At 40.8% G+C, this 144,179-nt stretch overlaps 1 protein-coding gene across 1 annotated transcript; it reads right to left on the reverse strand.

Annotated features, from left to right (window-relative positions):
- Positions 1-16,194: 16,194 nt before the first annotated feature.
- On the reverse strand, positions 16,195-18,786 carry LOC147905293 (auxin transporter-like protein 3). Its single transcript, XM_087379360.1, has 8 exons — positions 18,496-18,786; positions 18,126-18,311; positions 17,877-17,989; positions 17,575-17,758; positions 17,388-17,485; positions 17,083-17,290; positions 16,719-16,973; positions 16,195-16,532 (listed from the first exon to the last, which is right to left on the reverse strand). The coding sequence occupies exons 1-8, from the start codon at positions 18,727-18,729 to the stop codon at positions 16,344-16,346; spliced, it is 1,467 nt and encodes a 488-aa protein (XP_087235486.1). The 5' UTR covers positions 18,730-18,786; the 3' UTR covers positions 16,195-16,343.
- Between the last annotated feature and the right edge of the window lie 125,393 nt (positions 18,787-144,179).

Raw genomic sequence — 144,179 nt, forward strand, 5'->3', positions numbered from 1 at the left:
TTTTAACATTTATGAACTCATAAATAAATTTGGATGTGTATCACACTCCAAAGGTATTACAACATGCAAACACATCTTTTCATGAAATATAGAAAATTAAACATATTCAAGAATACATATGAATGTTTGAATTATGGCAATGAGATAGAATGAATTTCCAAGTAATATTAAAAGATCTTTGGAACAAAATTAATACATCATATGGAGAATATAGCAAGATAACATATGGAAAACACGAACACCATATAAAAGGACAATTTCAAGGACCTGTTGCTTCCTCTTCTGTTTCCCAAAACTTTGAAGCGTGTTTTTGTAAATGCTCACGCTGCTCTTCATTGAAGGGTTGAAGCTCTTTTTGTCCTAGTATGGTATCAATTTCTTTATCCCCTCCACCTTCAATTGTATCATCTTCTTTTGATACCCCCTCTATTGCCAATATTGGTTCTTGCAAGCCAGCCCATTGTCGAATTTCATGATTACTGTAAGCATACGTGCAACATATACTTTCAACCTTTGCCAACTCCTCATAAGTCTCAACAACTGAAACAACATGCCTCTTACAAGAAAGAGACTCTATTGCAGCAAGCCCCTCAGAGAACAAGTCCAATACATACTCATCTTCTCGACAGAAACCCATGATCATGTCTTTCATGATACTTGAACGTTTTCTTTTCAAGGATAATTCAATGTCAAATTCATCATCATCCTCCTCGTCATCATCATCCTCATCACCTGATTCTTCTGCACCACTTGATTTTTCATATTTTTCATCTGCAACATATATTGATGGCTTACATTGTGCATTGGTATAGCGCTCAATATCGTTGAAATGCTTTTCCTTGCTTACCAGTACACAGGCAATTAAGCCATCCATAGATCCACTGACAAATATATCTGTAGTTTCAAAATTAAGGCAACCGAAGTGTATTTTATATTGTCCGCATGCCTTATTTAATGCATTCTTCAAACATGATACATGATCCATGGTCAAGAACACCACAAGAAGGAATTGCACTAAAGCGATTGTCATCAAGCTTTTCAACAAACACTCAAAGCGATCCTCATTCCAATTTCTACTTCTGCTTGGTCCATACATTACATCCAAAAAGGCAACCCCTATTGCCATTGGCTCTTGGTACACATTATGTATAAATTCCATTCCCTCCATGTTTGAACTGACTGTGTAGAACCTCCAAGGCCGGGTGGAATTCGGTCCATGACTTGCACCTTCACTTTGTCCCATAATCCACCTCAGATACCCCTTTGCAGCATCAGGCAATGGTGGAGTTTCCTTGCCCTATTGAAGCTTCACTTTTAACCATGAGTCAGAGCAACCACGAATCCGATGATACAATTCCGGAGTAATTTTAAAATGTGATCTGCACTCATCCCAATTTTTTAACATTAAAGAAGGCCGTTCTGCCGATATAAACATATAAAGTTCTTCTTGTAGTGCAGCATCTCTCTTGATCTGCATAGCTCGTCCTTCAATATCAAGAATCATGGCATCAGTCTTTGTTTTAGCTATGACTACTCTACCTTCCTTAATGTCATTTTGAATTTGACCAATTTGATCATCACTCAATCCACGCAAGCATCTAAACATTGAGACTGTGGGTTGCCTACGGCATTTTCCATCTTGTGAATATTTGCCTGCAATGTAATCCTCAAGGATGGAGATCCAACCATCATAAATGGCATCGCTTGTGATTATCATATGTACATCCTTCGTGGCAAAGCTATTGCCCAATGTTACCTTGCCAGTGTCAATGAAAGCCTGCAAAATATATGAATCCATTAGAATGCAATAATTAAGAAAACTGACTTGTAAAAAATGATTCATAATTAAAATCTGTACTTACATCCCAATTCTCACGATCTGGATGTCCTTTTGCAAGCCCTTGTTGTGCTTTCTTGGGTCTGTTAAAGAGAATCCATTGTCCCCTCACTTGCTTAAGTATATCAATGTATGGAGATTGTCTCAAGATATTTTGAGACTCCAGGTTTGCCATCTTTGATATCTCCACACAAAAGCGTGCGGGACAATTCACTACAATCCTCGCCTGGCGGGTGCGGTAGTAGTTCTTTCTTTGGGCCGTGCTGTTATCATCATTAGATGTGAATATTTTAGCAGCATATATTGAATGTTGTCCAGATAGTATCCAGTAGTGGCACTTGGTTAAATCCTTTTTATCTACCCTTTCTAGGGGCTGCTTTGTTTCAGGATTGAAAGGCATTAAATCCGCTACAGTAACTTGGGACCTTGTGGATCGTCCACCAAAACGCAAGGTAATCGGCACCAAGTGGGTGTACAAGACCAAGTACAAGTCCAACCGCATGTTGGATAAGTACAAGGGTCAGCTCGTGGCAAAAGGATTTGCATAGGTACATGGTTTTGATTATTAGGATACTTTTGCTCCCATAGATTGACTAACCACAATTCGCAGTGTTTTGGCTTTAGCTACCCAAGGAAGTTGGACCGCGTTTTAGAGGGATGTAAAATCCACCTTTCTGAATGGGGATCTCAAGGAGGAGGTATACTGGAACAACCACCAGGTCTTGTGATCCCCGGTTCAGAAGGTAAAGTCTGCAAACTAAAGAAGGCACCTGACTGGCAACGAACTACAACATCAGTGTACAACAACAATGACTACATGGCCGTGAAGGATATTGCTTATCTATAACTAAAGTAGCCTAGCAATGAGCCTCTACACACAACAAGCTGCAATCCCATGTATAGAAGACTTGTCCTATGTTGCAAGTGACTCGAATAGGCTCACTGGTATAGAAGATTTGTCCTGTGTTGTAAGTGACTCAAACATGCTTACTAATATAGAAGACTTGTCTTGTGTTGAGAATAATAAGATGGGACCACAAAGAAAAATACACTCAAAGATCGATGGGATAAGTGATGCAATAACAGGAATTGATGATATTAGTGATAATGATCATGATGTTACCACTCGAAAGCAGGCAAAGGGGGCAAAGAATATGAGACTTGTCATGTTCGTAATATTGTTGCTAGCATGCCAGAGAATATAGATGGGAGAATCTTGAGTTACGAAGGAGAAAGAGTTTAAACACAAAATTCAAGAGGCATTGGCAACAAATTGACATCAATGAACATGTCTACCAGATTGCCATTTCCAAGATATTATAAGGCATCAAATAATTCTCAAGCCCGCACAGCATTTGATTATAGAGATGAAGATTCAAGGGAAATGGATTCGAGGTTTCATGGTCTTACAACTGGAAAACGCAACACTATTTACAAAAAGAAAGTATGTGAGTATGAAGAGGTGAAGAATCATGGCATCAATTCCAGAACCAAAGAGACATGTAATGTTATCCGAGGAGAATATGGAAAGGATGCTTATGCGAGTTTGTTGCAAGAGACATTGCATTAGAAAAGTTGGGAAAGATGATTGTGCAGCCATACGCCTTGGTATTTGGAGTAAGACAGTGCCTAATAGACATAACTATCTTCTTTAAGAGTTTTCATGCTTTCTTCATCAAGGTACTAATTAAGATTTGAGCACAAGACACTGTAAACCTAGATTGAAACCCATGGTTAATGGGAGACCCATTTGCAATCGAGGATATCAATGGTTAACTGGACTATCACATGGCACATACTGGACCATCTAGGCAGAGGTGAAAGAAAAAGTGGTTCATACAATTCATGGAAATACCTACAAGTCATTACCCAAATAAAATATTAATTTCCATGTGTTTTTTTTGTGCATGCGCTAGCCAGCGCACAGGTTCTAGCACCACTATTCGTATGCAGATAGAGATGCTGAGAGCTGAGACCAAATCTTGCGTGGATGTACGTCTAGGGTAGCCTAAGAGCCGTGTGAAGTTTCATCCCCAACAGATAAGTCCACGTGCATATTTCATTAGTATGTGTGCCATTTTTCATACGTAGTCGTGCTAGTAGGGATTGTAAAAATGTACGCAGCTATCCTTCCACATGGCGCATACCAAATCAGTTGGGCACCAAATCTTGCGTGGATGTACATCTACGGTAGCCTAAGAGCCGTGCAAAGTTTAATATCCAACAGATAAGTCCACATGCATATTTGGTTAGTACATGCGCCATTTTTCAGACGTAGTCGTGCTAGTAGGGATTGTAAAAATGTACGCATTATACCTTCCACGTGGCGCATACCAAATAAGTTGGAGACCAAACCTTGCGTGGATGTATGTCTAGGGTGGCCTAAGATGCATGTGAAGTTTCATCCCCAACAGATAAGTCCACGTGCATATTTCATTAGTATGTGTGCCATTTTTCATACGTAGTCGTGCTAGTAGGGATTGTAAAAATGTACGCAGCTGTCCTTCCACGTGGTGCATACCAAATCAGTTGGAGACCAAATCTTGTGTGGATGTACGTCCAGAGTAGCCTAAGAGCTGTGTGAAGTTTCATCCCCAACAGATAAGTCCACGTGCATATTTCATTAGTATGTGTGTCATTTTTCATACGTAGTCGTGCTTGTAGGGATTGTAAAAATGTACGCAACTGTCCTTCCATATGGCGTATACCAAATCAGTTGGGCACCAAATCTTGCGTGGATGTACGTCTATGGTAGCCTAAGAGCCATGCAAAGTTTAATCTCCAACAAATAAGTTCACATGCATATTTGGTTAGTACGTGCACCATTTTTCACACGTAGTCGTGCTAGTAGGGATTGTAAAAGTGTACGCATTATACCTTCCACGTGGCGCATACCAAATAAGTTGGAGACCAAATCTTGCGTGGATGTATGTCTAGGGTGGCCTAAGAGTCGTGCGAAGTTTCATTCCCAACAGATAAGTCCACACGTGTATTTCGTTAGTACATGCGCCATAGCTTTGCCGCAGTCGTGCTAGTAGGGATTGTAAAAATGTACGCATTGTACCTTCCACGTGGCGCATACCAAATCAGTTCAGACCAAATCTTGCGTAGATGTATGTCTAGGGTGGCCTAAGAGTCGTGTGAAGTTTCATCCCCAACAAGTAAGTCCACACGCGTATTTCGTTAGTACGTGCGCCAATTTTCTTAGTCACGTTTTTAAAATGTCCTAAAGCACAAAACAAATTACAACATTACTACTAATAAACAATTTTTTGTTTTACAAACACAAAAAATCCCATTGAGAAGACATCGAACATCATGTAAAAAATAGAATCTAATACAATGATGTGTATGAACGTGTATACAGCCATCATAGTGAAATACAAAATATGAGTCCATGAAAATTACAATGGTACAGTCACACACAGTGAGCCTATACATATCGAATACAAAAAAGTGTAATCAACTAGTGATACCCAATAAAAATCAATCTGATCAACTGATGATCCCAAAAAATATGATATGTAATGTGCTACTCCTCAGGATCAGCTCTCATGCCAATAGTTGCAAGTATGCTCTCGTGATCCGCCACTGCAAGGCACCATCGTGGAGTGGACGTCGCCTTGCGAGTGCGAACACGACTCAAAGTAATCTTGATCCCAACAACAAGATGAGAATACATGTATGCCTCCTGATCCGCCATGTAATCCTGGAACTCAATATAGCAACCACGCCTCTGTATCTGTTGAAAATAGTGGCCACCTACAATCATGCTATGAGCATTGAAGTGCATCCCATGCCCATCCACTGTATCCTCATTCAGCACACTCTTCAGCATAGAGCATCGCAACAAGTAATAATCCACACCCTCCTCATTGCCCTCCGAAGCAATAACCGCGAAGATATCACCAATATGCAAAATATCTGTAAGTTGGTCATAATCTCTAGAGGAACTGAATCCCGCATCCTGATCATCATGTACCTCCTCCCAAGGCTGGAAGGGAGAAAGCACTCGCCGTACCCATGGATCGGCCCATGGTATCATGGAGCACCCTCCCCAATCATCATCAATGCATGCAGAGCAAAAACATGCAAACCGTCGAGAAAAGATCGTGGGGTGAGACTCACCTACGCTCCTGATGGAATGGAAATCAAGAGTGCTAGGCACAGAATGACAATCAAAAGCCTAGACCGATCAAGACTCCCAATGTCCACACACCAAAAATACCAGCTCACCACCCTATTGTCACGCGACTGAAACGAGGAGGTAGCACTAGTGGATAAGTGCTGGCTGCACCCCCGCACCACATCATGTGCATCCTTGAAGCGATCGGCACTGTGACGCAACTGGTATCGATGCAAAGCACGCTTCACGCAAGCACCTGCACCATTGTACTCTCCCTTACCGTGCCCTGTCTCGAAGTAGCTCCATGTAATCGGAATGCTTGTCTCACGGTGCCATCTGCAGAACCAATAAAATTGTCTGGCGGATTTGAATTGACCACCGCAACCGTTTGACCAGATCCAGTGCCGCTGCCATGTGACACCATGATCCCTCAAGAAACTATCATGCAAAGTGAAGCAATGCTGCATAAAATGGGCATCATGCGATTGATCATCACTAATGTAGAAGTGATACTCTCGCACAATGACGCGTGAGTCCATGGTGCTATCAATGCCATCCACATGAGCTTGTGCATGATGATAGCTAATGTGCACAAATATAGCAACCTGCAATATGGCATTGAAAAAAAATATGACTATTGAAATAATTCAATATAATGAGGCAGGGAAAAAATCAATACTCAATCACACGTCACCTATTTGGAGAAATAATACTCCGATTGGATCTCATGCTGTGGTGCAAAGGTGTAATTCTCCGCAAAGTCCACCACTGAGACAACCACCCCTGTAGGAAATGTCCTCAAACATGCACGAAACTGACGATCCTCCCATTTCGCAGTGTGCGAGTGGCGTATGTAGCGGTACAGCTTCCCTCGAAAATTGTCAATGAATACAACACGTGGTGTCTCCTTCCCCACAAGCTGCAACCTCCTCGACTGTGCACCACCATCTAATGTCAAGGTACAGTACTCATACTGCTACCAACGAACCATCTGCACATCACAAGTATCTAGTGCAACTCGTGGCACTCTAGCAAAGTCACCACACAAAGTACACGTGCCTTCCACACAATCAAGGGAATGGAATAAAGCATCACCATCTCGTGTATACAATATGGAATGAATGAAGTCGTGAGGGCTAGTAGGAACCACTCCCCTATGACCATCAAGGGAACGGAATACGTCATACATCAATCCAAAATCCACATGGTAGCCACAACAGCATGTGTCACACTCTTGAGAGCATCGCACAAACCATGGCCTGCATCGCTCAAATGACCTCTGCCCAATCTTGAACTCCGAGTGCGCCTCTACAAACTGAGTGTACAACTCAGTCTGGGTACACTCCAAAAAAAATGCACCATGCTCAATGTACATACCACGTGACACCCTCTTCTGCAATGCCTTCTTGAACACCGGGGATGCTCTGCAATGCTCCTCCCAAAACTGTTGTATGAAGGACCTAGTGGAATCATCCAACAATCGATCGCTGCAAGGTGCACGACCACTCGAAGCCCAAAGAGCATCAGTCTCACTATCCTCTAGACTCTGCCTCCTAATGATGCTTGCTCGCAATGTGCGTGGTGCAATCTGAAGAAGACGTGAAGCGGTATGCACATGGCCTATCATATGAGGTCTACTAATCGCAGCCACAATAGCACGACATGCTGCCAAGGCATCACTGGAGTTCCTATGCTTAATAGAAGAATAGGAACGTCGAACATTGCTAAGGACCTCGCTAGATACAACCCTATCTCTACGTGCACCAAGACCAGCAAGCCTCCTACTCTCTACCAAGTCAGGGTGATCAATCAGGGACGTGAGAAGAGAAGACTGTGAAGCTGGCGTGAGGTCACAAAAAAAAGACTGCACAATCTTGCTAGTACGACGACGGATAGTGGACTTTGGCAAGTCACGTCGTGAAGCAACACTGCTGCTGCAAGTTGGGGCAAGGGGATCAATGGGAGATGGTAGGGTGGACGGGGGAAGGGAGGCGCCAAGCGGAGCGGGGGGAGGGGGAGGGGGAGGGGGAGGGGGGAGGGTGGAGGGGGAAGAGGTAGAGGTGGAGGTCAAAATGTAGGTGGCTAGGGGAAGGGCGGAGGCTAGAGGTAGGGGAGCAGATGAGGATGGGGGGACAATGGAGGTGGGGGTGGGGGTGGAGGTGGGGGTGGAGGTGGGATGTAGAGGTAGAGCTGGAGGTGGATCAGTGGGGCAGCGCGAGCTCGAGCTCTAAAGGCTCTCTTGCGCTCACGAGCCTTTCGCTTGCGCTCCTCGTCAATGAGATTTGGGGGGGGGTTCCTACATCTTTCACGTCTACTAGCTCTACGGCTTTGAGAACCCATTCTCAATGAAAGTATGATGGAAGGTGTGACAAAGTGATGAGGAGGCAAGAATGGCTAAGAATTGGTGAAATGAACCAAAACGTGGTGTCTTATAGAGAGCCTCAACTCATCCACTAGATTGCTCTTAGATTGCTCTTCATTATTATTGGTGGAGAGGTGCTAAGATTGAAACTAATTGGCTAAGTTTTGGTGCTAATATTGATACTAATTGGCTAAGTTTTGTACCTTCAAATACCTCGATCGAGGTCTGCTATGCCCAGAGCCCCGATCATATACCTCGATCAGACCATATACCTCGATCGAGGTATTCAGTGCATTACGCATGTATAAACCTCGATCGAGGTATCCCTAGGTGTCCTCGGTCATATACCTCGATGGAGGTATTGTATGCGTCACCCAGGTCATATACCTCGATCGAGGTATTGTATGCCTCGCACATCGTCATGTGTATACATCTGGCTGATGTGGCACCATGCATGGTCATGATGTGGTAATATAGTCTCTTCCATGACATTGAAAGGTGATGTGGCATGATGAGTTGGCATTCATGAGGTGGTAGATTAACATGGCAAATTGAGGTGCAGGGATTGGTGATGTGGCAAGGTTGAGGAGGTATGCCAAGGTGGCATTGTGTGATCACATGGCTCATGATGTGGAATGATGAGGTGGCACATGTGGCAGCACGTGTGGCAATGTAAGGTGACATGGCAAGGAGTGATGTCACATCTCCTTCATGAGATGGCACCACGTGGTCTAACAACGTGGCATGGTTTTGATGACTCAGCCTTCCACATGGGCAGCATGCAGACTCCAAAGGCTTGCCACTAGGGTCGGTGATGCTCCTAGCCTACCTCACCAAGCCTAATACCAAGCCTACCTTGTCTTGGTATTAGGCTTGGGTGGCCCTTTTTCCCCCACAAAAGGGAGATTTAATTGTTGGAGGCCATATCGTACATTTCCCTTACTCAAATTTAACCAAAATTTTTTCCTCTTACTCATCATGCAGAGGACTAAAAATATTGACATTTTTGAAATGTTTGGTTATGTTTGAGAATTACTAGATTTATTTTTAATATTCTTTGTTGATCCTCTAAAGAGTAAAAGTAAAAATTAAACTTCAAGCTTCCTAAATCTAACCGTTGGATTTGGGATTTGATGATTCAACCACACACCCTTATGTGCTTACTAACCTTCCACCGAATTGGATTTGCTTAATTATTCAAAATACTAAAAAAATGTGATGTGCTACTAAAATGCATGTATTTTATGACTTTATTTATTATAAATAATTATTTATAATTAGATAAATCATTCAAAAAATTAGCAATAAATCAAGTTAAGCTCTACATAATGCAAAGAGACCACTTACAAAGTTTCAATAACATTTAATCTAAAATGAGTGAGAAATTTAGAATTTAATATGACACTCTCTGTTCGTGACAAACGTGTGACCACCCTGGAACCATGCCGTGTGACACAAAGAAATTTTTAGTGTGTGCATCGAATTTTCGATCAGACTATACAATTGTGTGCATAATAGCAAGTGTGATGTTGTGTCAGAAGACTTCAGAGACTAGATCCATAGGGAAGTAGGAGAGATTTGCATTTTTGTGTGCTAAAAAGCTTGTTTTTCCACCTCCTAAGGATTGGGGAGTGAACAAAAAGTGGACACCCTTAGCTTGCTACTTCCCTGTAATTCTCTACAAAGTCCACCACTAAGACAACCACCCCTATAGGAAATGTCCTCAAACATGCACTTAACTGATGATCCTCCCATTTCGCAGTGTGCGAGTGGCGTATGTAGCAGTACAGCTTCCCTCGAAAACTGTCAATGAATACAACACGTGGTGTCTACTTCCCCACAAGCTGCAACCTCCTCGATTGTGCACCACCATCTAATGTCAAGGTACAGTACTCATACTGCTACTAACGAACCATCTGCACATCAGAAGTATCTAGTGCAACTCGTGGCACTCTAGCAAAGTCACCACACAAAGTACACGTGTCTTCCACACAATCAAGGGAGTGGAATAAAGCATCACCATCTTGTGTACACAATATGGAATGAATGAAGTCGCGAGGGCTAGTAGGAACCACTCCCCTATGACCATCAAGGGAACGGAATACGTCATAGATCAATCCAAAATCCACATGGTAGCAACAACAGCATGTGTCACGCTCCTGAGAGCATCGCACAAACCATGGCCTACATCGCTCAAATGACCTCTGCCCAATCTTGAACTCCGAGTGCGCCTCTACAAACTGAGTGTACAACTCAGTCTGGGTACACTCCAAAAAACATGCACCATGCTCAATGTACACACCGCGTGACACCCTCTTCTGCAATGCCTTCTTGAACACCGGGGATGCTCTGCAATGCTCCTCCCAAAACTGTTGTATGAAGGACCTAGTGGAATCATCCAACAATCGATCGCTGCAAGGTGCACGACCACTCGAAGCCCAAAGAGCATCAGTCTCACTATCCTCTAGACTCTGCCTCCTAATGATGCCTGCTCGCACTGTGCGCGGTGCAATCTGAAGAAGACGTGAAGCGGTATGCACATGGCCTATCATATGAGGTCTACTAATGGCAACCACAATAGCATGACGTGCTGCCAAGGAATCACTAGAGTTCCTATGCTTAATAGAAGCATAGGAATGTTGAACACTGCTAAGGACCTCGCTAGATACAACCCTATCTCTACGTGCACCAAGACCAGCAAGCCTCCTACACTCTACCAAGTCAGGGTGATCAATCAGGGACGTGAGAAGAGAAGACTGCGAAGCTGGTGTGAGGTCACAAAAAAAAGACTGCACAATCTTGCTAGTACGACGACGGATAGTGGACTTCGGCAAGTCACGTCGTGAAGCAACACTGCTGCTGCAAGGTGGGGCAAGGGGATCAATGGGAGATGGTAGGGTGGACGGGGGAAGGGAGGCGCCAAGCGGAGCGGGGGGAGGGGGAGGGGGAGGGGGAGGGGGGAGGGTGGAGGGGGAAGAGGTAGAGGTGGAGGCCAAAATGTAGGTGGCTAGGGGAAGGGCGGAGGCTAGAGGTAGGGGAGCGGATGAGGATGGGGGGACAATGGAGGTGGGGGTGGGGGTGGAGGTGGGATGTAGAGGTAGAGCTAGAGGTGGATCAGTGGTGGCAGTGCGAGCTCGAGCTCTAGAGGCTCTCTTGCGCTCACGAGCCTTCCGCTTGCGCTCCTCATCAATGAGATTTGGGGGGGGGTTCCTACATCTTTCACGTCTACTAGCTCTACGGCTTTGAGAACCCATTCTCAATGAAAGTATGATGGAAGGTGTGACAAAGTGATGAGGAGGCAAGAATGGCTAAGAATGGGTGAAATGAACCAAAACGTGGTGTCTTGTAGAGAGCCTCAACTCATCCACTAGATTGCTCTTCATTATTATTGGTGGAGAGGTGCTAAGATTGAAACTAATTCGCTAAGTTTTGGTGCTAAGATTGAAACGAATTGGCTAAGTTTTGTACCTTCACTTCAAATACCTCGATCGAGGTCTGCTATGCCCAGAGCCCAGATCATATACCTCGATCAGACCATATACCTCGATCGAGGTATTCAATGCATTACGCATGTATAAACCTCAATCGAGGTATCCCTAGGTATGCTCAGTCATATACCTCGATCGAGGTATTGTATGCCTCGAACATCGTCATGTGTATACATCTGGATGATGTGGCACCATGCATGGTCATGATGTGGTAATATAGTCTCTTCCATGACATTGAAAGGTGATGTGGCATGATGAGTTGGCATTCATGAGGTGGTAGATTGACATGGCAAATTGAGGTGGAGGGATTGGTGACATGGCAAGGTTGAGGAGGTATGCCAAGGTGGCATGGTGTGATCACATGGCTCATGATGTGGAATGATGAGGTGGCACATGTGGCAGCACGTGTGGCAATGTAAGGTGACATGGTAAGGAGTGATGTCACATCTCCTTGATGAGATGGCACCACGTGGTCTAACAACGTGGCATGGTTTTGATGACTCAGCCTTCCACATGGGCAGCATGCAGACTCCAAAGGCTTGCCACTAGGGTCGGTGATGCTCCTAGCCTACCTCACCAAGCCTAATACCAAGCCTACCTTGTCTTGGTATTAGGCTTGGGTGGCCCTTTTTCCCCCACAAAAGGGAGATTTCACTGTTGGAGGCCATATCGTACGTTTCCCTTACTCAAATTTAACCAAAATTTTTTCCTCTTATTCATCATGCAGAGGACTAAATATTGACATTTTTGAAATGTTTGGTCATGTTTGAGAATTACTAGATTTATTTTTAATATTCTTTATTGATCCTCTAAGGAGTAAAAGTAAAATAAACTTCAATCTTCCTAAATCTAACCGTTGGATTTGGGATTTGATGATTCAATCACACACCCTTATGTGCCTACTAACCTTCCACTGAATTGGATTTGCTTAATTATTCAAAATACTAAAAAAATGTGGTGTGCTACTAAAATGTATGTATTTTATGACTTTATTTATTATAAATAATTATTTATAATTAGGTAAATCATTCAAAAAATTAGCAATGAATCAAGTTAAGCTCTACATAATGCAAAGAGACCACTTACAAAGTTTTAATAACATTTAATCTAAAATGAGTGAGAAATTTAGAATTTAATATGACACTCTCTGCTCGTGACAAACGTGTGACCACCCTGGAACCATGCCGTGTGATACAAAGAAATTTTTTGTGTGTGCATCGAATTTTCGATCAGACTATACGATTGTGTGCACAATAGCAAGTGTGATATTGTGTCAGAAGACTTCAAAGACTAGATCCATAGGGAAGTAGGTGAGATTTGCATTTTTCTGTGCTAAAAAGCTTGTTTTTCCACCTCCTAAGGATTGCGGAGTGAACAAAAAGTGGACACCCTTAGCTTGCTACTTCTCGGTAGTCAGATCAACGTAGTCAGTAGAACCAACCAGTCAACCTAGTCAGTGAAGGTGACCAGTCAACCTAGTCGGTGGAATCGACTAGTCGTCCATGGAATATTCAAGGAATATTCCCTATACTATCGCCATCAACAATAAGGTGCTCGCACATAATCCATCACCAGCTAGCCCCCAGGCCCTAGCAAGAATAAGGGGTTCCCACACAATCACCTTTCTACCATCAACAGTCTCATTGATAGACCTCATCTGACATGCAAGTCAAGATCCATCCAGTGACTCGGGCTCATACATGGCTTCTCCTCATATGGGGTCCTTACAACTTGAGCACCTTGGACCATTGGTGGTTACCAGGAGGGTGGGGCATTGAGCATATCTAATAGGACAATACAAAGACTCGCCATATTTCTAAAGGCATTTAGGAGTGTAGCAGGAGGACGGGCATAATTGTGGATGGAGAGTAGCCTATAACTGCATGTTGATCTTCAATGAGAAATTCTCACAAGTCACTGAAGCCACATGTCTCTTCAAAAGAACCTTTAGAGATCAAATATTCAAAGGAGGATCTATAATTGTTTAGGGCTGAAACCATTCGAGACTTAATTACTACCATTGGAAAACAACATTGGAAGAAGAGTCTGAGTCTACTCCAAAAGCACTACATCCTACACAAGAAGCAGAGACTCAACGTGCACCCAGAGCATCATAGCCTCCACTTGAAGCATCACAAGAGTTCTAATGCATGTATGATGTTATTTTTGTATCTGTAAATTTACTTGTAAATTTTATGAAATATGAAATTGCATGTCATCTTACGTAATTTTTAAATGTAATTAAAGAAATTAATGAAAGCATTGTTTATATTAAATGAGAACTTGCATGTCATCTTATCTAGTTTTTTAAATGTAATGAAAGCATGGTTTATATTAAATGTAAATTTTCATGTCATCTTATCTAATTCTAAAATGTAATTAATGAAATTAATGGAAGTATTTTTCATATTCTCGTGATGTTCAGGCGTTGTTCAATGCCATTAATGTCTTATCTCATCTCATATTGTTTTAAATGTAAGTTAAAATATCATCTCATGTACTTATTGAATGTAAGTTTAAGTGTAATATTGTCCTACTTTTTAAATTGTGAATATCCTATGTCAAGCACTTTATAGCAAATCTTTCACTTCACTTTAATAATTATATATAAAGTGTCTCATATCCCAAAGCACAATAATTATATATAAAGTGTCTCATATCCCAAAGCACAATAATTATACAAGTCAAATTCCAAACCAATGTCATCCATATTGTTGGTCTCTTAAGTACTTTATAGCAAATCTTTCACCTAACTTGAATAATTATATGTAAAATGTCTCATATCCCAAAGCACAATAATTATACAAGAAAATTTCCAAACCACTGTCATCCATATTGTCTCTTTCTTTACTGCTATCTTCATCTCCTTTCCAATGCCCTTTACTATTTCTCTTATCTATGTTTTATCTTCTATAGTGTTATCTTCATCTCCTTTCTCCTATTTCTACTCACAATTTGCATGTCATCTTATCTAATTTTTAAATGTAATTAAGGACATTAATGAAAGCATTGTTCATATAATTGAAATGAAAATTTGCATGTCATCTTATTTAGTTTTTAAATATACTTAATGAAATTAATGAAAGCATTGTTCATATTCTCATGATGTTCATGTGTTGTTCAATGTCATTAATGTCTTATCTCATCTCATATTATTTTAAATGTAAGAATGTCATCTCATGTAATTATTTAATGTAAGTTTAAGTGTAATGTTGTGCTACTTTTTTAATTGTGAATATCCTATGTCAAGCACTTTATAGCAAATCTTTGACTTCACTTTAATAATTATATATAAAGTGTCTCATATCCCGAAGCATAATAATTATCTTACTCTCCTTTGTATAGTGTTATCTTCATCTCCTTTCCGATCTCTTCTCCTATTTCTACTCACATAGTCAGTTCAATTCTCATCTCCTCTCCTATCTCCTCGCTAGCTTTTCTTGTCTTTAGTTCTTCTCTCACATTTCTACTTGCATACTCAATTCATTTCTCCTCTCCTATTTCTACTTGCATACTTAGTTCTCATCTCCTCTCCTATCTCCTCGCTATCTTTTTCTCGCCACTCTTTAGTTCTCCTGTCCTATTTCTACTCAATGCATACTTTGCAAATGGAGAAAGTTCCTGCAATTATTAGTTTCGTTGAGCACCGGCAACTTATCATGGATTGTGAAACAAAAGACAACGAGAGGAGGGAAAGAGGCAAGGACCATTGAGACAATATGAGAAAGATGAGTTTGCCGCTTGAGGTGGAAGAGAATGACAAGATCTTGACAAGATAAGACATTGCAGAGAAGAGCTACAAAAGTTATCTTCAACATGAGAAGAGCTTGCACATCTATTTGGAGAGATGTCTTATAGAGTCGCTCGTTCTGGACAATATTAAGCAAACCAAGCTGACAGTATTAAGAATAGACAAGAAACATTGAAAGAAAGATTGTTGATTCTTTGTGTATCTTTATGTATTATAATTATATTGATGAAGATGAAATAAACGACGGAGAGGATGGTGTAATCCATGAGATAGAAATGGCTAATGTAAACTCAAGATTGTAGCTTATGTCTACTATGCAAAGGTGTTTTTTGACACCATATGGCTCTGAGATTGACTTGTACTTGGATTTACTTATACTTAGATCCCTCGGTTATATCAAAAACTACTTTCATAAATCTGATGAACTCTATTTTTCATGTACTATAGTTTTACTAACATGTGATGTCCGCTTTCTTAATTTGAATTTTCTTTGGCTTACTTTTTGCTTCAACATTTTATTTCAAGAGACTTTTTTTCCCTTTTTTATCCAAAAGTATCTCAAAAAATGAATTTGGATAGTGCACTAACTTAAACGAATTTGGACCCATCACGAGTCTGAAATAGGTGTTTCATGGTAAGAATGATGTTAATAAAGTACAAGGATCAGCTTGCTTGGATGGGACGAGTGTGTATATGAGATTTACTTTTCATGAACCACGTAAATTGAATTACTGTAGCAAGACTCCGCATGTTGCCTTGTCGACATGCTTGTGGTTCAATCAAGCAGCTGAGCATTGATAGCATTTGTCAAACACCCCGAAGGAGCTCACTTGCTTTGCAAGGTTGGTGATGCTGGCCCAGCTTCCGAAGCAAAAGCCCAATACAAAAATCATCGTGATGATCAGCAAGTTGAGAGCCACAATGCCCCTCCATGATGGCATCCACCTCGCTGGTTTTTCAGCAGCATCCTGAAGCGTCCAACATACCAATTTGGATCGTGAGGAATCATGCGGCGGTAAATTGCTTCATTTTGCAAACAGAACGCATTTGATTCTTTGTGCAGATTGTAAGCAGAGCATAAAATACACATGCACGCAAGAAACAAAGTCCAGTGTCGGTTTGCGAGCTGACAGAAGGAATGGAACGAAGATTACCTGACGAGCCGCTGGTTTTTTGAACACGATCAGATAAGCCATACAGGGTATTATATACACAGAGAAGCTCATAATGAAGGCACCGATCATGGAGTTGAGGGGGCCGAAGAAGGGGATCAAGAGTGCCAAGAACCAGAGCAGCATCGCTACAGGCAGTCTGGCGATCACTCGCACAACGTAATGGGCCTGATGGACTCCAAGCAGCTTCTCCCACATGAAGTTGAGGGGCATTATGTAGAGCCCAAAGGCGATGGCCTGAGGCAAGAAGCTTGGTTAGTCTTGCCGTGATGTTAGTGTTTCTTGAGAGAACACAGAAAAATACTTGCGAGACAAATCGGTTCAAATGGGATGGATCAAGCAATACTTGATGCACGATCATGAAGACAAGTCCTATGTTTCGGAAGATGGACTTTGGGAAGACGGCAAATGCATTTGATCTGGTGAGGAGCTCGTCTCCGAAGGCCCAGTAGACGGCGAGGGAGTGCGGCAGCGTGATGGTGAGCACGAACACGACGGTGGCCAGGTAGACGAACTTGTAATTGCGAGGCTTCCACATGGCGTGCATGATCTCTCTGCAAAGAATTCCGGCACAAAAAAATTTAACTTTTGTCTGCGTTTTGTATCAGCAATCATGGACGGAGAGACGATGAGTGGAGTAGCTTTAGTTACATGGTGATCGCATGGCCGCCAAAAGCGAAGAGGATGTTGGTGGTTCCGGTGAAGAATTTCTCGAGGCTTTGAGGGGCGGAATGCTTCACGTTGGGGACCTGCCGAACGAACATCTTGGATTAACTCGCAGAAAGCATGTGATAGCTCACCCGATTCAACGAAATTTGTCGGGCTGGAAGTACTGTACCTGACCGTGGACGAGGGAGGCGATGAACATGAACCAGGCAGTGTAGGTGGTGGTGACGACACCAATTATCGACCAGATCCTGAAGTTGTGGAACGAGGGTAGCAGCACTGTGAGCATGGAGACGGCGCCAAAGATTATCGCCCATTCTCGCTTGTTGATGCTAGAGTTGAGATAGTATGCGTTGCTACGACACCCCCGATCAGTGACAGAAACCATCAATCCGTCAGTCAATTCGACAGACATCACCTCCCACAGGATTTAAACATCTGGTCAAATTGATCAATTACACAATGTATCCTTACCTCGCGCAAGCGATGATTTGCACGACCGCAACTGCTCCCATGGTGGTAATGTTGAAGAATAGGCAAACCTTTCGAAGCCAAGGTCCGACCAGCTCGCCCATGACCTCGTGGTACTGCGTGATAGACAGCCGATTGATTTAGGCAGAGAAGCAATTCCCGTCACGAGACAATCGATTTCGCAAAGGTCCCACGCGGACGTATGATGAACGGAAATTTTAACCTAGGGCGTGAAGACTAGCCCGAACTTGCCTGGATTACATGCATCTTGAACACCACACCTTGCTTCTCCTTGCGCGTTCTGTATTCCAAGTAGAGGCATGCCAACAAATAGCACGTCCAGATGCCTACGCCTGCATACAGAAGGTGGAAGAACACGCCTAATCCGAAACCCATCTGCGAGTACGACGTTGGCATCGACAGAATCACTTGTCCCACCTGAATCCAAAACTTGTTCCGTCAATCAATCTGTCTATGTGCTTATCACAAATCTACCGTCGACATTCTAGCTAGCTAGTTTCCGTCAATCAGAGAAGAAAGTATACACTATTTGATTATTCCGGACTTGATCACTTTGCCTTAAGAGTCTGCAAGAAAGAAAAATTTCGACGAGTTTCTCGACCTGGCCGGACACGGCGTTAAACCACGCATCGTAGTTAGAGCCTCCGTGCCAGATGTATCGATTCCAAAGATCCGTCAACTGATGGGGGCTCTCGTTGGATTCCAGATGACGAGCTTCTGGATCCAGAGAAATGATAGCATCCATCACGTCGACTTTCGTACGAGCGAGGCCATTGGAAGGCTGGGCCGGGGTATAATTTGCAGCGGGATGGCCGGCGATTTCGTTAGAGGCCATGGCAACGAAGCTCTGGACGCTGGAGTCTCACAGACTCTCACTGTCTCCAGCCTCAAAAAAAAGAAGGCTCAGAGATTTGAAAATCACGGCGGCATTGTATTATATGAGAGCGATACGATGCAGAAAAGCAAAAGTTGCTTTTTGACATGGTATGTGCTTCGACCCAGGATCGTCGGCTTTCTTTCAGCTCATGCTTCATTGTCGCCGCCCAACGTGTGGAAAAGCTCGTCTCTTCCGTTCTAACGATCCCATCATCTCTCTGTCTTCAAACTACGCCACGCAATCTGTGTCGCTAGCAAGTCGACCTTTATCGCACACTTGCATGACGCCGTCCACGTTTCTTTGCGTAGTTATCCTGTTGGCAGTTGTTGGTTCGGCTGCCATGTTAACGCGTCTCAAACTTGGATACGTCTTATGAATGTACAATGCACATCCGGTGCCTACAACATTACAAAAGACCAACCTGCGGAGAGTCCAGGTTAGTTCACACCGGTCCAAATTGTTTCACCTTGTGAGGAGTCTTCCACTTAAGATGAGTTTCCTCCACACCAAGAGTCAACCACCCACACACCACTTCTCAAGAAATTCTACCTTAGCCCCCCCACTCCATGCCATTTTCAAAGGAGAGCATTTTCCCAAAATTAGCAATTGAAAACAGGGCACAAAATAGCATGTCACTAGCATCTCTAATAAGAACTTAATGAGTTCCCATTCCAAGCCTCCCAAGAAAGCACTAATGCTAGCATACAACTTGAACTTACAACCACAAAAAATCCATATTCGAATACAACCCCAAACTAGTTCCGGGTAGGTAGCTATATTGAGCTAGAATATATTTTAATGAATTTCTTGCCATTCCCTAAAAATTCAAAATTAATATTTGCCAATACAACCACAAACTAGTTCTGGGTAGGTAGCTATATTGAGCTAGAATATATTTTAATGAATTTCTTGCCATTCCCTAAAAATTCAAAATTAAGAAAAGTTTGACACATGATTCAAGAAGAGTTGATATTGTCAATTTATGACACAATTATATCTACTTAAAAAGATGACTTAATTTTTAAAATGAACTAAGAAGATAGGTTTATGTAAAGTTTAAAATAAGAAAAGATGACTAATTACTTGGTTGAGTAATAGGATAGCATTGTGGTAATTTTGTTAAGTTTATATGTTTTAATATTGTACAATTTGATTCTTATCTAATTTATAAAATAAAGTGAGTAGAATGTGATAATAGAAATACCTTTTTTTGTTTAATGCATCAGGGTGATTTTTTTTTTAAAAAGTTGCTATTCAAGTTTATATTTAATCTACAAAATAAATATAAAGATGTATCAAAAATGTCGAAATGATTTGAAATTTAGTTTGAATGTAAAAGATTTAAATGATAGTGGGTATTGAATAAATGTATGGTAATTTGCATTTAAAAGATGCATACATTATGTATTTGAACACGTAACTTTATATTTTTATTGTATTGAATAAATGTATGGCAATTTGCATTTAAAAGATGCATACGTTATGTATTTGAACACGTACCTTTATATTTTTATCGTGGATTGATCTATTGTAAGATCAAATAATGATGTCGTTAAACAATGAGTTTATGTTTGAGGGTGATGTTAAGTGAGAAAGATGACTTGCAACTTGAGAAGTATTAATTATTATGAAATCGAGAAAAGCAAGATAATAGTAGAAATACTTGAAGGACACTACAATAGTATTATAACAGTAATGAACTTAAAAGTAGTAATTATTGAAATTGTTAAAAAATGGAGATATATGCCACCAAAAACATGACTTCTTTAAAAGCATGATTTAGCAATGAAGTAGCAATGCTTTGAAAAGGAAAAAATGGACTAATATGTGCTATGAATTAAGAGTCCTTCAAAAGTCATAACAAGACAAAGCACCCATAGACGCGCACACAGACGCGTTTCATGAACTAAATAAAAAACTTACGGGCACGTCTATTTGCGCGTCTGGAGACCCGCGTCTAATTGCACGTCTATATATCAGACTTACGTGTGTATAGACGCGCAGTTAGATGCATAAATAGACGCGCTTATAAAGGCTTTTATAGATGCACATATAGACGCAAGTCGAACAGACAGACGCGAATATAAACACGTTTTAAACACACTGATAGACGCGCTTTTTTTTAAAAAAAAATTTTATAGAATACTGTGTATGTTGTGTATGCTATATAGTTACAAGAATCCCATATCCACATTCTGTAATTCAATTCTTACAGCCAACCGCATTTTAATTACAATTCCAAATAAAATATTACAACTCCAAAACGCAATAAAATTGAAAGCTCAAAAAGTGCTTGTATATACATATAGCACGAAGCTAAGCCACATCATGTGGCTTCAAGTACAAAAAATAAGGAAGCTAAGCCACATCATGTGGCTTCAAGTACAAAAAATAAGAGGAGTCTATATACAAGAGGCACGAAGCCAAGCCAGTGGCTTTAAGTACAAAAAGAGTAGCTAGCACTACTTCTACGACTAATCCTCGCTACCTTCCACGCTCCCTTCTGCGCTCCCTTCTGTGCCTCCTTCCTCGTCTTTCTCATTGTCTTGTGCATGGGCCTGTAAACAAGGGACAATATATATCAATGTATGAAAAATCAAATCTTTACTTATAATTTTGGCATTATTTAATTACTTTCAAATACCTAGGGGGCCGCTCCAGTAGCTCGGGTATACTGCTCCTCAGTAATCAACCCGTCATCATAGAAGTGCCTCCATATATCTCCTCTGCGATGGTGGCGGTGGTAGGCTGTCTCCACTGGAGTAGGGTATCTGCCCACGATCTCAAGCTGCATGACCGCGACACACTTTGTGGAGGGATTAGTACAAAGAAACAACCAACCTCCTAATAAACTACATAAGCAATATAATTTGAGATCGATACTTACAAATTGGGCCTCCCATGATTCAACACCCCCTGCTCTAAAATGCGCGCTTCCATATTCCTCCATCTGGATCCTCCGTGCCTCCACGTGCTGCAGACTGGGGTCCTCCCTCGCTGACTTCATTGCCTTCTTCCACTCACGCTTGTGAGCGGTGTGGGGCGGGCCCCTTGGTGGTTGACCTGCCTCAAGCTTGGCAAGCTCCGCTAGTGCTTGCCTCTTAAGCGAAGATCTTTTATTGCTAAGTATCGTAACAATCTTTGACTTCCCCCATTTATATGTGAATTGGCGATTGGGGGGGTTAGGATACCTAGAGTGAACAGTAGCGAGGGTCTCATCAGCCAATCTCTTTGGGTGGTCTTTATAGTGGATAAAGCAATCTCTGTAATTGTTAGCAATTACAGAGCACATGAAGGCCATGATGTCCTTCCCCCGCGCATCCATCAAGATGCCTCCTGTCTGAGTGATGTCATAAGTACCATCACCTAGAGGCACATCTAAATCATCTGAATCATCCTTCTCCTCACCGCCACATGGCCCAAAGCACTGTGCCATGCATCCGCCACTGCTCTCCCTGCTACTACGCCTGCTACGCTGTCGTGTCGAGCTCGTACGCTGGCCACTCGTAGCTGGGGACTGCACGTGACTACGCTGACCACTCGTAGCTGAAGAACCGAGTCTCGATGGCTGGGAAATACGTCGACGGCTCAGCGAGAGAGAAGGACCTCCTGACGGCATGGGGGAAGGGGCATAAGACGGGATGGCAGAAGGGACATAAGACGGCATGGGGGAAGGGGCATAAGACGATACAGGGGAAGGGGCATAAGAAGGGGCATAAGACGGCTGTGCTGACTCCGCTGGGGTGATCTCAGGCGGTGTGGGGTGGCTCGGAGTCTGTAGTGCCGACTCCTGGGGAGTGTTAAGAGTACCCTTCATATACCCGTATAACTCCGCAGGACTAGGAGCGTGCCCTAAAAGATTATATAAGTCCTTTCAAATAGATTCCCGGGGATCAGGTGAGCTAGAAGCGCTTCCTAGCCACATGTTGAACTGGAAAAAAGGAAAAAAATCTATTACTGATGAGCTGAGAAGAAAGGGGAAGAAAAAAGAGGCTTACTGTCAGAGCGCGTCTATAGACCCGTCTGATTTGCGCATCTATAGATGCATCTAACAGAGCGTTTAACAGTGCGTTTAACAGTGCATCTAACAGTGTGTTTAATAGTGCGTCTAACAGTGCGTTTAACAATGCATTTAACAGTGCATTTAAAAGTGCGTCTAACAGGGCGTTTGTGTGAGCGTCTATAGACGCGTCTGTGTGTGTCTGCAACAAGCCAGATGTGCGGTTAGACGCACCTATAGACGCGCTTTTATACGCGCCTTGAGAAGCGCCTATAGACGCGCTCCGACAGACGAGATTTCTAAAAAGTCAAAAAGGACGTTGCGCCCGACAAAAGAACGTGACGCTCATACCTAGATCCTGCGTTTCCTAGATGCGAGAAAGTACAAAACTGGAGAGAGCAAACTTCTAAACAAGAACAACTTCAAAAGGACTTACTTGGATAAAGGTATGGAAGGTTCTTCTTTCTTTTCCAAACTTGTTTCTTCTCCTTGTTCGTACTCCTCCTCTCCTTTAGGCTTGGAAGTAAGTGTAGGTACGGTCCCTTTCTCTTGAGTGAAAGCTTGGAAGTGTGTATGGGAGGCTCTCTCTTAAGCTTCGAATCTATGGAACTGCTAATAAAGAAGGAAGGAAGCCGCTCGTGAAATTTAAGTAATGTAAAGAAAAGCAAAGCGAGCGGCGCGCTGAAAAGCAGGTTTAAAAGCCGCGTCTATAGTCGCGTCTATTAGTGCGTCTATAGGCACGTCTAACTACATAGAGTAGACGCACGTTTAGACACGTCATTAGACGCGATGTTAGACGCGACTATAGACGTGGCGATAGATGCAACACAGAGTTTAAATTAAGCATTTGAAGAAGAGCAAATTTGGTGGGTTGTTTGCTTGTAGGATGTCTCCATCTTTAACAAGTAGCTCCAGTGAGGATGAATCCCTCCGTATCCACCATCGCGAAATGTGGTTGGAGCAAAAAATCAAATGTCTGTGTGATCGATGTCGAGGAAACATGTATCATGCACGCAGGATTACACTCAATCATATCTCAAAGTATGGAGAATGGGATGTGACCGTAAACAGGGTAAGGGTTTCTAAGTTAAGGTTGATTGAGATACCTATGGGTGTTCATATGTTTGAGTTATGATCCCATTTTAATTTGATACAGGATGCAGTGCCACACCTGCACATGTTACCCTATGCCCGTCGTGAGGAGGCGAAGTGTCGGCGATATGAGGTGGAATCTTCAGGAGGGACCATTACGGATGCATGGAGTGATGGTGATAGTAGCCCTCTGCCATTACCTCATGAAGCCGTGGAGGAGGAGGTGTTTGATGATATGGTGCGGGATTATATGTCCATCAAGGGAGGGATAATAGCATGGAGTAGGATGATCTTTTTACCACAGCATCGACTCCACTGTTTGAGGGGTGCACATTCTCTGTTCTACGTGCCTCCCTTGAGTTACTAAACTTGCAAACCATCTATGGATGGAGCAATGCAAGTTTGAATGCATTACTCAAGTAAGCTTTAAAGTCGATTTTGCAAACATGGTGAATTATGCGCGTGGGTCAATTACTCAAATGCTTTTCCTCATTTATGGTCTTCACGTGCAAGCTATTGTGTAAAATGCTTCCAAGGGAGAATAAATTACCGACCTCAAGAGATATGGCAAGGCAACATGTGACCTCTCTTGGAGGATTAGATTACAAGCGCATCCATGCATGTGTCAACGATTGCGTTTTGTTTCGTGGACTACATAAGGATGCAAGAGAGTGTCCTACTTGTGGAGAGGCAAGATATAGAGCAGATCTCAAAACCTTGGATGTGCCTCGTAAGATATTGCGACATTTTCCCATAGTCCCTCGCATCCAACATATGTTCAAGTGCAAATCTATTGCAGAGCTCATGTCATGGCATTCCTCCCATCGATCAACCGATGGCAAGTGGAGAACTCCCGCGGACTCTCCTGCGTGGAAGCATATTGGAGACTCATGGCCAAGCTTCAAGGAAGAACCTAGGAGCTTGAGACTTGGATTGGGTATGGACGGTGTGAACCCATTTGGTCTCAAAAGCACATCTTACAGTGTATGGCCAGTGGTATTGGTGAATTACAATCTTCCACCCTCTATGCCTATTAAGAAAGGACATGTCATGCTGTCCCTTCTAATTCCAGGGAAACATAAAGTCAAAAATCCTGATGTTTATTTGGAGCCTTTGATTGATGAGCTAGAGATACTTTGGAGAGGTATCGAGGTGCATGATGTGAGCAGGCCTCCCTCATCACGAGACTTCAACTGCAAAGCAGTCTTGATGTGGACGATGCATGACTTCCCAAGCTATGGCGAGTGTTCAGGTAAGCATTGCATTTTTTAATTATGAATAGGCAAAGGACGTGGCACCCTAAACCCACCTTCCACTCTTAATTGCATCTATTGTTCAGGTCTCACTACATCGGGTTACCATGCATGTCCTGTTTGTGGTCCTTCGCTAGTTGCCTCACGGGCAGACGCATTGAATAAGGTCATCTATGAGAATCACCATCGATTTCTCCCACCTGATCATCCTAGATATGTTGCCCCTTGGAATGAAGTCCTCCCACAATCACTCACCGCGGGAGATTGGATGAGAATTTGGGACGGTTCCACGACTCCTCCACCACTTGGCATGAGCCGGTAAGGGTTTGTAACTATTGGCTGGAAGTAAAGATTGGCTATATTGGTTGAAAGTAAAGATTGCACGCTAACACTTTATTTTGTTTAGATACTCCATCTTTTATCATTTACCATATTGGTCCCACCTCAAGATCAATCACTTGCTTGATCCCATGCATATCTTCAAGAATGTGGCATCTACCATTTGGGAGCATTTGAATGGGACACGAGATTCGGCAGGCATAAGGGAGGATCTATGTACCACAGGGAGGATGCGTGAAGCTTGGCCTCAAGAGAGACCAAATGGGCGTGTTTTTTTACCTCGTGCACCGTGGATGTTATCAAAGCTAGAGATGGCGATGGTGAAGCGCGCTATTACTACAATTCATACTCCCACTGGATGCATGAGGTGTTTGAAGGGAGCCTTTACAAAGAGCAAGAAAAGAGGTGTAGAGCAATTATATGGCTTGAAATCTCATGATTAGCACAAGATGCTCCAAGTAAGTATTTTATATGCATAACATCTTTTTCCTTTCAAATTTGTGAGTGAATAGCGATAAGCAACTAATCAACCACCTCCTCGCGGGTTCAGTTCATACTACCTACTAGCATTTCACGTAGTGCATCAAAGGACGTGAAAGATTGTATTTACAAGATGGGCGAGCTTGTGAGGTATGTGAGCTCAAAGGAAATAGATCCCACCACTCTTGAGAATGCTCGAGTTATGTCAGTGGAGGCGGTTTGTTTAGTGGAGGAGACATTTCCACGTTCTATCCTCACAAGCCAACTACATCTCATAGTACATTTGGTGGATGAGATTGCTATATGCGGTACTATACATGCACGATGGTTGTTTTCCCTTGAGCGCTTCATGAAGACGTCGAAGGGCTTTGTGAGACAAAATGCAAGACCCGAATGTAGCATGGCCGAGGGTTGGTTGGTACAAGAGTCACTTGTATATATTTCTGAGTTTCTTGTTGATGTGGATAGCTCTCTCCCACGACTATGGAGAGATGATGAAGACCTAAGGATGACCTCTATTGTGCCTCAAGGAAAAGGACGCAACAAAGTAATAGACACGGAGTTGCATAATAGTATCAACCTCTTTTGCGTGCTTAATAGTGATGTGATGAAAAGATGGGTGACAAGATACGAGGATGCAAAGGCAAGAAGACAAGAAGAAAGGGCCCTCTTTCGTACACACCACGGATCTCGTGTGCCATACCCTCAGCATCTAAGAGCACTTCCAAAGGATATTCATGTGGATTGGCTACTTGATGAAATGGAGAAAGCAGAGAAAGATGAGGGGATGCATATCACAATGGAAGAATGGGAGTATGCTAGGGGATGCATGAGCAAGGTCGGTATATAGAATGTTATGCATAAGTTAGGAGCTTTTTATAATTTAGATTGCTTATTTAATTGATTTTTTCTTGGTGTAGTGCACTATGTTCAATGCTATATGGTGTGAGGGCAAGCATTTTCGAACACAACGGATTGATGATAAGAGAAACACACAAGATTGCGGCGTCATTGCTAGCTTTGAGGGAGCCAATGGAGCCATGGATGATTATTGTGGCATAATCCAAGATATCATTATGCTTGACTTTCGACGCTTCTTTGTGTATGTTTTGGATGTAAAGTGGTTTAAGGACGTGGTGGAAAGAGGCCCTAATGCAACAATCAAACGCCATGCAAGTGGCTTTGTAACTATTGACTCCACAAAGTTTTGGCAAAGTAGGAAGGACACACTAGTACTACCGCAACAATGTGAACAGGTACTGTGCACACACATAAAAATACTCGCTTTTAAATATTTGATGCAAGAAAAGTAACATGATTGTATTTGTGTTTGAATTAGGTTGTCTATCAACCAATGGTAGATAATAATAGATGGTGGCATGTCATACCTATTATGCCACGTTCCAAAGTGATGTATAGTACATTTACTAATATGGAGCATATGGAGGATGATCATGGCCATGGACGTGATGATGACCGTGATATAAGAGAGGAGGATGATCATGAGATAGGAGATATAGATATTGAGGCCATTACCCATGAGGACGAGCCTACCATTGGAGATGCTGATTTCGATGAGCACATGAGTGGCACAAGTAGTAGTGGGTTGAATGTATTTGTAGATCTAAACACTTGTTTGGATTTTGAAGTAGATAGTTTAGCAAGGGTTGATCTCATTGAGGATGAGATTGAACTGTAGCCCCACAATTGATATTGGAAAAACTATTTTACATATTGTCTCATTCTCCTCATCTCACTTAATTCTTGTATATGTGGGCTTGCAAAAAATTATGTGCTTTGGTAATCATGGGCAATGTTTGGAAAGCAATGATGTACACCAAAATCTCACTTTCTGTATTCTCTAGAGCGCGTCTATTTACACGTCTAAATGCGCATCTTATTCTCAGTGTAAATGCGCAAATAAACATGCAAATACACACGCAAATAGACGCGCTAATAAATGGGATGTTAGACGGGCTCGTATTTTCCCAGATCAAACGCGCAAATAGACGCGGTGATTTACGCGCAAATAAACGAGCGTTTAGACGCGCATTTAGACATGCCCATAATTTCTCTACTAAAGCAACGCCTATAGACGCACCCGCTATTTTGCACGTCTACCAAGCGCTTCTATAGTTGCTTTGTGTTGTTGTGAGTATGACTTAACTATAGTTTGGAAGAAATCCTTTACATGTATTGAAAATGGGCTTCTATGCAAATATACTAGATTATGTCTCTCTCACAACAAGACAAAGCAACTATAGACGTGCTTGATAGATGCACAAAATAGCGGGCACATCTATAGGCATTGCTAGAATAGCAAAAATATGGGCGCATCTAATAGCGCATCTATTAGCGCGTCTGCACTGTGAATTAGACATGGATCTAGATGCAAAACAGAGAATATAGAAAGTGAGATTTTGATAAATGTACATCATTGCTTTCCAAACATTTCCCATGATTACCAAAGCACGTAATTTTAACAAAAATATCAATGCTTTTTGTTAAACTCACATATACAAAAATTAAGTGAGGTGAGGAGAATGAGACAATATGTAAAATAGTTTTGCCAATATCAATGATGGGCTACGGTTCAATCTCATCCTCAATCAGATCAACCCTTGCCAAACTATCTACTTCAAAATCCTAACTAGTATTGAGATCTACAAATACATTCAACCCACTACTACTTGTGCTACTCATGTGCTCATCGAAATCAACATCACCAATGGTAGGCTTGTCCTCACGGGTAATGGCCTCAATATCTGTATCTCCTATCTCATGATCATCCTCCTCTCTCGTATCATGATCATCATCACCTCCATGGCCATGATCATCCTCCATACGCTCCATATTAGTAAATGTACTATACATCACTCTGGAATGTGGCATAATAGGTATGACATGCCACCACCTATTATTATCCACCATTGGTTGATAGACAACCTAATTCAAACACAAATACAATCATATTATTTTCCTTGCATCGAAGGTATCAAATATTTAAAAGTGAGTATTTTTATATGTGTGTACAATACCAATTCACATTGTTGTGGTAGTACTAGTGTGTCCTTACTTTGCCAAAACTTTGTGGAGTTTGTTGCATTAGGGCCTCTTTCCACCACGTCCTTAAACCACTTTACATCAAAAACATACATAAAAAAGTGTTGAAAGTCAAGCTTAATAATATCTTGGATTATGCCACAATTATCATCCATGGCTCCATTGGCTCCCTCAAAGCTAGCAACGAGGCCACAATCTTGTGTGTTTCTCTTATCATCAATCCGTTATGTTTGAAAATGCTTACCCTCACACCATATAGCATTGAACATAGTATACTACACCAAGACAAAATCAATTAAATAAGTAATCTAAATTGTTGAATGCTCCTAACTTATGCATAACATTCTATATACCGACCTTGCTCATGCATCCCCTAGCATACTCCCATTCTTCCATTGTGATATGCATCCCCTCATCTCTCTCTGCTCTCTCCATTTCATCAAGTAGCCAATCCACATGAATATCCTTTGGAAGTGGTCTTAGATGCTGAGGGTATGGCACACAAGATCCATAGTGTGTACGAAAGAAGACCCTTTCTCCTTATCTTCTTGCCTTTGTATCCTCGTATCTTGTCACCCATCTTTTCATTACATCACTATTAAGCATGCAATAGAGGTTGATATTGTTAAGCAACTCCATGTCTATTACTTTGTTCATGCATCCTTTCCCTTGAGGCACAATAGAGGTCATCCTTAGGTCTTTATCATCTCTCTGTAGTCATGGGAGAGAGCTATCCACATCAACAAGAAACTCAGAAATATATACAAGTGACTCTTGTACCAACCAATCCTTGGCCATGCTACCTTCAGATCTTGCATTTCGTCTCACAAAACCCTTCAACGTCTTCATGAAGTGCTCGAGGAAGAACAACCATTGTGCATGTACAGTACTGCATATAGCAATCTCATCCATCAAATGCACTATGAGATGTAGTTGGCTTGTGAGAATAGAATGTGGAAATGTCTCCTCCACTAAACAAACCACCTCCACTGACATAACTTGAGCATTCTCAAGCATGGTGGGATCTATTTCCTTTAAGCTCACATACCTAGAAAAGAAAAAGTACACAATATTAGCAATATGAACACCTTGCATCTTGTAAAGTACCTCACAAGCTCGCCCATCTTGTAAATACAATCCTTCACGTCCTTCGATGCACTATGAGAAATGCTAGTAGGTAGTATGAACTGAAACACGAGGAATGGTTGATTAGTTGCTTCTAATTCACTCACAAATTTGAAAGGAAAAAGATTTTAACATAAAATACTTACTTGGAGCATCTTGTGCCAATCATGAGATTTCAAGCCATATAATTGCTCTACACCTCTTTTCTTGCTCTTTGTGAAGGCTCCCTTCAAACACCTCATGCATCTAGTGGGAGTACGAACTATAGTGATAACTCACTTCACCATCACCATCTCTAGCTTTGATAACCTCCACGGTGCATGAGGTAAAAAGACAAGCCCATTTGGCCTCTCTTGTGGCCAAGCTTCATGCATCCTCCCTACAATGCATAGATCCTCCCTTATGCCTGCGGAATCTCGTGTCCCATTCAAATGTTCCCAAATGGTAGACGCCACATTCTTGAAGATATGCATGGGATCAAGCAGGTGATTGATCTTGAGGTGGGACCAATATGGTAAACGATAAAAGATGGAGTATCTAAACAAAAGTTGGTGTTCTTATTTCCAGCCAATATAGCACACAATAGTTACAAACCCTTATCGTCTCATGCCAAGTGGTGGAGGAGTCGTGGATCCATCCCAAATTTTCATCCAATCTCCTGTAGTGAGTGATTGTGGGGGGACTTCATTCCAAGGGGCGACATATCTAAGATGATCAGTTGGGAGAAATCAATTGTGATTCTCATAGATGACCTTATTCAATGCATTTGCCCATGAGGCAACTAGCGAAGGACCACAAATAGGATATGCATGGTAACCCAATGTAGTGAGACCTGAACAATAGATGCAATTAAGAGTTGAAGGCGGGAGGAATGCCATGACATGAGCTCTGCAATGGATTTGCACTTGAACATATGTTGGATGTGAGGGATTATGGGAAAATGTTGCAGAACCTTACGAGGCACATCGCGATCTACTCTATATCTTGCCTCTCCACAAGTGGGACACTCTCTTGCATCCTTATGTGGTCTACAAAATAGAACTCAATCGTTGACACATGCATGGATGCGCTTGTAATCTAATCCTCCAAGAGAGGTCACATGTTGTCTTGCCATATCTCTTGAGGTCGGTGATTTATTCTCCCTTGGAAGCATTTTACACAATAGCCTACACGTGAAGACCATAAATGAGAAAAAGCATTTGAGTAATTGACCTACTAGCATAATTCACCATGTTTGTAAAATAGACTTTAAAGCTTACTTGAATAATGCATTCAAACTTGCATTGCTCCATCCATAGATGGTCTACAAGTTTAGTAACTGAAGGGAGGCACGTAGAATAGAGAATGTGCACCCCTCAAACAGTGGAGTCGATGCTGTGGTAAAAAGATCCCTGCTCCATGCTATCATCCCTACATGAGGATTGATGGACATATAAATCCCACACCATATCATCAAACACCTCCTCCTTCATGGCCCCATGAGGTAATGGTGGAGGGCTACTATCACCACATCACTCCATGCATCCGTAATGGTCCCTCCTGAAGATCCCACCTCATATCACCAATGCTTCGCCTCCTCATGACGAGCATGGGGCAAAATATGCGGGTGTGGCAGTGCATCTTGTATCAAATTAAAATGGGATCATAACTCAAACACATGAACACCCATAGGTATCTCAATCAATCTTAACTCTTTAATACTTACCATGTTTATGGTCGCATCTCATTCTCCATACTTTGAGACGTGATTAAGTGTAATTTTGTGTGCACGATACATGTTTTCTTGACATCGATCACACATACATTTGATTTTTTGCTCCAACCACATTTTGCGATGGTGGATATGTAGGGATTCATCCTCACTGGAGCTACTTGTTGAAGATGAAGACATTCTACATATAAACAACCCAAAAATTTTATTCTTGCATGAGTTGTAAATGTCAAAACTCTGTGGAGCATCTAAAAACACGTCTAACACTGCATTTATACTGTGGAGCACCTATAGACGTGCATCTAAAACGTACTTTAGACATGTTGATAGATGCGCAAATAGATGCACTTGTAGACGTGCTTTTAGATGCACAAACTACAAGCTAATTTTTGAATCCACTTTTGGTGTGCTTGCTTTTCTTCACATACTTTTAGCATCGCACAGCTTACTTTCCTATTAACAGACACAACTCTGAGCATCCACACTTATCTCCAAGCAGCCACACTCATCTCCAAGCTTACACAATCATCCCCAAGCACACAAGAGAAGAGGGTGAATAAGGAAGAGAAGAAAGAGAAGCAGAGGGTGAACAAGGAAGAGAAGAAAGAGAAGAAGGATAAGAAGCTTCCGTACCTCTATCCAAGGTAAGTCTCTTGATGGTTGATCTTCTTTGGAAGTTGCTCTCTTTGGATTCGTCCTTTGTCATATGCAAGGAATGGATGTTTTTGGTACTAGTATTGTTCTTTTTGGAGTCGGGGGCATGTCCTTTTCAATTTCGTAGAAAAAGGCATCTATCGGAGCACGTCTATAAACACATCTAACAGCGTGTCTATAGATGCATTTGTCTTTTGGAAAAATAGAAAGCTGCACCTATAGATGCGCTATTAGACGTGTATATAGACGCGCTCCGATAGTCTTATGTGTTCTTCCCTTTCCCCTTCCTTTTCCTTCTCTTTCCCTTCCCCTTCCCCTTCTCCTTCCACTTCCACTTCCAAGAAAAGGATTGCATATTGAATGATGGAAATAAGTGATTGCATGAATGAAGAAAGGGATTGCATGAATGATGGAAAGGGATTGCATGATTGAAGAAAGGGATTGCATGAATGATGGAAAGGGAAAGCATGATTGAAGAAAGGGATTGCATTCGTGAGGAAATAAGGGATTGCGTTCTCTTTTTCTCTCCTTTCTCCTCTCTTTCCTTCTCTTTTCTCCTCTCTTTTTCTTTCTTATCTCCTTTCTTTTTTCTCCTCTCTTTTTCTCTCTTTTCGTCTCTTTTATCATCTTTTTCCTTCTCTCTATTTTCGTCTCTTTTCTCCTCTCTTTCCTTCACCTTGTCTCTCTTTTTCCTTCTCTCTTTTATCCTCTCTTTCCTTCTCTTTTTGTCTCTCTTTTTCTCTCTTATCTCTTCTCTTTCCTTCTCTTTTCGTCTCTTTTTACATCTCTTTCCTTCTCTCTTTTTCTCTCTTTCCCTCCTCTCTTTTCTCCTCTCTTTCCTTCTCTCTTTTTCTCTCTTTTATCCTCACCTTTTCTCTCTTTTTCCTTCTCTCTTTTATTCTCTCTTTCCATCTCTTTTCATGGTAATTTTCCTCTCTTATCTCCTCTCTTTTTCTCTCTTTTTTTCTCGTCTCTTTTCCTCTATTTTCCTCTCTTTTCTCCTCTCTTTCCTTCTCTTTTTCTCTCTTTTATCCCCACTTTTTCTCTCTTTTTCTTCTCTCTTTCCTCTCCTTTCTCCTCTCTTTCCTTCTCTTTTCTCCTCTCTTTTTCTCTCTTATATCCTTTCTTTTTTCTCCTCTCTTTTCCTCTCTTTTCCTCTCTTTCCTTCTCTCTTTTTCCCCATTTGAAGCTTCAATAGCCTGACATTGAGCAAGCAGATACAGGCTCCTATCACTCTAATGCAAAGAATGTAGGAGTGTGTAAATGCTTGCTCAAAGTCAGGCTATCACTCTATTTTTTCTTTTGCATCTTGTGACAAGGGGATGCTTGATGGTAATCTTCTTCTTTTTTTTTCTTCAATTCATCATGTGGCCAGGAAGCTCTTCAGCCTCACTTGATCTTCAGGATGCAATCTTTTGGGAGTCATATAACATTTTGGGACACCCTCCCACTCCTGCAGAGTTATACACATACATGACAGGTACTACAAACACCCTCCAGGAGTCAGTAGTATAGACTCTAAGCCATCCCAATCCCACACTAGCTGAGATTACCCCAGTAGAGTCGAGATAGCCCAGCTGGCTACAGAGCCGAGCCCCTTCTCCCTCCTTGTAGTAGTAGTGAGGAGGTCCTTCTGCCTCGCAGAGCCGTCGGCGTACTCCCGTGCCATCAAGAGTTGCTTCTCCAGTTACGAGTGGCCAGCGTACTCCCGTGCAGTCGAGAGTCACTTCTCTAGCTACGAGCGGCTAGCATACTAGCTCGACACGATAGGGCAGCAAGCATAGTAGCAGGGAGAGCGATGGAGGATGCATGGCACAGTGCTTTGGGGGGGATAGTGGTGGGGACAGGGATGATTTAGATGATGCAAACGTGCCAGAGGGTGATGGTACGATTTTCTATGACATCACTTAGACAAGAGGCATCTTGATGGATGCACAGGGGAAGGACATCATGGCCTTCATGTGCTTTGTAATTGCTAACAACTATAGAGATTGCTTTATTCACTACAAAGACCATCCAAAAAAGTTGGCTGATGAGACCCTCGCTGCTGTTCGCTCTAGGTATCCAAATCCGCTCAATGTTCAATTCACAAATAAATGGGCTAAGTCAAAGATTGTTACAATACTTGGCAATAAAAAATCCTCGCTTAAGAGGCAGGTACTAGCCGAGATTTCCAGGCTCGAGGGAGGTAAACCACTAAGGGGCCAGCCCCACACCGCTCACAAGCATGAGTGGAAGAAAGCAATGCAGGTAGTGAAGGTGGACCCCAGTCTACAGCATGTGGAGGCACGAAGGATCCAAATGGAGCAATATGGAAGCGTGCATTTTGGAGCAAGGGGTGTTGAATCATGGGAGGCCCAATTTGTAAGTATCAATCTCAAATTATATTGTTTATGTAGTTTATTAGGAGGTTCTTTCTTAGTACTAACCCCTCTGCAAATTGTGTCATCTTGCAGCTTGATATCATGGGCAAGTACCCTACTCCTATCGAGACAGCCTACCACTGCCACCATCGCAGAGGAGATACATGGAGGCACTTCTATGATGATAGGTTGATTACTGAGGAGCAATATATCCGAGCTACTAGAGCGCTCCCCAGGTATTTGAAAGTAATTAAATAATGTCAATATTGTAAGTAAAGATTTAATTTTTCATACATTGATACATGTCCCTCATTTACAGGGCCTTGCAGTGGCTGATCAGGAGGAAGAAGATGAGGAAGAAGGGAGCAAAGAAGGGGGCGAAGAAGGGAATGAGGACGGGGAGAACTTATATTAGTCATAGAAGTAGTGCTAGCTACTCTTCTTTGTACTTGAAGCCACGGTCATGCCTCTCTTATATATACACTCCTCTTCTTTTTTGTACTTGAAGCCATAGGACGTGGCTTGGATTCATGCTGTATGTACATACAAGCACTTTTGAGCTATGAATTAATATACACTCCTTTTATTTTTTTGGCTTTCAATTTCCTTGTGCAACGTTCTATCAATTAATGCCTTGTGAACTAAACATTTTGGAGTTGTAATGTTTTATTCAAAATTATAATCGTCGACTATAGATGTGCTTGCAATCATGCTTTAATTAAAATGTGGTTGGCTGTAAGAATTGAATTGCACAATGTGGAAATGGGATTCTTGTAACTACATAGCATACACAACATACACAGCATTCTGTTCAACCACAGAAAATTATACTTTTATTAACAAAAAATATTATGTAGAGCATCTATAAGCACATCTATTAATGCGTCTATGTATGCGTCTCTCTATTTTTTTAAAATTTCTAGTAGGGTGTCTATTTGCATGTCTATAAGTGCGTCTCTCTATTATATAGATGCACCTTTAGATGCGGGTCTATAGACGCACCCATAAGTTTCTTTTTAGTTAAGGAAACGCATCTATGTGCGCATCTGTAGGTGCTTTGTCTTGTTGTGTTTGTGAAAGAATGAGTGTTAAATTCTATTCTACCAAAAAACACACAATATTTCATCTTTGAAATATATAAATAAGTAATATGGTTCCATTCTTTTAGAAATTTATCAATGAATAGCCATGAAGAGAAACTCTTCCTATTTTCTATGCTAATGTGAGAAGCACGTTCTCTCCTCTCAATAAGTGACCTTTTCATATTTGTAAAGTAAATTATATGTTAAAATAGAAGTACCTACTTTATTTTTTCATTGTAGATCAAACTTGAAATTCACCACTTTGAATAATCTACAAACAAAATATCAAAGTTTTTCAAAAGGTTGTAATTAAATCATACCTTTTGTTGTTAAAAATTTGAATTCAACAAATAGTAGAGTAACTAGCACACTTCCTATCTTAAAATTATAAGACCAATGAACGTCCCCTTCTTTGGATTTATATTAGCTTGCATTTTAGCATATAGCATTTTGGTAATATGAAATTTTTATTTTACACAGAATCACACATTAGTATGGAGGGAGAGTTCGCACACTTCCTCTCCTAATTTTATAAGATCACATAGCATTTTGGATTTAGCACATAACCACATGTTTTTGTGTGGACAGGGTTTGCACAATTTATTTCCAAAAGTTATAAGATGAAGGAAGGTGCGCTTTATAAGGTTCATTTGGATCGCAATCAAAACATATAAATTTAAATTTAGTACATAGGAATTTAAATTTAGCACATGACTTTGCATGTGGCAAATATAATTTTTCATTTAGCATAAAATTATATGTTTGTGTGGGAGGAACTGGCGCACTTAATCCTGTGAAGTTATAAGACCAAGGAATGTTCCTTTATTTGGGTTCAAATCAGTTTGTATTTAGTACATCGCATTTTTCATATAGCATGTAGCAATACAAATTTAACACTTTATATTTCACACATAGAATTTATAACACTTCTACTTTATGTTGATAGCAATTTGAATATAGCATATAGAAAATTGAATATTGTAGCATATAGCAATGTGAATATAGCACATGGTAATTAGCTCTTTGCATTCTACACATAGGATTTTGTATTTCACACATATAACTACTTTGCATTCAGCTCATAACCACACGTATGTGTGGAAGAAGAGTTGGCACATTTCCTCTCCAAAAAATTATAAGACCAAGAAATGTGTCCTTTCTTCCAGGTACTTGCACTTAGTATAAAGCAATTTCAATTTAGCACTTAGTAATTTGAATTTTGCACATAGCACTTTGAATTTTTGCACTAGTACTTTGCATTTAGCACATAAACACACATAGTGTGGAGGGAGAGTCTGCACAATTTTTCTCCAAAAATTATAAGACCAAGGAATGTGCCTTTCCTTGGGTTCATATCAATTTGCATTTAGCTGAAAGCATTTTCCATATAGCACATAGAAATTTGAATTTGGCATAGAGAACTTTTTAATTTAGCACATAGTACTTTTCAACTTGCACTTAGGATTAAACACTTTTAATGTAGTACTTAGCAATTTGCATTTTGCACATAACACATAGCATTTTGCATAATATAGTACTTTGTATTTAGCACATAACCACAAGTATAGTGTGCGGGGAGAGTTGGCACACTTCCTCTCCAACTATTATAGGACCAAGGAATGTGCCCTTCCTTAGGTTCATATCAGTTTACTTTTAGGAAATAGCTTTTGCATATAGCATATAGTAACTTGAATTTTGCATATAGCACTTTGCATTTAGTACATAGCACCTTTTATTTACATCATAATATTAAAATATAGTATATCATTAAATACATAAAAGAACATCTTCATAATGAATTCAAAAATGCTCTATTCTTCAAGAAATTTATTGATCAATTACTATTGTAATTTTTTAATATTTGAATGCTAATATAAGAAGTTGCTTTTTATTTTCTAGTAATTGATGTTTTCATGTTTGTGAATTCAGTTAAAACACCTATTTCATTAATTTTGGACTGGTGCACTATCCAAATTCGTTTTGTGAGATAATTTTGGATAAAGCATTTAAAAAAAAGAGGCTCTTATAAAACAAAACTTTGAGTCAAAAAGTAAGATTTTAAAAAATCAAATTAGAAAAAATGACGCGACATGTTATTAAAACTAGAGTACATTAAAAAAAGAGGACATCACATTGTTAAAAGAGACAAAAAGTAAGATTTTAAAAAATCAAATTAGAAAAAATGGTGTGACATGTTATTAAAAATAGAGTACATTTAAAAAAAAGCATGACACATTTGTACAAGAAGTAGATCATATAACTCAAAGCCATATGGTGTTAAAAATCACCTTCCATTAGCTCACCCTAGAAGATCTCATCTTTGTCTCTCTTGTCTATTACAACTTTACATTAGAGAACTCAAAAGTCTTTGTGGAACTGTAGTTTCATTTCTTGTCTATTACAGTTACTTTAGAAAACATATAAGTCTCTATGGAATTAAATTTCCATCACTTGACTATTAAGTCATTAGAGAGAGCATATGTCCTCAAAAGTGCCTACTATGGCATTGGCTTCATGAAAACAAGCAGACCTTAAACTTGCAGGCCATGTGTAACCAGGGCTGGCATTGCAAATCTCCTCACAGACTCTCCTCACAAGTTGTTTCTAATATTCTGCCGACTTGTAAGCATTCAACAACTCTTCTTTTCTCTCTTGGCTTTCCTCATCTTCACCATTTTTTTCAATACAGCTTCTAGCCATCGCCATATCCTGTACGAAAATTTAACTCGTTAACATTAGAATACATGATTAAAAGAAGCAAAAAAGAAAGCTAGGGATATTCACCTCTTCTGCTGAGTTCAAATCAAGCAGCCATGTGCGTAACATATCCTCCTCGAATGATTTTCCCTTCATTGGTCCATACAAAAGAGAGCTAAGATAGAATTTGAGTTCAGTAAATGAAGTTGGGTAGTAACTAGTCATTGGCTTAGAGGGAAAGTGGGAGAAGGAGAGTGAGGGAGCGATAGTGAGGGATGCACAGTGAGCTACCCCTCCTTCAAGAGTGATAGAAAGTGAGGGAAGATGTAAAGTGAAAGATGAATAGAAGTTAATCAGAAGGACTAGGATGTAAGAAATAAAAGAGTGTTTGTGGAAGGACTATGATGGAAGAATACAAGTGCACTAAGGCACGATGTGTTCGCTATGATAAGGATAAGGGTTGAAATAAAGTGAGAGAAGCATTGGAAATGTTCTACTTTAAGTGAGTGGAGACTGTCCAACTGAATAAAATATTGCAGAGCATTGGGAATAGATACTTTGGAGTGAAATATATTACAAATATTACATCATCACATATTCATATCAAAATTCTCATCACACAAGGTTATATTTCCAAATAATCACATCATCACACATTCATATCATAAAATTGTGTTCATGAAATAAATATATAAATATCATGACTAAATGCCACTTAAGTAATAAGTCACAAATTGGTGTATAATCAACAAAAACTACATCATGATTCATACATTGCAACAAATAAATGTCAACCATAATATTCATGGAATAAACAACATTATGAGAATATGCTCCTCATGCACATATACAAACACAACATCATACATGCATCACAACTCTTCTTATGCTTCTAGTGGAGATTGCTCGAAGATTGTGGCAACTCTTCTGATGCTTCCAATCGAGGCTGTAGTGCTCTAGATGTACACTAAGTCTCTACTTCTTCTATAGTATGTAGTGCTTTCAGAGTAGACCTAGTACCCTCTTCCTTAAATGCAAGCGGAGGCTATGGCAACTCTTCTGATGCTTCCAGTGGAGGCTGTGGTGCTGTAGGTGTACACTGAGTCTCTACTTCTTCTGTAGTGTGCAGTGCTTTCACAGTAGACTCAGTCTCCTCTTCCTTAAATGCAAGCTCTGATATTGCTTCAGTTGCATGTTGTATTCTAATGGCAGCAATCAGGTCTCGAATGATTTCAGCCCTAAATAATTGTATATCCTCCTCTGAATATTTGAGCTCCAAAGAGTCTTCCGATGAGACCTATGGCTTAAGTGAGAAAATTTCTTTGAAAATCAACATGCAGTTATAGGCAACTCTCCACCCACAACTATGCGCATCGTCTTGCTCTACTACTAAATGCTTTTGGAAGTCTAGCGAGTCTTTGTACTGTCCTATTTCTCTGATAGCAGATACCAACTTCTCAATCGACCTACTCATCATGACATATTAAAAAAACTTACTGTGTCAATTACATAAGGTACATAATATAGAAGTACCAACAGATTAATAGAATACTTACATTTGCACTGAGCCATGAAAGCCTGCAATCGAGTTGACAAACCAACAATAGTTGTCTTCAAGGTCCCAAACCACTAGACTCCAATGTTCCCTACACGAATAATTGAGAACCATTATTATTTAACACAATGTTTCCAGTATAAGATGAAAATAAAGGTTGCCATGATACTTACATCTCGTGATATGCCATAAATAGGACTCGCATGCCATGTAAATGTAAAGGCTATAACCATTTACAAACATCGGCTATCATCTTTCTGCTATCGCTAAGTATAGGAGAAAGGAGGGAATCCAACATATACACATGGTTTTGTACAGCTCTACAAAATCGTGAGATAACTATACTGCACCAACAAATAAATGAATATTAGCTTATTAGATTTAATCAAAATATTGAATTATCAAGTAGAGAAAAAGTTTGTATCAAACCTGAGAATGGCCATCATAACGTTGTTATTGACCTCATTTGAAGCTCTAGAGAGGATTGAAATCTTCTCTCCCCCAAATTCAAGATACTAAGGTCTATGTTGAATCATAACCCTAACATTAAAACAGCTTCCCAATTCTTCCAATGAAGCCATGTTTGTAGAGTTGAGGTCTTCTATCCCCTTTCACTCTTTGACAGCATTCATTTCGCACTCCTCTGAGCCATTATCTATTTGCCTTGTGGGAGGGTCCATAATGTCTCCCTTAATGATTGCTCGAATGGTACATGTTATAAATGCATAGAGATGCAAATCCGTATATGTTGACAATGTGGTGTCATTTTGTATCTCAAAAATTTGACCAAGTACCAAAAAGCAATTGTAGCCCACCCTCCATCCACAATTATAGATGTGGCTATCCTCTTGATGTGATACCTAACATGTTATATACTCTATTTGTTATGCCAAGCCACATTGCCGCATTATTGTGTCGATAGCACCTACTAAATTTCGAGCTGATCTGTACGTCAAAACATATAACAACAGTGAATATGTGCATTGCATATCAATCTACATGTCAAGAAGTGACAACAAGTGTAGTCTATACTTACTCTAACACAATGCCATGGATGGATGTCATTGAGTTGGCAAAGAAGCACTTCTTAGCAAAGATGTCCACGACTACCAAACTCCAATGTGAGTTGCATTATCAATAAATAATAATTATTGTGTTTGAGACAATTCTAGCAATGCAATAGAAAAGACAAGTAGGGTTTGATGCTTACTTCTCATAATATGCTGTAAAGATAACTCGTGCCTCATTCATAGGAACATGCTTCAACCACTTGCAAACATCCTCTATGGTTTCTTCTTTGTTGCTAAGCACTTCCGAAATAAGAGGATCGAGCATATATGAAATGCTTTGTATATTTTGAGGAAAATTTGCTATAACATTACTATTTTAAAAAAAGGTATTAGCTTCTTGGGTTTAATCAAAATAAGCAAAGTATAAAGCTAAGGAAAAGGTTGCATCAAACCTGAGGATGGTTGTAATGACTTTGACATTAACCTCTTTCATAGGATTCAAGAGGATTAAAATCTCTTCTTCACCAAATTCAAAAAAATGAGGTTGTTGTTGAATTAACAACATAGCGGTGAATGAACTTCCAATCTACTGCAGTAGAGTCATATTTTCATGACTCATCTTATTGAGAGTGTATTCTACATCGTATTCTTCTTCACTTGCTATGTCTTCTACATCCTCCTTCTGCTATAAAAATATAAAAAAGTTATGAGATGTACACATCCCAAATAAATGCTTAAACAAGCATAGAAATATAAAGATAAGATTTCATACACGCTACAATGTAGTCATATTTTTAGGTTGTTTCCCAACATTAATAATGGTTTTTTCATTAGACTGCATAGAAGTATACAGATAAGGTTTCATACATGCTTTCATTAGAGTGAGTCTCTCCTCCTCTTGGAGCAAAAATTTAGAAAGTAAGGTTTCATACATGCTTTCATTAGAGTGAGTGTCTCCTCCTCTTGGAGGAAAAATTTAAAAAGTTATGAGATTTACACATCCCAAATAAAAATAAAGGTTTAAATAATCATAGAAGTATAAAGATAGCATGCTTTCATTAAACTCAGTCTCTTCTCCTCTTGGAGGAAAATATAAAAAAGTTATGAGATTTACACATCCCAATTAAAGGCTTGAACAAGCATATAAGTATAAAGATAAGGTTTTATACATGCTGAAATGTAGTCATATTTTCAAGTTGTTTCCCAATGGTAGCAATTAGACGCTGAATACTCTCAGCCCGAAATGCTAGTAGATCAGCTTCTGTATATGATTCCATTTTGACTGGTAACTCCAGATCAAAAATCTCTCTAAGAAACAACATGCAGTTGTAGGCAACTCTCCACCCACAGCTGTTTCCATCTTTTTGCTCCACTGGTAGACATCGTTTGAATTCTACTTGGTCTTGTTGCTCCGTGGTTGTTTTGATAGTAGATACTAGCCGATATGCAGTATTGTCCATCATGACATATTAAATATATTAATATGTCATGATCATAAGATACAAAATAAGAAAGTAACAAAAATATTAAGAGAATAATTACCTTGGGGAGTTGGCATGATAGCCTTCCATTGAATTCACAAGCCACAAACGGTTGACTTCAAGGTCCCAAGCAATGAGACTCCAATGTGAGCTACACAACTAGAATAAAAATGATTATTGTTTTACACAAACTTGCCAAAGAAATAGTAAAAATAATGTTGGAGTTGATATTTACTCCTCATGATAAGGCATAAAGATGACTTGCACCCCATCTAAATTCAAAGGGCTTAACCAGGTACAAACATCTTCTATAGTCTTTTGAGGAGAGCTAAGAATAGAAGAAAGGAGAGCATCGAGCGTGTAGGCACGATTCTGCACTGCACTACGAAGTTGAGAAATAACTACACTGCACCAAGAAATAAACAAACGTTAGCTCATAGAATTGATTTGCATTTTGTACTAGGAAATTGAGATGTAACTACATTGTAAACAAATAAACAAATGTTAGCTCATTGAAGTAGCAATAAATAAACAAACGTTACTTGAGAATGGCCAGGATAACATTGTCATTAATCTCTTTTAAAGGATTGGAGAGGATTGAAACCTCCTCTCTACCAAAGCTCAAATACTGAGATTCTCGTTTCAAAACGATCCTAACTTTAAATGAGCTTTGCATTTTATCCAATGTAGCTAAATTTGCAGAATGGGTCTTTGTCATAGCTTGTATTCTATGTTTGCAGTCATTCTGCTTTTCCATGGTGTCTTTAAAGCTCTTGTGCTCATGGGATTCTTCAATCAAATTTAGAGGTGGTTGCATTGCTGAAGTAGAAGGGAGTGCCTCCATATTGACTTCATCCATTTCTTCTCCCTCTATTGCCTGTAAACAAATATGAGAGATTAGATTCATTATCTTGAAATTTAAATCTTATGTATTGTCGTAGTGGCCTTTTCACGTAACCCTGTGAGCCATAATTATGAAAGAAGGCATCATCATCTTTCTCTTCATCCACCAACCTCTCTCTGAACGGGTCATGTAAGTCCATTTTTTCATCATCATCAACTGGGACATCCATCCATGTGTGAGCTCACGATGCCACAAACGATCACAATTGTACGAAATTCCATGCAATCTTTAGTTTGCACGTCCTGGATGTAGCATTGGTGAATCTCAAGATTAACACATATTCAAGAAGTTGGTAGCCTTCTGGACGTCGCTGAATGGAGAGAAACATAAAAGACCAGCCTAAAATTTCAACACATAGTCGCGTTAATACATTCACTTTCATTGTACTTTATGATGTTCCACATTTTTGGCATTCACAAACCACGTTCTTTGACCCCAGATATAACCCACATCATCATCTGTTACTGCTTCATTAAGATGCAGATTAAGATTTTTGATTGATGTGAGTTCATCCTGATCATCTTCAGCCTCGGGTTTTGAGTCTTCTTCATCTTTCTCTTCTTTTAACTGTTTTTCATCCACATGATCTTTCTCTACAGTGGGACAATGCCTTTTTTTACTGCTTGGAACGATGGCTCTTGTAGTATTAGCCTTTTACATTTCACGTCGTGGTTTTCTAGCAAGAGCTTCTAGCATAACTGTAGTGGATCATCAACCTTGATCTTCTTCAATTTTTTTAAATTCCCATGCACTCAAGGATTGTGTTTCATCATCCTTAGTTACATCCACCATTTCTTGCTCTAGAAGTTTGCGTTCATGTTCTACATGATGTTTGTGACAGTGTGCATGTTCTTCTTGTCCCTGCATCGAAGTCTGAGCTTGATCTCCTTCATGTGAAGATCCTTGAATATGAGAAGCATATTGTGCATCCTGAAAGTACTCAAACATTATCTTTGCATGCATCCTTTTTGCCACCACACTAGGAAATTGCTCCCAAGTATATGCAAGAGCCTCCAATGCACTTTGGAGCTCTGGAAACTTTGATGGTTGAGGAGGAGGCATCACAAAGGTCTTTGAGTCTCTCCTTGACACAAAAAAATGAAGACCACCAACTTCAGGATCTGAACTCTTTGTGAAAATATCCATAAAAGTCTCTTTTGGCTCTATCATTATGCCTACTACAAGGCTTGAAGTCATATCTTTTTTGAAGAAAGTAGCATCCCATGGATCTTCAACATCATTGAACTCCCTTTTTGACATAAGTAGAAAGAGTCTCTTTTCCTTTTGATGAAGAAACCAAGCTCTTCTGCCCATGTGATATCGAGTCCACCTACCAAAGCCATTGGGGCTATATTCCTTTCCTTTCAAATTCAAAGTGACATCAGAGACCCATGCTCTAATCTCAGAGTCATTTCGGATAGCCCCCACATTAGTTGATTGTTCCATAATCCTACAAGAAAAGATAATGAAGAATTTAGATACATACAAGTAAAGTACAATATACAACGCTTGATACAATAAATGTGGGAAATAGCCCAAAAGGCTTTACAAGGCTTCATATGGCAATAAATGTGACCAATAGCGGAGAGGGATTTACAAAGTATTTTATAGCAATAAATGTGGGAAATAGCCTAGAAGGCTTTACAAGGCTTAAATATTTGTACAAATGTAAAAAAATTAGCCAATAAAACTTTACAATGAAATAAAATGTCCTCTAGTGATAAAGCTTCAATCTTCGTGAAGACATGTAATTTGTCCATCCATTGATTTGCCCTCTAGTGATAAAGCTTCAATCTTCGTGATGACATGTAATCTGTCCATCCATTGATATTTGTACACTGATACCCAACTGATGCAATCTACCCACTAAAAACTATTCCACTGATATCCACTTATGCAGCCCACTGATACTGATTAAATTGTGAATGGTTGGGATGGTCGGGTTTATAACAAGGTGCTTCATATGGCAATAAATGTGAAAAATATCCTAGAAGGCTTTACAAGGTTTTTTATGACAATAAATGAGCTTAAATATTTATACAAATGCATAAAAATAACCAATAATCATCAAGCTCCAATATGTTCCATGACATGTAATCTGTCCACTGATATATGTAATTTGTCCACTGATATCTGCTATCTGCTCATGCAATCTGCCCATTGATAAACTTCTTGGTAAATGGTAAAAGGTCTTATCTAATAGCATGTTATGAGTGTTAAACCACATGTGAGTGAAGGGACTGACAACGATTAGGAACTAGTTAGAAAAATTTGAGCATGGCTCGATTAGCAACTTGGAGAATTGTCTCTCCTCTAAAGCAATCTAATCTATGCTAAACTATGCTAAACCAACTGTCTGCCTCTCGCCTCCCCCCCTCCCGTCTCTCGCCTCCCCCCCTCTCCCACTCGCCTCCCCTGGCGGCCATGGTCGCCAGGATGCCCCCCCTCCCACCGCTCACCTCCCCCCTCCTCCTGCTTGCCTTCCCCTAGCGCCCTCTCGCCTCTCCCCCCCTCCTGCCTCTCGCCCTCTACCTCCCCTCCTGCCTCTCACCTCCCCCCTTCCCGCTCATCTCCCCTTCGCAGCCGCGGTCGCCAAGACCACCCCCCCTCCTGCCTCTCAGCTCCCCCCCCTCCCGCCTCTCGCCTCCCCCTACCCTATCGCTCCCCCTTCCCCCTACCCCGCCTCCCCCCACTCCCTCCCCTCCCTCCTCTCTCTCTCCCTCCCCTCCCTCCCCTCCCTCTCGCCTCCCCTCGGTAGCCACCGCGGCTGCCAAGATCCCCCTCTCCCGCCTCTCGCCTCCCCTATGCTGCCTCTTGCCTCCCCTACACCCCCGCTCCTCCCTCCCTCTTCCTCCCTCCTACTTCCCTCCCTCTCTCCCCCTACCTCTACTCCTCCCTCCCTCTCTCCCTCCCTGCCTCCCTTCCCTCTTTCGTCGCTCCTCCCTCCCTCCTTGGCTCCTCCCTCCCTCCTTTCCTCCCTCTCATCCCCCTCTACTTCCCTCTTCCTCCTGAAGGCCGCGGCCTTCAAGGCTTCTCTCTTTCTCTCTAAACTTTCTCTCTCTCTCTCTAGTTCCTCTCTCTCTTTCTTTCTTTCTCTCTCTTCAAATTTTTTTAAAAAAATCTAGATAAAGAATTAATTAAAAAAATTTACAAGTACCTAGAAAAAATTTGTAAGTGTGCTCTTTCTTGCTTTCTTGCTCTTCCTTCCTTGCTTTCTTGCTTGTCCTTGCCTTCTTGCTTTCTTGCTTCAATGAATGAAATGAGGGGAGAATGAATGAAGAAGGAAGACTATATATAAGAAAAATTAGGTTTTCCTCCTCTCCTATTGGCTTTCCATTCCTCCCCTCTCTCCTATTGGCTTTTCATTTCTCCCCTCTCCCATTGGCTCCCATTACTCCCCCTCTCCCATTGGACCCCCATACCTCATCCCAATCTTCCATTGGCCCTCCCCCCATCCATTTCTTCTTCCTCCCCCATTGCCACCACTCCCATCCCACATTTCCACCACATCCCATACTCCTCCCATTTCCCAAAATCCCATATTTCCCCATCTCACCCTCCTCTTTTTCATCCCCTATTAACTCCCCTCACTCATTTCACTCCCTTATTATCCTACTCCCCTATTACCTCCCCCTCTCCCATTCCATTCTTCCCTCCCCACTCTCACTTCCACTTCCCATTACTCACTTGCCATTTGAAAACTATTAATATATTATTATACTATTTTTTATACTTATTATCATACACGCCTATTACTTCCCCTCTCCCATCCCAGTCCTCCCTCCTCACTCCCACTTCCACTTCCCATTACTCACTTACTATACACATTTGCAAACTATTAATATATTATTATATGATTTTTTATACTATTTGCAAACTTACATGTGGGCAAAATCACAAGTGTCAAAGCGATCCTATTGTGGTCATACAACAACTGTGCTTTTATTCAAGGGTGTATTTATCCTCATCAACAAGCTTATTTCAGCTTTTATTTTGACACAATACTCAAGGTATGAAGTACATAATTTGTGCACTAGGTGTTTACTTTGTTGTATCAAAATTGTTTGCCACACACACACACATATAAACATACCGAATATTATCGCATCTACATTTCTCCGATGGGCACAAAACTTTGTACATGCCTCAACCTAGGTTGTATTGACTTGCATACAAAGTGGTGCACCCATCCCATGAGTACTTGTTTGGATAACACACCTGCAAACATATTTTATGATGATTGTGCATGACACTAGGAACAAAATGTTGTATAATGTGTGATCGACTATGCAAAGCATATCCAATGGACACAAGACTTTGCACATTCCTCAACCTAGGCAGTATTGACTTGTGTGCAAAGTGGCATCCCCATCCGAGAAGTACTTGTTTGAAAAATACACCTAGGATCATGTTTTTTGACGGTTCTACATGACACCAAGGCAAAAACGGTATTTAATACTCAATCTACCATGTAAAGCATGTCTGTTGGGCACAATACTTTGCACGTGCCTCAAAAGCAGTGGTATGGTGTTCCATGCAAAGTGGAACGCCCATTCAATTGGTATGGTGTTCCATGCAAAGTGGAACGCCCATTCAATAAGTACTTGGTATGATAATACACCGAAGAGCGTGTTCTTTGACGGATGTGCATAACACTAGGGGAAAAACGGTGTATAATGTGTGATCCCCCATGCAAAGCATAACCGATAGACACAATACTGTGCATGCACATCAACCTAGTTGAAATTGACTTTCTTGCAAAGTGGCTCCCCCATCTGACAAGTACTTTTTAGAATATCACACCTAGGCCATGTTTTTTATTGGTTGTTGTCCATGACACTAAGGCAAAAACGTTGTTTTATGCTTAATCGACAATGCAACACATATCCGACCATCACAATTTTGCACACATCTCAACCTAGGTATTATTGACTTACATGCAAAGTGGCGTGCCCATCCCTTAAGTACTTAGTCAAATAACACATCTAGGACCGTGTTTTTTGACGGTTGTGCATGACACTAAGGTCAAAACAATGTTTAATGCTTGTTCAACAATGCAAAGCATATCCGATGGGCACAACACCTTGAATGAGTCTCAAAAATTGTGGTATTGCATTTCATGCAAAGTGGTACACCCATCTGATAAGCAGTTGATCGAATAACACACCTAAAAGCGTGTTTTTTTATGGTTGTGCATGACGTTGAGGCACAAACGGAGTTTAATACATGATATACCATGCAAAGTACATCCAATGGGCACAATACTTTGCACCCACCTCAACCTAGGTGTTATTGAGTTGCATGAAAAGTGGCGTGTCAGTTAGATAAGTACTTGATCTGATAACACCTAGGACCGTGTTTTTTTACAAATGTGCTTGACACTAAGGCAAAAACGGTGTTTTATGCTTGATCGACAATGAAAAGCATATCCGATGGGTACAATCCTTTTCACACACCTTCAACTAGGGGGAATTGACTTACATGTAAAGTGGCACGCCCATCCCATAAGTGATTGATCGGATAACATACCTAGCAGCGTGTCTTTTTACGGATGTGCATGACACTATAGCAAAAATAGTATTTAATGCTCGATTGACCACGCAAAGGATATCCGATGGGCACAAAAATTTTCCTACACCTCAACCTAGGTGGTATTGAAATTTTCTCAAAGAGGCACACCCATCCGATAAGTAATTGGTCAAATAACACACCTAAGGGCGTGTTTTTTTGCGGATGTGCATATCACTAGGGGAAAAATGGTGTATAATGCGTGATCGGCCATGCAAAGCATATCCGATGGTCACAATACTTTGCACGCACCTCAATCTAGTTGAAAGATACTTGCATGCGAAGTGGAGCCCCCATCTGATAAGTACTTTTTTGAATAAGACACCTAGGACAGTGTTCTTTTATGGTTATGCATTACACTAAGGCAAAAACGGTGTTTTATGCTTGATCCAAAATGCAAAGAATATCCGATGGGCACAATACTTTGCATACACCTTCAGCTAGTACTTTGCATACACCTTCAACTAGTTGCAATTGAATTACATTCAAAGTGACATTCCCATCGCATAAGTACTTGATCGGATAACACACCTAGCAGTGTGTTTTTTTACGGATGTGCATGACGCTAAGGCAAAAATAGTATTTAATGCTCGATCGACCATGCAAAGCATATCCGATGGGCACAATACTTTTCCTATGCCTTAACCTAGGTGGTATTGAAATGTTCTCAAAGAGGCACACCCATTCGATAAGTACTTCATCAGATAACATACCTAAGGGTGTGTTTTTTTGCAGATGTGCATATCACTATGGGAAAAACGTTGTATAATGCGTGATCGACCATGCAGAGCATATCCGATGGTGACAATACTTTGCATGCATCTCAACCTAGTTGAAACTAACTTGCGTGCAAAGTGGAGCCCCCATCCGATAAGTACTTGTTTGAATAACACACCTAGGACCGTGTTTTTTAATCATTGTGCATGACACTAAGGCAAAAACAGTGTTTTATGCTTGATCGACAATGCAAACCATATCCAATGGGCACAATAATTTGCACACATCTTTAAGTTGGTGGAATTGACTTACATGCAAAGTGGCATACCCATCCCATAAGTGCTTGATCAGATAACATACCTAGCAGCGTGTTTTTTTACGGATGTGCATGACACTAGAGCTAAAATAGTATTTAATGCTCAATCGACCATGCAAAGGATATCCGATGGGCACAACACTTTTCCTATGCCTCAACCTAGGTGGTATTGAAATGTCCTCAAAGAGGCACACCCAACCGATAAGTACTTGGTCAGATAACACACCTAAGGGCGTGTTTTTTTGCAAATGTGCATATCACTAGGGAAAAACGGTGTATAATGTGTGACCGGCCATGCAAAGCATATCTGATGGTGACAATACTTTGCATGCACCTCAACCTAGTTGAAAGATACTTGCGTGCAAAGTGGAGCCCTCATCTAATCAGTACTTGTTTGAATAACACACCTAGGACCGTGTTTTTCTATGATTGTGCATTACATTAAGGCAAAAACGGTGTTTTATGCTTGATAGACAATGCAAAGCATATCCGATGGGCACAATACTTTGCACAAACCTTCAACTAGGTGGAATTGACTTACATGCAAAGTGGCATTCCCATCGTATAAGTACTTGATCGGATAACACACCTAGCAGCGTGTTTTTTTATGGATGTGCATTGAAATGTTCACAAAGAGGCACACCCATCCGATAAGTACTTGGTCAGATAACACACCTAAGGGCGTGTTTTTTTGCAGATGTGCATATCACTAGGGAAAAACGGTGTATAATGTGTGACCGGCCATGCAAAGCATATCTGATGGTGACAATACTTTGCATGCACCTCAACCTAGTTGAAAGATACTTGCGTGCAAAGTGAATCCCTCATCTGATAAGTACTTGTTTGAATAACACACCTAGGACCGTGTTTTTCTATGATTGTGCATTAACATTAAGGCAAAAACGGTGTTTTATGCTTCATAGACAATGCAAAGCATATCCGATGGGCATAATACTTTGCACAAACCTTCAACTAGGTGGAATTGACTTACATGCAAAGTGGCATTCCCATCGCATAAGTACTTGATCGGATAACACACATAACAGCGTGTTTTTTTATGGATGTGCATGACACTAGAGCAAAAATAGTATTTAATGCTCGATCGACCATACAAAGGATATCCGATGGGCACAAAAATTTTCCTATGCCTCAACCTAGGTAGTATTGAAATTTTCTCAAAGAGGCACACCCATCCGATAAGTACTTGGTCACATAACACACCTAAGGGCCTCTTTTTTTGCGGATGTGCATATCACTATGGGAAAAACAGTGTATAATGCATGATCGGCCATGCAAAGCATATCTGATGGTGACAATACTTTGCACACACCTCAACCTAGTTGAAACGGACTTGCGTGCAAAGTGGAGCCCCCATCCGATAAGTACTTGTTTGAATAACACACCTAGGACCGTGTTTTTTTATGATTGTGCATGACACTAAGGCAAAAACGGTGTTTTATGCTTGATCCACAATGCAAAGCATATCTGATGGGCACAATACTTTTCACACAACTTCAACTAGGTGGAATTGAATTACATGCAATGTGGCATTCCCATTGCATAAGTACTTGATCGAATAACACATCTAGCAAAGTGTTTGTTTACGGATGTGCATGACACTAAGAAAAAAATGGTATTTAATGCTCGATCGACCATGCAAAGCATATTCAATGGGCACAATACTTTTCCTATGCCTTAACCTAGGTGGTATTGAAATGTTCTCAAAGAGGCACACCCATCCGATAAGTACCCCATCAGATAACATACAAAGGGCGGCTTTTTTGGATGTGCATATCACTACCGGAAAAATGTTGTATAATGCGTAATCGACCATGCAGAGCATATCCGATGCTGACAATACTTTGCACGCATCTCAACCTAGTTGAAATAGACTTGCGTGCAAATTGGAGTCCCAATCTAATAAGTACTTGTTTGATTAACACACCTAGGACCATGTTTTTTTATGGTTGTGCATGACACTAAGGCAAAAAGGGTGTTTTATACTTGATCGACAATGAAAAGCATATCTGATGGGAACAATACTTTGCACAAACCTTCAAATAGGTGGAATTGACTTACATGCAAAGTGGCATGCCCATCCCATAAGTACTTGATCAGATAACATTCCTAGCAGTGTGTTTTTTTATGGATGTGCATGACACTAATGCAAAAATGGTATTTAATGCTCGATCTACCATGCAAAGGATATCCGATTGGCACAAAAATTTTCCTATGCCTCAACCTAGGTGGTATTGAAATGTCCTCAAAGAGGCACACCCATCTGATAAGTAATTGGTCAGATAACACACCTAAGGGCATGTTTTTTTGTGGATGTGCATATCACTAGGGAAAAACGGTGTATAATGCGTGATCGGCCATGCAAAGCATATTCGATGGTCACAATACTTTGCACGCACCTCAACCTAGTCGAAAGATACTTGCATGCAAAGTGGAGCCCCCATCTGATAAGTACTTGTTTGAATAACACACCTAGGATCGTGGTTTTTTATGATTGTGCATTACACTAAGGAAAAAACAGTGTTTTATGCTTGATCCACAATGCAGACCATATCCGAAGGACACAATACTTTGAAAACACCTTCAACTAGGTGGAATTGACTTACATTCGAAGTGGCATTCCCATCACATAAGCACTTGATCGGATAACACACCTAGCAGTGTGTTTTTTTACGGATATGCATGACACTAAGACAAAAATGGTATTTAATGCTCGATCGACCATGCAAATCATATCCGATGGGCACAATAATTTTCCTACACCTTAACCTATATGATCTCAAAGAGGCACACCTATCTGATAAGTACTTCGTCAGCTAACATACCTAAGGGCATGTTTTTTTTACAGATGTGCATATCACTACGGGAAAAAGGTTGTATAATGTGTGATCGACCATGCAAAGAATATCCTATGGTGACAATACTTTGCACACACCTCAAACTAGTTGAAACAGACTTTCATGCAAAGTGGAGCCCCCATCCGATAAGTACTTATTTGAATAACACACTTAGGACCGTGTTTTTTTATGTTTGTGCATGACACTAAGGCAAAAACGGTGTTTTATGCTTGATTGACAATGCAAAGCATATCCGATGGGCACAATACTTTGCACACACCTTTGAATAGGTGGAATTGACTTACATGCAAAGTGGCATGCCCATCCCATAAGTGCTTGATCAGATAACATTCCTAGCGGTGTGTTTTTTTATGGATGTGCATGACACTCGAGCAGAAATAGTATTTAATGCTTGATCGACCATGCAAAGGATATCTGATGGGCACAACACTTTCCCTTGCCTCAACCTAGGTGGTATTGAAATGTTCTCAAAGAGGCACACCCATCCGATAAGTACTTGGTCAGTAACACCCCTAAGGGTGTGTTTTTTTGCGGATGTGCATATCACTAGGGAAAAAATGGTGTATAATGCGTGATCAGCCATGCAAAGAATATCGGGTGGTCATAATACTTTGCACACACCTGAACCTAGTTGAAAGATAATTGCATGGAAAGTGGGGCCCCCATCTGATAAGTACTTGTTTGAATAAGACACCTAGGACCGTGTTTTTTTATGATTGTGCATTACACTAAGGCAAAAACGGTGTTTCATGCTTGATCCACAATGCAAAGCATATTTGATGGGCAAAATACTTTGCATACCCCTTCAACTAGTTAGAATTGAATTACATTGAAAGTGGCATTCCCATCGCATAAGTAACTTGTTGGGATAACACACCTAGCAGTGTGTTTTTTTACGGATGTGCATGACACTAAGGCAAAAATGGTATTTAATGATCGATCGACCATGCAAAGCATATCCAATGGGCACAATACATTTCCTATGCCTTAACCTAGGTGGTATTGAAATGTTCTCAAAGAGGCACACCCATCCCATAAGTACTTGCTCAGATAACATACCTAAAGGTGTGTTTTTTTGCGGATGTGCATATCACTACTGAAAGAATGTTGTATAATGCATGATCGATCATGCAAAGCATATCCAATGGTGACAATACTTTGCACGCACCTCAACCTAGTTGATAGGGACTTGCGTGCAAAGTGGAGCCCCCATCCGATAAGTACTTGTTTGAATAGCACACCTAGGACCATGTTGTTTTATGGTTGTGCATGACACTAAGGCAAAAACGGTGTTTTAAGCTTGATGGACAATGCAAAGCATATCCGATGGGCACAATACTTTCCACACACCTTCAAGTAGTTGGAATTGACTTACATGAAAAGTGGCATTCCCATCGCATAAGTACTTGATCGGATAACACACCTAGCAACGTGTTTTTTTACAGATGTGCATCACACTAAGGCAAAAATGGTATTTAATGCTCGATCAACCATGCAAAGCATATCCGATGGGCACAATACTTTTCCTACACCTTAACCTAGGTGGTATTGAAATGTTCTCAAAGAGGCACACCCATCCGATAAGTACTTGGTCAGATAACATACCTAAGGGCGTGTTTTTTGGTGGATGTGCATATCACTGGGGGAAAAACATTGTATAATGCATAATCGACCATGCAGAGCATATCCGATGGTGACAATACTTTGCACACATCTCAACCTAGTTGAAACAGACTTGCATGCAAAGTGGAGCCCCCATCCAATAAGTACTTTGATTAACACACCTAGGACCATGTTTTTTTATGGTTGTGCATGACACTAAGGCAAAAACAGTGTTTTATGCTTGATCGACAATGCAAAGCATATCCGATGGGCACAATACTTTGCACACACCTTCAAGTAGGTGGAATTGACTTACATGCAAAGTGGCATTCCCATCGCATAAGTACTTAATCTGATAACAAACCTAGCAATGTGTTTTTTTACAGATGTGCATGACACTAAGGCAAAAATGGTATTTAATGCTCGATCAACCATGGAAAGCATATCCGATGGGCACAATACTTTTCCTACACCTTATCCTAGGCGGTATTGAAATGTCCTCAAAGAGGCACACCCATCCGATAAGTACTTGTTCAGATAACATACCTAAGGGCATGTTTTTTTGCGGATGTGCATATCACTACCGGAAAAACATTTTATAATGCATAAACGACCATGAAGAGCATATCCGATGGTGACAATACTTTGGACGCATCTCAACCTAGTTGAAACGGACTTGTGTGCAAAGTGGAGCCCCCATCTGATAAGTACTTGTTTGATTAACACACCTAGGACCGTGTTTTTTAATGGTTGTGCATGATACTAAGGCAAAAACGGTGTTTTATGCTTGATCAACAATGCAAAGCATATCCGATGGGCAAAATACTTTGCACACACCTTCAACTAGGTGGAATTGACTTACATGGAAATTGGCATTCCCATCGCATAGGTACTTGATCGGATAACACACCTAGCAGCAGCATGTTTATTTACGGATATGCATGGCACTAAGGCAAAAATGGTATTTAATGCTCGATCGACCATGCAAAGGATATCCGATGGGCACAATACTTTTCCTATGCCTTAGCCTAGGTGGTATTGAAATGTTATCAAAGGGGACACCCATCCGATAAGTACTTGGTCAGATAACATACCTAAGGGCGTGTTTTTTTGCATATGTGCATATCACTACAAGAAAAACGGTGTACAATGCGTGATCGACCATGCAAAGTATATCCAATGGTTACAATACTTTGCACACACCTCAACCTAGTTGAAAGATACTTGCATGCAAAGTGGAGCCCCCATCTGATAAGTACTTGTTATAATAACACACCTAGGATCATGTTTTTTTATGGTTGTGCATTACACTAGAGTAAAAATGGTGTTTTATGTTTCATCGACAATGCAAAGCATATCCATGGGCATAATACTTTGCACAAACCTTAAATGAGGTGGAATTTACTTACATTCAAAGTGGCATGCCCATCCCATAAGTACTTGATCAAAGAACATACCTAGCAGCATGTTTTTCTACGGATGTGCATGACACCAAGGCAAAAATGGTATTTAATGCTCGATCAACCATGAAAAGCATATGCGATGGGCACTATACTTTTCCTAAACCTCAACCTAGGTGGGATTGACATGTTTTTAAATAGGCAACCCATCCGATAAGTACTTGGTCAGATAACACACCTAAGGGTGTGTTTTTTTGTGGATGTGCATATCACTAGGGAAAAAATGGTGTATAATGCGTGATCGGCCATGCAAACCATACCCGATGGTCACAATACTTTGAATGAACCTCAACCTAGTTGAAACCAACTTTTGTGCAAAGTGGAGCCCCCATCTGAGAAGTACTTGTTTGAATAATAGACCTAGGATGTGTTTTTTTTATGGTTGTGCATGACACTAAAGGGAAAACGGTGTTTTATGCTTGATCGACAATGCAAAGCATATGCGATGGGCACAATACTTTGCATACACCTTCAACTAGATGGAATTGACTTACATGCAAAGTGGCACGCCCATCCCATAAGTACTTGATCAGATAACATACCTAGCATCGTGTTTTTTTACGGATGTGATTGACACTAGAGCAAAAATAGTATTTAATGCCTCGATCGACCATGCAAAGGATAACTTGGTGTGTCCATCTGATGAGTACTTGATCGGATAACTTCTCCCACCAATAAATTAAATACTAATAAAAAATTATATAAATGAGTAGATTATTAAAAAGAGACTAATATGTATGTAATTGTTGCTACTGCAGCAGCTTGCTTGTAAAGGACTCTCATAAAGGAGATGGCTATAGATTTTGTTCCAGGGATGGATGTGATTTTATGTAGCAAAAGCGAAGTAGTTGCATTTGCTACAATCCATGATAGTGATCCCAATTTAGTTTGCCACTTTCGAAGACTTGGCAAAGATAAGGTGGCAGTTATTGTATCAAAGATTCTTAGCACACATGTTGAGCTAAAGTATAAATGTGGAGATATGGAAACACTTGGAGATGTTATGCCCTACAATACATCCAACAAATCATTTATAGCATGGGACAAAGATGAGACTTATGCAACAGACATTATTAGGAATACAAAGTGCACCACCTTGGATTTTACTATAGGGGACATTCTACAAATGAGATCATTTTCAAATAAGACTATAGCAGAAGGTAAAGTATTGGGATTTGAACAAGTGGAGCAATGGTCATTTGCACAGATGAAGATTCTAAAAGTCACTGATGATGGTATGGTTGATCACGTAACATCCTTATGTGATCCCTACTATGAGGTAGGCAAGAATATGAGATGGAGCATGCAATTTTTAAACATGAGAAAGAGGCGCGTGGTTTTCAATGATAAAGACAAGGTATACTACAATATCAAAGGACCTAAAAAGCGTGCCCATGTGCTAGGCTCTATCACTTCAAATGTGGATGATTTCAATGTACTCAATTATAGAAGTGACATCTTATCTGGAGTGGTGGATGATTTCATTGGTTCTGAGAAACAAAATGATTTTAGAAGCGAAGCCTTATCTAGGGTGGATGAATTCTTGCACAGTGAGAAGGGCAAAGGTTTCAATAGCGATGTCTTGTCAAGTGTGGATGAGTTCATGCATATTAATAAACCTGGTGTCAATCAAGCTTGTGGATTTGTGAAAGCCATGCAAGATGTCCCAATGAGCGATGTTCTCTCAGGAGTGGAAGAGTTTCAAGGTTCTCAATACTCTCGTAGAATATTGAATTCATTGAATGGTCCTAAGAGTATGTTAAAAACGAGGATGAGATCAACAGAGGATTATTCAATATTTAACTTTGATTGTGATATGGCCAAGGATGCAATGACCAATCATGGATGCTTGGTTACAAACAAATGTGAGGAGAAGAAGTGCATAAATACAGATAACAACGTGCACGAGGAATGAAAACGGTCATACAGATGCATGAAGAGAAAGCGAATCTAGGTAGATCCACAAAAGCAACCAAAGAGGAAGAGAGTAATGAAGGAGGAGAACATGTTAAATGCATTGGGATATCTATGTTACAAGTGAAGATGTATGCGCTTCATTGATCTTGCAGACATCAGGGAATGTAGAGGATACGTGTGGCAAAGAAGAGGAAGCGAAAGAAATGAATACCTTCTCACAAGTCTCTCTTGCTTTCTTCAAAATGGCAATAAAAGGCTAAGTTCAAGACAAAAGGTAAAACCTCTTGTAAATGGAAAAAAGATTTGCAATAAGGCATATCACAATATTACTGGATTATCCCATGGTACAGATTGGGATTTAGTCACCAAGGCAAAGGGCGGCAACAGATTTAGCATTCGCAGTAATAGAGGAAGGTTCAAATCAAGAATCTCAATTGTCAAGGCAGCAGCAATTTTGCAAGACTTCATACATGAAAATGCTTTACCTCAACCCCATATATCTACCAAACTCCCTAACGGTGACGCGATCACTGAAATGCACCTTCCAATGGGCTTGACAAAGCTCAAAGTATTTGACTCTATTGCAGAAAAGCAAAGGCAAAGAGGGGATGCTGTAGCTTCTTCTCATACTTTGTATACTCTTTGGAAGAAGAACTTTGGATATGTTAAAATCCCAAGGACGCAAAAAATGTCAAAGTGCAATGTCTGTGATGATTTAAAGCGAGTAATTGAGAGTGCAACATGTCCAAATCAAAGGGAATTATACAAAAAAAACCAAAAATCTCATCATGACATTATTCGACATTCTAGACAAAAATATGCATTTTGGAAGGAGCAAGCTATTTTGCATCCCGATGACTACATGTGCCTTATTGTAGATGGCATGGATCAGAATACAACAACATTGCCTTGTTTTGTTGCCACTCCATCTAAATTACAAGGAAAGCACTTTCTAAAGACACATCTATGTGGAGTGTTAGTGCATGGAATTAAGTTCTTTGTAGATATATGGATTGATTCCTTGCATCTACATGATAGAAATCAAGTTGTAACATCTATTATGAAGGCGATTCGCAATGTACATGCAGAAAAAGGTCGCCTACCATCGACTTTGAGAATACAAGCTAATAATTACTGGCAAGAAAATAAGAATGTACTCATGTTTGCATTCTGCTCCATGCTAGTTTCTCATCGAATCTTCAATGAGGTCGAATGTGGAATTTTTGTATGTTGGGCATACACATGAGGATATCGATCAGGTTTTTAGCACAGTCTCAAGGGAGCTTAAATGCAAGAATGTGGAGACAATAGATGACTTGGTAAGAAGATGTGGCAGGCAAGTTGGTGGTCGTAAGGAAAGTACAGTATGTGAGAGGCTCAAAAGAATGTATGATTGGAAGAGCTTCATTATACCTTTCATACAAACACGTGGTGATGCATTGACAGGTCATACCAATCCACACTACTTTCCTTTTTTTTTTTTAAGATGAAAAACCCGTAATGCAATGGCAACAGTATTGTCATGATACAAAAAGGGAACCTGAAGAACCTTACAGTCTCTTAACTTCAATTCCCAGCAAGGAAAGGTATCCAACATGGGCTCCTATACAAGAATTCAATGAGAGGTCTAACTATAAAATAGAAGGATTAAAAGCATTTATTACATACAAAGAGAAAATGCTCGGAGATATCCTGATTTGAAGCCTACTTGGAGAGAACACACTACCACTATAATTAACAAGACACAAAATTTAATAAAGGACCTTGAGAGTGTGCGAGGCTCAAAGGATGTCAAGGAAGAATGCAATATGTTTTGGCCAAATGTTCATAACGATTTGCACCCAGCTGTAGTCTTTGAAAATGAATTTGTATCATTACTTCCACATCCATATTGTGGACCAAAGAAGAGAGAGTTTATGCCACAAGTAGATATAGAGGTTGATTGTTTTTTGTGGTTCGGCCATCAAATTATGAATATGAGAATGTGAAGTTTTGGGTTGCAAAAGTAGTTGATGGGGAGTTGATGTGCAAAGAGATGACCAAGGGAGAACTACAACATTTACAGCGGTATGGTATGAGCCAAAGGGCAGGAAGGAGAATATGGAAAATAACACATTGTATACTAATTGTATAATGAAGGAGTGGGTCCCAAATGATGAAGCGGTCTCTCAAGTTTCGACAAAGACAATCATAGTGTCTTGGCATTCAAGGGCAAAGAAATCAAAGAAGCGCATGGGATATGAGGTAGAAGGAAAAATAAAAATACCATAGCAAAGTATTTTGCATATACACGAATTTTTAAGGATGCTCGCCATAGAGGAAGTAGAAGGAGACAACGCAAATGAAGAATGTCCATAATTAAAGCTTTGTATTGAAGTCCATTGAAGGATTTTATTTGGGTACTAGGCAAGAAGCCAATTCAAGACAATTATAATCAGAGTCATCACCTCCTATGTCAAATGAGAGTCAAAATATGCATTGGATGTCACCCAAGGGTCAAGGCCTGGCAAGACAATAGGGAGTTAATGTAGATGGCACTTGGCAAGGGACTGTCACATTGAGCAATAAGACAATGGGGAGTCAATGCACCCAAGGGGCAAGGCTTGGCAAGACAAGTGGGAGTTGAAGCAGATGGCACCTGGTAAGGGACTATCATGACATTGAGCAATAAGACAATGGGGAGTCGAATGATGCAGATGGCACGAATTGAGGCTCTTTAAAAGCAACAATTTAAATTGTAAACATATGTTCAATCTATATCATTTTGGATACAAAGACTCCAGTTGAGAGCAACGTCTCTCAATGTAAACATATAATGATAGCTATAATTGCTATTATAATTCTTTGGTTCAATACAAAACTTGGGTCTTCTGGCATCATGTCTTTTTTTTATTTATTAAAAGTTTTAAAAATTTTGTGCATATTGCGAGTGAATTTTCATGAAATATTTAAGTCTTCTTTCATGGATTTATAAATTTATTACATCAAGGAAAAATATTAAAAATAATTAGATTAACAAATAACTTAGGTATAGCTAGAATTTCTAATATAGGATTATTTCAAATTCTTGCATGTTGGTGCAAAAGTATAGATTGAAAAAACAATATTTTTATGTGAATATGATAGTGCCACAAAGTGAACTTTTGATTTGGGAAGAATATTTTCAGAAAGTAAAATTTTGATTTGGGAAGGATATTTTCACAAAGTAAACTTTTCATTTGGGAAGGATTTTTGGGCTTCGTCCAAAAACAACAGAAAAAGTCCAAAATTATTGAAATAGGTGTTTTAAATACTAGTGTAGAAGTGCCTATTGTATTTTCATTGACTTAGATCATAGTCCAATGAATGACTTGGAAATTACCAGTTGAATAGAGCTATAAACTAACCTTGAAGACATTTTACAAAGATAAGAATTCAAAAATGTCATCTTCACTTTAAATTTTAGAAATAAAATAACTAAGTATTGTATTATACAACTAGATAGAAATGTGCATTTTATAAATATTTATATCCTAAAGTTGAAGAAATTTTACAAGGATTGGAATTTAAAAAATATAATCTTGATTTTGAATTCTAGAAATGAGACAATTGATTATTGTATTATATAATTAAATAGTACTTTGAAACTTTTAAACAACCACATGTTTTGTTTACAAAAAAATAGATTTGTTAGATTGCAACACAAAAATGCAATTACAAGTAAATAATGATAGCATAGATTAAGGCATTGTTACAGCATCTCGTTGCTATGTGTTGCTTGTTGGTCGTGTGTTGTTGAACATGCATGATTCATTTGGTTGGCTGTGGGTTGTTCCTTTGTGTTCAATTTGTACTGAAGGAGTTGCCGTATATGTTGTAGTTGTAGTTGTGGTGCTTGTTGCAGGCTGGCCAAGTGCCATTGTGTCAATGGTGTGGATGCACTGGTGGAGAGCTATGTAATGGGACGTGGGACCCGCCGCTCATTGGCCACCCTTGCTATCGTGATTTGATTGCAGGTAGTTCATTTTTATTGTGTGAGGAGTCATTCCATGCTAAATTAGAGGTCTTTGAATTGTTTGTGGTCTAGTGGTGGCTGTAGTTTAGGTTGTTGGAGGCCGTTGACTTCACAATCATCTATAGAAAAGCTTGATGAAGAAGAGCAAGAATTGCCAAAAACACCCCAAGCAGAGCCACAACAACTCAGACGGTCTACTAGGGAAAGCAGACCTCTAGCCAGATTGACATATGCTCAGAAAGGCAAAGCAATTCAGGTGGAAACCACCAATTATGCTCTTATGACTACCATCATGGCTACAAAAGAGCCAGTGTACTTTGAAGATGCAGTAGACAAGGCAGAATAGCAAACTACTATGAATGAAAATGGATGCTTCATATAAGTATAATACTTGGGAATTATGTGACCTTCCACTAGGAAAGAAGGCTATAGCAAAGAAATGGGTATACAATGCAGATGGAAGAATTGAAAATGTTACATGCAACCTGAATGGGTAGTATTTTTCATATTCCACCAAGCTTGATGGTTTCTTTTGCCCTTTTTTTCCTATTACCTTTCCACTTGGCTCCAATTCACCTACCACTGCTTCTTTCCACAACTGCTAGCATACCCTCTAGAAGTGTTCCTTCTTGTGGTACATCAACTATAGTTAGCTTTCCTTTCTTTGCCCCTTCTCCGCTACCACCTAGTGCTTGAACCATAGTCGATTTTCCTTTCTTTGTTCCTTCCCCACTATCTTCCCCACTCTCACGCTTCTTTAATGTTGCTGAAACTTTGTGATATGATTCAATGATTGTTGTCACTGTGTGATATTCATTTCCATAAATTGATTCAACACTTATCCAGCCTCTTGAGTGCATGTTGTCATCTACATCAGACTTCATACCAGATGCTTCATAATCGCTGGGATCCAAGAGAAACTTCTTATTTTGATTTATAATGATCAACAATCCAATATCTCCCTCTTTTCCAACCACATCTTCAGTGATTTGATGTACTGATCCAACACAAGTGTATGCACTTTTATTAGGTAACAAAACAAATAAGTGAACTCGTGTCAACTGTGCTCCCTCAATACTATATATGTCAAAGTACCAAGGTATGCTTTTTCCTGCAAATCCACTTACAACTTTCTCAACCTTCTTCACATTTGTGTCTTTCCTATAAAAAACCCAAGCAATATACAAACTATCTTTATAATCTTTAATGTTAGACACAACACATTATCGATAAACATATTTGAAATAGAATCTAGAATGGACACTAGACATAGTAGTAGATTTGAGAAAGCACTAGATTCTAGGGAGATTTGGCCGCACTAGGGAGATTTGGCCATGCGGCCAAATCTTATGGGCTTCTTTTAAAGCACTGGAAGGGGAGGTTTGGATGTGTGGCCAAATCATATGGGCTTCTTTCAAAGCACCAAAGTTTGGGGAGATTTGGCCTTGTGGCTAGATCTTGTGGGCTTCTTTCAAAGCACTAGGGTCTGGAGAGATTTGGTTGTGCAACCAAATCTTGCTAGCTTCTTTCAAATTAGTCAAATCTTTCTAGCTTCTTTTGAATCACTTGGGTTTAGGGAGATTTGGCCGTGTGGCCAAATCTTGCTAGCTTCTTTCTAATCACGAGGGTCTATGGAGATTTGGCCATGCGGCCAAATCTTTTCAAAGCACCAGGGTTTGGGGAGATTTGTGTGCAGTCAAATCTTGCTAGCTTCTTTCTAATCACAACGGTCTATGGAGATTTGGCTATGCAGCCAAATCTTTTCAAAGCACCAGGTTTAGGGAGATTTGGTCGTGCAGCCAAATCTTTTCAAAGCACCAGGTTTAGGGAGATTTGGCCGTGCAACCAAATCTTGCTAGCTTCTTTCTAATCACGAGGGTCTATGGAGATTTGGCAATGCGGCCAAATCTTTTCAAAGCACCAGGGTTTGGGGAGATTTGTGTGCGGTCAAATCTTGCTAGCTTCTTTCTAATCATAAGGGTCTATGGAGATTTGGCTATGTGGCCAATTCTTTTCAAAGCACCAGGTTTAGGGAGATTTGGCCGTGCAGCCAAATCTTTTCAAAGCACTAGGTTTGGGGAGATTTGGCCATGCAATCAAATCTTTTCAAAGCACCAGGTTTGGGGAGATTTGGCCATGCAGCAAAATCTTTTCAAAGAACCAGGTTTGGGGAGATTTGGCTATGCAACCAAATCTTTTCAAAGCGCTAAGGTTTGGGGATATTTGGATACGATGCGAAATCTTTCTAGCTTTTTATAAGTCACGAGGGTTTAGGGAGATTTGACTGTGTGGCCAAATCTTGCTAGCTTCTTTCTAATCACAAGGGTCTAGGAAGATTTGGCCGTGCAGCCAAATCTTTTCAAAGCAGCAGGATTTGGGGAGATTTGGTTGTGATGCCAAATCTTTCTAGCTTCTTTTAAATCACCTGGGTCTAAGGAGATTTGGGCATGCGGCCAAATCTTGCTAGCTTCTTTCTAATCATGATGGTCTAGGGAGATTTGGCCATGCGGCCAAATCTTGCTATCTTCTTTCTAATCACGAGTGTTGAGGAAGATTTGGTTGTGTGGCCAAATCTTTTCAAAGACAAATATTTGGAAGGTGTGACATTGATCTTTTTTGTTTATCTTTTTTTTTGCAGACCATTGCTTTGTGGTTGCAAGTTCCGCACACTAGACAAAATATCAAGGACTAGTGTTGCATTCTTACTTTTTCTCCAACTAAACTAAAATGGTGTTTTTGAACACCACCTTTTTTCGAGAAGAGGCAAAAAATGCTTCGTTAACATATGATGTTTTTTTCTCGGCTAATGTAGAATAGGCACACTCCAAATTATGAGTTTCATATACACGGCCAAATCTAGGGAGAAAGTCAGTGGAGTGCACTCAATGCATTGTAATTATAACCCCTCAAAAAATACCATGCATTGGTCAAAACCTCAACATTTGATATTTTATTTATGTTGATGCAAACCATGCACATTTGCGAGATTTGGATGGACTGCCAAATCTATGGGAAAAATCAATGAAAAACATTGAATGTTACATAATTACTAATTGGATATCTCAAGGTGTATGCCTCAGGCACACCTTGGTTTCTATGTGTGAGCGCTAGAGGCACAGTTAGGTGCCCACAAGCACAGTTATGTGGTGGAGAGCCACATAGGATGATTGAGAGAATCTAGGAGCAGATTGAGGAGATGATTGTGGAGCTCTGAAGTCATCAGTGATGTCAGTGAGCATGTATGAGGTGCCTACTTAAGGACCTCACTCTTCTTCATTCCATAATGCAAGTAATGCAAGTATTCTGAGTTTGTGCCCACTCTTTGCTTTCCTTTCAGCTTACCAACATGGTATCAGAGCCCTTTGATCCCCCTTGAGCCCATATCTACCACATCATCTTCTTCTTCTTCATCTTCTTCTTCCCCATTTTCCTCCTTCTTCCCAAAATCTTTGAGAGCTTGGTTCTCTGCCTACAAAAGACCATTGCCCAAACCCTCTGAGCTGTAAACTCCTCTAGTATGGGCAAACTTCCACCTACAAAAAATTGAGAAAAAAACATCTCTATTGGCTGCCATTCTCCAAAAAGCGAATTTCTTCTATTGCTCAATACTCCCTGCCTACTCCGCCATTGCCTGAGCCCTCTTAGGAATAGATGGGCGACCTCAAGACGAAGATTTTGAGCCATTTTTCAGCTCATTTGGTTTAGTAACAAAGGAGAAATCATCAAAACTCAGGTTCAGACTATAGCAACTCCCCTAGGCAAAAGCGCACACCATTTCATCCAACCTCTGTGCTGGACCCTCTCTGGTATATGAGCTTTATTTTGCTTCAGAAAGCCCTCTTTTTCTTGCTTTGAAGAGTGAGCTACAACCCCTCCAAGTTCAGCCTTTTGGTTTTGACAGTTTTGGACAAGTTTTTGAAGATGATGCTACATAAAATGCTACTCTAGCATTTCTGGTTTTTTGAATCTTTCAATAACTTCAGTACAAGTGTGGCTTTAGTTTTGTTTTGAATTGCTAGACCTGGTTTTGATTGGAAAGTATTCATTTTAGCCACCTCTATGAAGCATGTAAGAAGAAGCATCATTGTTTGAAATTTGGTCACAAGACTTTGCTACATTAAATGCTTATATTTTGAAGCATTTCAGTTGTTATTCTAAGCCCTGTAAGAGAGAAGACACTACCCAATACCTGGGTTAGACCCTCTCATGGCTTGCTTATGCAAAATATGTGAAAAGCCAAAACATAAAGCAATGTCTTGTTATGCTACAAAGGATGAAAAAGCCAACCTGAATTCCTTGTTGAAGATTGCCAAAACAATGGTTGCCAAAAAGGAAGCAACTACAAAGCCAGAGATCTACCCTCTCATGACACTTTTATTTGACTCCAAGTACAAGAAAAAGATGAAGGTCAGATACCTAAGATATGCTTCTCTACACAACTATGGAGATGACAAGATAATTGTTCTCTTGAAGGATATGATTTTCAGATCCACTTGTTCTATCATAGTACCATCTTATAAGGCACTAGACACTGCCCATGTGGTAAGACCTTGCCTTGACATGGATATTTTGCCTCCACAAGATGAGGCATCCCATGAAGATTATGCATTTTAAATCATCTCTATGTATGCTCCAGATCTCTCTTTTTATGTCAAGGTACTCAGCCTGGATAGTCCTCCAAAATGAATGAAAATAAACTATTGTGTTTTGTGTGTTTTGTAAACACCTCTGGTCACCTTATGATGTAGGCCATGTGTATGTTTTGCTCCATGGTACCTCTTGCAGACATTGTGTGCATGTACATGCAGGGGAGATAACCATTGGAAGGTCTTTTTGTATCCCTTTTGTTTACCTTACACCCATGGGAACCCTTGCTAGCATGAGAACCTAGCCATAGATTTATCCTTGACCACCATGAGATGGCATGAGAGACTATGAGACTAGATGTATCCTTGACATAGCCTGAGGCATTCCCTTGAGGCGGGGTTTGATGGGATATCTCAAGGTGTATGCCTCAGGCACACCTTGGTTTCTATGTGTGAGTGCTAGAGGCACAGTTAGGTGCCCATAAGCACAGTTAGGTGGTGGAGAGCCACATAGGATGATTGAGAGAATCTAGGAGCAGATTGAGGAGATGATTGTGGAGCTCTGAAGTCATCAGTGATGTCAGTGAGCATGTATGAGGTGCCTACTTAAGGACCTCACTCTTCTTCATTCCAAAATGCAAGTAATGCAAGTATTCTGAGTTTGTGTCCACTCTTTGCTTTCCTTTTAGCTTACCAACAATTACAACCCCTCAAAAGTTCCCAAATTATCAAGATTTTCCCAAATTCTCTAATATGGTGTTAATGGGGCCCTCTGTCCATTTGGAATACTCAAGGAATGGAGAAATCACAGTACAGAGCAAAGGCAGCATACTTCAAGAATACAAGGCATGGGAGTGGTATCGGGCGAAGCAATGCACTACACAAAATGTTCGATTAGTTTCATAGAGGTTTTATAGATGTCTAGAGGCTAGGACTCTCAAGTGCGATAAGGTAGTCTCAAGTCTCAAAAAAGCGGTTCAACATGTCAAGAAGACAAGGAGATCTGCTGCTTGGAAGTCCTCAACAGGGAGCCAAGGGGTTGCACTTTGATTGCAACATAGAGTCAGACAAGGGAGGCATTGGGTCCTAAGAGAGCCCCAAATGTAAAATGTTTGATGAATAAAGTTAACAAGAGGCCTCCTGCTGTCTGGACTGAGATTTGGAGGCTTCTTCTGGAACATCAGGTAGGTCGGAGTAGATTGATGTCTCTGCATCTTTGATTTGGGCCAGTGTTAATAAAAGAACCTCTTCTATTGAATCATCTGCTCCCAAAAACCCAGTACGAGCTCTTCATTGTAGATGTTGGGCTCATCTACAAAAATAAGAGGATCAGAAAGGGTAGGGGTAGGGTCAAGGCTTGAGGTCGAGGCCTCCTCTTCCATCTGTCCCTCCTAAAGAAGGAAAATAAAGGTCATTTCCTAGGATAGGAACCTATTTCCTATGTTTCTGATGACTCCACATGCTAGGAGGTCATCAATGTCCACCTCCCTAAAACCTAGGGGTGTGAGCTGGGCTCGAAAGCGATCTAAACACTTCACAAACCTAGGTTCTTGATTGAACAATACTTCAAATAATCAATTGGCACCCATCTTTTTGTAGACTCATCAAGTTGATATGCAAAACTCACAATGTAGTCTTGCATGTATTGATGAGGTCTTCAAAATCATCTCGGGCTCCCAAGTAGGTGCCTAGAACAACTATGCTCTTATCAAATACTAGAAATAACTCCTCCTCTCTATCAATTAATGGAGTACGGGAGATGAAATTGTGGAAGGCACACCTAGCAGAATCCATGGTAGTTTGGTAGCTAGGAGAACTATGGCTATGATAGTGAAACTTTGAAACTAAAGTGACTTTATAACCTATATATACCCAAATGTTCTAAATATAAAAAATAAAAAGAATTATAAAGTTTTTGGGAAAAACTTAACATTGACATGAAACAAAACCATTCAAAACATCAAAATTAATTGCACCACTATTAACTAGAAAATGTCAAAATCCACAATTGTTCCACCCCACATTTTCTAGACAATCTTCAATATTGCAAGAGGGATAAAAGTGGCACTATGCACGAGCTTCTCTGCATGCTTTCCTACCTTTTCACCATTTAAGGTAAAGTGAAAGGACTCAAACATGCCATCCTGCATGACCAATAGGGGTTCCTGCACGTCCCTGAGAGTCCACTGTGATGTGACAATCACATTCTTAACATCTCCTAAATGAGAACCAATACATAAACTTACCCCTATATTATCATCATCGTTAGAGTCAAGGGGGAGCCAATTGTCACTTGTTTTCTTCCAGCACCTATATTCAAAAGCAAAATATAACATTTGGCGAGAGATGTGGTACTTGACAACCACATTGTCCTTACATACATGGCATTAAAACAGATCACCCTTTTGTTCACCTGACCTGCTTCCCCAATTCACCCCAAGCAATTCCTCAAGGGCATTCTCATGTAGGCACTTGCATGACCACATGGTTTTTGTTTTGTGCGTCTGGATATTATGAAAACAAGAAGCAAAAATGTGCACAGGCATAAACCAAGACAACCTTACCCATTTAGAGCCAAATGTAAACTTCATGGCCATGCCCACATCCTTTGCAATCTTTTCCTTGCATGATCGCATTGTTCTTGTGTCCACCATGCTGCAATCCATGTCTTCAAGTTGTGGTGTTGCAATGCATTGAAGATGGCCATAGCCTGATGTCATCCTTGGAGTAATGTACTTGGCATTATACCAATAGATATTTCTCTGTTTCAAAGCAGAGGACCTCTCTCCAGCATGCATTTGCCTTCCTAAATCCTCATGAATGGCAATAAACTTACCTAAGAAGCAGTCAACTGGTTCCCACTCCTCAAAGTATGAAGGAAATACATCTACTATGCACAAGTGCTATTTCAAAATACAATTTCAAACTGACTCATTACACTGGTTCTATTTCAAAATACAATTTCAAGCTGACTCATTACACTTCAAAATCTTACACAAAATGCAGACTTACAATGCGATGGTATTGTCGATTGATTGCTTGATGGAGGAAGGCACATGTCCTTCCCCATGTAGATGTGTTGCACCTTTTGCAAGCAATCCTTTCTTCCCAAGCTTGAACTTCATGATGCGGCCCTTCCATTCATGCAAAAAATCACCTCTTTTGCTTTTGGGAAGCTTATGTGGACCCTTGGTAGATCCTCTCATGACTATCCAATCATTCATGCTGTAGGTGGAAGGCACCCATTCACCCAGTGCATTTTTGCTCCTATGGGACACAAAGTACATGTATGGTCTCCTCACCATGCTTGTACAGAGGTCACAATAGCAATAGTGGACTAGAAAGTGCAGCTTGGAGGGAGAGAGTAGCTCCAATAGAGGGAGAGAGAGGGAGAAGGTATAGAGGGTGCAACTAAAGCTTGAGAGAATCTCCAAGAGGTGTTGTAGCTAGGAATGGAGGGAGAAAGAGTAGAGGGGGATGAGCAGCTACTCCAAGAGGTGTTGTAGCTAGGAATGGAGGGAGAAAGAGCAGAGGGGGATGAGCAGCCACTACAAGAGGTACTATAGCTAGGAATGGAGGAAGAAAGAGTAGAGGGGGATGAGCAGCTGCCCCTGTAGGAGGTGCTGTAGCTAGGAGTGGAGACAGAATGAGTAGTTGCTACAGGAGGTGCTGGAGAGGGAGAAACACAGTGGACCAGAGTAGGAGGGGGTAGAGAAGATGCCAAATGACATTTGAAAAATGGAGGGAGAATGGAGTTGGACCAGAGAAGAGGAGGGGGCAAGCCTATAACAAGCTGAGAGGGGGGAAAATTTTGCCCAGAAGGGCCTACTGCCTCTTGAATGACTTGTAGGTTTGTTTGGTGTGGGAGGTGCATATGGTAGAAGGGTCAAGCATGGGTTGAGGGGGGGGATGGTTTGAGTGGTCCCTGTGTAAGAGGAGTAGCCAATAGGGGCTGTTTGCAGGTCTGCCCACCCTCCACCTCAACATGGCATTGCCCCACAAAAAGGAGCACTCCCATTAGTACACCTCAAATACCTCACTAATCCCTTGAAATTAGGAAACATTAATTGGGGGCCCTTTGGAGACCCCAATTCTCCCCTAATGGCATTCCTCCCATCGATCAACCGATGGTAATTGGAGAACTCCCATTGACACTCCTGCGTGGAAGAATATTGAAGACACATGGCCAAGCTTCAAGGAAGAACCCAGGAACTTGAGACTTGGATTGGGTATGGACAGTGTGAACCCATTTGGTCTCAAAAGCACCTCTTACAGTGTATGGCTAGTGATATTGGTGAATTATAATCTTCCACCCTCTATGGTGATTAAGAAAGGACATGTTATGTTATCCCTTCTAATTCCAGGGAAACATAAAGTCAAAAATCTTGATGTTTATCTAGAGCCTTTGATTGATGAGCTGGAGGTACTTTGGAGAGGTATCGAGGTGCATGATGTGAGCAGGCCTCCCTCGTCACGAGACTTCAACTACAAAGCAATCTTGATGTGGATGATGCATGACTTCCTAGGCTATGGCGAGTGTTCAGGTAAGCATTGAACTTTTAATTATGAGTAGGTAGGCACCCTAAACCCACCTTACTTACACAATTGCATCTATTGTTTAGGTCTCACTACATTGGGTTACCATGCAAGTCCTATTTGTGGTCCTTTGTAAGTTGCTTCACAGGCAGACGCATTGAATAAGGTCATCTATGAGAATCACCATTGATTTCTCCCACCTGATCATCTTGGATATGTCACCCCTTGGAATGAAGTCCCCCCATAGTCACTCATTTCAGGAGATTGGATGAGAATTTGGGATGGTTCCACGACTCCACCACTTGGCATTGAATGGGACACGAGATTCCATAGGTATAAGGGAGGATCTACGTACCACAAGCTAGAGGATGCATGAAGCTTGGCCACAAGAGAGGCCAAATGGGCGTGTCTTTTTACCCCATGCACCATGGAAGTTATCAAAGCTAGAGATGGTGGTGGTGAAGTGAGCTATCACTACAATTCCTACTCCCACTAGATGCATGAGGTGTCTGAAGGGGGCCTTCACAAAGAGCAAGAAAAGAGGTGTAGAGCAATTATATGGCTTGAAATCTCATGATTGGCACAAGATGCTCCAAGTAAGTATGACTTAGCATAATCTCTTTTTTCTTCCAAATTTGTGAGTGTAGAAGTAAGTAATCAACGATCGCTCTTATGTTCAGTTCATACTACCTACTAGCGTTTCTTGTAGTGCATCGAAGGATGAGAAGTATTGTATTTACAAGATGGGCAAGCTTGTGAGGTACTTTACAGTATACAAAATGTGAAGCATATCAATGCTCCATGCAAGGTTTTCATATTGCTAATCTGGTGCACTTTTTTCTTTCTAGGTCTATGAGCTCAAAGGAAATAGATCCCACCACGCTTGAGGATGCTCAAGTTATGTCAGTGGATGTGGTTTGTTTAGTGGAGGAGACCTTTCCACATTTTATTCTCACAAGCCAACTACATCTCATAGTGCATTTGGTGGATGAGATTGCTATATGCGGCGCTGTACATGCACGATGATTGTTCTTCCTCGAGCGCTTCATGAAGACCTTGAAGGGTTTTGTGAGGAAAAATGCAAGGCCTGAAAGTAGCATGGCCAAGGGTTGGTTGGTACAAGAGTCACTTGTACATATTTCTGAGTTTCTTGTTGATGTGGATAGCTCTCTCCCATGACTACAGAGAGATGATAAAGACCTAAGGATGACCTCTATTGTGCCTCAAGGGAAAGGACGGAGAAAAGTAATTGGCACAAAGTTGCTTAATAATATCAACCTCTATTGCATGCTTAATAGTGATGTGATGAAAAGATGGGTGACCAGATACAAGGATGCAAAAGCAACAAGACAAGGAGCCCTCTTTCGTACACACCATGAATCTTGTGTGTCATACCCTTAGCATCTAAGAGCACTCCCAAAGAACATTCATGTGGATTGGCTACTTGATGAAATGGAGAGAGCAGAGAGAGACAAGGGGATGCATATCACAATGAAAGAATGAGAGTATGCTAGAGGATGCATGCAAGAGGTCGGTATATAGAATGCTATGCATAAGTTAGGAGCTTTCAACAATTTAGATTGATTATTCAATTGATTTTATCTTAGTGTATTGTACTATGTTCAATGCTATATGGTGTGAGGGCAAGCATTTTTGGACACAACAGATTGATGATAAGAGAAACACACAAGATTGCAGCGTCATTGCTAGCTTTGAGGGAGCCAATGGAGACATGGATGATTATTGTGGCATAATCCAAGATATTATTAAGCTTGACTTTTGATGCTTCTTTGTGTATGTTTTGGATGTCAAGTGGTTTAAGTACATGGTGGAAAGAGGCCCTAAATTCTAATGCAGCAATCAAAAGCCATGCAAGTGGATTTGTAACTATTCACTCCACAAAGTTTTGGCAAAGCAAGAACACACTAGTACTACCACAACAATGTGAACAGGTACTCTACACATATATAAAAATACTCACTTTTTAATATTTGATTCCTTCGATGCAAGGAAAATAACATGATTGTATTTGTGTTTGAATTAGGTTCTCTATCAACCGATGGTTGATAATAATAGGTGGTGGCATGTCATACCTATTACACCACGTTCCAAAGTGATGTATAGTACATTTACTAATATGGAGCATATGGAGGATGATCATGGCCATGGAGGTGTGATCGTGATACGAGAGAGGAGGGGGATCATGAGATAGGAGATACAAATATTCAGGCCATTACCCATGAGGACGAGCCTGCCATTGGTGATGCTGATTTCAATGAGCAAATGAGTAGCACAAGTAGTAGTGGGCTGAATGTATTTGTAGATCTTAACATTAGTTTGGATTTTGAAGTAGATAGCTTGGCAAGGGTTGATCTCAGTGAGAATGAGATCGAATCATATCCCACCATTGATATTGGCAAAACCATTTTATATATTGTCTCATTCTCCTCACCTCACTTAACTTTTGTATATGTGTGTTTGCCAAAAAGCATTGATATTTTTATTAAAATTATGTGCCCGCTATTTTGTGCATCTATCAGACGTGTCTATAGTTGCTTTGTCTTGTTGTGAAGTAGTCCTTGAATAGATGTTATATATAGAGTTTATATATAGTGATCCCCTCAAGTACTATATGGAGTATCGTAATTGAGTATATTTTTGCATTGCCTAGGTTGTAAGAATTAGTAGGTTATGAAATATGTGTTCCTCTATTGGCAAAGTACTGAATGACTTGATATGCTTTATTTAGGGGGGTAATCCATAGCTACATGCTTTCTTTAACTCAAATTGGCCTAGCTATTTTGACACATGAGTGGAGACTTTTGGTTTTTTCTTGTTCATGGGTAGCTCATGCATTTCTTGATTGAGCAAGACGTGACTTTTAGTGGCCACTTCTAGTTGTCAGGTTGATTACTACAAAGCATTCATAACTACCATCGAGTGTGTATGGTCCAAACAACCATATGTGAATTTGGGTATGGGATAGATATAGTAGGAAAATCTCTATCCTATTAGTTGGTTTGCATCCCTTCCTTGCACCATGCATTAAGCTTTGATGATTCATGAGTGGTTGAGCTAAAATAAGCACATGGGTCAAAAGTTATTTATAGGTATTGAATGAGGTTCTTATTGGTTTGTGTGTCCTGCATTGAGCTCTTGTAAGCAATGAAGGTCAAAAGATTAGGTTGTTTCTTTTTGTGTCAATATAGTCCCAAATCTTGTGGCCTTCTTTCAAAGCACCAAGTTCTGGCAAGATTTGGCCAAATCTTGCTAGCTCCTTTCAAAGCATGAGAGTCTAGGGAGATTTGGCCACTTGTGGGCTTCTTTCAAAGCACTAGGTTATGGGGAGATTTGGCTGTGCAACCAAATCTTATTATATTCTTTCAAAGCACCATGGTCTTGGGAGATTTAGCCATTCAAAGCACTTATTCTTCCTGAATTCTTCCGAAACTCCTCCATCCTATAGGATGTATTCTATTCTTTTATTTGCATCGTCTATCCTTCTTTTGGTTTGTCTTCGTCTAAGTATTTTGGCAAGTGTGTACGCTCTATGATAGCATTGCTTGTATAACTTGCATGAAGGATACATGTAGCCTTTTAGGGCTCATTCGGGGTTTTGAATTGCTTTTCATTTTGAATTTCCTTTTCTCTTATTTTTGAATTACTTTTTCTCTTGGTTTTATATTTCTAGGATTTTTGCTTTTACAAAGCAAAATTTTATGAAGTTGCCTTGATGCCATTGAGTATTCCCACAAAGGGGGGGTCATCCAAAATATATCATGTGGGTTCAAATGTAGTGAGGTTTTAATTCAACGTTTTAAGGTTGACTTATAGGAATGTATTTACATGTAGTGTTTTCTTTATTGAATTTTGAAAAAAAAACCTAGACTAAGTTTGTATAGAAAAAGGGGTCATTTTATCCCATGCACAATTTACAAATAAGGTGTTTTTAATATCACCTAAATGCACATCGTATCTAGGGTTTCTTGTTAGTGCACCACCTTGAATATTCAGATTTCCAAGCAGTAGTTAAATTAGAATAATCAAAATATATTGATGTAATGAGTTATGATACTTTGTTCTACATTATCCACATCTCCTTCAACTAGCCATGTATGCTTCAATTCTTGTTTTTTAGGCAGGTAGCATTGTGGAATGAAAAAAAATCCTAGCTTCTTGTTGAGCCACGTGCGATAGATTTTATATCCAATACTTTTATTTCTTAAATGAAATGAAGGGGTAGCCCTGTAATGATTGCTCCACGGTCATCTCCCTCACCTCGCCTTTTGGCACTTTGGACATGCAGAGTCGCAATAGCCAACACCTCCCAAAAGTTTCATATTACATAAGCCCCTAGTCTTGTTGTCTTTTCCCCATCAGATCACAGATTCTGCTACCCAATTTGCTTCTCACATTGCGCACTCGTCTGCCTTCTCCCCAATTGTTCCTATCCCCTCCCCAATCCTCCCCTACCTCCCATCGAATGACCCCTTGCATGCGTCGATTGCCATGCCTTTGGTGTGCTTGCCTCATTCATCTTTAATAATCCCCCAATGTGCTCATCTTTCATAGCCCACATTAGCTTTGCACTGGAGCCAAGATTCTGTGAGAGCAGCTTCGGTTCTACAGATCCCACTAGTCTCTTTTCCTTCTTCATAATTCATGCTTTCAGCGTGAGCTTAAGAACCCATTTCCATAGCTTAGCTGGAAAATTACACAATTGAGAAGGCTTATACTCTAGGAAAGTTTTTTGCGAGTTTGGGTCATTTTTGTATCGTGGTTTCTTGGAGGTAGTCCTCACCCAAATTGCGTGCAACGCTCTCTGACATGTAGTGGATGAAGCCACTGCATTTTGTGAAAGGATAAGCGACATCTTCGATGTCACGAAGCTAGAGCTCAACACTGGGTTGGCTCTCTGAAGCATTGAATTGGGTGACAGTGTTATTAATAGGAAAGTGAATGAAAAACTATTGAAGACATCGGCTTACAAAGGTATGTTTTCTTTTCCCCTTATTCATCCCTGCAAGTTTCTTTGGATATCTGCTTCTTGCATCGCAATGCAAAGTTCAAGTGCAATTTCCTACCTTTTAGGATCTAGGCATGCTCGAAATCGCCTGCAAAATTCCAAAGCTGAGATTGCACAATTGCATCAACAGACGAAAAGATGATCTTTCGAAGTCAAGAAGAGCAAAAGATCTCATGAACACATAGCACATAGCACCTTTCATTCTTTTAGAGCATGAAATCTCAGGCTGATTTGTTTGCACAATTACTTTAAGATCGCGCACATGCCGTCTTAGTCTTTTCACATCCGCAAGCTAGACAGGCTTCATGAGAAACTCTTTTGCTCCCTCTACCAGACACCTGAAAACATACAAAGGGAAATCTATCAACGAAGCATAATCAATAGTAGCCACCTCAAGATAGAAAAACAATTACTTTAAAGATCTAAGCGAGTAGTTTTAATTGAATGGGCTAGAGCTCGGCAAACAAGGACTGCTTTACAAAACTGACATGTCCGTTGCCATGAACCTTATGGATGCAGGTAAAGATAGACAATTACACAATCCATGCCGATTTGCAAGGGAACGTGATCTAAGTAGCAAGAATTGGGGGATATAGATCTAGTTGCAGTACAAAATCTGAGCATCTTGATGCAAATTCAGAATTTTTTTGCTATGGTTCAGTCTCCTCATGCATACAAACAATTAAATTTAAATCTAAGAATCTTGATGAAAGTGCAAACGATGGAAAAAAAGATGAATCATAATTCACATACATAATTCCAACACATTCTCACAAATGCAATAATTCAATGTGACTTCAATCGATAAATATATTAGCAGCTTACATACAATACACAGAGGGAAAACTAGTTCCGACTAATTTTTGCCTATTTTTATAAGTCCAAGGATAAAAATTAGGAGTCATTGGTCTGTCAATATCGTTTGCTGACATTGTTGAAAATGATAATTAGTTCTTACGGAGCGTAACTACGTGCCTTGATAGGTAGAAAACCAGATTGGGTGCCAAACATGAACCTCCATCAATCAAATTGCAAGCCCTCGTACATAGAAAACCACATTACACATCATCGTCACCCATATTGCTAACATAGAATCGAATGAGTTTCGACATCATGTTTTAGGACGTGAAGGCTCAAGGTCACCTCTCCATTAGCAGAGATCCACATCGGATTTGACTTTGCACACCTCTACAATGATTACTCTCTCTATCAATAAGGACCAAAGAATTTCTTCGCACTTCCAATTGCCACCTTAGAGCTTCAAAATTCCACTTACATTCCCACAATTCAAGCTCAAGAGTTTCTTGCTTCCGAAAAATGTTGGTTGCCTATAGATGCAATCAAGCATTGATCAACGAGTTGAGCATGCCTATACCACTACTTGCCAAAATTTGATTTTGTATCCCTCACCCAATGAATCTCATCATACAGGCTTTCAAGAGGACAGAAGCCTTCATTCCTCACAAGCCCACTCTTATGGTGCCCATCTGACCTAGGTGTGGGAAAGCTCCTCCTCATTCGTAGCTCCTCTTCTACAAGCTTGAAACCATACAAAGTCAATGCATCATATAGCTCAGTGCACATATACCTAGAACAAGGACCACCCAAGATGTTGATATGGCATGTTAGCCATTTTAACACTAATACCTAAATAAAAATTTCTATATACTAAATGCAAAGTTCTATATCCCAAACTCAAATTGCTACATGCTATATGCAAAATCCTATGTGCAAAATACAAAATCATACATTCCTAAATGCAAAGTACCATGTGCAAAATGCAAAGTGCTATGTTCTATATCCCAAACTCAAATTGTTTATGCTATATGCAAAATACTAAGTGCAAAATGCAAAATGATATGAACCCAAGGAAGGGCACATTCCTTGGTATTATAATTTTTGGAGAGGAAATGTGCCGACTCTCCCCCCACACGAATGTGTAGTTAAGTTTATTTGTTTATGTGTTGGATACAAAGTGCTAAATGCAAAAATGCTAGTTGCTCAATGCTATGTGCTATATGCAAAATACTATGTACAAAATACAAAATCATACATTTCTAAAAACAAAGTACCATGTGCAAAATGCAAAGTGCTATGTTCTATATCCCAAACTCAAATTGCTACATACTATATGCAAAATACTATGTGCAAAATGTAAAATGATATGAACCCAAGGAAGGGCACGTTCCTTGGTCTTATAATTTTTAGAGAGGAAATGTGCTGACTCTCCGAAGCCCCACATGAATATGTGGTTAAGTTTATTTGTTTATGTGTTGGATACAAAGTGCTATATGCTAAATGCAAAAATGCTAGTTGCTCAATGGTAAGTGCTAATTTTAAATGCAAAATGCTATGTATAAAATTTATAGTGCTATATCTCAAATTCAAATTCCTACCAAATATATACAAAGTGATAAATGAAAAGTGCTATATCCCAAATTCAAATAGTTGCAAAATATATGCAAAATAATATATGCTAAACACAAACTCCTATGTGCAAAAAGAAAGAGCTATTTACAATGTTCTATATTCGAAATGCTATATGCTACATTCAAATTGCTATATGCTATATTCAAATTGGTATCAACATAAACTAAAGATGTTATAAATTTTGTGTGAAAAATATAAAGTGTTAACAACCTTGATATTTTGTTTGTAGATTATTCGAATTGGTGAATTTCAAGTCATTTTTAACACTCAAATCTACAACAGGAAAATAAAGTAGGTGCTTCTACTTTAACATATAATTTACTTTACAAATATGAAAATGTCACTTATTGAAAGGAGAGAACGTGCTTCCTACATTAGCATAGAGAACAAGAAAAGATGATTACAGTCGAGTTTCTTTTCATGGCTATTCATCAATAAATCTCTAAAAGAATGGAACCAAATTGCTTCTCAATATATTTCGAAGATGCAATATTGTGTGTTTTGTGGTAGAATAGGATTTAACACAGGTTCTTTTACAAAGTTAAAATCAGTAATATCACTACTAGAATCAAGTTTAACACCATATGACTTATCCAATAGGGTGTGATTTTTTGGTGAGCTTTTTGTCATGAGCTTTTTTTCAATTTTCATGAATATTGCGAGCTTTTCATTCACCTAAGAGAGAGAGAGGGGGGGGGTCATGGAGTGGGGTGGGTTGAAAGTTTGGGTTGTGGTTGCAGTTAAGAGGAGAGAGGGGGGGGAGGGGAGATAAAGGAAAGGGGGAGGGACGGGCGCATGGGTAAGGTGGCATGGAGAAGGGAGGGGAGGGGAGTTGGAACATATATTCATTATCATAGTGGAGAACGTAGAGGGGGAACTTATAAGGTATGCAAAGAGGAGTGCAAGGAGGAGAGAGAGGATGAGGAATGTGAAAGTTATGTTCATCTACTAAATGTAAAGGGGAAGGGAGAGCATGTAGGAAATTTGTTTATTTTCAAAGTGTATAATTTGACAGATTTGACCTCATATTTGGATTCCTCGATGAATTCCGGTCATTTTGAGTACCAACATGACCATATTCTGATAAAAATTGAAAAAATGGTGTTTTTGTCATTTTGGCCTAGACTCAAAACAGGCCCCAAACAGGCCAAAATGACAAAAACACCATTTTTTCAATTTTTATCAGAATATGGTCATGTTGGTACTCAAAATGACCGGAATTCGTCGAGGAATCCAAATATGAGGTCAAATCTGTCAAATTATACACTTTTAAAATGTACATATCTCCCATAGTTCCTCCCTTCTACTTTGAATATGGACATATCTTCCATAATTTTTTGCCTCCTACTGCCACTCATATCCTCCCCCCCCTTGTGCATAGTATACACTCTTCCACCCCTCCCACATGCTATGAAAATGAACATATCCTATATTCTCTCCCCCTCTTTCTAACCTCCCCATCTTTCTTATAACAAAAACATGTATGGATTTCTAAAAAAAGCTCGCAAAAACAAAGGAAATGGTAAAAAAGCTCACATTAAAAAGCTCGCCAAAAGATTTCCCCCTATCCAATACGTTCATAAGTTTGCATGTAGAAAATGGCCTAGAACATAGATAAAAAATGCAAGTTTAAATAAATCTATGTTCTAAATTCACTTTAAAAATTAAGTCAAAATGGAAAATATTATTTAACAATTTTTAGGAAATAGCACTAAATTTATTTATATATATTCTAGCTCGATATAGCTACCTCTCCAGATCTGTTTTGATGTGCTCTCCCTTTATATGTAGTCGCTCTTGATGAATTTATTTTATGGTGGCCAAACTCATGTTTGCACTTGTGGCCATCTCAACCGATTTGGAGTCCAATAGTGGGAAAGAATGTGTGCTCACATCCCATAGTGGTTAAATAACCTTAACAACCATTATAATCGGGAGCATGTGTACGTTAGTTGCCAACATTGGGTATTCTAGGGTGTTCCAGTGTAACTCCTCCGTAGTAAGGAGCCATAGATCAAGATAAGACACAATGGTGTTCTTTATTCTACGGTGCATTACCAAAATGGTGTCCAAGATAAGACCATTGACACGTGATATATTAAGGAAGTCAAATTTTGCTGCGTGGTATCGAATCTACTGTGAAGTCTACATGACACAGGATATCTGTTGGACGTAGTTGATGGCAGCTGACGGGGATGAATGAAGGTGAATGTTGACTTCGGTCAGGCAAACAGGATGGAACGCAGCTCGAGTAACTTGTAGCTCCGACGGTGACGATTCTTTATCTGTCGCACAGAAACGTGGAGGGAATGCAGGATAAATTTTCTTGCGAGATAAGTTTGAAAGAACTTTAACTTAGGAATGGGCTTGACATTGGAATTTGCTGTGACGAATTGCTTGGCTTTTAGGCTGGCTGCTGGAGACTGTTCAACGAAAGAGAACGCCTAAAATTTTCACAACAGCGGCTGTCGCTTTTGGATGGGATGGCTACCTAATGATGTTGAAATCACTGCTGATCGGCACCACAAGAAACGTAGAATGGCAGTGAGATAGACGGAAATAATTCCGAACTGATTACGTCGGCATGTTGTCATCAACAGGATATCAACGAATGAGACTTTTTAGAGCAAAGTGTCCTATCGCAGACACCCATAACCGTAGAAGCTTTTGTAATGTTCAAACAAGGACTGCTTTGGCGATGGCCGTGGTTGCTGACGAGGATTGCTTTGTGTGATGAGATTAATCTGGAGTTGGCGATTGTTCACGTCGAAAAGGATGGCTGATGGTGATTCTTGTTGACGGAGGTTTGAACGGTACATTCGTCTGTGTCATGAGTTCCGTAAGCAGACGCAAGCAAAAACATTATCACGGGTTATCCAGACACAAGCAAAAACTGTGCCACGTAGAAAGAGACCAGATTGAAATATTTCTAAGGGAAATTTTCATAATGATTGCATTTACCGAGAAAACCTGTTTTAACCCTTCCTTCCAAGGAGGGCTCGAGGAAAAACCAACCTCCCTTGTTGACACAATTTTTTACGGAGACAACTTCCTGGAGACTCCTATGGGTGAACTAAAAAACAACTTCTACCTGGTTTTTCACTGCCACTCTGATTTGCAATCAAGCCTTGATGACACACGAATAGGCACTAACTCGCCTCCTAGGATAGATCGTTTTCTCCAATCTAGACCATGGCCTCAAGACACCAAGAACCAAAATGGATTCTTTGGGGTTGGAAAGCATGGAATGATGAGGTGTCGCCTTATCTCATCTCCTAAACAAATGAAATGATGCCATGTGTCCTCTCCCAACCTAAGCCATTCCTAGTTCTTTTGACTTTTAGAACACGGTGGGATGAGAATAGGATAGAAATGCTTTTAACGGTGGATAAGACCAATCTTTCCCATTCCCATTCTATTTAATGCTCACATGTGCCGAAACACCCTTTAGACTTACGTCATAGGAGGAAAGAATGGATTCTTTCCCTTCATGGCCTTCAAAGGCTTGGGGAGGCTTATGCCTCCTCCAAATCAGCTATTGGGCATCAATAAGCCATAGCTATAGTAGGCAGGTCACTTTTGACCTATTGTACGACAAAAAACTTGACCCAATGACTTTGAAGGATTGGGAAAAAGGACTAGGAGGTCTTGAGCATCACGATGCTATTTTGAGGCTATTTTCCTTAGTTCCCTCTATTTCTCATAGTTTCCCTCTATTTCTCCTATATTTTCCAACCTCTTTCCAACATACGGTGGGCCCTCCTTTTCCTCTCCATGACAATAAGCATTAAGAACCTATTTTCAAAGAAGGGAAAACATATGGTATACAAAAGAAACCTCTGGCCATGAAGGAGGAGAGTTCTAACAAGCCAAAGCCTCATGGTTGGCCAGATAAGTTCTTTTGAGAATGGCAGTCAAAGAGAGCTTCAATGTTTACAAAGATGCTATCCTGCTATGCTTGGAGGGACTAGATGCTGTTGATACTCTTAACCAAGAGAATAACATGCTAAAACAGATGCAAATGGTGCAAACAAACACGATGAAAGCATATGAGCTGGGATTACAAGAGTTACGTTTTAAAGCACAAATAACATTTGATCAGTTGCTAAATTTGGTTCCTATGCTACAAGGAATAGTTGTTTCAAGGTTTGCAAGAGGATTAGTCTTCTATGCCACACAAAATGGTGAAACAGGAAGAGGAAGATATTGTTGAAATTTATACTGAGCTACTGTTGAAGATGTTGATTACAAAGTACCTACCATTGATATCAAATACAAGAGGCAACGAATCCCTAAGGTACTCATTTTTGTCCGGGGAACTATATGAAGCATTTTGTTCTAAAAGTTGATCCCAGCACCATTCCAAGTGAGAATGGCTAACCAAAGAAGGATACAATCATTGGGTATAATCAAAGACAAGAAATTAGCATATGGGGACTCACCTTTATAGTTAGTTTTGTGGTCCTCTGAATGGAAGAAAAAGATAGCTCTTACTCCATGATTTTGGTAATACCTGGGCTCAGAGCTGCAAAAGTCAAGCAAAATTGGGGGCTGAGAGGATTACTATAAGGAAAGGTAAGAAGAAATTGAAATTTTCCTTAACACCAAACAAAAGTATTCCTCGGCGTATGCAACCATTGGAAGATGAAGGAGTAGATATGGTAGCTCAATTTGAGGAGGATGAGGAAGAATCCTTCTATGGTCTCTTTGTTTGAAGTGGATGTAGCAAGCATTTTGAAACAATACACAAATGGTAAGCACAAGTTTACTACTTCAGAATCGACTGTGCAAAGGGATCAGGTAGATAATGTCAGATAGAAGTCGGATGCACTTCCTAACAAGTTAGAAAACCAGCAAACCAAGGAGTGGGTCAACGTTTGCTTGGGTGTAGCCAATCGCGAAATTATTTTCGAGGCCATTCTGGGGCCACGATGCGACACGTTAATGGGTGAGATTTTGAATTTTGCACGGACATGCACTCTCACCGGAAGTTTTTTTGGCACCATGATTGCCACACTAGCGTAATAATGAGAAACAATCTTATCGTTATCGACAGCGCAGGGCTCGACACATGGCACTATATGCATTTACTCATGAGCACAGAGATTGTTGCTCTGCCTCTGGCCTTACTACATCACATAGCCTTTGCCTTGTCATCTCTCATTGTGCATCTTTGCCATTCGTCACTGTGCAACACAATCTTTTGTTGTGTTGACCACTGTGCTGGTACGAGCGCAACCATATAGGCCTGACTACAACATAAAACTTTTGCCTTGCCACCTGTCATTTGCGCAGCTTCGCCATCTATTACTGCGTAACACAATCTTTTGTTGCGCTGACCACCTTGCTGGTTTGAGCAATGATGTTAGCATGGAGAGACCACCACATTGGCATGAAGACCACCGTGGCATGTCAATCTCTAAAGGGGTCCCCTCAAGGTCCATATCCACAACCACCATGCTGGATGTTGGAGCGTGACTTTAGTTCTAAACCAAGGAAAATGGTGTTATTTTAGTCATATTACTCCTTGTGCAACAATTTCTCAACCACCACACACGTTCTTGGAGCTATTTTAGTTCCAGGCTAAGGAAAATGTAGACATTTGCAATTTATGATAATTTCCTTGCAATCACCGTGCTAGTTATTAGAGCTATTATAGTTCTAAACCACCGCACTGGCTATTGGAGTTATTATAGTTCTAAACCAAGGAAAATATACTCCTTTTTTGAAGTTACCTTGCAACCACTATGCTGGTTATTGGAGTTATTATAGTTCTAAACCACTGCAGTGGCTATTGGAGTTATTATAGTACTAAACCAAGGAAAATATACTCCTATTTTGAAGCTATTTCAGTCCTACTAATTCTTGTGCAACAATTTCTACTAGTTCTTGGAGCTATTTTAGTTCCAAGCTAAGGAAAATGTTGTTTCATTTTAGAGCTCTTTTAGTCCTTCTGCAACAATTCCTTGTATAGCAATCACATTGGTTGCACTAGTTGTAGTAAATCTGAAACGAGGGCATTTGTGAACCATTTTCACTACAATAACAACAGTTTTTTCAACAATTTCTTGTGCAACGGTCCCTATGGTTGTAGTAAAATGAGGGAAAAAATATGCCATTTGCGCTTCTTTAGAGCCACTTTCACTACCGAAGTAACAACAATAATAGTTTTGGCGATAATGGTACTACATTAAAATGGAAACAAAATAAATTACATCCGATAGTTTTTGTGATAATAGTATTACATCAAAATTGAAACAAAATAAATTACATGTGAAGAGCAAACATTTAACAAAACAGATTACATACAAAGATGCTAGCACTTTGTCTTTGTGACACTTCTTTTAACACATTTAGCACTTGTCAACACCACTGCTATGGTGGCAGGACCGGGTGTCACTTTTTGCTCTTATTAGCACTTTCTTATACTTTTGATTTGGTGCCTCATATGTAGGGGACAATACGAGCACCTTGTAGTGCTATCATAGTAGGTAGGACTTTCATAGAATTTTGACCCAAAACTCCTTGTATGTAGGAGATAATACAAGTACCTTGTAATTGAACATAACCTTTTTCATAGCAACTTCTTTCAAGGCACTAGAAGAGGGAGCTCAACTTGGCGGTGAGCTCAATTGAGCACAACATTTGACAGCAGGCAAGGAACTCCATCTAGTGGTGGTGAGCTCTAGCACACTGACGCATGCTCTCAGTTTGTTAAAGCCAATCAAGTTGAGTTCTCCTTCCCTAGTGCTTGAAAGGTTGTGCTCAATTACGAGAGGCTCATCACCAAGTTGAGTTCTCCACCAGTGTTGCTTGACGGAACAATGATGACCCATTTCCCTTGGCTCCCCATCCTGCAACTCCCTTGGTTATGAGGTTTTTCTTTCAAGACTTTCAAGGAACTGCCTTCTTCATAGCAACTTGTTTCAAGGAACTGGTAGAGAGAACTCAACTTGGCAGTGAGCTCAATCAAGCACAACATTCAATGGTGGACAAGGAACTCAATTTGGTGGTGACCTCTAGCACACTAACGTATGCTCTCAATGTGTTATAGCTTATCGACCAAGTTGAGTTCTCCTTCCCCAGACTTGCCGAAGGTTGTGTGTTGAATTACGAGAGTCTCATCACCAATTGAGTTCTCTACCAATGCCTGACGAAACAACGATGGCCCATTTCCCTTGGCTCCCCACCCTGCAACTCCCTTGATCATGGCTATGGCTAGTGGAGTGTTGCGGGATGGAGAGCCAAGGCAAACAATGGATCCCATAACTTGGGTAGCATTATGAAGGGGCATTGAGGTTGCAGCAGAAGATTCATCATAGGGGCATGCAGAGAACATGGAAGGGGGTAGGAGAGGGATTTTCCTAGGTGCGATGAATTGTTTCTCTACCCTTAAGGCCTTTATATAACTAAACTTGCTGCCCTTCCACTCTTTTTCCCTTCATTTCTTATGTTAGTTTGTGTGACTCTAGGTGCCTATCGCTGCTAAGAGCACACAATCCACCCGCTAGATTTTGCTAGTAGCACAGCCTAGTGTAGGTAGTCATCTACATCATCTTCTAGCCATCACAGGTGATCATCGAAGCCAAGATCATGATAGTTGAATGGGATGAGGGGGGAGGAGCAGTGTCACATGCACCAGCTTGCTGGTAGCCTAGCCTAGGCAGTCATTTACATCATCGTCTAGCCATGACGTGCGATTAGATGGTTGCCATGGGAGAATTGCTTGGTCATTGGAGCCAAGGTCATAATAATTCAATGGGATGAGGGGGGAGGAGTGGTGGTACATACACCCAGCTTGTTGGTAGCCCAACCTAGCATAGGCAGTCGTATACATCATTGTTTAGCCACGGCATGCAATTAGATGGTTGCCATGTGGGAATTTCTCAATCATTGGAAAATTCTAATAGTCTGATATGTTCTTACAATCTATCTCCAATTTAATGCTAATTTGAGCATGCAAATTAGATGGTCCCTCATGAAAAGTCATTGTTATTATAGTCTGATTCGGACTCAATGTTAATCTAGGCCTGTGAACTAGATGGCCCCTCATGCAAAGTCATTGTTATTACAGTCAACTGAAGAAAGGCAAGATCAAAGCAAGACATCAGATTAGCATTGAGTCGGTTCATGAGGTTGTAATAACAATAGTTCTCATTCTAAACTATTGTTATTATAACCTGATGATCCGACTGAATGCTAATTTAAGCTTATGAACTAGATGGTCCCCCATGCAAAGTCATTGTTATTACAGTCTGATTCTGACTCAATGCTAATCTAATCCTGTGAATTAGATGGTCCCTCATGCACAATCATTGTCATTACAGTTTGATTCTGACTGAATGCTAATCTGAACCTATGAATTAGATGGTTCCTCATGCATAGTCATTGTCAATAAAACAAGCTCAGTGGTTGTTTGGAATTAGTATACTATTTGGGATTTACTAAAACAAGTGCTATGGATTAGTATACTATTTGGGATTTACTAAAACAAGTGCTATGGTTGTTTGGGATCTACTAAAGGTAATATTTTGTGGGGGTTGCAGTTAATCATAAAGCAACAAAAATGCATTTCATTGCTATTGCCTACCTCCTCTAGCCAGTGCCTACCTCCTCTAGCCTTAACATCATACCACTAACTTGTCATATTAATCAATGTAATGTGTGGTGAATCTATCGGTGCATGGTCTTCAAAGATTGCAAAGATCTCACTAGATTACATCATTGAGCATGTCAAGATGGCTTGATTTGACATATTAGAATATGTGAACAATTATAGCTTGGATAGCAGTAGAGCAAACTAGTTAAAAAACCCGACAGGTCTTAAGTGAAGGAACAATAGAGGAAGAGAGATGGAAAGCCACAGAGGCAATGACATTTTTCCTGCCGCTTTTCTTGAGCTTGATGAAGCCATTTCGCAAGGGGTCCCTCGACAACCCAAGATTGTTGTAGATGAGATTGATCACTTGGAGGATATGATGGAGAGGACGAAGACCATGCACATTGCCAAGACTCAGATTATAGCCCCCCCAGCAAGTCAAGAGTACTGTGCTCTGAAAATATTGAGGCCTTCATTGACATCTAGGGGGAACCCATACATCACAGCCATAAGGAGGCCCTTTATGAGCATGTTATCTAAGGTTATGACATCCAAATGTGTGGTGAATCACCTGTGGGAATGAAGGGTCTCCACTAGTGCTAGCATTTCTACTCCAGGTGAGTGAAATGCAATCACCTTATATGAGAAGGAAGATATTATTGGGATCACAGAGTATCGAGGGGGGGTGGTACTAGGCATGCTGAAGATGAGTGGGTGACTCGGGGGGGTCACTCATCATATGTAACCCTATCACGTGAGTTCAACAGAAGGATATTTTTTATTTCTAAAATTTACAGAAATAAATATACATAAGGGACTATTAAAAATAGTTTCTAAAAAAATTTACAGATTTGTATAGAAAAGGGGTACATTTTATTAATGAAAAAATTACTGATAAGGGATTTTAATAAATAGGCCTTGAACGCACGTGATATAGAGGGTTTTTACATAGTGACCCCCCTGAGGTGGGTGAGCAGCAGATGAGTAGGGGAGTAGATGCAGTGATGAAAGTTGGAGGAGAGAGTGCGGCAAAGTAGAGCAAGGACAAAAAAGAGCTAGAGGAGGGGTGTGGAGCAAAGTATCAAAGCATGGGCAGATGAGAGCAACGTAGTAAAATGCCAAATGCCATGAATCTTATATATATATTATAAAGTTTGAGCCACCATGGTGGCTGGAGCCCGGGGTTCCATCCATATTAATTGCAAGTCAGTGTGGTGGAATCCCCTAGACAGGCTGGTAATCATGAAGAAGACACCATGTGGTGCCACTTCGGTGGCTAGTAAAATTAAGTGCTAGCCTGGTGGAATCTTAGCCACGGTAGACATGGCTGATGAGAGCCACCACCATCAGGCAGTAATTCTCATTACCATGTCTAGTCACTCATTACCATGCACTCTAGTTCTCTACTGAGCATGTGAGCCCAGTGACTGGTAATTTTTACTACACTGATAGTGATCATGCATGCTAACTCCATGCTAAAGCGCGGTGGTCGGTGAGCAATGGCATGATGGTATCATAGCCATGACAGACGTGGCTGATGACAACCACCACCATCAGGTAGTAATTTTCACAAAAGTAAATCATGAAGCCTAATCACATCTAATCCCTCATTACCATAATTTACTACACTCTTAGTAATCATGCATGCAAGCCCGATGGTGGTAATTGAAAGCTGAGTAATTGCAGGCCACTGCCGTGGCTGGTAATTAACTGATAGCCTGATGGATCTTAGCTACCACCACAAATGTGGCTGGGAATCTTAGATGCCACCACCTCTAATCATGCATTACCATGCAAGTCAGTACTGCCCCCTTGAATTATTTGAAATTCAGGCCAACCATCATAGTGGCTCTCACCTTGATAGTAATCAGGCTATAACCACCATGGTGGCTCTCACCTTAACAGTGTAGTTAGGCTACAAACCACTATTCCATTCCCTTAACCATTTCCTTTTCTATCCCTCTTGAACGTTTTGTTTTATCTTTCAATCTCAAGCCTCCACTATTCCATTTCTTTCACTGCTTCATCTTCTATCCCTCTCGACCATTTCTTGCACTCGTCCTACAACTTCTATCCCCTCTCGTATTGGACCTTGCATAGCAGTCTGGGAGCTCCTCATACAATCTATCCTCCCCCTCTGTAGCAAAGAGCAAGAGCCTTTCCTCCTCTAATCTTGAAATCGTGACATATGGGAGCTCCTCTCTTACTATTCAAAAGCCCAATTTGGATGCTCTCCAAAACTTCACTAGGATGGTGCAAGAGGTGAACGTGAAGGAGGGACAACTAGTCTGTCAAGTTCAAAAAATTACCATCAATGAAAGCGTGATTGAAAAGGCTCTATGAATTTTCGGAGGCAGTTCGCAAGCACACTTTTTTGAGAAGCAGTGGAAGAGACAAGATATTCTAGGCATATACCCCAACGCTCAAATTACTAAAGATGGTGGAGTCAAGATTTTGAGCTTATCAATAGACCTCCAAGATGTGCTGAAGAAGACCAATACGAGAGGATTTTGCAAGTTCTGACATGTTCAAACAATAGTAGAGAACTGAAATGATGTGATGTATCTTCCTCAAGGGCGATCTCAAGAGTGTGTTAACCAACCTAAAGAATTGCATGGATGGCAAATCCCAATTGTCATCTCAGCCCATTGGAGTTGCAATGCACCTGATGGCATCTACCCTCAAAGGGAGTTCTGAGCAATACGAGAAACATATGTCTCAGAAGGTGACTTTTCTACAAGAGAAAGCCACCGATGCAGCAAAGGAAATGCAACTTGAGAAAAGTCTCAAGGAAGGTGTAGAAGCCAAGGTAGAGAAGGCACAAGTGAGGGCCTTGCAAGCACAAGAGCAAGTTGAGGCCGCTACAAAATTAGTCGACATGGATAAGCATAGAAGAGAAGAAGTAGAGAAGTGCATGAAGGAGCTTTGAGATAGGCTCAAAGAAGTGAGAAATGACAAGGACATGGTGGACAAGGAGCTAGAAAAGATGCGAAAGAACCTTGAAGATTAGAGCCAAAAAGGAGGGCCTTTACAAATGGCTTTGCAACATGTAAAATGCATTGAACATTGAAAAAGACCAGATGATGGAGGAACTGAAAAGGGAGAATGCAGAAACCAGAAAGGTGATGCAGGAGCTGCAAGAGAGCTTCAAGGCCAGGAAGGATGGGGCAAAGAGTAGGCAAGGTGGAGAAGACAATGAGGCAGCTCCCCAAGCTAGGAAGGATATAGAGAGCAGCCATGATGGAGCAAGTTCCAGCCACCATGGTGGAGATAGTTCCAGCCATAGTGGTGGAGCAATTTGCAACAACCACGGTGAGGGTTTTTTTTTCAAAACACCATTGGAAGTCTAAAGAGCAAGCTACAAGACCTTGCAATAAGATCAAGATAGATGTTTGCACGAGCTTGTCATGGCTTTCAACAGTTATGAAAAGTAGTCTGTCATCCTGCGAGATTTCCAAACTAGAGTGGAAGTCTTGGAAATGGCCCATTTTGATGTTTTTGAGCAATTTGAGCAACTTCAACAGATGCTGAGGGATTCAGATGAAGTTGTTGCACAGAGTGAGAGAAGAGTGGAGGAGATGAAGGAGAATACTTTTAGCCTTAGGATGAGGGAGAAAGGAATCAAGTAGCAAGCTCGTCATGTACAGAGCAAGAATGTGGTATTGACGGCTGCAATAGTTAAATCCTGTTCGTAGGGTTGTTACTGTTGAGATATCGAGCTCCACTCGTGATATGCCAGGGTGACTATTGTGCATTTATGTCACCGACTTGTTAGTTGCAAATGTAGTTGGTACACCGCCCATGAATAATAGCTAGATGACAACTATCTTTATGTACTCTGGTTAGTGGCTTAGTTAGTATGCCACCTTAGTTAGCTGCATTTGGTTTGAGACCCACATATAGGGTTCACCTATTCTTTTGTACTTAGAGTTCTTTTGGCTTTCACAACTAAGAAGAGGAAAACTGTTTTCAGCCTCCACCTTTGTGTATATTTCCCCATTGTGTATGTGAGAAAGCTACAAGTGAGATTCCATCCTCTCCCAGATGGTATCAAAGCTCGGTTCATGGTAAGGAGATCAAGAAAGCAAACCAAGATCACAGTGTCCTAGTAAGAGGATCAGTGTTGCTTTCCTTTTTTTCAAGTTTGGGAGCAAATCTCTACAAGTAGCATAGCCGGAAAGTGCAAGAGTGCACTGTCTCATATTGGGATGCCCTTCGTGATGTGGTGAGAGGGTAGTATATGCTACGAGCCCATTTTGGTGGTGGAAGTTTTCCGCAGGCACTCAGGAAAGTGCCTTGTTCTTGCTATGCGACCACTGTTCTACAGATGGGTGAAAAGTTATCATAGAAATTACATCGTATGCCTATGCACAGAGATATTGGGAGTGATAGAATCATTCTTATTGCCTGTTGATGCATAATCATCACTAGGAAGTGACTGTGTGGTCAAATACCACTTTCGTCACTTTTGCAGATTTGCCCTTATGAGGTAGAAGTTGTGTTTTTTTGTAGTGACAGAATATTTTGCAGTGTTTTGTAATGGCATCTAATGCTCTTTCACAAATTGTCACTGAAAAGCTTGACAAGAACAACTTCCAGGCATGGAAGTTTAGAATGACGAATTTCCTTATGGGAAAAGGCTATTGGGAGTTCACTACAGGAAATGAAGAAGAACCAATTCTTCCTAATGTTCCCAATCAACAAGAAATTCAGGCATTTAAAGGATGGCATGAGAGAGCCAAAAAAGTTATGTACTGGCTATCTATCAGTACTTTAGATTCTATGATTGTGCATATTCAGGATGCAAGTATGCCAAAGGAGGCATGGGATACTTTGGCAAAAATATATAGCACAAATATGCAAGCCAGGAAAATGCAGCTCAAGCAAGAGTTGCATAATGTGCAAAGAGAAAATATGAGCATCAATGACTACCACATGAAGGTGAAGAAGATTGCAGATGCACTTGCTTCTATTGGGTTGCCAGTGGAAGATGATGATTTAGTTTTTGTGACCTTGAATGGTCTAGGAAAGGATTATTCACAATTCTGGACATCCATTGCCGTCCGTGAGAATTTTCCTAATTTTGAGGAGTTGATTGCTCTTCTAATTTCTAAAGAGCGCAAAAATGGTGGTGCATCTTCTTCAAGAGGAACTTCAAAAGAAGTTGTCTTCTACTCAAATCCTAGAAGAGGTAGAGGCAAAGATAGAGCAGGCCGATTTGGAGGCCGTGGCAGAAATCAGAATACGCTACAAATTCAAGAAAACCAGTCCTATGGAGGAGGACGTGGTAACTTTAGAGGTAGGGGGAGCCAAAGAGGTCATGGTGGATGGCAGAGAGGCCAAAATACAAGCAACAATGTTGAATGCTACTACTATGGTAAAATGGGTCATATGGTTAATGATTGCTATAAAAAGCAGAATGACATCATGACTAGAAAATTGCAGCAAGGCAATTATGGAGCCTCTAGTAGACAGGGTGATGACAGAAATGAGCATCTGTTTATGATGCATCACATGACCAATTCTGTGACAACTGTAGAAGAACGCAATGATGTGTCGTATGTTGACTCAGGTGCATCAAACCACATGACAGGTCATGCAGAATGGATACAGGATGCAAGGAAAATGGAAAGACCAGGATTTGTGGAGACTGATGATGATACTGCACATCCTATTGTGCAGATTCATAAAATTCCTTTGTCTATGCAGGATGGAAAAAAGAAATACTTCTCTGATGTATTTCATGTTCCGAATATCACCAAGAACCTAGTTTCTATTGGTCAAATGGTTGAGCAGGGCTTGCAGGTCAAATTTAATCCTCATGGATGCTTTGTTGAGGATATGAAAAATAAAGGTTGCTTGATAGCAAAAGGGAAGAAGAAGGGAAGGATGTTTACATTGGATGCGGACATGCCTGAATTGAGTGCAGCAATGTTTGCACATGGGACCGATGTAGACGTTGTAGATATTGATATCTGGCATAAACGCATTGGTCATGTTAATGTATAGCGACTTAAATTAATGCAAGCCCAAAATATTGTTGCAGGATTGCCTAAGTTCAAGGTTGCAGAAATGCATAAGGTATGTGAAGTCTGTCAATTTGGAAAGCAGGCAAGGAAACCATTTCCTAGACATGTTCAAGAGAGTAAGAGGCCTTTGGAATTAGTCCACTCTGATGTGTGGACTACTAAAGCTGCATCTATTGGAGGTTGTCATTATTTTGTCACTTTTATTGATGACTACAACAGAAAAGTTTGGGTGTATTTTATGAAAGAGAAAAGTGACGTGTTTGGGCATTTCAAAGCTTTTAAAGCTATGGTTGAAAAAGAAACAGGCTTGCAAATAAAATGCCTAAGGTCAGATGGAGGAGGAGAATACCTCTCAAATGAGTTTTCAAGTTTCCTATAGGAGCATGGCATAAAGCAGCAATATTCATGCAGTTATACCCGATAGCAAAATGGACTTGCAGAAAGAAAAAACAGGCATATTGGAAAGGCATCTCGTGCCATGCTCAACGAAAAAGACCTACCAGATTATTATTGGGCTGAAGCAGTTGCTACAGTAGTCTACATAATGAACATGACTCCCACTACAGCAATACATGGCATGATGCCTAAGGAGAGGTATACTAGTAGGAAACCAAATATTTCTCATTTGAAAGTTTTTGGTTGCATTGCCTATGTTCATGTGCCAAATGAGTTGAGATCCAAGTTGGATCCAAAAGCTGAGAAGTGCATCTTTATTGGTTATTCTCTGCAGCAGAAAGGGTATAGATGCTATAACCCTTCTAATGTAAGTATACAGTGATGAGCAGAGGATGTTGTTTTTTATGAGATGAGCAGCTAGTATAAACCAGTAAATGTGATTGATGATGTCATTGCACAAAATGGTAATGCTGCATAGAATTCACACCAGTAATCACAAAATATTAGTGGACCTATAGTGTCCTCTAGCAGTGGTTCACATACGTCACCATGGACAGGCAGATTGAGATCAGGAGGATCTCCTCAAAGCAATGTAGATAGTGGTATGAAAGTATCATGAAAAGGAAAAGAGAAAGTAGATCAGCCCATGGTTGATGTGAATGTAGGTCACTCTTATGTGGATGGTAAATCCAGTGGCTCAGAACAGAGCCTTGATGATGAGTTGGGTATTCCTTCTATTGTTACACCTAGAGTAAGGAAGACAAGGGATGTTTTGAGAGCACCTGGTAGCGAGACTATTTTGTGTAGGTCTATTAGAGCTAGGTATCCTATGGATAGGCTGAAATATGATGGATTTACAGCCATTCACTATGCCTATATGGTCAAACTGATACATGAGCTAGAACCCACTTCTTTTGAGTAAGCCATAGGAAAAGAAAAATGGGAGAAAGCCATGGATGAAGAAATGGATGCCTTGGAAGCAAATCCTACATGGGAATTGGTGCCTTTGCCTAAAGACAAGAATACAATTGGCTGCAAGTGGGTTTATAAGGTGAAGCACAATGCAGATGGTTCTGTGAACAGATACAAGGGAAGATTAGTTGTCAAAGGGTATGCATAGACATATGGCATTGATTATGAAGAAACATTCAGTCCGGTTGCAAGGATGGCAACCATAAGAGTAGTCATTACTATGGCTACATTAAAGGGATGGTCTTTACATCATATGGATGTAAAGAATGCTTTCTTGCATGGTGATTTGCAAGAAGAGGTCTATATGGAGTAGCCACCAGGTTATGTTCATGTGATTCATCTTGCGTTTGTTTGCAGGTCAAAGAGAGCCTTGTATGGCTTGAAGCAAGCACCCAGAGCATAATCTGACAAGATAGGATAGTATCTTGTCACTATTGGTTTTCAGATTTCCAAAAGGCAGATTTCTCACTTTATGTGAGAAAAACAGAGAAAGGCATTATGCTGCTTGTCATTTATGTTGATCATTTGATCATCACAGGTGATAGTGATGAAGATATCCTTCATGTGAAAATGCTATTGAAGCAGAAGTTTGAGATGAAAGATTTGGGAGAGCTGAGTTACTTCTTGGGCATTGAGGTGATTAGATCTACAAGTGGGATATGAACACCTATTTCATTAATTTTGGACTCGTGCACTGTCCAAATTCATTTTGTGAGATAATTTTGGATAAAACATTTTAAAAAAAGAGGCTCTTATAAAACAAAACATTGAGTCAAAAAGGAAGATTTTAAAAAATCAAATTAGAAGAAATGACGTGAGATGTTATTAAAACTAGAGTACATTAAAAATAGAGGACATCACATTTTTAAAAGAGACAAAAAGTAAGATTTTAAAAAATCAAATTAGAAAAAATGGCGTGACATGTTATTAAAACTAGAGTACATTTCAAAAAGAGCACATTAAATTTGTACAAGAAGTAGATCATATAACTCAAAGCCATATGGTGTCAAAAAACACCTTAATACATTAGCTCTTCTAGAAGATCTCATCTTGGTCTCTCTTATCTTCTTAATCACCCAAAGCCTAGAAGATCTCATCATTGGTCTCTCTTATTTTCTCAATAACCCAATCTTTCACTACCTCCATAGTTGTATCCTCAACATAAATAATTTCTCTGTGAGGCTCTTATTGTTCTCTCAACATCCGCATCAAATCGCCCATGATGACAGCTGCGATAACAAAGGTTACTTAAGAAGTCTAAGAGAGCTTGTCATGCTTTTATCATACGTCTTAAAAGTCTTTCACTCTCTGCTATCTTGAGAGTCTCCTCCCTCTCTGCGTGCCTTTGTGCATCAAATTCCTCTTTCTCCATGTGTGTCAAAGGAGAACCTTGTCGAATTCTAGCCTCTCTCTATGCTCCTTGGTCAGCAATCCATTCTTTGAGACTATTAATTCCGAACTCCATGTCTTCAACAATGCTAAGGACATCCATGGGTAGGGAAATGATAAAGAAAGGGAGATGGACTACGATGGAAGAAAGAAGAGAGTGTTTGTGGAAGGACTAGGATGGAAGAATACAAGTTAATGAGAAGCACTAGGATGGATGAAAGAAGAGAGTGTTTGTGGAAGAACTAGGATAGAAGAATACAAGTTACTAGGATGGATGAAACAAGAGAGTGTTTGTGGAAGGACTAGGATAGAAGAATACAAGTTACTGAGAAGGACTAGGATGTATGAAATAAGAGAGTGTTTGTGGAAGGACAAGGATGGAAGAATTCAAGTGCACTAAGGCACGATGTGTTCACTATGATAAGGATAAGGGTTAGAATAAAGTGAGAGAAGCATTGGTAATAATCTACTTTAAGTGAGTGGAGACTGTCCAACTAAATAAAATTTTGCAAAGCATTGGGAATGATGTACTTTAAGTGAGTGGAGCATTGGGAATTGATACTTGCGAGTGAAATATATTACAAGTGAGAGAGAGAGAGAGAGAGCGATAGAAAGTGAGGAAAGACGTAAAGTGAAAGACGAATACAAGTTAATTAGAAGGACTAGGATGTAAGAAATAAGAGAGTGTCTTGAAGGGATAGAAAGTGAGGGAAGATGTAAAGTGAAAGACGAATACAAGTTAATGACTAGGATGTAAGAAATAAGAGAGCATTTGTGGAAGGACTAGGATGGAAGAATACAAGTGCACTAAGGCACGATGTGTTCTCTATGATAAGGGTTGGAATAAAGTGAGAGAAGCATTGGGAATGCTCTACTTTAAGTGAGTCGAGACTGTCCAACTGAATAAAATTTTGTAGAGCATTGGGAATGCTGTACTTTAAGTGAGTGGAGCATTGGGAATTGATACTTGCGAGTGAAATATATTACAAATATTACATCATCACATATTCATATCAAATTCTCATCACACAAGATAATATTTCCAAATAATCACATCATCACACATTCATATCATAAAATTGTGTGCATGAAATAATTATATAAATATCATTAGTAAATGCCACTTAAGTAATAAGTCACAAATTGGTGTATAATCAACAAAAACTACAAACACAACATCATACATGCATCACAACTCTTCTGATGCCTCCAATGGAGGCTGTGGTGCTCTAGATGCACACTCAGTCTCTACTTCTTCTCTCTACTTCTTCTATAGTATGTAGTGCTTTCGGAGTAGACTCAGTATCCTCTTCCTTAAATGCAAGCAGAGGCTATGGCAACTCTTTTGATGCTTCCAGTGGAGGCTGTGGTGCTGTAGGTGTACACTGAGTCTCTACGTCTTCTGTAGTGTGCAGTGCTTTCATAGTAGACTCAGTCTCCTCTTCCTTAAATGCAAGCTTTGATATTGCTTTAGTTGCACGTTGTATTCTAATGGCAGCAATTAGGTCTCGAATGATTTTAGCCCTAAACAATTGTATATCCTCCTCTGAATATTTGAGCTCTAAAGAGTCTTCCGATGAGATCTATGGCTTAAGTGAGAAAATTTCTTTGAAAATCAACATGCGATTGTAGGCAACTCTCCACCCACAACTATGTCCATCTTCCTGCTCTACTACTAAATGCTTTTGGAAGTCTACCGAGTCTTTGTATTGTCCTGTTTCTCTGATAGCAGATACCAACTTCTCAATCAACCTGCTCATCATGACATATTAAAAAAAATTAGTGTGTCTATTACATAAGGTACATAATATAGAAGTAACAATAGATTAATAGAATACTTACATTTGCACTGAGCCATGGAAGCCTCCAATCGAGTAACAAACCAACAATAGTTGTCTTCAAGGTCCCAAACCACCAGACTCCAATGCTCCCTACACGAATAATTAAGAACCATTATTATTTAACACAATGTTGCCAGTATAAGATGAAAATAAAGGTTGCCATGATACTTACATCTCTTGATATGCCATAAATAGGACTCGCATGCCATGTAAATGTAAAGGCTGTAACCATTTACAAACATCGGCCATCATCTTTCTGCTATCGCTAAGTATAGGAGAAAGGAGGGAATCCAACATATACACACGGTTTTGTACGGCTCTACCAAATCGTGAGATAACTATACTGCACCAACAAATAAATGAATATTAGCTTATTAGATTTAATCAAAATATTGAATTATCAAGCAGAGAAAAAGTTTGTATAAAACCTAATAATGGCCATCATAACGTTGTTATTGACCTCATTTGAATCTCTAGAGAGGATTGAAATCTCCTCTCTCCCAAATTCAAGATATTGAGGTCTATGTTGAATCATAACCCTAACATTAAAAGAGCTTCCCAATTCTTCCAATGAAGCCATGTTTGTAGAGTTGAGGTCTTCTATCCCCTTTGACTCTTTGACAGCATTCATTTCGCACTCCTCTGAGCCATTATCACCTATTTGCCTTGTGGGAGGGTCCATAATGTCGCCCTTAAATGGTACATGTTATAAATGCATAGAGATGCAAATCCATATATGTTGATAGTGTTGTGTCATTTTATATCTCAAAAATTTAACCAAGTACCAAAAAGCAATTGTAGCCCACCCTCCATCCACAATTATAGATGTGGCTATTCTCTTGATGTGATACCTGACATGTTACATACTCTATTTGTTATGCCAAGTCACATTGCCGCATTACTGTGTCGATAGCACCTACTAACTTTCGAGCTAATCTGCACATCAAAACATATAACAACAGTGAATATGTGCATTGCATATCAATCTACATGTCAAGAAGTGACAACAAGTGTAGTCTATACTTACTCTAACATAGTGCCATGGACGGATGTCATTGAGTTGGCAAAGAAGCACTTCTTCGTAAAGATGTCCACGACTACCAGACTCCAATGTGAGCTGCATTATCAATAAAGAATAATTACTGTGTTTGAGACAATTCTAGCAATGCAATAGAAAAAACAAGTAGGGTTTGATGCTTACTTCTCATAATATGCTATAAAAATAACTCGTGCGTCATTCATAGGAACATGCTTCAACCACTTGCAAACATCCTCTATGGTTTCTTCTTTGTTGCTAAGCACTTCCGAAATACGAGGATCGAGCATACGCTTTGTATATTTTGCAGAAAATTTGCTATAACATTACTATATTTAAAAAAAAAGTATTAGCTTCTTGGGTTTAATCAAAATAAGCAAAGTATAAAGCCAAGGAAAAGGCTTCATCAAACCTGAGGATGGTTGTAATGACTTTGACATTAACCTCTTTCTTAGGATTCAAGAGGATTGAAATCTCTTCCGCCCCCTCCCTCCCTCGACCCCGCCCCCTCCCCTCCCCCCCCCTCCATCCCCTCCCTAGGTCCTGGTGGTCGCGACCGCCAGAACCCCCCCCTCTCCATCCCCTCCATACCCCCCGCCCCTCCCCCCCCCCATCCCCTCCTTGGGGTCCTGGCGGATGTGACCGCCAGAACCCCCCCTCCCTCCCTCGACCCTGCCCCTCCCTCCCCCCCCTCCATCCCCTCCTTGGGGTCCTGGCAGCCACGGCTGCCAGGACCCCCCCTCCCGGCCCCACCCCTGCCCCCCCTCCCTTCCCTTCTTGGGGTCCTCGCAGCCGCGGTTGCCAGAACCCCCCCGCTCCCTCCCTCGACCCCGCCCCTCCCTCCCTCCCCCCCCTCCATCCCCTCCTTGGGATCCTGATGGCCGCGGCTGCCAGAACCCCCCCCCTCCCTCCCTCGACCCCCCTCCCCTCCCCCCCTCCATCCCCTCCTTGGGATCCTGGCGGCCGCGACCGCCAGAACCCCCCCTCCCTCCCTCGACCCTACCCCTGCCCCTCCCTCCCCTCTTTGGGGTCCTGGCGGCCGCAGCCGCTAGAACCCCCCCTCCCTCCCTCGACCCGGCTCCCCTCCCCCCCCTCCTTGGGGTCCTAGCGGCCGCGACCGCCAGAACCCCCCCCACCCCCTCCCTCCCCTCCCCCCCCTCCATCCCCTCCTTCCCCTGGGAGGGTCCTAGCGGCCGCGGCCGCTAGAACCCCCCCCTCCATCCCCCCCACCTCTCCCTCCTGCCCCCCCTCCATCCCTTCCTTCCCATGAGAGGGTCCTTGCAGTCGTGACCCAGCTCCCCTCCCCCCCCTCCTTGGGGTCCTAGCGGCCATGGCCGCCAGAACCCCCCCCACCCCCTCCCTCCCCTCCCCCCCCCTCCCTCCCCTCCTTCCCCTGGGAGGGTCCTAGCGGCCACGGCCGCCAGAACCCCCCCTCCATCCCCCCCGCCCCTCCCCCCCTCCATCTCCTCCTTGCGGCTGCCACCGCAATCGCCAGACATCCCCCCCACCTTTCCCTCCCCTCTCCTCCCTCCATCCACTCCTTGCGGCCGCCACCGCGGCCACCAGAACCCCCACCCCCCCTCCCCCCTCCCCTCCCCTCCTTGGGGTCCTGGTGGCCGCGGCCGCCAGAGCCCCCCCTCCCTCCCTCGACCCTGCCCTCCACCCCTCCTTCCCCTCCCCCCCTCGTTCCTCTCCCGTCCTGGCTGCCAAGAACCTCTCTCTCTCTAGTTCTCCTCTCTCTTTCTTTCTTTCTCTTTTTTTTTTTTTAAAAAATCTAGATAAAGAATTAATCAAAAAAATTTGCAAGTACCTGGAAAAAGTTTGTAAGTTTGCTCTTTCTTGCTTTCTTGCTCTTCCTTCCTTGCTTTCTTGCTCGTCCTTGCTTTCTTGCTTCAATGAATGAAATGAGGGGAGAATGAATGAAGAAGGAAGACTATATATAAGAAAAATTAGGTTTTCCTCCTCCTTTCCTATTGGCTTTCCATTCCTCCCGTCTCTCCTATTGGCTTTTCATTTCTCCCCTCTCCCATTGGCTCCCATTACTCCCCCTCTCCCATTGGACCCCCAGCCCTCATCCCAATCTTCCATTAGCCCTCCCCCCATCGATTTCTTCTTCCTCCCCCATTGCCACCACTCCCATCCCACATTTGCACCACCTCCCATACTCCTCCCATTTCCCAAAATCCCATATTTCCCCATCTCACCATCCTCTTTTTCATCCCCTATTAACTCCCCTCACTCATTTCACTCCCTTATTATCCTACTCCCCTATTACCTTCCCCTCTCCCATTCCATTCTTCCCTCCCCACTCTCACTTCCACTTCCCATTACTCACTTGCCATTTGAAAACTATTAATATATTATTATACTATTTTTTATACTTATTATCATACACCCCTATTACTTCCCTCTCCCATTCCACTCCTCCCTCCTCACTCCCACTTCCAGTTCCCATTACTCACTTGCTATACACATTTGCAAACTATTAACATATTATTATATGATTTTTTATACTATTTGCAAACTTACATGTGGGCAAAATCACAGGTGTCAAAGCGATCCTATTGTGGTCATACAACAACTGTGCTTTTATTCAAGGGCATATTTACCCTCATCAACAAGCTTATTTACTCAAGGTATGAAGTGCATAATTTGTGCACTAGGTGTTTACTTTGTTGTATCAAAATTGTTTGCCACACACACACACACATATACACATACCAAGAATTTTCTAATATTATCGCATCTACATTTCTCCTATGGGCACAGAACTTTGTACATGCCTCAACCTACATTGTATTGACTTGCATACAAAGTGGTGCACCCATCCCATAAGTACTTGTTCGGATAACACACCTCCAAACGTATTTTATGACGATTGTGCATAACACTAGGAACAAAATGGTGTATAATGTGCAATCGACTATGCAAATCATATCCAATGGACACAAGACTTTGCACGTTCCTCAACCTAGGCAGTATTGACTTGTGTACAAAGTGGCATCCCCATCCAATAAGTACTTGTTTGAAAAATACACCTAGGATCGTGTTTTTTTACGATTGTACATGACACCAAGGCCAAAAATGGTATTTAATACTCAATCTACCATGTAAAGCATATCTGATGGGCACAATACTTTGCACCTGCCTCAAAAGTAGTGGTATGGTATTTCATGCAAAATGGAACACCCATTCAATAAGTACTTGGTATGATAATACACCTATTAAGAGCGTGTTCTTTGACGGATGTGCATAACACTAGGGGGGAAATGGTGTATAATGTGTGATCCCCCATGCAGAGCATAACCGATAGACACAATACTGTGCATACACATCAACCTAGTTGAAATTGACTTTCTTGCAAAGTGGCTCCCCCATCTGACAAGTACTTTTTAGAATATCACACCTAGGACCATGTTTTTTATTGGTTGTTGTCCATGACACTAAGGTAAAGACGTTGTTTTATGCTTAATTGACAATGCAACGCATATTTGATCATCACAATACTTTGCACACATCTCAACCTAGGTATTATTGACTTACATGCAAAGTGGCGTGCCCATCCCATAAGTACTTAGTCAAATAACACATCTAGGACCATGTTTTTTGACGGTTGTGCATGACACTAAGGCCAAAACAATGTTTAATGCTTGTTCGACAATGCAAAGAATATCTGATGGGCACAATACTTTGCATGAGTCTCAAAAATTGTGGTATTGCATTGCATGCAAAGTGGTACACCCATCTGATAAGCAGTTGGTCGGATAACACACCTAAAACCGTGTTTTTTAACGGTTGTGCATGACATTGAGGCACAAACGAAGTTTAATACGTGATATATCGTGCAAAGTACATCCGATGGGCACAATACTTTGCACCCACCTCAACCTAGGTGTTATTGAGTTGCATGAAAAGTGGCGTGTGAGTTAGATAAGTACTTGATCCGATAACACACCTAGGACTGTATTTTTTTACAAATGTGCTTAACACTAAGGCATAAATGGTGTTTTATGCTTGATCAACAATGCAAAGCATATCCGATGGGCACAATACTTTGCACACACCTTCAACTAGGTGGAATTGACTTACATGCAAAGTGGCATGCCCATCCCATAAGTGCTTGATTGGATAATATACCTAGCAGCGTGTTTTTTTACGAATGTGCATGATGCTAGAGCAAAAATAGTATTTAATGCTCGGATATCTGATGGGCACAACACTTTTCATACACCTCAACCTAGGTGGTATTGAAATGTTCTCAAAGAGGCACACCCATCCAATAAGTATTTGGTTAGACAACATAGCTAAGGGCATGTTTTTTTACAGATGTGCATATAACTACGGGAAAAAAGTTGTACAATGCGTAATCGACCATGCAGAGCATATCCGATGGTGACAATACTTTGCACGCATCTCAACCTAGTTGAAACAGACTTGCGTGCAAACTAGAGTGCCCATTCGATAACTACTTGTGTGATTAACACACTTAGGACCGTGTTTTTTCATGGTTGTGCATGACACTAAGCCAAAAATGGTGTTTTATGCTTGATCGACAATGCAAAGCATATCCGATGGGAACAATACTTTGCACACACCTTTAACTAGGTGAAATGGACTTACATGCAAAGTGACACACCCATCCCATAAGTGCTTGATCGGATAACATACCTAGAAGCGTGTTTTTTTACAGATGTGCATGACACTAGAGCAAAAATAGTATTTAATGCTCGATCGACCATGCAAAGGATATCCGATGGGCACAACACTTTTCCTACACTGCAACCCAGGTGGTATTGAAATGTTCTCAAAGAGGCACACCCATCCGATAAGTACTTGGTCAGATAACACACCTAAGGGCGTGTTTTTTTGCAAATGTACATATCACTAGGGAAAAAACGGTGTATAATGTGTGATTGACCATGCAAAGCATATCCGATGGTGACAATACTTTGCACACACCTCAACATAGTTGAAACAAACTTCTTGCAAAGTGGAGCCCCCATCCGATAAGTACTTGTTTGATTAACACACCTAGGACCGTGTTTTTTCATGGTTGTGCATGACACCATGTTGAGATAGCGAGGTCCACTCACGATATGCCAGGGTGACCGTTGTGCATTTATGTCACCGACTTGTTAGCTGCAGATGCGGTTGGTACACCACCCACAAATAATAGCTGGATGACAGCTATCCTTATCTACTCTAGTTTGTGGCTCAGTTAGTATGCCACCTTAGTTAGTTGAGTTTGGTTTGAGACCCACATATAGGGTTCTTCTATTTCTTTGTACTAGAGTTCTTTTGGCTTTCACAACTAAGAAGAGGAAAACTGTTTTCAGCCTCCACCTTTGTGTGTATTCCCCCATTGTGTAGGTGAGAAAGCCACAAGTGAGACTCCTTCCCTCTCTCCCATTATCTTCACATGGTATCAGAGCCTTGTTCGTGGTAAGGAGCTCAAGAACGCAAACCACGTTCGTGGTGTCCTAGTAAGAGGACCAGTGTTGCTTTCCTATTTCGAGTTTGGGAGCAAATCTCTGCAGGTAGCACAGCCAGAAGTGCAAGAGTACACTGTGTCAGATTGAGACACCCTTCGCGGTGTGGCGAGAGCGCAGTATATGTTGCAGGATAGGGCGATGCCCTGGGTGACTTTATTTTTCTGATTCGAGGCCATTTCGGAGCCCGTTTTGAAGGCGGAAGTTCTTCATAGGCACTCAGAAAAAGGCCCTATTTTGGCTGTGCGACCACTGCTCGGCTAGTCGATGAAAAGTTGCCACAGAAATTGCATCGTATGCCTGTGTGCAGAGATATTGGGAGTTGCAGAATCATGCTTGTTGCCTGTTGATGCAAAATCATCACTAGGAAGTGACTGTGTGGTGAATTACCACTTTCGTCAATTTTGCAGATCTGCCCGTGTGAGGCAAAAGCTGTGTTTTTTACAGTGACAGAATATTTTGCAGTGTTCTGTAATGGCATCTGATTCTCTTTCACAGATTGTCACTGAAAAGCTTGACAAGAACAACTTCCAGGCATGGAAGTTTAGAATGACGAATTTCCTTATGGGAAAAGGCTATTGGGAGTTCATTACAGGAAATGAAGAAGAACATGTTCTTCCTAATGTTCCCAATCAACAGGAAATGCAGGCATTTAAAGGATGGCATGAGAGAGCCAGGAAAGTTATGTACGAGCTGTCTATCAGTATTTTGGACTCTATGATTGTGCATATTCAGGATGCAAGTATGCCAAAGGAGACATGCTATACTTTGGCAAAAATGTACAGCACAAATATGCAAGCCAGGAAAATGCAACTCAAACAGGAGTTGCACAATGTGCAGAGAGAAAATTTGAGCATAAATGACTACCACATGAAGGTGAAGAAAATTGCAGACACACTTGCTTCCATTGGGCCAGTGGAAGATGATGATCTAGTTTCTGTGACCTTGAATGGTCTAGGAAAGGATTATGCACAGTTCCGGACATCCATTGCCATCTGTGAAAAATTTCCTGATTTTGAAGAGTTGTTTGCTCTTCTAATTTGTGAAGAGCAGAGAAATGGGGGTGCATATTCTTCAGGAGGAACTTCAAAAGAAACTGTCTTCTACTCAAATGCTAGAAGAGGTAGAGGCAGAGGTAGAGGAGGCCGATCTGCAGGCCGTGGTAGAAATCAAAATATGTAGCAAACTCAAGAAAACCAGTCCTATGCAGGAGGACGTGGTAACTCTAGAGGCAGAGGGAGCCAAAGAGGCCGTGGTGGATGGCAGAGAGGCCAAAATGCAAACAACAATGTTGAATGCTACTATTGTTGCAAAATGGGTCATATGGCTAAGGACTGCTACGAAAAGCAGAATGACATTATGAATGGAAAATTGCAGCAAGGCAATTATGCATCTTCCAGTAGACAGGGTGATGACAGAAATGAGCATCTACTTATGGTGCAGCATATGACCAACTCTGTGACAAGTGCAGAAGAACGAAATGATGTGTGGTATGTTGACTCAGGTGCATCAAACCACATGACAGGTCATGCAGAATGGATGCAAGATGAAGGAAAATGGAAAAGCCATGATTTGTGGAGACTGGTGATGATAATGCACATCCTATTGTGCAAATTGGTAAAATTCCTTTGTCTATGCAGGATGGGAAAAAGAAATACCTGTCCGATGTATTTCATGTCCCGAACATCACCAAGAACCTGGTTTCTGTTGGTCAAATGGTTGAGCAAGGCTTGCAGGTCAGATTTAATCCTCATGGATGCTTTGTTGAGGATATGAAAAATAACGGTCGCTTGATAGCAAAAGGAAAGAAGAAGGGCAGGATGTTTACATTGGATGCGGACATGCCTGAATTGAGTGCAGCAATGTTTGCACATGGGACTGGTGTAGTTGCAGAAATTGATATCTGGCACAAATGCATTGGTCATGTTAATATACAGCGACTTAAATCAATGCAAGCCCAAAATATTGTTGCAGGATTGCCTAAATTCAAGGTTGCAAAAATGCACAAGGTTTGTGAAGCCTGTCAATTTGGGAAACAGGCAAGGAAACCTTTTCCTAGGCATGTTCAAGAGAGTAAAAAGCCATTGGAATTAATCCACTCTGATGTGTGGACTACTAAAGCTGCATCTATTGGAGCCTGTCACTATTTTGTCACATTTATTAATGACTTCAGCAGAAAACTTTGGGTGTATTTTATGAAAAAGAAAAGTGAATTGTTTGGGCACTTCAAAGCTTTTAAAGCTATGGTTGAAAAAGAAATAGGCCTGCAAATAAAATGCCTAAGATCAGATGGAGGGGGAGAGGACCTCTCAAATGAGTTTGCAAGGTTCTTGCAGGAGCAGGGTATAAAGCCGCAATATTCATGCAGTCATACCCCACAGCAAAATGGAATTGCAGAAAGGAAAAATAGGCATATTGGAGAGGTATCTCAGGCCATGCTAAATTAAAAATATCTACCAGATTATTATTGGGCTGAAGCAGTTGCTACAGTAGTTTATATAATGAACAGGACTCCCACTACAGCAATACATGGCATGACGCCAGAGGAGATGTATACTGGTAGGAAACCAGACATTTCTCATTTGAAAATTTTTTGTTGCATTGCCTATGTTCATGTGCCAGATGAGTTGAGGTCCAAGTTGGATCCAAAAGCTGAGAAGTGCATCTTTATTGGTTATTCTCTGCAGCAGAAAGGGTATAGATGCTATAACCCTTCTACACGTAAGTTCACAGTGAGCAGAGATGTTGTTTTTTATGAGATGAGCAGCTGGTATAAACCAGTAAATGTAATGATTGATGTAGATGCACAAAATGGTAATGCTGCACAGAATTCACAGCAGCAATCACAAAATATTAGTGGACCTGGAGTGTCCTCTAGTAGTGGTTCACATACTTCGCCATCGACAGGCAGATTGAGATCAGGAGAATCTCCTCAAAGCAATGCAGAGAGTGGTATGCAGGTATCATGAAAAGGAAAAGAGAAGGTAGATCAGCCCATGTTTGATGTGAATGCAGGTCACTCTTATGTAAATGGTGAATCCAGTGGCTCAGAACAGAGCATTGATGATAAGTTGGGTATTCCTTCTATTGTTACACCTAGAGTAAGGAAGACCAGGGATGTTTTGAGAGCACCTGGAAGTGAGCCTATTTTGTGCAGGTCTACCAGGGTTAGGTTGTTAAGATAGTGGGAGAGAGGGAAGGAGTCTCACTTGCAGCTTTCTCACATGCACAATGGGGGAATACACACAAAGGTGGAGGCTGAAAACAGTTTTCCTCTTCTTAGTTGTGAAAGCCAAAAGAACTCTAATATAAAGAAATAGAAGAACCCTATATGTGGGTCTCAAACCAAACTCAACTAACTAAGGTGGCATACTAACTGAGCCACGAACTAGTGTAGATAAGGATAGCTGTCATCCAGCTATTATTCGTGGGCGGTGTACCAACCGCATCTCCAGCTAACAAGTCGGTGACATAAGTACACAACGGTCACCCTGGCATATCGTGAGTGGGGAGCTCGATATCTCAACACTTCCCCTCGAGCTCAATCCCAATTCCTGCACACCAAGCAGGTCTCTGAACTTGCGCAGCTTCTCTGCGCCCAATGCTTTGGTGAAGATGTCAGCTACCTGATCCTCTGTGCTGACATAAACTAGATCAATAAGACCTAGTAACACTTTCTACTGCACATAGTGATAATGCACCTCAATGTGCTTTCTTCTAGCATGAAAGACTGGGTTCACACATCAGAGTGGATTAATTCCAATGGCTTTTTACTCTCTTGAACATGCCTAGGAAAAGGTTTTCTTGCCTGTTTCCCAAATTGACAGGCTTCACAAACCTTGTGCATTTCTGCAACCTTGACTTTAGGCAATCTTGCAACAATATTTTGGGCTTGCATTGATTTAAGTCGCTGTATATTAACATGACCAATGCGTTTGTGCCAGATATCAATATCTGCAACTACACCGGTCCCATGTGCAAACATTGTTGCACTCAATTCAGGCATGTTTGCATCCAACGTAAACATCCTGCCCTTCTTCTTTCCTTTTGCTATCAAGCGACCATTATTTTTCATATCCTCAACAAAGCATCCATGAGGATTAAATCTAACTTGCAAGCCCTGCTCAACCATCTGACCAACAGAAACCAGGAGTATTTCTTTTTCCCATCCTGCATAGACAAAAGAATTTTGCCAATCTGCACAATAGGATGTGCAGTATCATCACCAGTCTCCACAAATCCTAGTTTTTCCATTTTCCTTGCATCTTGCATCCATTCTGCATGACCTGTCATGTGGTTTGACGCACCTGAGTCAACATACCACACATCATTTTGTTCTTCTGCACTTGTCACAAAATTGGTCATATGCTGCACCATAAATAGATGCTCATTTCTGTCATCACCCTGCCTACTAGAAGATGCATAATTGCCTTGCTGCAATTTTCCAGTCATAATGTCATTCTGCTTTTTATAGCAGTCCTTAGCGATATGACCCATTTTGCCACAATAGTAGCATTCAACATTGCTGTTTGCATTTTGGCCTCTCTGCCATCCACCACGGCCTCTTTGGCTCCCCATGCCTCTAGAGTTACCACGTCCTCCTGCATAGGACTGGTTTTCTTGCGTTTGCTGCATATTCTGATTTCTACCATGGCCTGCAGATCGGCCTCCTCTACCTCTACCTCTACCTCTGCTAGCATTTGAGTAGAAGACAGTTTCTTTTGAAGTTCCTGCTGAAGAAGATGCACCCACATTTCTCTGCTCTTCAGAAATTAGAAGAGCAATCAACTCCTCAAAATCTGGAAATTTTTCACGGACGGCAATGGATGTCCGAAATTGTGCATAATCCTTTCCTAGACCATTGTAAACAGAAAGGGATACAAACAGACCTTCCAATGGTTATCTCTCTTGCATGTACATGCACACAATGTCTGCAAGAGGTACCATGGAACAAACATACACATGGCCTACATCATAAGGTGACCAGAGGTGTTTACAAAACACACACAACACAATATTTTATTTTCATTCATTTTGGAGGACTATCCAGGCTGAGTACCTTGACATAAAAAGAGAGATCTGGAGCATATATAGAGATAATTTAAAATGCATAATCTTCATGGGATGCCTCATCTTGTGGAGGCAAATTCACTGTAAGTAGATTTGCATTTTCTGTCTTTGCTTTGTCTCTGCAAAAGTTCTCACTATGGTTGTTTTTGCCACAGTGCTTACACGGATTTACTTTGAAGCAGTCCTTTAAAAGGTGATTTGTCTTTCCACAGTGATTGCAAGGAGAATACTTGCCCTTCTGGAATTTCATAACATAAGCAGTGTCATTGCCTTTCCTTAACTCCATATGTCTTTCTTCTTCTTGGAGAGCTGAGATAATGCCTTCAAGGTTTGGATTGGGAAGATTCTTCAAAGTGCTAACAATGTGATCAAAACTTTCAGGCATACTCTTAAGTAGCACTGCCATAGCATCATCAGGTGTGATAGGAGAGTTGATAGAAGCTAACTGAGTCATAAGACTCCGCATATAGTTGACATGAGCAGCTAAAGTAGTATCACTTGCCATCTTTAATTCAAAGAAAGAGATTTTAAGTGATAGTTTAGATATCTGATAGCTTGCACCAAAAATCAAATCTAGCTTCTGCCATGCTTCCGATGGAGACTCCAAGTCAGATATATGATGTATGTAATCATCACCCAAAGCTAAAGCAATTATACCATATGCTTTTTCTTCTCTTATTGGATCCCTTGCCGGTCCTGTCGGAGCTAAAGATTCTCCAGCATTTGAGGCCGTAGAAGAAGCGGTAGGAGTAGGTTTGACAAGTCCCCATAAGTTCTCCCGCATCAATGCAAATTTTAACTTCATTTGCCATGTATGGAAGCCCTTTCCATTGAACTTCTCAAGATTATATAAAGTAGCCATGAGAGGGTCTAACCCAGATATTGGGCAGTGTCTATCTCTCTTACAAGGCAAAAAAAGAACTGAAATACTTCTAGAGTATAGGCACTTGATGTAGCAAATAGTAGTGACTAGTTTTCAAACAATGATGCTACTTTTTGCATGCTTCATAGAAGTGAATGAAATAAGCACTTTCCAATCACAACCAGGTCTAGCAAGTCAAAACAAAACTGAAGCAACACTTGTAGTGAAGTTATTGAAAACTTCAAAAGACCAGAAATGCTAGAGTAGCATTTTATGTAGCATCATTTTCAAAAGTATGTCAAAACTGTCAAAACTAGAGAGCTGAACTTGGAAGGCTCATATCACACTCTCCAAAGCAAAAGAAAGGGGGCTTTCTGAGGCAAAAGAAAGCTGGTATACCACAGTAGATCCTCTGGGAAGAAGAGGCAAAAATATGCGTGAGGTCGCCTTCACCTTCTTGAACAAAGTCAACTGGTTTTTCTCTGTTTTCTCCTTCAATATGCAGCCATTGCTGCTCAGATTTCAGCACAAGGTAGCTCTAGGTATGGAGAAGCTTACCCTAAAAGGAATTAGACAAAGACAGAGCAGGTGCAGAGAACTTGCAGGAAGAAGAATCGACAATTTTCGTGCAATGGCGACCAGCAGTGCATTTTATTCCTCAATTCCTTCCAGCTCAAAACTCGCCCCAACAAGAGGGATCTCCAGTAGAAAGGGCGTGGGAAATGAGTGAGAATCAGAGGAGAACAAGCTCAAGCAAATTTTTGGAAGAAGAGGGAGAGATGGTGAAGAAGAAGATGATGATGTGGCAAAAATGGGCTCAAGGGGGATCAAATGGCTCTGATACCATGTTGGAACACTGAAAGGAAAGAGTAGAGTTGACACAAAATCAGAATACTTGCATATAGAATGAAGAAGAAAGAGGTCCTTAAGTAGGCACCTCATACAAGGTCACTGACATCACTGATGACCTCAAAGCTCCACAATCATCTCCTCAATCTGCTCCTAGATTCACTCAATCATCCTATGTGGCTTTTCCACCACCTAACTGTGCTTGTGGGCACCTAACTGTGCCTCTAGCACTCACACATAGAAACATAAGGTGTGCCTGAGGCATACACCTTGAGATATCCCAACACTTATGACTCAATTAGCTTCTATCAACTCTCCTATCACCCCTGATGATGCTATGGCAGTGTTACTTAAGAGTATGCCTGAAAGTTTTGATCACATTGTTAGCACTTTGAAGAATCTTCCCAATCCTAACCTTCAAGGCATTATCTCAGCTCTCCAAGAAGAAGAAAGGCATATGGAGCTAAGGAAAGGCAATGACACTGCTTATGTTATGAAATTCCAGAAGGGCAAGTATACTCCTTGCAATCACTGTGGAAAGACAAATCACCTTTCAAAGGACTGCTTCAAAGTTAATCCATGCAAGCACTGTGGCAAAAACAACCATAGTGAGAAGTTTTGCAGAGCCAAAGCAAAGACAGAAAATGCAAATCTACTTACAGTGAATGAGCCTCCACAAGATGAGGCATCCTTTGAAGATTATGCATTTTAAACACATCTCTATGTATGCTCCAGATCTCTCTTTTTATGTCAAGGTACTCAGCCTGGATAGTCCTCCAAAATGAATGAAAATAAACTATTGTGTTTTGTGTGTTTTGTAAACACCTCTGGTCACCTTATGATGTAGGCCATGTGTATGTTTTGTTCCATGGTACCTCCAGCAGACATTGTGTGCATGTACATGCAAGGGAGATAACCATTGGAAGGTTTTTTTGTATCCCTTTTGTTTACCTTACACCCAAGGGAACCCTTGCTAGCATGAGAACCTAGCCATAGATTAATCCTTGACCACCATGAGATGGCATGAGAAACTATGAGACTAGATGTATCCTTGACATAGCCTGAGGCATTTCCTTGAGGGGGGGTTTGTTGGGATATCTCAAGGTGTATGCCTCAGGCACACCTTATGTTTCTATGTGTGAGTGCTAGAGGCACAGTTAAGTGCCCACAAGCACAGTTAGGTGGTGGAAGAGCCACATAGGATGATTGAGAGAATCTAGGAGCAGATTGAGGAGATGATTGTGGAGCTTTGAGGTCATCAGTGATGTCAGTGACCTTGTATGAGGTGCCTACTTAAGGACCTCTTTCTTCTTCATTCTATAAGCAAGTATTCTGATTTTGTGTCCACTCTACTCTTTCCTTTCAGTGTTCCAACACCTGCTTGGTGTGTAGGAATTGGGATTGAGCTCGAGGGGGAGTGTTGAGATATCGAGCTCCACTCACGATATGCCAGGGTGACCGTTGTGCATTTATGGCACTGACTTGTACACCGCCCACAAATAATAGCTGGATGATAGCTATCCTTATCTACTCTAGTTTGTGGCTCAGTTAGTATGCCACCTTAGTTAGTTGAGTTTGGTTTGAGACCCACATATAGGGTTCTTCTATTTCTTTGTACTAGAGTTCTTTTGGCTTTCACAACTAAGAAGAGCAAAACTATTTTCAGCCTCCACCTTTGTGTGTATTCCCCCATTGTGTAGGTGAGAAAGCCGCAAGTGAGACTCCTTCCCTCTCTCCCATTATCTTCACACACCAAGGCAAAAACGTTGTTTTATGCTTGATCGACAATGCAAAGCATATCCGATGGGCACAATACTTTGCACACACCTTCAACTTAGTGGAATTGACTTACATGCAAAGTGGCACTCCCATCCCATAAGTTCTTGATTGGATAACATACCTAGTAGCGTGTTTTTTTACGAATGTGCATGACCTACGGCCGTGTTTTTATATGGTTGTGCATGACACTAAGGCAAAAACGGTGTTTTATGCTTGATCAATAATGCAAAGCATATCCGATGGGCACAATACCTTGCACACACCTTCAATTAGGTGGAATTGACTTACATGCAAAGTGGCATTCCCATCGCATAAGTACTTGATCAAAAAACACACCTAGCAGCGTGTTTTTTACGGATGTGCATGACACTAAGGCAAAAATGGTATTTAATGCTTGATCGACCATGCAAAGCAGATCCGATGGGCACAATACTTTTCCTACACCTTAACCTAGGTGGTATTGAAATGTTCTCAAAGAGGCACACCCATCCAATAAGTACTTGGTCAAATAACATACCTAAGGGCGTGTTTTTTTGTGGATGTGCATATCACTACGGGAAAAACATTGTATAATGCATAATCGAACATGCAGAGCATATCCGATGGTGACACTACTTTGTACGCATCTCAACCTAGTTGAAACGGACTTGCGCGCAAATTGTAGTCCCCATCCGATAAGTACTTGTTTGATTAACACACTTAGGACCATGTTTTTTCATGTTTGTGCATGACACTAAGCCCAAAACGGTGTTTGATGGCTATTATTCGTGGGCAGTGTACCAACCGCATCTCTAGCTAACAAGTCGGTGACATAAATGCACAACAGTCACCCTGGCATATCGCGAGTGGAGCTCGATATCTCAACACTCCCCCTCGAGCTCAATCCCAATTCCTGCACACCAAGCAGGTCTCTGAACTTGCGCAGCTTCTCTGCGCCCAATGCTTTCGTGAATATGTCAGCTACCTGATCCTCTGTGCTAACATAAACTAGATCAATAAGACCTAGTAAAACCTTCTCCCGCACATAGTGATAATGCACCTCAATGTGCTTTGTTCTGGCATGAAAGACTAGGTTCTTTGCCAAGTGTATACTGCTCATGTTGTCACAATAAATGACAACCGGCCCATCTGTAGACTGATGCATATCATAGAGCAGCTTATGCGATTAAGCTACCTCACATGCAGCCATTGCTGCACCCCTGTACTCAGCCTCTGTGCTCGACAAGGCAACTGTAGGCTGTTTCTTGTTGCTCCAAGTGACTGCAGCACTCCCAAAAGAGAACACATACCCACTGGTAGATCGTCTATCAGAAATACTACCAGCCCAATCAGCATTAGTGTATCCATGCAACTGTATCTGAACCCCAGCCTCATAAAATAGTCCATACTGCAATGTGGACTTCACATACTTGAGTATGTGTCTAGCCGCATCCAAATGCGGTTTCCTTGGAGCCTGCATAAACTGACTTACCAACCCAACAGCATAGCTCAAATCTGGCCTGGTAATAGTCATGTAAATCAAACTTCCTACTATGCGTCTGTACATAGTAGGGTCTTCCAGAAGCTCACCTGCATCTGCGCTCAGCTTCACATTCTGCTCCAAAGGAACTGAAATAGGCTTACAGCTTGTCATCCCATATTTGGACAGCACGTCCAGTCCATACTGCCTCTGCAAGAGCTGTATCCCACTTGGTGATCTAATCACCTCAATGCCCAAGAAATAACGCAGCTCTCCCAAATCCTTCATCTCAAACTTCTGCCTCAATAGCATTTTCACATGAAGGATATCTTCATCACTATCACCTGTGATGATCAAATCATCAACATAAATGACCAGCAGCATAATCCCTTTCTCTGTTTTTCTCACATAGAGTGAGAAATCTGCCTTGGAAATCTGAAAGCCAATAGTGACAAGATACTGTCCTATCTTGTCAGACCATGCTCTAGGTGCTTGCTTCAAGCCATACAAGGCTTTCTTCAACCTGCAAACAAACTCGGGATGAATAGCATGAACATAACCTGCTGGCTGCTCCATAAAGACCTCTTCTTGCAAATCACCATGCAAGAAGGCATTCTTTACATCCATCTGATGTAAAGACCATCCCTTTGATGCAGCCATAGCAATGGCTGCTCTTACGGTTGCCATCCTTGCAACCGGGCTGAAAGTTTCTTCATAATCAATGCCATATGTCTGTGCATACCCCTTGACAACTAATCTTGCCTTGTATCTATTCACAGAACCATCTGCATTGTGCTTGATCTTATAAACCCACTTACAACCAATTGCATTCTTGCCTTTAGGCAAAGGCACCAATTCCCATGTAGCATTAGCATCCAAGGCATCCATTTCTTCATCAATGGCTTTCTCCCATTTTTCATTTCCCATGGCTTGCTCAAAAGAAGTGGGTTCTGGTTCCTGTATCACTTTGACCATATAGGCATAGTGAATGGTTGTAAATCCATCATATTTCAACCTATCCACAGGATACCTGACCTTGGTAGACCTGCGCAAAATAGGCTCACTTCTAGGTGCTCTCAAAACATCCCTGGTCTTCCTTACTCCAAGTGTAACAATAGAAGGAATACCCAACTCATCATCAATGCTCTGCTCTGAGCCACTGGATTCACCATCCACACAAGAGTGACCTGCATTCACATCAAACATGGGCTGATCTACCTTCTCTTTTCCTTTTTGTGATACCTGCATACCACTCTCTGCATTGCTTTGAGGGGATTCTCCTGATCTCAATCTGCCTGTCCACGGCGAAGTATGTGAACCACTGGTAGAGGACACTCCAGGTCCACTGATATTTTGTGATTGCTGCTATGCATTCTGTGCAACATTACCATTTTTTGCATCTACATCAATCATCACATTTACTGGTTTATACCAGCTGCTCATCTCATCAAAAAAACATCTCTGCTCACTGTGAACTTACGTGTAGAAGGGTTATAGCATCTATACCCTTTCTGCTGCAGAGAATAACCAATAAAGATGCACTTCTCAGCTTTTGGATCCAACTTGGACCTCAACTCATCTGGCACATGGACATAGGCAATGCAACCAAAAATCTTCAAATGAGAAATATCTGGTTTCCTACCAGTATACATCTCCTCTGGCGTCATGCCATGTATTGCTGCAGTGGGAGTCCTGTTCATTATATAGGCTGCTGTAGCAACTGCTTCAGCCCAATAATAATCTGGTAGATCTTTTTCATTTAGCATAGCCCGAGATACCTCTCCAATATGCCTGTTTTTTCTTTCTGCAATTCCATTTTGCTGTGGGGTATGATTGCATGAATATTGCTGCTTTATACCATGCTCTTGCAAGAACCTTGCAAACTCATTTGAGAGGTACTCTCCCCCTCCATCTGACCTTAGTCATTTTATTTGCAGGCCTATTTCTTTTTCAACCATAGCTTTGAAAGCTTTGAAGTGCCCAAACACTTCACTTTTCTTTTTCATAAAATTTTGATGTTCCTGCTGAAGAAGATGCACCACCATTTCTCTGCTCTTCAGAAATTAGAAGAGCAATCAGCTCCTCAAAATCAGGAAATTTTTCACGGACGGCAATGGATGTTCGGAACTGTGCATAATCCTTTCCTAGACCATTCAAGGACACAGAAACCAAATCATCATCATCCACTGGCGACCCAATGGAAGCAAGTGCACCTGCAATTTTCTTCACTTTCATGTGGTAGTCATTTATGCTCAAATTTTCTCTCTGCACATTGTGCAACTCCTGTTTGAGTTGCATTTTCCTGGCTTGCATATTTGTGCTATACATTTTTGCCAAAGTATCCCATGCCTCCTTTGGCGTATTTGCATCCTGAATATGCACAATCATGGAGTCCGAAATACTGATAGACAGCCAGTACATAACTTTCCTGGCTCTCTCATGCCATCCTTTGAATGCGTGCATTTCCTGTTGACTGGGAACATTAGGAAGAACAGGTTCTTCTTCATTTCCTGTAATGAACTCCCAATAGCCTTTTCCCATCAAGAAATTCGTCATTCCATGCCTGGAAGTTGTTCTTGTCAAGCTTCTCAGTGACAATCTATGAAAGAGAATCAGATGCCATTACAGAACACTACAAAATATTCTGTCACTGCAAAAAACACAGCTTTTGCCTCACACGGGCAGAACTGCAAAACTGACGAAAGTGGTATTTCACCACACAGTCACTTCCTAGTGACGATTTTGCATCAACAGGCAACAAGCATGAATCTGCAACTCCCAATATCTCTGTACAAAGGCATACAATGCAATTTCTGCGGAACCTTTCCACCAACCAGCCGCGCAGTGGTCGCACAGCAAAAAATAGGGCCTTTTTCTAAGTGCCTGCGAAGAACTTCCGCCTTCAAAACGGGCCCCGAAACGGCCTCAAATCAGAAGCATATACTGCGCTCTCGCCACACCGCAAAGGGCATCTCAATCTGAAACAGTGCACTCCTGCACTTCTGGCTGTGCTACCTACAGAGATTTGCTCCCAAACTCGAAATAGGAAAGCAACACTGGTCCTCTTACCAGGACACCACGAACTTGGCTTGCTTTCTTGAGCTCCTTACCACGAACAAGGCTCTGATACCATGTGAAGATAGTGGGAGAGAGGGAAGGAGTCTCACTTGCGGCTTTCTCACATGCACAAATGGGGGAATACACACAAAGGTGGAGGCTGAAAACAGTTTTCCTCTTCTTAGTTGTGAAAGCCAAAAGAACTCTAGTACAAAGAAATAGAAGAACCCTATATGTGGGTCTCAAAGCAAACTCAACTAACTAAGGTGGCATACTAACTGAGCCACAACTAGAGTAGATAAGGATAGCTGTCATCCAGCTATTATTCGTGGGCAGTGTACCAACCGCATCTCTAGCTAACAAGTCGGTGACATAAATGCACAACAGTCACCCTGGCATATCGCGAGTGGAGCTCGATATCTCAACATCCCATAAGTGCTTGATCGGATAACATACCTAGCAGCGTGTCTTTTTTACGGATAGCGATGTCTTGTCAAGTGTGGATGAGTTCATGCATATTAACAAACCTGGTGTCAATCAACCTTGTGGATTTGTGAAAGCCATGCAAGATGTCCCAATGAGTGATGTTCTCTCAAGAGTGGAAGAGTTTCAAGGTTCTCAATACTCTCGTAGAATATTGAATTCATTGAATGGTCCTAAGAGTATGTTAAAAACAAGGATGAGATCAATAGAGGATTATTCAATATTTAACTTTGATTGTGATATGGCCAAGGATGCAACGACCAATCATGGATGCTTGGTTACAAAAAAATGTGAGGAGAAGAAGTGCATAAATACAAATAACAATGTGCACGAGGAACAAAAACGGTCATACATATGCATGAAGAGAAAGCGAATCTAGGCAGATCCACAAAAGCAACCAAAGAGGAAGAGAGTAATGAAGGAGGAGAACATGTTAAATGCATTGGGATATCTATGTTGCAAGCGAAGATGTATGCGCTTCATTGATCTTGCAAACATCAGGGAATGTAGAGGACACATGTGGCAAAGAAGAGGAAGCGAAAGAAATGAATACCTTCTCACAAGTCTCTCTTACTTTCTTCAGAATGGCAATAAAAGGCTAAGTTTAAGACAAAAGGTAAAACCTCTTATAAATGGAAAAAGGATTTGCAATAAGGCATATCGCAATATTACTGGATTATCCCATGGTACATATTGGGATTTAGTCACCAAGGCAAAGGGTGGCAACAAATTTAGCATTCATGGTAATAGAGGAAGTTCCAAATCAAGAATCTCAACTGTCAAGGCAGCAGCAATTTTGCAAGACTTCATACATGAAAATGCTTTACCTCAACCCCATATATCTACCAAACTCCCTAACGGTGATGTGATCACTGAAATGCACCTTCCAATGGGCTTGACAAAGCTCAAAGTATTTGACTCTATTGCAAAAAAGCAAAGGCAAAGAGGGGATGCCGTAGCTTCTTCTCATACTTTGTATACTCTTTGGAAGAAGAACTTTGGATATGTTAAAATCCCAAGGAGGCAAAACATGTCAAAGTGCAATGTCTGTGATGATTTAAAGCGAGCAATTGAGGGTGCAACATGTCCAAATCAAAGGGAATTATACAAAAAAAATCAAAAATCTCATCATGACCTTATTCGACATTCCAGACAAAAATATGCATTTTGGAAGGAGCAAGCTATTTCGCATCCCGATGACTACATGTGCCTTATTGTAGATGGCATGGATCAGAATACAACAACATTGCCTCGTTTTGTTGCCACTCCACCTAAATTACAAGGAAAGCACTTTCTAAAGACACATCTATGTGGAGTGTTAGTGCATGGAATTAAGTTCTTTGCAGATATATGGATTGATTCCTTGCATCTACATGATAGCAATCAAGTTGTAACATCTATTATGAAGGCAATTCGCAATGTACATGTAGAAAAAGGTCGCCTACCACTGACTTTGAGAATACAAGCTCATAATTGCTGGTGAGAAAATAAGAATGTACTCATGTTTGCATTCTGCTCCATGCTAGTTGCTCATCGAATCTTCAATGAGTTCGAATGTGGATTTTTGTATGTTGGGCATACACATGAGGATATCGATCAGGTTTTTAGCACAGTCTCAAGGGAGCTTAAATGCAAGGATGTGGAGACAATAGATGACTTGGTAAGAAGATGTGGCAGGCAAGTTGGTGGTCGTAAGGAAAGTACAGTATGTGAGAGGCTCAAAAGAATGTATGATTGGAAGAGCTTCATTCTACCTTTCATACAAACGGGTGGTGATGCATTGACAGGTCATACCAATCCACACTACTTTCATTTTTTTTTTTAAGATAAAAAACCCGTAATGCAATGGCAACAGTATTCTCATGATATAAAATGGGAACCTGAAGAACCTTACAGTATCTTAACTTCAATTCCCAGCAAGGAAAGGTATCCAACATGGGCTCCTATACAAGAATTCAATGAGAGGTCTAACTGTGAAATAGAAGGATTAAAAGCATTTATTACATACAAAGAGGAAATGCTTTGGAGATATCCTGATTCGAAGCCTACTTGGAGAGAACACACTACCACTGTAATTAACAAGACACGAAATTTAATAAAGGACATTGAGAGAATGTGAGGCTCAAAGGATGTCAAGGAAGAATGCAATATGTTTTGGCCAAATGTTCATAACGATTTGCGCGTAGCTCCAGTCTTTGAAAATGAATTTGTATCATTACTCCCATGTCCATATTGTGGACCGAAGAAGAGAGAGTTTATGCCACAAGTAGATATAGAGGTCGATTGTTTTGTTGTGGTTCGGCCATCGGATGATGAATATGAGAATGTGAAGTTTTGGGTTGCAAAAGTAGTTGATGTGCAAAGAGATGACCAAGGGAGAGCTACAACATTTACAGCGGTATGGTATGAGCCAAAGGGTAGGAAGGAGAATATGGATAACAACACATTGTATACTAATTGTATAATGAAGGAGTGGGTCCCAAATGATGAAGCGGTCTCTCAAGTTTCGATGGAGACAATCATAGTGTCTTGGCATTCAAGGACAAAGAAATCAAAGAAGCACATGGGATATGAGGTAGAAGGAAAAATAAAAATACCACAGCAAACTATTTTGCATATACACGAATTTTTAAGGATGCTCGCCATGGAGGAAGTAGAAGGAGACAGCGCAAATGAATAATGTCCACGATTAAAGCTTTGTATTGAAGTCCATTGAAGGATTTTATTTGGGTACTAGGCAAGAAGCCAATTCAAGACAATTATAATCAGAGTCATCACCTCCTATGTCAAATGAGAGTCAAAATATGCACTGGATGTCACCCAAGGGTCAAGGCTTGCCAAGACAATAGGGAGTTAATGCATATGGCATTTGGCAAGGGACTATCACATTGAGCAATAAGACAATGGGGAGTTAATGCACCCAAGGGGCAAGGCTTGGCAAGACAAGTGGGAGTTAATGCAGATGGCACCTGTATTTTGCACTGGATGTCACCCAAGGGTCAAGGCTTAGCAAGACAATAGGGAGTTAATGCAGATGGCACCTGGCAAGGGACTATCACATTGAGCAATAAGACAATGGGGAGTCAATGCACCCAAGGGGCAAGGTTTGGCAAGACAAGTGGGAGTCAAATTATGCAGATGGCACCTGGCAAGGGACTGTCATGACATTGAGCAATAAGACAATGGGGAGTCAAATTATGCAGATGGCACGAATTGAGACTCTTTAAGAGCAACAATTTAAATTGTAAACATATGTTCAATCTATATCATTTTGGATATAAAGACTCTAGCTGAGCGCAACGTCTCTCAATGTAATCATATAATAATAGCTATAATTGCTATTATACCTCTTTGGTTCAATACAAAAGTTGGGTCTTATGGCATCATGTCTTTTTTCTAATTATTAAAAGTTTTAAAAATTTTGTGCATATTGCGAGTGACAATGTTATTTTCATGAAATATTTAAGTCTCCTTTCATGGATTTATAAATTTATCACATCAAGGAAAAACGTCAAGGAAAAATATTAAAAATAATTAAATTAACAAATAACTTAGATATAGCTAGAATTTCTAATATAGGATTATTTCAAATTCTTGCATGTTGGTGCAAAAATATAGATTGAAAAAACAATATTTTTATGTGAATATGATAGTGCCACAAAGTGAACTTTTGATTTGGGAAGAATATTTTCAGAAAGTAAAATTTTGATTTGGGAAGGATATTTTCACAACGTAAAGTTTTCATTTGGGAAGGATTTTTGGGCTTCGTCCAAAAACAACAGAAAAAGTCCAAAATTAATGAAATAGGTGTTTATGGCTCTTGCAGAGGCAGTATGGATTGGACATGCTGTCCAAATATGGGATGACAGGCTGTAAGCCTATTTCAGTTCCTTTGGAGCAGAATGTGAAGTTGAGCGCAGATGCAGGTGAGCTTCTGGAAGACCCTACTATGTACAGACGCATAGTAGGAAGTTTGATTTATATGACTATTACTAGGCCAAATTTGAGCTATGTTGTTGGGTTGGTAAGTCAGTTTATGTAGGCTCCAAGGAAACCACATTTGGATGTGGCTAGATGCATACTGAGGTATGTGAATTCCACATTACAGTATGGACTATTTTATGAGACTGGGGTTCAGATACAGTTGCATGGATACACTGATGCTGATTGGGATGGTAGTATTTTTTATAGACAATCTACTAGTGGATATGTGTTCTCTTTTGGGAGTGTTGCAGTCACTTGGAGTAGCAAGAAACAGCCTAGAATTGCCTTGTCGAGCACAGAGGCTAAGTACAGGGGTGCAGCAATGGCTGCATGTGAGGCAGCTTGGTTGCATAAGCTACTTTATGATATGCATCAGTCTATAGATGGGCTAGTTGTCATTTATTGTGACAACATGAGTAGTATACACTTAGCAAATACCCCAGTCTATCATGCTAGAACAAAGCACATTGAGGTGCATTATCATGCTAGAACAAAGCACATTGAGGTGCATTATCACTATGTGTGGGAGAAGGTTCTAGTAGGTTTTATTGATTCTAGTTTATGCCAGCACAAAGGATCATGTAGCTGACATATTCATGAAGGCATTGGGTGCAAAGAAGCAGTGCAAGTTCAGAGACTTGCTTGGTGTGTAGGAATTGGGATTGAGCTTGAGGGGGAGTGTTGAGATATCGAGCTCCACTCATGATATGCCAGGGTGACCATTGTGCATTTATGTCACCGACTTGTTCACCGACTTGTTAGCTGTAGATGCGGTTGGTACACCGCCCATGAATAATAGCTAGATGACAGCTATCTTCATGTACTCTAGTTAGTGGCTAAGTTAGTATGCCACCTTAGTTAGCTAAGTTTAATTTGAGACCCACATATAGGGTTCACCTATTCTTTTGTACTTAGAGTTCTTTTGGCTTTCACAACTAAGAAGAGGAAAACTGTTTTCAGCCTCCACCTTTGTGTATATTCCCCCATTGTGTATGTGAGAAAGCTGTAAGTGAGACTCCTTCCTTCTCTCCCACTCTCTTCATAGTTACTCTACGAACTTTAGGGTGCAGGCTAAAGTTTATGAAGAATCCAGACTGGTAATCACCTGAATGGCCTGATGTTGCTGCCTCAAATGCTCCCACCAATCGTGATAGCACAACTCGTGTTCTTTGTTCCGATGGCAATGATTGAATGTGTGCATCTACAACTACTTCTTGTTGCTTCTCTACAAGGAGTCTTCTTTGTTCTCATTGTTTCTCCCTTCGCAGATTTTGCAAAAGTGTCTTCTGTTGCCAATCCGATACTGTGCCAGTGCTTTACTTGACCTGCACTCTGTTCCTTGTGCCTTGACTTGGCTTTTTGGCTTTCCTATCTCACCGCCTCTGTCTGCTTCTCTTGTAATCCATGGTGAGCTGCATGTTGCCATTGATGCCATGGCCATGATCAGCAGTCCATAATACACCTAGAGAAGCTAGTTGTTCAGGCAAGCAAAGAATAGAAGACAACTTACCTGAAAGAAGACAATGGCAAACCAAAGTCTACGCAAGGTCACGTTGAGGTGCGTACAGGTTTTGCATGGCATTTGCAAGGTGGGGGCAGGTTGCAGATACTTAATCTTCCAAGATTTTATGGGCGGGAGGTGTCAAAATTTGAAATTTGTGAGAGTAGAAAAATTTCAACTGCCGGTTTTTCCCCCTCCAATGATACACTTCAGCAAAATCGGATATCCCAAACAAGTGCAATGTGGCCTAAAATGCTTCAAAACACAAATAGGCCAAAGGGAAAACTATCAGCTTTGATGCTGTGTATTATTAAATGCAATGACCTTTGGCATACTTATGAGCAATATAGCAAGCAAGTCCATGGAAAAAGAAACAATTCAAATTTGTAAATAGTGTTGGATTTATTGAAATATCTTTGTACATGCACAAATTGCACTTTTCCAACTTCTTTCATTTTAGGGTGAATCTAGATACCAATACCAACAACTATCAATGTTTTAAGACCACCATGCACTAGTCCCAATAGTTTGGATTCCAAATTTTCAATTGGGGCTCTTCACAGGCAGCCTCTTCTAGAAGGACTATATTTCTTCGAGTTTGGAGGGGTTCTCCCTTTTTCTCGGAGGTTTCTACCGGATTGAGATGGCACTATCAGCCTCAATCCTTTTCTTTTGGCTCTTGAGCTTTTTGTGCATTGCATGATGTATCCCGTATGGAGCTTGCTCTAACAGTTTTTCTTTAATACTTAATAGAAGTCTCTTTTTGCCAAAAAAAAAAAAAAATCACTCCGTTTTGGTTTTCAACAAATCAAAAGAAAGTTATGGAGCATGCCCTCAAATGGTATGCATCTTTAGCACAACATTGGAGGGCCATTAACCCATGCATAATGATCTCATTTAGGTGTGTCCTTGGGTTGAGGAGAAGCTCACATAGTGTACTTTAGAATGATTACTTGGTTGCATGCATGTATAGAATAAAATTTTGATGTTTTTGAATAAATTTCTATATCCTATAGTCTTCAGGATGCATGCTTCACATGCAACATAGCACTTGTAATGCTTTAACAGTCTTGTTCCAAATCCTTATTCCATAATTTTTTGCTCTCATGTTCAAGTTAAAATGTGTACTACAACTTGAAGACAAAGTTTTTCAAATTTCATTGAGCAATGCATAAGTTATGGGTCATGCAAGATACCCATATATAGAAAAGTCCCTGAAGCAAACAATGACCAAGAGTGTCATTCACAAGATGGTCATATTGTAGGAGGAATTGTGGGAAGGCCTTCAATACTATAAGAACCCATGGTTTGGGAAGCAGAGGAACAGAGATGGAAAGCCACAAAGGCAATGACATTTTTCGTACCGCTTTTCCTGCGATTGATGAAGCCATTTCGCAAGTGGTCCCTTGACAGCCCAAGATTGTCATAGATGAGATTGATCACTTGGAGGAGGAACGTAGAGTGACCAAGAGTGTCATTCACAAGATGGTCATATTGCAAGAGGAACTGTGGGAAGGCCTTCAATACTATAAGTACCCACTATTTGCAAAGTATGTTGTTGAAGGCCCCCACTGTGCAAAGTGTTGAGCCCTTATCTTGGAATCCTTGTGTAAATAAAAAGTCCTTGAAAGATCTTAGAGTTGATCTCTTGTAATCTTGGATATATATTACCTAGGACATTTTTAGGCACTGACCACCCCTCTAATATAATCATCATTTCAATAGAACTTGAGTTAAGTATAGTAAATTGTCTTCTTTGAAAACAAAAAAAAGTAGTAAATTGTCTTTGTATTTATCCATCCTTAGATATGATGGTGGTCTCTTTTCAAAATGTAGAAGAGTAAAACTTGGTTGTATACTACCCGAGTATATAACTTTAGGGGCTGACTATACATTTGGCTTTTCTATATAACTTCAATTTTAAAGTAATAATTTGCCATTTATCAGTCCTTGGATATGGCTGCTTCACTCAACTAGACTTTTAAATTTGAAAATGTTGGATTTAGTTGGATTCAAAGGTTCTACTTTCTTATGACTGCTTCACTCAGTTGGAATTTATAATTTGAAAATGTTTCCCTGAGCTGGGACTTTATAATTTGATGGACATTTTTCCATAATACAGTACGATTCTATAGCTTGCAATTCATTTAGGATTTGTGGCGATGGCTGAATTCTGATAATACATAAAGAGAACTAGCCTAAAGGGGACTATTTTAGTATAAACACTTTGCAATAATACGATCCATTTTAGGATAGCAAGGTGATAGTGCAAGATAAGTGGTTAGGATAAGTGTTCACCAGCACACTGGTTGGTTGCATAGTAGGATATTAGTTGCCACCAACACGGTGTTTTGCTTCTATTATTACAAGATAATGGAATGCAATTCATTCGTTTAGGATTTGTGGTCACCCATGGATTTGTGGTCACAGCCCAATTGTTGAAATTTGACAATAGTTAAAGAGAACCAACCTAAAGGGGATACCATAAACAAATACATTTTCTAATATTTCACCAGCCCGTCGGAGGTTGAAATCTTACAATAATTACAGAGAACCAGCCTATTTGTGGGAGATATTTTCCTTGTGTGCAACCAAGGAAAATGCAATTGGATCCCATGACATCCCATTAGATAACTAAAAACAAGCACGGTGGTTGTTTGGCATATACTAAAAACAAGCGTGGGGTTAATCTATCATTTGGGATTTACAAAAAACAAGAGCAGTGATTTTTTGGGACATATGATGAGGATCGAGGTCAAAGCTCCTCTGCCCAATTGAGATGCTAGGATTCTAATCCATAAAATTGAGATACAATCCATCTATTGACCCAACATCCAGGCCCCCTTTTTGCAATACGAGGAAAACAAAACAAAATACCATATGTGCAAAAACAAAATACAGTATGTGCAAATTAAATTTAACTAATTTAAGTACTAAGAAAAGAACTGATTTCAGCCACCGAGCTCATCAACAGCTAATGTCTATTTAACCACACTAGTGTTTGAGCTAAATCATCCACGATTGCATATGACGTTCCAACCACCAGGTTGGTTTAGTAAAATAATAATATATTGATGTTCTGTTGCAAAATATATTGTTGTTCAAGTTTGGAATGTGTATTACAATCTGAAGACAAAGTTTGTTGAATTCCATTAAGCAATGCATAAGCTATGGGTCATGCAAGATACCCATATATAGAAAAGTCTCTAAACCTCACCAAAAATGGCTATACACAAGCAAACAATGACCCAAGAGTGTCATTCACAAGATGGTCATATTGCAGGAGGAACTGTGGGAAGGCCTTCAATACTCTAAGAACCCATGGTTTGGGAAGCGGAGGAACAAAAATGGAAAGCCATAGAGGCAATGACATTTTTCCTACCACTTTTCCTGAGATTGATAAAGCCATTTCACAAGTGGTCCCTCGACAACCCAAGATTGTCGTAGATGAGATTGATCACTTGGAGGAGGAACATAGAGTTTCCAAGAGTGTCATTCACAAGATGGTCATATTCCAGGAGGAACTGTGGGAAGGCCTTCAATACTATAAGAACCCAGGGTTTGGGAAGCAGAGGAATAGAGATGGAAAGCCACAGAGGCAATGACATTTTTCCTACCGCTTTTCCTGAGATTGATGAAGCCATTTTGCAAGTGGTCCCTAGACAACCCAAGATTGTTGTAGATGAGACTGAACTCGTGGATGAGGAACATAGAGTTCCCAAGAGTGTCATTCATAAGATGGTCATATTGCAGGAGGAACTGTGGGAAGGCCTTCAATACTATAAGAACCCACTATTTGCAAAGTATGTTGCTAAAGGCCCCCACTGTGGAAAGTGTTGAGCCCTTAACTTGGAATCCTTGCGTAAATATAAAGTCCTTGAAAGATCTCAGAGTTGATATCTTGGAATCTTGGATATATATTACCCAGGACATTTTTAGGGGCTGACCACCCCTCTAATACAGTCATCTTTTCAATAGAGCTTGAGTTAAGTAGTAAATTGTCTTCTTTGAAAACAAAAAAAAGTAGTAAATTGTCTTTGTATTTATCCATCTTTAGATACGATGGTGGTCAATGTAGAAGAGTAAAACTTGGTTGTATACTTCCTGGGTATATAACTTTACGGGCTGACTATACATTTGGCTTTTCTATATAACTTCAATTTTAAAGTAATAATTTGCCATTTCTTGGTCCTTGGATATGACCGCTTCACTCAACTGGACTTTTAAATTTGAAAATGTTGAATTTAGTTGGATTCAAAGGTTCTATTGTCTTATGTGACTGCTTCACTCAATTGGAATTTATAATTTGAAAATGTTTCCCTGACTTGGACTTTATAATTTGATGGACATTTTTCCATAATATAGTATGATTCTATAGCTTACAATTCATTTAGGATTTGTGGTGGTGGTTGAATTTTGATAATAGATAAACGGAACTAGCCTAAAGGGGACTATTTTAGTATAACACTTTGCAACAATACGATCCATTTTAGGATAGCAAGGTGGTAGTGCAAGATAAGTGGTCAGGATAAGTGTTTGCCATAGCACATTGGTTGGTTGCACAGTAGGATATTAGTTGCCACCAACACGGTGTTTTGCTTCTATTATTACAAGATAAATGGAATGTAATTCATTCGTTTAGGATTTGTGGTCACCCATGGATTTGTGGTCACATCCCAGTGGTTGAAATTTGAAGATAGTTAAAGAGAACCAACCTAAAGGGGATACCATAAACAAATGCATTTTCTTATATTTCACTAGCTCGTCAGTGGTTGAAATCTTACAATAGTTACAAAGAACTGGCCTATTTGTGGGAGATATTTTACTTATGTGCAACCAAGGAGAATGCAGTTGGATCCCATGACATCCCATTAGATAACTAGAAACAAGCACAGTGGTTGTTTCGCATATACTAAAAACAAGTGTGGGGTTAATCTATTTTTTGGGATTTACAAAAAACAAGAGTGGTGGTTTTTTGGGACATATGATGAGGATCAAGGTCAAATCTCCTCTACCCAATTGAGATGCTAGGATTCTAATCCATAAAATTGAGATACAATCCATTTGTTGACCCAACATGCAAGCCTCCTTTTTGCAATATAAGGAAAACAAAACAATAATACCATATGTGCAAAACAAAATACAGTATGTGCAAATTAAATTTAACTAATTTAAGTACTAAGAAACACACTGATTTCAACCACCGAGCAGGTTAACATCTAATGTCTATTCAACCACACTGGTGTTTGAGTTGAATCATCCATGATTGCATGACGTTCCAACCACCAGATTGGTTTAGTAAAATAATAATATATTGATGTTCTATTGCAAAACATATTGTTGTGCAAGTTTGGAATGTGTACTACAACCTGAAGATAGAGTTTTCTGAATTCCGCTGAGCAATGCATAAGTTATGTGTCATGCAAGATACCCATATATAGAAAAGTCATTGAACCTCACCAAAAATGGCTATACACAAGCAAACAATGACCCAAGAGTGTCATTCACAAGATGGTCATATTGTAAGAGGAACTGTGGGAAGGCCTTCAATACTATAAGATTCCATAGTTTGGGAAGCAGAGGAATAGAGATGGAAAGCCATAGAGGCAATGACATTTTTCCTACCACTTTTCCTGAGATTGATGAAGCCATTTCGCAAGTGGTCCCTCGACAACCCAAGATTGTTGTCGTAGATGAGATTGATCACTTGGAGATGGAACATAGAGTTCTCAAGAGTGTCATTCACAAGATGGTCATATTGCAGGAGGAACTATGGGAAGGCCTTCAATACTATAAGAACCCACTGTTTGCGAAGTATGTTGCTGAAGGCCCCCACTGTGCAAAGTGTTGAGCCCTTAACCCAGAATCCTTGCGTAAATATAAAGTCCTTCAAAGATCTCAGAGTTGTTGATCTCTTGGAATCTTGGATATATATTACCCAAGACATTTTTAAGAGCTGACCACCCCTCTAATACAATCATCTTTTCAATAGAACTTAAGTAGTAAATTGTCTTTGTACTTATCCATCTTTTGATATGATGGTGGTCTCTTTTCAAAATGTAGAAGAGTAAAAGTTGGTTGTATACTACCATCTGCAACTAAGTGACTTCTGCTTCCAAATTGGTCACCCTCGCAGAATCACCCCCTACACCATATTGTGTGGCAAGCCGAGAGAGCAACTAGGAACAAATTTATAGTTGTACATTAAGAGGCTGTGCCCAAAAAGAAAACCCGATTGAGGACACCATAGAGAATGAGTCCTTGCGGAGTCAGGATGCAAGGGTTTAGCAACAGGAGGACAGGGTGGCAGTTCTTGAAGCATAGGTGCAAGTGGTGGAAGCTCACATAGAGGCCACTCAGCAACTGCATTTGGAGTATGTTTCGGGCATTCAAGAGGAATTGTTACACCGATGTACTACCAATGCACTGGCTGAGTACTTAAGGGCTTTTTCGAGAAATGTAAGCATCAACATGAAGCACATGGGCACACTCCTAGAGGCTTTTCAAGGGGATGTGCGGGCAGAGTGGGACAGATAGATTGCATGTTGGAATGTGATTGTCATTCCCACAAACATGTCGGCGGGAGCTGGTTCCGCAACAACACCGACCTGAAATGGATGGGGATGCAGGTGCTGGTGTGGGTTCCAGTCTGCAAAGTGCATATGCTAGTGAGAATGGAACACAGATTATGCAATAGAGACATAACATATAATGCCAATGGATTGTGTCGAGATTTCTTAACACTACACACCATTGCTAGGGCTTCTCTTTCTGTGGCAGTATACTTGATCTTTGTATCATTGAGTTGTCAAACTAGCAAAGTAGAATGGGTAGTCTTTCTTATGTTCACTAGGTTCGCAAAGCACACTCCCAATCACATACTTGGAGCAGTCGATATCTCAATTGGGAGATATAAGGATGGGTGATGTGATTAGGTGCCACATTAAAATCTCAAAGGCTTGGTTGCATTCTTCTGTCCATAAGAATTCCACCAATAATTTGTAAAGTGGTATGGCTATCATGGCATACCACAAGATAAATCTTCTATAGTAGCTAGCATGTCCCATAAAGACCTGTACACCTTTGGAATTTGTAGGAGGGGGAAATTCCATGATGATTTTGATGTTGTCCATGTTAGTTGAATCCCATGTTGAAAACAATGTTTCTCAAAACAACTCTGTAGGTGACCATGAACTGGCATTTTGTTGGATTTAGGGAGATGCCATACTTCTTCCATTTGATTAGAACTGCTTCAAGGCATTTCAAGTGGTCTTGCTTGTTGGAGTGGATGCACAAATCATCCAATAATACCTATAGGAACTTATTCAAAAATGACTTGAAGGTGGTGAACATGACTCTATGGAATGTGGCCGGGGCATTAGAAATGCTGAATGGCATGACTCTATAGGAAAATATACCTCGAGTATACCCCATTCTATAGCAAATTCTATTTTTGATTGATCAATAGCAGCAGGAGCAATTGGTGCTTGATTATAGCCACTAAAGCCATCCAACAACATCTATATCTCTGATCCAGCCACATTTTCCAATACTACATCTAAGAATTCTTCTATTTTGTCATAGACCATGGTGCCATATTTTAACCTTAGGGTGGGCACCTTCCCTAATAGGTATCGTGTGTACTACCACTTCTAGTGAAATTCCCTTCATTTTCTTGTATGCCCATGCTAGGAAATCTCAGTATTCCATTAGGAGTTATTTTAGCTTTGTTTTTTCTTCTTGTGTGAGCTGTTTCCCAATGAATACCAATTTCTCTTCCTCCCCTTCAAGGGCAAGGTTTACTGTGCCAATTTTGGCCAGTCCCTTCTAGATCAAAGTCTCTCCAATGTTATTGGTTTGTTGCACTTCAAATTCTCTTACTGGCCTTTGCATTGCTATGGGGACACTACTACTTGTGTAGTTCTTGAAGTACTCTGGCACTTCTTGAAGATCTGCCTATGATGGTGTTGAACTAGCCTTGTTAGATATGATCAATGCCCCACCTCCTGGTAACCACCAATGGTCCAAGGTGCTCAAGTTGTAAGGCCCCCATATGAGGAGAAGCCATGTGTGAGCTCGAGACACTGGATGGATCCTCACTTGCATGTCAAATGAGGTCTATCAATGAGATCGTTGATGGTAGAAAGGTGATCTATGTGAGTCTAGCCTATGGGCTAGGTAGAGTAGGTAAGCTGGTAGCACAACGAGGCACATTGTCTTGATTGTGTGGGAGCCCCTTACTCTTGCTGGGGCCTGGGGGCTAGTTGGGGGGGGTCCCATGGGGGCCAGCGGCCCCCCTGGTGGGGGTTCGGGGGCGAGAGCCCCAAGGTGACTATATAGGGAATATTCCCTAAATATTCCATGGACGACTAGTTGGTTCCACTGACTAGGTTAACTAGTCGGCTTCACTGACTAGATTGATTGGTCGGTTGCACCGACTACGTTGATTTGACTACCGCCCTCATAGCTATAAAGAGGTGACCTCCCCAGTCCATTGTACCAGATCAAATCTTTCAGTAGAGATCTTCCAGCAATAGCTAGTAGCTCTTCACCTAGTATCTGTCTAGATTACCATCTAAGCTCCACTTTGGGAGCACATGGGTGGATGGAGCCATCATCTATACTACCTTAGTATTGAAGGAAAATTTTGTTCGTCTCTAGTTTGATGTGTACTCTCTATTCTTTGTTCAGTTTCCGTTCCGCTGCACCGTGTAATTTAACAAGCCTGACATGGGCTATGAAAACTATGCGGCATAGGATCATTAACCAATTTTTTAGGCTCTTGTGGACTTTCTTTTTCTGAAGTCTCGTTATTGTCAAGATTCATCCACACATGTGGCTTAAACTTTCAATACTTCTTACGTTGAGAATTGTGGGGTAACTTTTCCATAGGTAAAGTACTCCCAAGTAAAGGTTCATTTGCTATGCATACTCCTTCAAGTCCATTAGGAGACCATTCAAGAGGAGGTGGCTAAAATTTTGTGGGAGCTAGCTTGGTAAGATACAACTTGACGATCCTAGTTTGGACTTGTTCAAACTCATTGAAGTGGTCAGCCTTGGCTTTGTGTGGCGATGTCCTCCTTCCACTTTCTTGCAGGATCGTCTACTATTATTCAACTTTGGAGATTCCACTTTGGGAAGTTCAACTACCATAAGGGCATGGAGAATGTCTAAATCATTCTCAAAGACATGGTCTTCTAATGAAGCATTTTCAGCCTCTATTTCAAGGTCCCAAGGAAAATCCGAGTCCTTATTGGAATTGTTAGCTTCTTTAGGTTCACTATTCCATTCAAGGTCAACCATAAAGAATGGCACTTCTGGATCAATTGGTTCTTCATGTGTGATTGGAGGTTTTACCTACATGACCTTAGCATCAATTTGCAAGAAGATGGGACCTAGAGTATGGCAGTTGTCAATGGTCGCCAATTCTTGGACCTATCCCCACATTGACTTTTACTCCTATCCCCACATTGCTCCTATCCACAATGGGTTTTATTGCTCCTATCCCCACATTGACTTTTACTGCGGTCTTGTAATTTTGGATTGCTAATCTATCAATTCTTAATGATGAAGGATTGATTCTTCACACAACCAAGGACTTCCAAGAAATATTTGATAAGATTTCTTGGGGAGATCCAAGATTGTGAATTGAAGAGTAAAGTGGAATCCTGCGACTTTTGTGGACACTCCATTCACTATTTCCAAGGGCTTTGCACATGAATCATCTACAAGCTGTATGTTGAAATTAGCCTTTTGCATTGGTGGGAGACCCCATTCATCATAGATGTCCTTCCCAATCTCTGGGAGAGTTTCAAAGGGTGGATTGAGCTAGCAAATACCTCTCCCCCTATGGAAGACATCAAAGACATCCCTATGTGGATGGGTGAGAGAGATGACATACACAACATCACCGTGCCTTTGATCCATAAAGCATATGATGAAGTCCAAGACATGGTGGATGGTGGAGCGGGTGTGAATGTCCTATCCACAATTTCATAAGAGGATTCTCATTGGAATGGACACTAGAAAAATTAGAATACTAGAGATTGCGGCACCTTCAAGTTGGCATGGTGGTACATTATGTTATGGATATTGTTGCTAGAATAAAGGCTCAAGTACAGTGTCGATACTTGGTGGAGCCAAGTTAGGGATCGGATCTTGTGCTTGCTTCTCAGCCTCCAATTGAGATTTTTCTTTTTGCACCCATTGTTGAAGTTCCTGAAATTGAGCCTTCTCCACTTGTGCATTAGGGTATGGCACTTCTTTTATTTGAGGATCGGGAGATGATGTGGATGAACTTGGATGCTCATTGCTTGGTGGAGGTATAGGCACTTCTGCTTTCTTTTGAATAGCTCTTCTTGATTGAATTGGAATATTAGGGCCCTTGGTGGCCTCTTTGCTTGCCAGCCCTAGACTTTGATGGTCCACCCCAATAATGCCGATTGGGACATTAGGCTTAGTCTCATTTTGTTGTGGGACCTTATTTTTCATGGGACAATCCATACATGCATGGCCAATGCCACAATCTCTACAGAGTTGTTGGAAAGTAGCGGGGCTACCATGATGAGGGCACTCTGCAATCCAGTGATTCTCTCCACAACCGTAGCACTTGCTCGATATGTGTTGGGCCAAACTTGATTCGCATAGACAAGTATTAGACTTTTGGCTCCTTCCATATAGTACACTAGGTGCTCAGCTTCATACTCAAATTGTGAATCCACTTCCTTGGCTTGAAGTTGTATTGGAAGTGTCAGAGGAGTTGGATTTGGCGCTCTTGGATATCATTCGTGGATTTGGATTCCTAAGTAATTGTGGGACTTGGATCCAAACTAGAATAGGATTCAACCTCAGAGAAGGGGGGTGCTTATGCAAGTGCTAGTTGCTTATACATTGGGATGGGTGCCAGTTGGTATTGTCGAGGTCGAGGTGGGTTGTTGCGCATGTTGAAGATGCAACTATTTTCATCATGCCCACCGACTGCATAGATGTGGCACCACAACCATGGTGGTGGATTGTCTTGTGCATTGATACTTGCTCTTAGGATGGGGCATTCATTTGCTATGTGATTGGCCATGCAATGTGGACACCATACATTTTCTCATCGTGGATAAGTCTGAGGTGGCACCTGAGACATGTGAAGCTTTTGTTCCATGGCCTACATCATTTCTTCTCTTTGCTTCATGGTCATGGAGTCTAGGCGGTCTTCATTAAATGTTTCTATAGTGGACTTGGTTTTTCCCTTCTAGAGTGCTTATCTCACACACTGGCTCTTCCATCATCACTATTGATGTCAGAGTCTATCATGCCATCCTTGATGTCAATGGCTACCACATGAGCAGCACTGAATGTTTTGTCTACTGCTAATATTTTTCATGTCTTTGCAGATTTTCTTCCCTAGGCCTACAATGAACCAAGCTGTGAGGTACTTATCATTGGGGTGTGGGTCACATTTGGCAATTAAGTGTTTCATCTTGCCCAGGTACATGCATACATCTTCTCGTCAACCTTGTTCGAGCTTGCTTAGTTGGATAGTGTGATCATCTTGTAGTCTCTTCGTTTGAAAGTGCCTCTTGAATTCAGTTTGCAACATGTCCCATGTGGCTCTTTCTTCCACTAGGAGGTCTAGGTACTATTCTAAGGCTTCATCGATTAAGGCCATGGGGAACCATGCTACCTTGGTTTCATTTTGATTGATCTCCTCCAACTCGACATGTGGCATCAAAATGGTAGAGAAATCTTGTTGGATAGCCCCGGCCATTGTATTTGGGAGTTTTGAGTTTTTCCAAGGGTTGCCTGCCTTGAGTGTTATTGTTGTGGCCATAACTATTGTGAGCATTAAAGAAATTATCTGCATCTACCTCCCGATCAATGTCTCTGTGTAGCTGCCACCGCCAAGCGAATGAAGGGGGGTGAAAAGAAGGGGGGGTGGAGGGGTTGGTGGTGGAGGGGGGGGGGGTTGGAGAGGGGGGGCAGAGGGGGTGGAGAGGGGGGGCGGAAGGAAGGGCGGGGTGGTGGTGGAGGGGGGCCAGGGGCAGGGGGGAGGGTTGTGGAGAAGGGGGGAAGGGGGGGGGGGAGAGAGGGGGGGGGGGGTGGAGGGGGAGGGGGAGGGGGAGGGGGGGTGGGGGTGGAGAAGGGGGAGGGGGAGGCAGGGGGGGTGGGGGTGGAGAAGGGGGATGGAGATGGAGAAGCAACTCGACGATGAGGATTGGAGCAAGATGGTGGTCGATCGAGAGGGAGGAGGGTCTTTCATAGGGCTCAGAATGGGGAAGAGGATGGAATCTAAATGTGTAAGAAGAAGAATGTGGGGGTGGAGTGGGTCTTTATAGGAATGGATTTAGGGTTAGGGTTAAACCCTAAACTCTTCCCAAGCCATAACTTTTCATGGTTAGCTCAGATCGCTCTTTTGTTAAAAGATGAAATGTTCAAAATTGCAAGCTCTACACATTGGTGTCCATTAAATATCCTGATTTGATCTTCAAGTGGCTTCTTTTTAAGAAATAAAGAAAATATTTTAAGGTAGTAACCCAAGGTTGATGCTTGGCGTTGATATTTTTTGCTACAATTGGGAAATGTTCTTTACTCTCCTAGCCCTTGAGTAATATGTTTGTGATAGTTCATGGTAGTTTGTTCTTCAGACATTACTTTAGAAGCTAGTGTCCTTGACAATAGTGCCAAATGTTGGCTCTTTCCCATGGCTTCCATAGGAAGAGCAGGGGACTCTTAGTTTGTAGGGTTTCGAGGCTTTTTGTCACCTACAAATATATCGATGTCGTCATTTGTAGTATAAGTGTAGCTTAGGACCTCAGGTCGTATTCCGGTGAGGGAGGTAGGCTTAGGTGTGATAAGCAAACATAGTGCATGCATTTGTGAAAGGAACATGCATCATCATGATTGGGGTAATGAAGACTTTCACCTTCATTGGGGGTTGAAGGGTTTAGGAGGAGTTTTAAGGGTTAGAGGGAGGTTTAGGGTTTAGAGGGAGGTTAAGGGTTTAGAAGTAGGTTCCAAGGTTTAGAAGAGGGTCCAGGGTTTATAAGACATTCCAAGGTTCAGAAGGGTTTTACGAGTTAGAAGGAGGATCCAAGGTTCAGGGTAGAGTGCATGGTGGAGAACTCATCTCCCTCATAGATCATGCAGGTCAGGGGTTGAGGGAATAAGGGTTTTAGGGGGAGCATAGGAGTGGGAGGGGAAGAAGGTGTAAGGGCATGGGGGAGAAGGAGAGATAGGAGAAGGGAGGAAGAGAGGGAGAAGAAGGGAGAAGGGAGGGGAAGAGGGAGGAGAAGGGAGGACGAGGGAGGACGAGGGAGGAAGAGAGGGAGAGTAGGAGTTGGGAGGAGGAGGGGAGAGGAGGGGTTGCAAGGTTGGAGGAGAGGGGAGGAGGAATTGCAAGGTTAGGACATGCTTTTGGATTTGGAGTGCAAGGAAGTATGGACACTTGAGACATGTAGGAGCTACATGTAGAACTTGCATGTAGGAATCACATGTAGAACTTACATGTAGAACTTCCATGTTGGATTCCTAAGAGAGATTATTCTTAGTCTTATGCAAGTACCAGCAATAGAGCTTTTCCACTACTCTACACATACATTCTATGCTATGTAAGTACATGGAGACAACAATTAACATTCCTTTGATCATCAAAGCATGCATGTGTGGTTTGATAGACTTGCATTTTTTTAATGTTAATATCAATGCTTTTATTGTCAATAGAAATATCGACTTTGTGGCATTTTCTAGACAGCTTATCGGTGGAAATATCAATGGAAGAAGGCATTGGAAGGACTTTTGTCATTGTGCATGCCTCTTTTGCATTTCATGTCATCATTAATGGACTATGTAATAAAATAGAGATGTAATAGGCAAGTGTTCTTTGTATAGATGTCTTCAAGCTCATCGAAATCCAAATAAATGAGTAGTAGAGTAAGTCTTTATCAACTGGTATTGTGTGATTGTGTCCAATGCAAAGGACAGATAAGGAGATTATGCACCATATCAATCACACACATAAAGAGATTTGGTTGCTTCCAACCTTCACCTGAGGTTGAGTTCAATGATGAGGTATATATTCAAAAGTGTGTCAAAAAGTTTGTGGAAACATATTATTGGGGATAGAGATACTCCAAAAACATGAGAGGACTTGAAATTGATGAAAAACGAAAGACCCTTTTGGCCAAAAAAAAAGTGTAGGCAAGGTGATTTTACCAAAGGCACTATGGGTATTGACAAAAGAAGAGGAGGCCTGGGTGAAGAGTGTTATTGTAGGTATGAAAACCCCAACTAGGTACATGCATAGCGTAAAGGGTGCCTTTACTTCGAACGTAAAACTAAGTGTCTAAAGTCGCATGATTGGCACAAATTGATACAGTATTTCCATGCACTTGTAGATTTGGAAACATTTTTAAATTCTTGTTTCAATTTTTCTAACACATGATTTTTATTGTAGTATGTACTTCCAATTTTTGCGAGGATGCATACTAAAGATGCATCAAATGCCATCAACAAGCTCAATGTATTTGTGAGGTATGTCAATGGGTTTGCTAATGCATGTCTAATTTCCCTTCTCATTGCAAAAGGTAGTTACATTGCTTACCAAAAGTTACCATGCAAGATGATATCATCAAAAGAAATTACGAAGTCATCCATTTTAGAATTGAGAATTATCACCATTGAAGCCATATGTTTGATCGAAAAGGAATTTTCAACAAGTATCATCAACATCCAATTATATCTACTTGTGCACTTGGCTAATGAAGTGGCATATCCAAGTGCTTTACATAGCCGATGAATGTTTTTCTTGGAATAGTTTATGAAGGTGTTGAAAGAGTATGTAAGACAAAAAGCTAGACCAGAGGGAAGCATGGTAGAAGGATGGTTGGTGCAAGAACATTATAGAGAATGACTCATGCCAGACATGTGTCTTGACTTTGGGATCATTGCGATAACCCACGGGTTGTAGGAGAGATTGGACAAGGGTGTTAAAGATAGTGTAAATTGCACTATCCACATAGGGCATAGGGGTAGACCCTAGCCCTAATCCTAACCCTAAGGGGTTCACATGTATATCTTCATGTTCATTGTCAATACACTTAGTGTATAGGTAGCTATAGCATGTGCACTCCTATCTCTCTCCCTTCTCACTTCCACTATCATGGTATCAGACCCGATGGTGAGGCATCCTCCGTGAGAGAGAGATTTCTGCTAGAGAGAGTCAATCCCTTGCTTCATCAAGGCACAAGCCCTTGTTCCATCAAGGCATAAGCCCTCTGTCTGAGGCATCTTCACTCATCATTATATCTTACAAGCTACTCCATTGGCAGTTGACCTCCAACACAAGTGACTAGCTACAACCATGAGTGGCTCCAACGACCCTTCCTCTGCAATCTTGATCTTTGCTACTCCATGATGGGCTTCTCTTCATCACCCTCATCTACATGAAGCCACATCTAATGCCCACCACCAATGCTAGCCACTATTGGCTCCCAAACCATCAATAGCCTGAGCAACCATCTTCCTCATCACCAACAATTGGCCAATAGTGCTCCAAATGGCCAAATGACTCCTCAATTGGAAGCATGGCTTTTTTGCTCATCCGCAACGATATCCTAAAGCTCGGCTACTTCTAACTCCTTCATGGGATGACACGAACGAAAGCAACACAACTCCAGGCACTAGCACAATGAGCTCATAGGCCTCTCAAAGAAACCGATAGCAGAGGTCTCCCACAAACTCCTACCTGCTTCTCCATTGACTCTGATTGCAACGACTACGTATGCACCATCAACCCATCAACGAGCAAGAAAATGACTCCATAGCCAACCCAGCAAGCTCACTAAAGCACCACCATAGCCAAACATCCCACAAGCAGCTCTGTGAGTGGCTTTGTAGCTTTATGACCTACACTAGGTCTCCATCAAATGGCTCCTTCAACAATAGAAACTTTTGTCCAATGGGCTAGCAAACACAATGGCAACAATGCTCTACCAATCGATACTCCAGCAAGCCTCTTCTGCAAGTGACAACTCCACGTACAACCTCCATGAGCACTTCAACAAATGAGTGATGCCATTCTAATGCAACCCTCACACTGCAACACCCATGGCTCATCGGCCTCAGCAAAGACTCGGCTTAGCTCTAGCCTCCCAATTATGCTGTAGAACTCACGACTCCATAGCTATAGAAGCTACAAAAGTGACTGTTCTCCCAGGATGAAATTTTAAATCAAACAGAATCTCAAGTATTACATCAAAATCTTTGAGATTTTGAAGGTCCTTATCTTGGATGACACACGGTGCATTGTTCATCAACCCCTTGAGCTTAGGTTTAAACACAACACTCCTCTATTAGTCACCCAGCTTCAGAGCATTTGTTGAGATATCCTCGGTTGTATTGTTTAATCCAAAGGGAATTTTGCAGAGTTGTGAAAAGGAAAAATGATCGCCAGATCATGCTCTACATGATGAAAAACTTGGATCTGCCATCTGATATTTCCATAGTCTAATATCAACAAAACCTCTTCATCAAAACCACCTCTTGATCCCTTGCACCATACCCAAAACAAAAAATGAATTTATATAAAATTCATTTGCTATATTTATTGCATTGATGTGTAGTCTAACTATAGACTAGCACTACCATAGAGGAGATCAAACTACACCAAGCCAAGTAATCCATTGCCTCATTACCCAATTAGTTCATGTTGCTGGTGTCTCCAAAATGCAAGAAAACAACCACATGTTTCCACACCTGGCAATAGAAGTGCTAGGGTGGACTAATGTTGGAAAGATGCAAAGGCAACGTGAAAACATCAAAAGAACTGAGATTGCTATTTATACAGTAGAAATATTCTTAGTAGTTTGTATTCTAACAGACCACAACAACAACCCTCATACAAGAGGTGAAGATGAGCTTATAACATCATCTGACTACAATCGAGTAAACACTCAGAAACAACAAATAGTCCAAAACATAATGTGGGTGATAAGGCCACTCCTACTGGCTGTTAGGGATAGTTCTAACTATCCCTATAGCTACAAAATTGTCCCACTACTCCTGATATAACTTCCCTCTACTAGGGGTGTACTAACCCTCCTGGGGTGAAGCCTATGTGGGTGGATGGGTCACCCTCAACACCTGGCACTCCCTGTGGAAAAACTTTTGCCAGAAAGTGGGAGACATGAACCCTTACTGGAAATAGTCCATCAAGTGGACCTTGATAGTATGTGTGGAATTTAGATCAATGATTGCTTCCTTACCAACAATGGGATCTTCTTCCTCTTTATCTTCCTTGTAGCTGTCATGTAGCTCTGGTTGCTCCTGAGAGATCTCAACAACAGAAGCAAAATGGAAGAGGGTGAGAGAAAGGGATAGCTAGAAGAGAGAGCCACACAAGTTTTGGTGGGTGCAGAACACCCTAATCTTCTATGTCATTCATATAAATATATATGTGTGTTTGAGTATCTTACATATCTAGGGTTAAGGTATAGTGGCCTTTAACCACCACAACCTCCCACAAAGAAGTACTTGGTTGCTCAATTATTGTAACAACATGATCAGACACCCTTGATACATGTAAGGGATACAAAGTCTAACACACTTGGTGGTGGTTGCAGTTGCTGATTTTGATTACCACATGCATTATAGTTAATAATGGGGATTCCTCTTTCTCCTCAATGTTTGCACCAAAGTTCACAAATGAGGACCTTGTCTGTGTCCTTCCATGCCACAGTATGTGCATGGTTGATTCTAGTTTTGACCTTGTTGATTCCCCCAATTCTATTAATTGGGTCTTCTTTGTTGTGGATTGTTGAATCTTTATTGTGCTTGGTTGCCTATAGCAATCTGGTTTAGTTTAGTTTTGTACATGAGGAGGAACTCTTCCCCTGTAGTTTGGATTATACCAGCATCTTTCTTTCTCATGATTGTCCTTCCCACAAAATGCACAAGAAAGTTTAGGTGGAGGTGGGGGTATCTTTAAAGTTTCCAATTGCTCCTTGATCATCTGCTCTAACTTAGAGAGCTTGTCTACTTTCTTCTTGCCTTTTGATTTGTCTTTGTCCTTGCTTTTGTCTTTTCTTTTTCTTGGAGGTCTCTTCCTTATCACTCTCTTCATCTGATGTTTCATCTATTGTTGCATCACTCTTCTCTTCCTCTGCATCAGTATTTGTTTCTGTTTTAGAACCTGTGTCAGAGTCAAAATGTCTTTCTTCTTTTGCTTTTTGGACCTTGACTTAGTGCCGTCTTCTTTCTGATATTTGTGCAGCATCAACCATGTTGTTGAAATCATTTACTCCTCCGAGCTGATCTCTGTCAACTACTGTTGTCCTTAATTCTTTGTTGAGCTCCTTACAAAAGTAATCACCTAACTCCTCATCAGTGGGTTGTTGAGTGTGTCAATCTCCTATTTAGATTTCTGAATATATGTGCATAGTCTTCAACTAACAAATGTTTTTGCTTCATATTCCCAAGATTTTTGAGTATGTCTTCCGGTGTTTTTTCTTTACAAAAATGATTTAAAAAGGCAATTTTCAAATCATCATTTGTTTGAAATTGAGCTACACCGTATTGCATAAGCCAATTCATTGCCTTACCATTCAATGTTGTTGCAATTTTTGTGAGGTCTGGTAGTTGTTCAAATCTTGTCTCAAACAGTCCCACATGATTGTCATGATCTTGTCTTTTCTTGCCTATGAATTTAGCTAATTTCACCAAGGGATTTTGCATCCTTGGCTGTCGTTGCTGTCTTTGAGATGAAAGTTGTCTTATTTTTGGAGGTGGAGGCAGAGGATTGAAATCGACTTTTCTTTGAGCTCATATAAACAATTTTGCTACGAAATTTGTTGCAATACCCCTCTTGATCAATTCTTTAGTAGGTGATTGTACCATCAATTAGGTAAGTTTGAGCTGTACTTCACTTCCTTTTGTGCCATGCATAGAATTGTTGGAAGAACTGGTTCCACTTGGTGTGTAATTGGTATCGTGGAAAATATCCTCCTGATCATCCGTCTATGTGCTTGCTTCTAGTCGAGCACGGTTTTTGGTGAAGTAGGCATAGCCAACTTGGCAAGCCGACGTTTGCTCTTGAGAGTTATCCATCATGGACTAAGGTGCTCGCCCCATGAAAGAGAAAAATACAGCAATTTAATCACTGGCTATTGTAGAGGTGCATCTAGTGTATTGTGATTAGTAGTCTGCTGGCACTTTTGTGATCTTTTGTTCTTCAGTAGTTGATTTTGCTTTTGTGCACAGTAGGAAGTTGGTCCACGTGTTCCTCTTGACAAAATATGAAGAGGGGAGAGGAGAAGAGTGGAGATGAGGAGAGAGGGAACAGCTAGAGAGCACACCACAAATGACTAACTGTACACTAGATTTAGTTGAAAAAATAGAATATATACAAACCCTTTTAGGGTTAGGGTTAGGGGATCTAACTCTTTCCTTTATAGCACTCTATAAGGTTAGTGCTATGCACATATGATCACGTGATGGTGCTATGCACACATGATCACATGATGTTGAGCGTGAGTTCTCAACACCTTCCCTCAAGATCAACATCATGAAGTAGGCCTTCCCTTAAGATGATGATTCTGGGGAATCGAAGAAGGACTGAGCATTACATTCCATCACACCCCTTTAATGGGAATGTCCTTCCTCTGCATCAAACCAAGAGCTAGTCGGTGTTTCTCCAATAGCTCTTTACCAAGTGGTTTGGTAAAGATGTCTGTAACATTTTCTTTGCTATCACAATGCTGCAGTGTGATGTCACCAAGTAACACTCTTTCTCTGATGAAGTGCTCTCTGACATCAATGTGCTTTGTCCTGGAGTGATATACTAGATTTTTGGCCAATGCTTGAGCCGATTGATTATCACAGTATATTGTTGTTGACTTGACAATAGTCTTCTAAGCCATATAGCCTCACATGCACCTGTAGTGAGTGCTTTATATTCTGCTTCAGTCGAAGACAAAGAAACAGTTGGCTGTTTGTTTGACAACCATGATATAGCACCTTGACCAAGGAAAAACGCATATCCCTGTGTCGATCTCCTGGTCTCATGATCTCTGGCATAGTCACTATCACAGTATCCATGCAACCATGGATGACTTCCTATGTATTCTATCCCAAGCTGTCTTGTACCTCTAATGTATCTCAAGATTATTTTGGTTGCATTCCAATGAGAGTGTTTTGGATTTGCCATAAACTATGCTAGTGAGCTTACTGCATAACAAATATCTGGCCGTGTGATTGTCAGATATATAAGAGATCCAATGAGCTGCCTATAGTATCTGTCATTGACTGTAGGCTTTTCTGAATCTTTAGTAAGTTTCAAACTCTGTTCTATGGGAGTGGCTACAATCTTGCAATCTGTCATATGAAACTTCTTCAAAAGACTGTCAACATACTTGAGGTGACTCATGAATGTGCTATCTGAATCTCTCCAGAACTCAATTCCAAGACAATAGTGCATAAGTCCAATATCTTTCATGTCAAACTCTGCAGATAAGTCTTGTTTCAATTTTCTAATGAAGCTATCCTTGCTTCCTGTCACAATCAGATCATCTATGTACAAAAGTGCAATAGTAATGTCTTCCCCTTGAACTTTGTAGTAGAGAGTATGATCTGCATTGGATTTCATGTATCCCAGATCAGCAAAATACTTGTCAATTCTGCTGTATCAACTTCTGGGTGCTTGCTTTAAGCCGTAGAGACTTTTCTTGAGATGGCAAACCTTTTTCTCCTTTCTTGGTTCAACATAAACTGCGGGTTGTTGCATGTAGACTTC

Source organism: Dipteris shenzhenensis, chromosome 1 (genome assembly GCF_047967505.1).
Source record: "Dipteris shenzhenensis isolate YYH24624 ecotype China chromosome 1, Dip_SZ_1.0, whole genome shotgun sequence".
Classification (NCBI taxonomy): Eukaryota; Viridiplantae; Streptophyta; class Polypodiopsida; order Gleicheniales; family Dipteridaceae; genus Dipteris; species Dipteris shenzhenensis.

Coding starts and splice junctions, on each gene's coding strand:
- LOC147905293 (XM_087379360.1), bottom strand. CDS start 18,729: ATGGCCTCTAACGAAATCGCCGGCCATCCCGCTGCAAATTATACCCCG. Junction 17,759..17,876: donor CAAATCATCGCTTGCGCGAG/GTAAGGATACAT, acceptor GGGGTGTCGTAG/CAACGCATACTATCTCAACT. Junction 17,291..17,387: donor GGCGGCCATGCGATCACCAT/GTAACTAAAGCT, acceptor AATTCTTTGCAG/AGAGATCATGCACGCCATGT.